The following is a 110,596-nucleotide window of genomic DNA, read 5'->3' as shown; positions in this document are numbered from 1 at the left end:
CCAGGTGGACTACAAATCCCAGCGTGCTTGTACACGAAGCCCAGAACCTGAATTGTCGCTCACCTCCAGCACTGATTGGCTCTTGTGCAGGCGGTTAATTGTCAATCATCTGTGCAGCGCCCACCCTACGGCTGCCCGCGCCCTAACGGAAAGCGCGGTTTTCAAATTTTGGCGCGCCTCGACAAACCGCAACGGATTGAAGGAATTGTCTCGGGATTCAGGTGAAATTTGAGAGGGAGGTGAGGTCATTATTTGATCAAACAAGTATTTTTTTGTAAGAGAAAAATTAAATATTTAAAAATCGCCAGCTTTAAAGTACTGGTTGTTGGTACTTCCCCCTTTTTAAATAAAAATTATGAACTAATCCCCGTTGCTAAACAGTCCCTTTTTCATATAATGCAAAAGGTGAAATCGAAGTTTTACACGGAATACATTCAATTCGCCACCGATTAGTTACTTTCAGCTCATTCTGAACTGCAGAACTAGAGGTCATAGGTTTAGGGTGGAGAAGGGAAAGATTTGAAAGGTTCCGAAGGGGCAACTTTTTCACGCACAGGGTGGTGGGTGTATGGAATGCACTACCAGAGGAAGTGGTGGGAGCTGGTACAATTACAACATTTAAAAGGCATCTGGATGGGTATCTGAATAGGAAAGGGTTTGGAGGATTATGGGCCAAGTGCTGGCCAATGGGACTAGATTAATTTAGGATATCTGTTCTTAACTTGTTCTTTTTAACCAGGCTCCCCCTCCCTTACCTAATCTTTCTGGAACACCTTTGTTGTTCAGAGAGCTGCTGTATACAAGATTGACTTCCTACAAATAACAGTTCTGTGATTATTTCTTCCTAATCTCCCATCTCTTAGACAACTTTTTTTCTGGTGTGGACAAACTATCACCTCTGGCTTATTAAACGAAGCCTGCAAAGGGAATAACATTTCAAATTTGATATTTGTGGCAAATTAGACTTACAAACTACATCAATCTTCCTTTAACTCTCTCTATATTCAGCATCTAAATGATGTCTTTAGTCCGACAGTTTAACTGTTGGTCAGGCTATGATCATGACATATTCACAAAAATAGCAAATATACATTAATTAAACTTCATTGTTTTGATTTGTTCATTTTTATTGGAACACAGATCTGTTCTACTGATTATTGTTTTTTCTTGCAACTTTGAATGATTATGAATCACCTGTGCAATGACAGACAAAAGAGAAATAAAACCAGAAAAATGCCAGAATTACTTGGTGGGAGTGGAATTCCCATATGAAAGGTCACTGACCATGTACTAACACTGTTTATTCATGGATGCCGCCAGGCCATTTGAGTATTATCTGCTTTTACTTCAGATGTCAAACACCTATTATTTTGCTTTTGAATTAAGTAAAGAAAAATACCCTGCTGAACTTCTCAAAATACAGATATTTTGCAGTCACTAAAACCTCAAACTATGGCCTGGAGTTGTAAAAAGCAAAATATTACAGCTGCTCAAACTGAAATAAAAATATATTGCAACCTCAATTTAAAATCTCATCGTAAATGATCTGTACTGTCTGAGGTACCATACACTTGCATCACTGCTACACTGGAATGAGCACTCAAGTCTTGGAGTGTAGTTATAAAATCTTGAAATTGTACCTTTGTCAATACTTATTACGTGACCCAATCTTCATACTTAATCCCAATTCCCTGGTGTGAACCAGATGACTGACCAAGCAGTGGAAAATTAAAAGGTAATTTATACATGCTAGTAACTGCAAGTTATTTTAGTTTTGTTGTTTTATTTTAAACTTTCACTTTAATTTGTATTTGTGAAGCTCTTAAAAGTGTGCTCGTTGTGTCAAGTTTTGTATCACAGTGCTGGGACAACTCACTGTGACCTTTATTAAAAGCAAAACCAGATCAGAAGTGAGGATGTAACCAATAAATCATTGGATTCCTAAGAATTTAATTACTGAAAAACGCTGGACCAAAACAGAAAGCGACAGAGCAGAAACCACACGTTAACAATGAGTCTTTCTTCCTCCCCACAAACTAGTAATCATCAGCTCCTTATCAACCACTAGGGAACTTTGATTTTGAAGGTTTTTAAAAATGAAATCTGTGCACAGTTCTGACAAGTTTTTTTTGTCGAGATTTATACTTTAACTTTTGAGCATTTTACAGTCTATTTGTGATTTTCTAAAGACTCACTTGCCTACTTGTACTGTAATTTACTGGGCTGAATGCATTATTGTTCAGTCTTCACTACAAAAAGATGTATAGTGCAAAGGAACAGGTCCTTCAGCCCACCCGACTGCACCTACACATAACGCCTTTCTAACTTAAAACCTTTTATTTCTCTGCTGTTTGTATCCCCTGCTTATTCATGTATGTGTCAAGATGCCTCTTAAACGTTGCTGTTGTATCAGCCTCATCTGGCAGTGCATTCCAGTCACTTACCTCATTCTGTGTAAAAGCAAACTTCCACTGACATCTCCTTTAAACTTACCCCTTTTTACCTAAAACCTATGTTCCCTAGTAATTGACATTAGAACCCTGCCAAAATGACTGACTATCCATTCCTCCCATAATGTTGTCGATTTCTATCAGGTCGCCTCTCATCCTTTGACGTTCACGTTATAAATTGTTTTGTGGAAATCGTTACAATGTACTGGAACGAACACAATGTTGCAGTTTGTATGCGTTGACCGTATCTTTAAAATGTATTATTCACAAACTGTCAAGAATTTGGGTGCTTTCTGTACGTAACTTATTTTTGAGATACAACACAGAATAAGGAATCAAGCATCAGCTTCATTTTTGTTCTGCATTCGTCCTTTGTATTATCCATTTAATGTGATCCAGTATAAGTGACGAACCTAGCTAAAATCAGAACAACAAAGTGGGTGCATGTTTAGGAGTCACAATTTCATTACAGCTTTCTTCGTACCCAAGTTAGTCCCAGAAAAGCTTGGAAGGAGTTGTCCAAATATCCAGTGAACAATTCAGATGTCTTCTGGAGCAACTATAATGGGAGAAAACAACAGTTGGAAAAGAGGAGGGAAATCGCCGTCTGGCCTGGTTCAATTCAATATTGAGATTTTAAAAAGGAGTGTGACGGGGATAGGGGGGAAATATTATGAAAACTTAAAAATGCGTCTATAGCTACGGCATGATAACAGAATCTTTCCGTCTGTAACCTACCGTGTACCGTTGATGTTCAAACATTACACACGCCCTGAAACCGCAAGCGTCAACTCCTTCAGATTGGGAAAACTGGAAAAATTGAGGAGCAATTTTTTAAAAAGGTGAAGGTAATATATCTCACGATATAGCACGTTTCCTTTTAAATTGGAATGTTATTTACTCAATTTGCTGAAACAATGCTTAGTTTTATTATATCAGGAGTCCCTTTCTTTAAAAAAAAGTGAGCTTGTAGCATTCGAAATCATCATCGTTGGAAACTTATCCTAAAAAGGGAATATTTGCAAAGAAGTTCACCCATTTTGTTTTGAACGTAAAGTAAATCTGTGGCCCTCTGGTGGTCAGAATAGTTTATATTTTGTCAATTTCATATGGTTTGGCACTGACTGCAGTAATGAACATCCTAAACTAAAAATTTGTGAACATAAAAACTTGTGGTTTCTAGCTTTGGAGGAACTTCTTGTGGCAAAAAAACAAAAGTTTGCTGTAGATATAAAATATTCTTTTATCCATCCTTACCTTTCTCCATTTGTTACTGACAGTTGCTAATGTATATTTTTAATTGTACTGTTAACCCTCTGGTATTTCTGCTAAACAGATGTGCTAATTGTCTTGGGGTCAAGGCCTAGCAATATCCTGTTTTCTCTGATGCATCTTCAAAACTAGCCACTACATAGTCATGTAGCACAGAAGAGGACCTTTGGCCTATCAAGTCTCTTCCAACCTATCTAAATTAATTCCACTTTCCAACACTTGACCTATAGTCTTGAAGGTTACGACATTTCAAGTGCTCATTCAGAAACTTGTTGAAGTTTGCAAGGTTTCTCAACTCTACTATCCTCCCAGGCAGTGCATTCCAGATTCCCACCACCCTTTACATGAAAATAAATTCCTCAAATCCCCTCTATACCTCCCACTTTTCACCTTAAAATTATGCTCCCTTGTTATTGACCCCTCAACTAAGGTGAATAGCTGCTTTCTATCTATCCAGTTCATGCACCTCAATTAAGTTTCCCCATCCCACCCTGTTCCAAAAAAATGTCAATCCAAATTATCTTCAAAGCAAAACACTCCAAACCAGCCAGCATCCTGGTGAATATCCTCTGCACATCACACTGTAGGAAGGGGGCGATTGCACTGGGAGATGACCAGAACTGCACCCAGTACTCCAGCTGTGAGCTAACCAAAGTTTTGTATGGCTCCAGCATAACCTCCCTGCTCATATAGTTTATGTCATTTTATCAAATGTCTATATCTTCCTATAATCTAGGATCTTCTTTCTCACTAGTAACCACCAAACAATCTTTGTCATCTGCAAACTTACTTATCATTCCCTGCACACGCTCATCTACATCATTTGTATATCATGAACAATAAGGATCCAGCACTGATTCCTGTGGTATGTCATTGGACACCATTGTGATGACCAGGAGAAAGACCTATGAGTACCTTTTACTGCCAATCCATACTCTGCTTCCTGCCCTCCTAGCCCCGACAAATGATAGGACCTTGATGTTAGTTCAGTGGTTCTCAAACATTTTTGTCTGAGCACCTATAAACATGGATCACCTATCCCATCTGCTTTTGTTTGCCATTTCAATAAAACTCAGCAAAATTAATGGGAAGTATATTGTTACTTTTGATGGGATTTCCACGAGGTGATACCTGGCTCTAAGCTTCAGGCTCTAATTGGATTCTACATGCAGCAGTTCATCTTCGTTTTCAGCACATAAGGATTTGAAAATCCAGTCTTGCATTTATATGTTGTAAAGTAACATAAATCTTGCTCATAAAACAATATTGTTGGTCAAGCTTATGCCATGCATGGAGGAGCTGACCTGTTGTGTGACATCATATGAGTGACAGAAAGGAGGCTTTTAGTCTGTTCTCTTGTATAAACTTGGCCATGGTGTTGTAGTTCAGTGGCTAACATTTTGGGTCAGCCTCTAACCTGGAGGATCATTGTCAACCAGTCATGGTCTGTGAACCACGTTGAGAACCACTGGCCTAACGTAGCACAATATTTCTAACCTCTGCTCTTTTCATCTTGACACCTTTGCATATTAGGCCATCAGAAGAGTCCCATCAATGGTAATACATGTTCTAAAATAAGGAAAGATTAATTGCCTGCTAATATCTAGTTACATCACTTAGTAATATCTACATTATCACAATTACTACATTTCAACAACTAGTGAACTGCTTGTAAAGCAGTCTGGGTTATGCCATTCTTAATATCATGATTTAAAAGCTGTTCTATACCAAGTAGTTTCAGGGCTCAAGTAGAATGATTTTTTCTGACAGCCTGGATGAAGGTCAGACTTGAGGAGTGGAAAAGTACTGGTACAAACATGCACAGTGACATCCATAGCACATTAATATTTGAATGCAAGTTGAGGCTGAGCACCTTGGCAACACAGATTGTGGTATCTTTAAACAAAGAAAAAGGCTGTTGCCAAGTAAGATCAGTTAATTCTATTACTAACTAGAAGGGGGAAAATAATGTTTGTAAAACTATTTATAAAAACTTACAGCTCCATGAAAAGTATTTAACTAGTTTCTATGGTTAAATAATGGGAAAATGCAAGTTTCTACATTTGCAGATGTTATGAAACTTTGAAATGTAGTAAACAATAAGGAAGAGAGCAACAAATTTCAGAAGAACATGGACTGGTGAAATGACATTTGGCAGATAAGGCAACACAAATGAAACAGTACAAGTTTAAAGGCGAGATGTAAGAAATACAGACTCAATAACTTTTTCAGTGATTCAAAACAGAACTGTTGTGGTTCTGATCGCCGAGCTCTCAAGAGCAAAACCAATGTAATGTACAAAGTCCCAAGCAAGGACTGCACAAAACACTACATGGGACAAACAGGAAGACAGCTAACGATCTGCATCCATGAACACAAACTAGCCACGAAACGACATGACCAGCTATCTTTAGTAGCCACACACACACAGATGACAAGCAACATGAATTTGACTGGGACAACACTACTATTATAGGACAAGCCAAACTGAGAACAGCCAGGGAATTCCTAGAGGCATGGCACTCATCCACAGATTCAATCAATAAGCACATCGGCCTGGACTCAATATACCGACCACTGCAACGGACAGCTGGAACTGACAACCGGAAACGGCAGATTCAAACCTCTACAAATGGCTGAGGAAAGATCACAGAAGCGCTTCACAGGAGGCTCCCAAGCACTGAGGATGTCACCAAGACAGGGGATGAAACGTCTGCAACACAAATTCCCAACTCGGTGAACAGAACCACAACAACGAGCACCCGAGCTACAAATCTTCTCACAAACTTTGAAAAACAGAACTGTTAAGAAAAAGCTGGTACAGCATAATTTTTCCTCTTTCTAGAAAAGCACAAACAACTCTTAAAATAGAGAAAAGGTCACAAAAACTCTGCACCTGGTATTGATATCACTACATTTTGGAATACTTGTCAGGAGTCTTCTTGCACTTACATGCCCCTTTATGTTTACAATTACAATGCCATTACAATACGGAGATCGTCAAAAATCACACGACACTGGGTTGTAGTCAAAATTAGAGTGGTGCTGGAAAAGCACAGCAGGTCAAGCTGCATCCGAGGAGCAAGAAAAGCGACATTTTGGGCAAAAGCTCTTCATCCGGAGTTGTAGTTCAACAGGTTTATTTGCAACCACAAGCCCCGCTCCTTCCTCAGGCAGAGAGATCAACACACTTTGTGCCAACCAGCCTTTTGTCCTTTGGTATCAGTGAATCACTGTCACGGGTGTCATGGGTTGTATATTTTTCCTTTCTACTTGGCTAATCTGTCAGTTTTAAGATCATTGATTTAGGTTCATTATTATCTATCTTTGACTTCTGAACCCAAAATCTCTCAGAAATTGGGATGAAAAGAAGACCCAAGATTCTATGGACATATCTATTTGAAGTTGGCTGAGCACTGAGAATCATAGAATCCCTTACAGCGTGGAAGCAGGCCATTCAACCCATCGAGTCCACACTGAACCTCTGAAGAGCATCCCATCCAGACCTATCCCCTACCCTATCCCTGTAACCCTGCGTTTTCCATGGCTAACCCACTCAACCTGCACATTCTGGATACTATGGGCAATTTAGCATGGCCTAACCTGCACATCTCTGTGCTGTGGGAGGACACCAGAACATCCAGAGGAAATCCGCACAGACATGGGTAGGATATGCAAAGTCCACACAAATAGTTGCCCGATGGTGGAATTGAATCCTGGTCCCTGGTGCGGTGAGGCACTGTGTTGCCCAAAGGTGTTTTTAGAAATGTCATCCTTGACTTTATAAGTAGAATTTTTCAAAAAGCAATCAGGTTATGCTGAAATTTTATAAAACACTGGTTAGTCTAACTTAGCTGCAGTATTAGACTCAATTTCAGCTACCACATTGATGTTCATACAAACATAGGCATTAGGAGCATGAGTAGGCCATTTGGTCTCTAGAGCTGCTTCTCCATTCAATAAGATCACAAGTAATCTGATTTTGGCCTCATCTCTACTTTCCTATCTATTGTCTACGTTATAGAATCCTTACAGTGAGGAAAGAAGCCATTCAGCCCACCAAGTCTGCATGACCCTCTGAACAGCATCCCACTCAGACCCTGCCTCAAACCATATCCCCATACCCCTGCGTTTACCATGACTAACCCACCTAGTCTGCACATCCTTGGACACTACAGGGCAATTTAGTAAGGACAATTCATTTAATGTGCACAAAAAACATACCGTCACACAGATGTACAAGAACAGAAACATACCCTTTGGTCCAACTCATCCATGCTGACCAGATATCTTAAATTAATCTAGTCCCATTTGCCAGCACTTGGCCCATATCCCTCTAACCCTTCCTATTCATGTACCCATCCAGATGTCCTTTAAATGTTGTAATTGTACCAGCCTCCACCACTTCACTGGCAGCTCATTCCATACACGCACCACCCTCTGCGTGAAAAAGTTGCCGCTTACGTTACTTTTAAATCTTTCCCCTCTCAGCCTAAAACTATGCCCTCTAGTTCTGGATTCCCCCAATCCAGGGAAAAGACCATGTCTATTTACACTATTCATGCCCCTCATGATTTTACAAACCTCTATAAGGTCACTCCTCAGCCTCCGACACTCCAGAGAAAACAGCCCCAGCAGATTCAGCCTCTCTGTGTAGCTCAAACCCTCCAACTTTGGCAACATCCTTGTAAATTTTTCTGAACACCTTCAAGTTTCACAACATCCTTTGTTCAGCAGAGAGACCAGAATTGCACACAATATTCCAAAAGTGGCCAAACCAATGTCCTATACAGTCACAAGATGACCTCCCAACTTCTGTACTCAGTGCTCTGACCAATAAAGGAAAGCATACTATCTTTGGACTCTGGGAGGAAACCGGAGCACCTGTCTGTAACCCATGCAGACACACCCTCTAACTATCATCAATCAAGAATTTGTCACAGTTGGCATTAAAAATATTCAATTAAGCTTTCTCAATTAAGCTTCTCTCTGGAAGAGATTTCCACAGATTTAAAACCACTTGGGGAAAAAAAACCTCAACACACTAAAATGGAGAACGCTTTATAAAATTTCAGCAAAACATGATTGCTTTTTGAAAAACTCTACTTATAAAGTCAAGGATCACATTTCTAAAAACATCTCACTGTAACAATTTCCAGAAAGCAAAACAAATTTTCACCATACCAGTCAAGTCTTTAGATTACATTACAGTGTGGAAACAGGCCCTTCGGCCCAACAAGTCCACACCGACCCGCCGAAGCGCATCCCACCCATACCCCTACATTTACCCCTTACCTAACACTACAGGCAATTTAGCATGGCCAATTCACCTGACCTGCACATCTTTGGACTGTGGGAGGAAACCGGAGCACCTGGAGGAAACCCACGCAGACACGGGGAGAACATGCAAACCCGGGTCTCTGGTGCTGTGAGGCAGCAGTGCTAACCACTGTGCCGCCCACATCATCTTGGATGTTTTTTTAAAACCATCTCATTCTTCTACATTCCAGTGGATACAAGTCCAACCTTTCCTCATGAGACAACGTTCTACCCAAGCATCTTGTGAGCAAACGTTCTCTCCACTGCTACTAATTCAATTACAGTATGTCCTTTCTAAACAAAAAAAGAGACTTAAATTGTCCACAGTGGGGCTCTTGTGGCAGTCTGGTAGTATCCCTACCTCAGAGCCAGAAGAGTCTAGTTCATGTCCCACCTGCTGCTGAGGTGGGAATAACATTTCTGTTCAGAATGATTAGAAAACATGTAATCAGTGCCGGTACTCCAGGTACTTTCTTACCAATTCCTTCATTCTGGAATGCATTAATTTGCTTTGAGTTTTATTCAGTTCTGCATACAGATCTTAATATAAACTAATTTGCAAAGATATCCTCTAACAGAAGGAAACCAATACAGAAAGACAGAAAAGTCTGAAGCAAACAATTTAAACTAATTTGCAAAGATATCCTTTAACAGAAAAAAATACAAGTACAGAAAAAATAGAAAAGCCCGAAGCAAACAATGTCTTGGTTTAGGTTACACAGTTTAAGCCATACAGTCTCACACTAAATTAGAATAGCAAAATAATCATATTTCGGCCTGCCCACACAATTGAAGCCTCCAAAATCAAGGAGCGTGCCAGTGAGAAATAAGCCTTTTACATTTTTGGATGCAAACCCTGCTTACAAAGGGAACTTGAAAACATCAAAACAATACAATGCATCTCACTCAAGCAGACGTAGACAAATAAAAGTTCTCCAACCTAATTATTTTTAAAAATATTTCCAATTGTGTAATGTTAATCAGGAATTCTCTCGTTTACAGCTCTATGAAAATGTAAAATGATATGATTAAACTGTTATATAATTAATTGAAAAACCAACACATTTTTGCTCATGTCAACTGTCAGCAACAACAATTTGATTTTTAACCTATTGCAATCAAAACTTATTTCTCAAATAAACAGTCTGTGTAAATTAAGTAAGATAGACTTAACAAAACACAAATATCAAACACCCAACATGGCGTCATGACCTTCGTCACAGCCTTAGCCGAGTCACGTGATTCAATGCGGCACTGGGAGGAAGGCCTGGTATCCCAGCATTCTCTCTGCTCCGGTCTTTCCTTACCGACGCCATAACTGAGCTAGGTACGGAGATAAATGCTGGTTAGATCAAATTCAATCTAGTTGTTATCTCAACCATCTTGGGGTTGGATGGCTCCTTTTATGTAGGAATGGACAGAACTGCGTCTTTTGTGGCAGTTGGACTTAATATTTTATGCCGAGTTATCATATTTAAATCTTCATTTACGGATATCTGGAGGAGATCTTTACGCAGCGTAATGAGAACTTTGGGCTCTGTGCTGATATATGTGATATTTCTGAATAACCCAGTCATTTACTAAAGGTCCTCATTTCACTGGGCGTGGGTGCTGTTACTAACGGCTCCGGAAATTTCCGCAGAGACCCCGTTCTGCGTTTGCAAACCAGGGCAATGACCACTGCTGCTGAATTCTGGTCCAACTGTGTGCCGCGCGCTTACCGGCCGTAAATCAATGAAATACGTTGGGAGATGATGATCAATTGATTGCTCGAAGGGGTGAGGGGGTGTTTGAAAGGAGGAACGAGGTTTGTGGCGACATTTGCAGAGTTTGGAATGTGGACGGCTCAAGATAGAGCTGAAATCGTTACAAGTAAGGATGGAATCTTGTAGGAGTGAGGGGCTTGAGCTTACAGAGTTGCGGACAAGCAAGTGTGTGAAAGGGTTTGCCATCCGTGACGAAGCATTGCAAAATAATAGCCACTATAAGCCTGAAGGATGACAAGTGATAGACTTGATGATAGGAGCAGGCAGCAGAGTTTTGAATAATCTCCACTTTATAGATCGAATATGACAGGAATAATGAAGGCATGGGTGGGGGTTAAAGTAAAGACTGTAAGTAGAAATACATGTCCTTAGTGATCAGATTAAATCTTCACTTTATACTTATTCAAATGTGTTAACTACTACATGTCCCTGCTCTGATTGTTCTGTATAGAAATGGCAAGTATAAAAGTTAGAAGATCATCTTGGGCACGTTCTGCTCAGTTCCAACTATGAGCGAAGGAAAAGTATTTCAGTCATCACTGAGTTGACTATTATGGATTGAAGCCTCATTTTGAAGACTTGGTAGATAATCTACGCTAGTGCAGTGCTTTAGGAGTGTTGTGCACTCAGCAGAGATCCTATTGAATTGATCTGGTCTACAATTCAGCATAGCACAGTGGTTAGTACTGCTGCTTTCCAGTGCTTGAGATGTAGATTCGATTCCAATCTTATGTGATTAGATTAGATTAGATTACTTACAGTATGGAAACAGGCCCTTCGACCCAACAAGTCCACACCGCCCCGCCGAAGCGTAACCCACCCATACCCCTACATCTACATCTACCCCTTACCTAACACTACGGGCAATTTAGCATGGCCAATTGTCTATGTGGAGTTTTCACGTTCTCCCCATGACTACGTGGATTTCTGCTGGGCATTCCGGTTTCCTCCTACAGTACAAAGATGTGCAGGTTAGGTGGAATGGCCATGCTAAATTGTCTCATAGTGCTTAGGTTGTGTAGATAGATGGACTTATGGTAAATGTGGGTGGGATGCTCTTCAGAGGGTTAGTGCAGACTTGGGCCAAATGGCCTCTATCTGAAGAGTAGGGATTCTGGTTTATTATGGAGTTGATCCAAGTGTTCCACCTTGTGTGTGTATATGTATGTAGGAAGGAATAGAGGGACCAAAGATGGATGTGTTTGAAGTGGAAGCCACTGCCTTTGATAGATGCCAGTTTGTGCATTTGATCTCCAAAAATTTTGGGTTTAGGGATGAATGTTTGTTAGTACGTGGGAGAGCTCCCTGCTCTGACAAGTTTTTGTGTTCACCTACACATCAAATATAACATACAGTAGACTGCAGCAAGCTTCAGTACCATATGAGGTGTACATTGTGCAGACCAGTAATAGAGTTTGCACACGTGCTGTAGTTTCAGGTTAAATCTTCACTTTATACTTATTCAAATGTGTTAACTACTACATGTCCCTGCTCTAATTTTTCTGTATAGAAATGGCAATCCGCTATCCTATGGCAGTTGGCCTGCGCAAAGGTCACCCTGTTACCAAGAATGAGACTGGGCCAAGACAGTGCCGACGAAGAGGGGTAAGTAAAACTCATCTAGATAAGTGACCTATGAGATTTTCAAATGCATGGATGTTATTTTTTCAGGATTGGCAACCATCTCTCCAACCACATGAATTTTCTGAAGAGTTTTTTAAAATTCTTAAGACGGTCTTTGAAATTAGATGGTAATGTTTTCATAATAGCAATAGTCCTAAAGATTGTTCCTGTTATTGGCTTGGTGCAAACTAAAAGGACTTAGGGGACTTGTGAACCCTGAACAAAAGCGAACCATGCTCGGAATCCAAATGGGCGTAAGCTTAATTTGCCCTAATTGTGGCAAAATCGCCTTGGAAAACTCAATCATGGGGGTGAGATTAATCAGAGAATACTTGCACCCGTAGCTGGAGCAGTTGAAATTTGAGAAGTTCACTCTGAACTATAAGCAACAAACTCAAGTGGGAAGCAGACTAGGATTAGGGAAGCATGAAAGTTGAATGTTGGCAGTGGGCAAGTCTGCCAAGAGCAGCAGGACTGGAGAAAGTGACCAGATGAAGTGAGAATGCCACAAGTTGAAGTCATGCTTGGTTATCTTTTGTCTATTTAATCATGTGATGTTTCAAAATTAATGTTCACCTGTTGTATTGTGGCTTCTAACTTTTTAGTGGAGATGATGATGGAGAGTATTGTTGAATTTTAATTTTGCTTTTGAGAATATACCATTATAAATGCAGAAGGTAATGTTACTCTGTGATGATATCTGATAATGAAGGAGCCCCTGAAAACCAAACCAAGAAAAATAAAACATTTTAACCCTTGCTTGGATCCCAAATGTTTTTAATTTTATGGCTAGTATTCTCTGTGGAATCTTAGCAAAAAGCTTGCTGAATTCCATGTGGACTATATTGAGCACCTTCACTGACCCTCATTTGTGACTTTTTTTTTTAAACAAAGATCAGACAAATTAGTCCAGCATTGCCATCCTTTAAGATCCATGCCAACTGTCCTTAATTTCTGCTTCTACCAGGTTTGTGGTCTTAGAATTTGTTTTCCAGTAACTTGCCCATAACCAAGCCTGGGCTGACTAGCTTGTCATTATTTGGCCTGTGTTACTTGCCGATAGAAGAATGACCAGAATTATACACTGTATTCTAAAAGTGCCTACACTGATATCCTATACAGCCACACATGACATCCTAACTTATACTCTGCACTGACAATGAACCCAAGCATATCAAACACTACCTTCACCACCCTATCTACCTGTGACTCTGCTTTCAAGGAGCTACGCATCTGCACCCCTATGTCTTTGTTTGGCAACAAGCTCCAGGGCCCTACCATTAAGTATATAAGTCCTGCTCTAGTTTGCCTTAACAAAATGCAACACCTTATGTAAATTAAACTCCATCTTCCACTCCAGCCCATTGGCTCAACTGATCAAGGTTCTGTTGCACTTTGAGACAATATCCTCTTTCAAGAATGCTAAGTATTATGCCTCTACTAGTGTACTTATCCTGTCAATATTTCATAATCTCCTCTTACAAAGAATAATTTTTTTTACAGACCATAATATCCATTTATAACGATGACCGCATCTTGTATCTTGACTCACAAGTTGAGCAGAAGTAGGCCATTCGTTCCATCAAGTCTGATCCTTCACTCAGTGAGATTATGACAGATCTGATAATCCTCACTCCACCTTCCTACCTTTTCCCCATAATCCTTGATTTCCTTGCATTAAAAATGTCTACCTCAGCCTTTAATATACATAACCCTGCCTCAGCAGTTCTGTGTGGTCATGACTTTCACAGATTGACTGCCCTCCCTCTGAGAGAAGTTCCTCCTCATATCTGTTTGTGACTTCTGATTCTGTGATGTGAGCTTTGGTGCCAGACACAAGGGAAAACACAGCTTTTTCCTATCTACCCCATCAAATCCTCTAATAATTGTGTATGTTTCAGTAATGTTATCTCCTTCCTCTATATTCCATGAGTACAAGCTCAAACAACTCCCCTGCCTCCGTAAAGTAGTCCTGACAGATCTGATACTGACGTAGTGAATCTTCTCTGGCCAGCCTGTATATTTTTGCCGTGATAAGGAGCCCACAACTGTTCAGTTGTCCAGCTGTTGACTGACTAGTGCTTTGGATAATTTTAGCAAAACCTCTCTACTTTTTTATTTTCTTTGAAATAAAGGCCAATATTTCTTTTTGCCTTCCCTGTTACTTGATGAACTTGGATGCTGGCTTTCCTTGACTCCTTCCCTTACTAAATGAAGGTAGATTTGCAGTTTTCCAATCCTCTGGGGCATTTCTAGAACCTAGATATTCCTGGAAAATTAGCACAATACATCCACAATCTCTTGAGACACTTCCTTTTAATATCCTATTTTGCATCCCATCTCAGTGGACTTACTGGTTTTAGCTTCATGAGCTTCCCTAGCATTTATTCTCTGGTGATAGTTGTTGTACTGTTTCTTGTCCTTTTGCTGTTTGAATACTTTGTAATTTTGGATATTATTAGTGTCTTCCATTAAAGACTGATGCAAAGCACTTATTTAACTCTGCTGTTGCCTGATTCTCTATTACTTTTACCCCAGCCTCATTCTCTCAGGGGCTTATCTTCACTTTGGGTTCTCTCTTCCTTTTCATATATTTAAAGAATTACTTGCTGTCCATCTTGATATTACTTTCAAGTTTACCCTCAATTTTGTTTTGGGAGTGTTTTTATTGGTTTTTAAAACTCTTAAACCTCTGGTTTACCAATAATATTGGCCATATTGTGTGCGTTTTCATTCAATCTGATGCTGTCCTTAACTTCCTGGTTGATGATTGGCTTCCACGGGTCCTTCCTATCTTTGTTGTGAGTCACAAACTATTTTCTTAAATGTCTGCCATTGATCCTCCATTGTCTTTGAAGTCTTTTCTCAATCTACTCCGGTCAGGTGTGCCCTCATTCCTTTGCAATTAGTCTTATTTAAGCTCAACACAGTTGTTTCTGAGCCAAGTTTCTCCCCTTTTAAATTAATTACTAAATTCTACCACATTATGGTTGCAGTTTCTGAGGTAACATTTTATCCTGCCATTAATTATTAAACCTTCCTCATGCCAGATTACTAGATCTAAAATAGTTTGATTCCCTATTTGAATCCACAGCATATTGTTATAAAGTCATTGATACTCTGTATCAATGACCAAAGCCTTTGGTTCATCCAGGAAACTGTTTTAAATGCACTATGAATTTTTCCTCATTGCCATCTCTGCCAATCTGACCATCCCAATCTATATGAAGATTAAAGTCACCCAAGATTAAAGTACTGCTTTTGACAAGCCTTCGTTCAATCCTGATTGATTCTCTGTTCTACTGAACAGCTACTGCCTATAGACTTCTTCTACCGGTATCTTCTTTCCCTTTTTTTTATTTCTAACTTCCACTCATGGATTCAAGATCTTCTGATCCAAGACCAGATCTTGTTATTCCATCCTGTATCAAAAATGCTACCCCATCATCCTTTTCTTCCTATCTATCCTTTTCAAAAAGTTTCCTACCCCTGAATATTTATTTCCCAGTTTGATCTCCTTGTTATCATGTCTCTATTGGCTCGAAGATCATATCCATTAACCTGTATTTGTGCTGTTAATTATCTATTTTGTTCTGAATACTATTCCTATTCAAAGAAAGTTTTTTTTTCTTTTTACTGTTATTTCCCCATTGACCCTATCTGCTTTATTTCTGTTTAAATGTAGTGTCCCTTTCTGTCCCACTCTGGATATCATTATCCAAATAGTTGCCCTGTAATTTTGTCATATCCTCTTGCATTGTAAGTCTCTACACTTCCCCCTCTCAAATTCTCTTGCTCTCTCTAATTCAGGTGGGAGGGAGATGCCCTGGGAGTTCTTAACATTGACCCCATGAAGTCTCACTGCATCAGGTCAAACATGGACAAGGAAATCTGATTTCCAGTTGCCATCCTTACTTGGCTGATGAATGACATTGGCCGATACTTGGGAATCTTTGAGCTTGGTAAGCTGTAGAATGTACTCTGGATGAGGGTTTAAGTGTCGAACACAGAGTTGTTTGGGCAGCAGCACTATTGATCAAGCTGGTTGGGTCCTAAAGGACATTGCTTCTAGACTGCATCTGTGGCAGGTGGTGAGGCAAAAACGTACTTGACCTTATCCTCACCAATCTGTCTGCTGCAGATGTATCTGATCATAATAGAATCGATAAGAGTGTCCTTGTGGACACTCCCCTCAGTCCTTGTGGAAAAGAAGTCCTGCCTTCACATTTGGGAATAATCTCTACCGTGTTGTGTGGCACCATAACCCTGCTAAATGGGACAGACTTCCAACAGATCTCCCAGTTCAACACCAGGCACACGTGAGGCACTGTAGGTCATCAACAGCAGCAGAAATGTACTCCACCAGAATCTGCAGCCTCACGACCCAGCGTATCCCCAACTCAACCACTACCATCAAGCCAAGAGATCAACCCTAATTCCATGAACAATGCAGAAGGGCATGCCAGGATCAGCACCAGGCATACCAAAGATGAGGTCTCAACTTGCTGAAATTACAACACTGGTCTGCTTGCATGCCAAGCATAAGCAGCAAGTGATAGACAGAGCTAAACAATTCCACAATCAATGGATCAGATCTAAGGTGTGCAGTCCTGCCACATCCAGTTGTGAATGGTGGTGGACAATTAAACAGCTCACAGAAGGAAAGGGCTCCATCCTCAATGTTGATTTTGGTTTTGTGGGGGAGGGGATAAGCCTAGCATATCAATTGAAAAGGCTTCGGTTGAAGCACTAAGTGGATGATCCATTTTGGTCTCCTCCAGTCATACACAGCATCACAGATGCTAGTCCACCCAATTCAGTTTACTCCATGTGATATCGAGGAATGGCTGGATGTACTGGATATTGGAAAGACTATGGGCTGGAATATTCCTGAAGACTTGTGCCGCTGAAGTTGCTACTCACCTAGCCAAGTTGTTTCAGTACAGCTGCAACACTTGACAATGTGGAAAACCACTCAGATACATCCTGTATACACTAAGCAAGACAATTCTAACCTGACTTGATTCATACCCCATTTGTCATCCTCCACAGTCACTCCCTGTACCATCTACAAGATGCACTACAGAGATTCTCCAAAGCACCTTTTTAAATGCATCGCGAATTACAAGGTTAGCAGATATATGGAACATCACAACCTGCAAGTTCCCTATCAAGCCTCTCCTCATTCTGACTTGGAAATATACCACTGTCCTTCAGTGTTGCTAGGTCAAATTCTGGAATTCTCTCCCAGATAATATTGTGGGTCTACCTACAGTATGTGGGCTGCTGCGTTCACCACCTCCTCAAAGACATCTAGGGGCAGGCAATGAATGCTGGGCCGAGACAGCAGCACCCACATCCCATGAGTGAATAATAGATAAGTCACTGCATTAATAAAAAATTCTCCCACCAGTTCTTTTGTCAGTTAATTTGAATCTGTCTTTCTGTTATCATTTCCATTCCTACTTTCTCCTATTCACTCATAATTTTGAATATTTCTATCTGACTCCTCGAGCTTCTCTGCCGTAAGGAGAACAATTGCAGCTTGTCTGATGTCCACAGGAGCTGAAGCCCCTCCTCTCTAAATCTCCTTTGCACCCTTAAGTTCTGGCCAATGATCTAATAAATGGTGGAGATAAATGAGGTGCTGCATTTTGGTTAAAACAAACAAGGTACAGTTGATGGTAGTGTTTTGAGTGGTTGAACAGTGACCTTGGGGTTCAGGTACAAGTTCTTTGAAAGTTACATTACACGTAGATGGTGTGGTTAAGGTGTTTAATGTATTTGTCTTCATTATTCTGAGTATAAGAGTTGAGATTGTACAGGATGTTGGTGAGGCCTCCTTTGGATACAGTTCTGGTCACCTTCCTATAAGAAGGATATTATTAAATTGGAGAGGGTTCAGAAAAGATTTACCAGGATGTTTTCAGACTGGAGGGTTTGTGTTCTAAGGATAGGCTGGGCCTTTTTTTTTCACCAGAATAGAGGAGGTTGAGGAGTGACATTATAGAGGTTTATAAAATCATGAGGGCATAGATAAGGTAAATAGCAAAAGGGTTTTCCCCAGGATGGGGGAAGTTCAAAACTAGGGGTCATATTTTTAAGGTGACCTGAGAAAGATTTAAGAGACTTGAGATGCAACTTTTCTCTCTAGGTGGTTCATGTGTGGAATGAACTGCCAGAGAAAATGATAGATGCAGGTACAATTACAACATTTTTAAAATACATTGGACAGATACATAAATGGGAAAAGTTTAGGGGATATGGGCCAAACACAGGGAAATGGGACTCATTCAGTTTGGGGAAACTTTGGTTGATGTGGATGAAATGGACTGAAGGGTCTGTTTCTGTGCTGTTACCTTTTGGTCCCTTTAATTGGTCCTATGTATTTTTTTTTCTTGTTTTTCACATACTAATCAAATATCCTTGGCCTTTTTTTGATTTTACTTATGAATATTTGCAATCAAAATAAAGATGAGCCCAGACACACTATTTGCCTTTGTATTCATCTTTATAAAAGACAGGGCAATGCAGCTGAAATACTGGCTGTGATAAACATGGGGAAAGAGCAAGTACTAAAAGATGTAATCTTTCCATCCAGCCTGATTATTTATCCACTTTTGAATGTATTAATTTTGTCTGCTGTTTGTAAATTCCATCTCAAGCTAACTTTCCTCCTTTGGCTGACCTTTTCCATATTTACTCAGACTGAATTATGATCACCGCTAATCTAGAAAATGATTTCCAATTTCTAGATTAATCCCTAAAACTAAACCCCGACTTTTCATTTGGTCTTGCTAGATCTTGGCTGAGCATTCATTTAAATGCATTTTATAACGCAAATAAATTCAACAATTTGTCTATGTATTTACTTTTCTACCTCCACTTAACTGCTTGGGACCTTTTCAGTACATTCCCAGCAGCATGATTGTCTATTTTTGTTCTACGCTTTTCCTGTCATATTGTTTCACATCCATCATAATGGCTTCTTCAACTGAAATTGCACCATGTCACTTTATCTTTCCCGGTCGTGTCTCAAAATCATGTCAGGAATATTGAGTTGCCATTTTTCACACCTTCAAGACCTGTTTCAGTAATCCTACTTCCATATCTATCTGTATACTACTCATTTGCCTTCATCACTAGATTGATGTTGTAGATAAATACAATCATTGTGCAACTAGCTTTGTCCATAGTTTTCAGCTGTCATTTCAATTTTGCTTATCATGTCTCTGAATCTAAATTTAGCTTCTACTCCCTGTCAAACGAGTTTAACGTCCCACAACACTAGTAAACATTGCCTTAAATATATTTGACCTAGTCCTGCAGAGGTGCAGCCCTTCTGACTAGTAGAAATCCCTTCTCTCCACACCTGTCCACTTTTCAGGAATCTAAATCCATCCTTTCCTGGAACATTTCTGTAGCCACACACTTACCTACACCATCCTCCTGTTTCTGTCCTTACTTGGACATGGAACCAGGAATAACCTGAAGAATACTACTGTTTTTAGTGGACATCTAGAATTGCACCTGAACATTATTGGCAATTGTTGAAAGCCTGAGTTCTCTTTTAACTCTTGGTTTAATCTCTATTTCCTTAGCGCCTAACTAAACACACCAAGTTTGTCAGAGATCTAATCCGTGAGGTCTGTGGTTTTGCTCCCTATGAAAGGCGTGCAATGGAGTTGCTGAAAGTCTCTAAAGACAAGCGTGCACTCAAATTCATCAAAAAGAGAGTAAGTAACCACTTGTGCTGAGAGCACATAATAAAAAAACTTGAAGGCTGCCAGTTGATGGTGATAGCTTAACAGATTCTTCTTGTTGATGCTCGTCTTTACTGTTGCTCGTTATCCTTCACTAATGTTAGCAGCTCTAAAATGCCAATATGTACTCTCTCTCTTTAGGACAAATTTGTGTCAGACTTTGTCAGATGAAAAGTATGTCAGTGTTGATTGACAGCTTATCCTAATATTTTGGGTATAAGATTGTGATATTTAAGTGATTCGAATCAAAGTGAGGACGTATTTCAGAAAGGAAATGCACGAGTTGCAAGTGGGTGACTTTGTTTGATTAACTGTCAGTCTCCTGACTTGGTGAGGAGTTAGCCAAGTATTTTTTTTTAAAAAGTAACTTGTGCAGTATTAAATCTGAACCTAAATATTAGCAAGGCAAGCAGACTGCAGCTGTTTTATACATTTCAATATAGTGGAAGGAATTTTTAAAAATTGCATGCTTCATTGCAAATCACTGACAGTTAATTTTTCTACCATTAGGGGCAGCAGAATGCTAATGATTGTTTATTTTTCAGGTTGGTACTCACATCCGTGCAAAGAGGAAGAGAGAAGAACTCAGCAATGTGCTGGCAGCAATGAGAAAGGCAGCTGCAAAGAAAGATTAATCTGTACAAAGTTGTTACAATTAAAGTTCTTAAGTTATCTGTTTTGTTTGGACTCGTGCTTCTTGAAGCTTACAATTAGGATATAATTTCATTAAAAGTAAGTTTGAGAAACCAGCAAATGTTGACCAAAAGATTGCTTTAAAAAAAATGGAAAATTAAAGAACAGAATAGGCAATAAACGTGCCATTCACATTAGCCATAGTCCACAAAGGTCCACTTTTGTGTCCCACTCCTTTGTCTAGTTTCTGTCCATTTATCTAGTCCTTCTCCATCTTGGCCTGTTCTTTCCTAGACTTTCAATTATTGTTGCCAAGAGATTTTTACAAGGATATTAAAGTAAGCATTTCAGCTTGAGACAGAAACAGTAGAAATTTTAAGGAATGAGAAAATAGAGATGCTGAACAAATGTTGTCGTCATGGTGGAAAACAAAGATGGTTAGTTATGCTTTAAAATTTCCCATTTTGGCCCCAAAGTACTGGAAGTTAACTGCTGCTCAAGAAAGGAGAGAGAAAATAGGGAAGCACAAGTTATTTAGCTTGCTATGAGTTGTCTTAAAAAATATTGGAATCTAAGGAAATTTAATGGACTCATCATAAAATGATCCATCTACAATCTAAAAATAGGGAAATGGCTTTTTAAAGATCGAGCAAGATAAAGTAGATGTATACTTTGCAAGAAGCATTCAATAAGATGTCTGGAGGATTCATACATGGGATAAGAGTTGAAGGTAGACTTTTTTTGCTGATCACATTAAACAAAAGATTCTGAAAGGACTTAATGGAGTAGCTAAAGATCACTTTCTCCTGAGGAATCTAGAACATGAGATAACAGTATCAGGTTAAGAAGACTGGGACTAAGATGAAGAATTTGTTCAAAGGGTTGTGAATCTCCAGACATGAGTGCTGCATTATTAAATAATTATAAAGACTGAAATATTTATCTCAAAATAAATCACAGGATAAAAGGAGCAGCCATAATAATTGAGTTAAAGTTAATTATATTGAATAGTGGAGATACCTTGAGCTATATGGTGTTTTTTCTTTAAGCTGTTTAGCAAAAAAAAAACGATTGATGATGATAGTGGTAGACTTATATATGGACTTCAAGGTGTTTTGACAAGGTTTCTGATGACTGATTAGCAAGGTTAGATCATTTGATATACAGGGAGAACTAACCATTTGTATATAAAGATTGGTGGAAGGGTTGTTTTTCAGATTAGAGGACTGACCAATGGTGTGCTGCAGGGATCAATGCTTGGTCCACTGCATTTTGTCATTCTCAAATTATTTGGATGTGAATATGAGGTAAGGTTAGTAAATTTGCAGATGATACCAAAATTGATGTAGTGGTTACCCCATTGTACTATGGGATAACATGATGCAATGGACAAAAGAAAGAGTGGCAGATGGAGTTTAGGTAAATGTGAGATGCTACATTTTGGAAAGGCAAATCAGGGCAGGATTTATACCATTAATGGTAAGATTCTGGGTATGTTGCTAAACAGAGCATGGAGGTGGAGTTGCAGCTAGAAAGGGCAGCAAAGGAGTTTTGTATGCTTGCCTTTATTGGTCTATTTACTTGAGCATAGGAATTGGGAGGTTGTTGTTGCTGTACAGGATATTACTGAGGCCACTTTTAGAATACTGCATTTAATTGTGGTCTCTCTCGTTTGGAAGGATGTTGTGAAACTTGAAAGGGTTCAGAAAAGATTTACAAGGATGTTGCCAGGGTTAGAGGGTTTGAGATAAAGGGAGAGGATGAATAGACTGGGCTGTTTTCCCTGGAGTGTCAGAGGCTGAAAGGTGAACTTATTGAGGTTTCTAAAATCATGAGGGGCATGGATAACAGTCTAGGTATTTTCCCCAGAATAGCAGAGTCCAAAACTACAGGTGAGAGGAAAACATTTGAAAGGGACCTAAGGGGCAACTTTTTCATGCAGAGGGAGGTGTGTGTATGGAATGAATACCAGAGGAAGTGGTGGGAGGCTGGTACAATTACAATATTTAAAAGGCATCTGAATGGATATATCAATAGTAAGGGTTCAGAGGTATTTGGGAGAAAATGAGCACTGGAGATAAGAGTTGAAGAGCATGGTGCTAGAAAATCAATAATCTCATGTTTCCTCACATCATACTCCAAATGCCATATTGTCACCAATCACATATCCTCAAATCATTCATTCCCCAACCCAATTTTATCAATATTATTAGATACATTATTCTCTTCATCCAAATATTCACAGACAAACAAGCTGAGGCCTTGGCACCAATCCCTGTTGTTGTGGTTCTGTTTGCCGAGCTGGGAATTTGTCTTGCAGATGTTTCATCCCCTGTCTAGGTGACATCCTCAGTGCTTGGGAGCCTTCTGTGCTGTTTCTTCCAGCATTTATAGTGGCCTGTCTCTGCCGCTTCCAGTTGTCAGTTCAAGCTGTCTGCTGTAGTGGCCGGTATATTGGGTCCAGGTCGATGTTTTTGTTGATGGAGTCTGTGGATGAGTGCTATGCCTCTAGGAATTCCCTGGCTGTTCTCTGTTTGGCTTGCCCTATAATGGTAGTGTTGTCCCAGTCAAATTCATGTTACTTGTCGTCTGTGTGTGTGGCTACTAAGGATAGCTGGTCGTGTCGTTTCGTGGCTAGTTGGTGTTCGTGTATACGGTTCATTAGCTGTCTTCCTGTTTGTCCGATGTAGTGTTTTGTGCAGTCCTTGCATGGGATTTTGTACACTACGTTAGTTTTGCTCATGATGGGTATCGGGTCCTTTGTTCTGGTGCCACCAATCCCGGTGGCAATCTGCCAGTCACAGCCTTACTACTTAACTGCTTGATTTATCATCAAAGTCATAAGATATACAGCACAGAAACAGATTCTTTGGATCAACTTTATGCTGACCAGATATCCCCACTTAATCCAGTCCTGTTTTCCAGCATCTGGCCCACATCCCTCTATGCTTTTCCAACACCACACTCAAACTTTAGTCAGTCAGGCAGCATCCGAGAGCAGGAGAGCTAACATTGAGCATAAGCTCTTCATCAGGAATGAAACCCTCATTTTAAGTAGAGTGAAGGCTTAGTAGACTTTGTCCATGGCATTAGAGGGTGTACAAAAATGAGATGCTACGTAAATCAGGCCTGAATTATCTGGTGTTTAGAAACAAACAACAAAATTAATTAAGGTTGGGAAAGCAGAGTACTGTAATAGGAAATCTGTGACTTAACCAGGGTGTGACTGTCTTGAAAGTGTAAATAGAGGTTACAACAGCTTTGCAATAGTAAGGACCAATTGGAAGGGAATATAAGAAATTAAATCCACTTAAACACTAATTAAACAGAAAGGAGAGAATAGAAACAAATCAATGAGGTACAGATTTAGCTGGCAAGGAAATAAATTAGAAATATGCAACAGGAGTGCCAAAATAATGTTTTAAAAAAAGGAAATGAACTAGAGTAGATAGTAAGGAACATCTGGGAATGGCAACTACATTATAATAAAAGCGAACTGCCAAAGAAACTCAGTTGGCAAACAGGAGCCTGGGAGAACACAGCAAGCCAGGTAGCAGCAGGAGGTGAAGTCAACTTTTAAGGTGTAGAATAGAATCCCTACAGAGTGGGGAAACAGGCCATTTGGCCCAACACGTTCACTCCGACTCAGAAGAGCAACCCACCCAGACCCATTCCCCTACTCTCTATTTACTCCTGACTAATGCACCTAACCTACACACCCCTGTCTATTGGCAATTCACTTCACCTTGCACACTTTGGATTGTAGGAGGACCAGGCACCTGGAGAAAACCCATACAGACATGGAGAATATGCAAACTCTACACAGTCGCCCAAGGCTTGAATCGAACCTGGTGCTGTGAGACAGCAGTGCTAACCACTGAGCTATGCTGCCGAAACCGTGTAACCCTTCTTCAGGATTGGGCGCAGGTTAACACAAGCTGCAGATAAAATGGGGTAGAGGGGCAAGGTGGCGAGGTGGAGATAAGGTCATACCCTCTACCTATTTGTCAATGGGAGGGATGAATCTGGTAAGTGGCTGAGAGGAGCAGAAGGAAGGGGGAGGTTATTTGGAGAACTCAAATGTTGAGTCCTCCGGGCTATAGGCTGCCCAAGCAGAAGAGGAGGTGTTGTTCCTCCAATTTTCATTTGATTCATTGTGGCAATGGAGGACACCAAGGGTGGTCATGTCAGAAAGGAAGAGGGAAGAGGAATTAAAACCAGCAGTGACTCAAATTCGGTTGGCTCCTGCGGGCCCAGCTCAGCCAAATGTTTCCTTAATTTAAGTTTGATCTCCCTGCTGTTGAGAAGACTACATCAGGATCCAATATGTGGAGAGAGAAACAGTTAACTTTTGTGCTGTAGGACTGTTCTTTGAAATTGTTCAAAACTTATATTAAAAGTTGCAACTAACATTCCAGCCTCACAAATGCCAGGCAATGACCATCTACAATATGATTTGATTTAACTTCGGACCCTTAACATTCAATGGTGTTACCACCACTGAATCCCTCACCATCAAGATCAAGGGTTTAACATTAAATGCCACTTAAGTTTCAAGTCAATTTAGATAAATGTGAGGTATTACATATTGGAAGGGCAAATCAGGGCAGAATTGATACACTTAATGCTAAGGTCCTGGGTAGTGTTGTTGAACAGAGACCGTGGAGTGCAGGTTCATAGTTCCTTGCAAGTGGAGTCACAGGTAGACGGCATAGTGAAGACGGCCATTTGGTACACTTACCTTTATTGGTCAGTGCATTAAGTATAGGAGTTGGGAAGTCATGTTGCAGCTGTGCAGGACATTGGTTAGGCCACTTTTGGAATATTGTGTGCAATTCTGGTCTCTGGGCTACAGGAGAGATATTGTGAAACTTGAGAGAGTTCAAAAAAAGATTTACAAGCATGTTGCCAGGGTTGGTGGGTTTGTGCGTTTGTGCTACAGGGAGAGACTGAATAGGCTGGGCAATTTTCCCTGGAGTGTTGGAGGCTGAGGGAATTACCTAACAGAAGTTTATAAAAACAGGAGAGGCATGGATAGGGTAAATAGACAAGGTCTTTTTCCCCAGGGTGGAAAGTCAAGAACTTGAAGGCATGGGTTTAGGGTGAAAGGGGAAGATTTAAAAAGGGACCTGAGGGGCAACCTTTTCACAGAGGGTGGTGGGTGTATGGAATGAGCTGCCAGTGAAAGTGGTGGAGGCTGGTAACATTTAAAAGACATCTGGATGGATACATGAATAGGAAGAATTTGGAGAGGAGAGGAATGGGCCAAATGAGACTAGATTAATTTAGGATATCTGGTCAGCATGGATAAGTTGGACCAAAGGGTCTGTTTCCACGCTGTACGTCTACACAATACCAGAGGTGTTTGATCTTAATTTGGATGGTTAATGTTCAACAATGTCACAGGTTTTTGTCAATGTGGAAAAAATAAATTTAAGTAAATGAATTTGTCAAGCATAAAGTGGCATTAATACACAATGATAGTTCTATTTCAAAATTTGATTTCAAGCCTTTTGAAGGAAAATGATTAAACTTTAAATTTAACTGCAAGCTTCCAGTTCTCCTGAGGGATAGCATTACAAAATACAGTCTTGGCCTTCTATTGCAATAATTATGCAAATTGATCCTTTCTAACAGAGTGGAAGAGTAAGTAAGCATGCACTAATTTGAAAGCAAAATGATGTCCATATGGAAAATTAGCAAGATATACCTATGGGAATATTAGGCAACTTATGACAAAAATCAATACAGAAATTTGAGGACTGTCAGCTTGTTAACAGAAAACAGTATTGTCCAAGTGAGTTAATTAGTGGGAAGACATGATTCAAAAGTTTCAAACAGATAAGCTTCCATAATTTTCATACATCTATTCACTTGCACAGAGAATTTCTCAAAGAATTCACGTGTATGGTTGATGTAACTTCAGTGGAAACCTTGTCGGTCTTGTAAAACAAGCCAAGAAATTGCTGGAATCTGTCCAAGTGGAAAGTAAAATATTGTACTGCAAATGATTTTACCTGAACTGAATACACCAATTTGTGCTGGGACTGAGTTACAGATAGCAATAAACCCTCTTCAAATCGTAAATAGCCAATGAATATTGGCACAGAACTTGAAAAAGTATTTTAGCCAAGACTCAGTTTGCCAGGAGTCAGCTTTGGTACAGGTCAATGGACCATTGGGATCAGAATCTTGGATATAATTTCCATTTTAATAATTAGTCATGCCACAGCCACACACAATACTCAAGCTGTGTCCCAGTTAACAGCACAAACCAGATACATTCATTATTCTAGTCCATGTGACTACACCATCACCCACTCGATTTAATGAAATAACTCATGACAATTTGATTTAGTTTCCATGATTTCAGCAGATTCCAGAATTACTTAATAAAATTTATTTAAATCAAAATCTATCAATTAACTGACGATATGATGTCAGGATTGGTTACAACAATACTTTAGTACGATGACCAAATCTGATCAAATGTGTTCCATTTGCTGTGCAATCATGACAATTCTGCAGCATTCAGACAGCTCCTCCACTTTGCATCTGGTTCCACTTCTACAGAATGCACTTCCCAGAAAAGGTGTTGAAGTCAGTTCTATTATGGGTGCATGGCTCAATTTCATTTATCTGGAAACACAGTACTGTACACATCCTGGTAATGTTCAACAAAATGTACTTCAAGACCCTCTGTAATAAATGTTGGTAGATCGCAAAAGTCCTTCTTGTTTTCCATTGGTAAAATGATGCAATCAACACCAGCTCTCTTTGCCTAAGGGGGAAAAAAAAAGTTCAATTTAAATCTTTTCTGAAGTGAAATTGTTACAATGGCTTTCTTAAAATAATGGTATTAAGATTTCAGATTGCATACAAATATACACCAAGAGAATCAGGGTGAATAAACTAGTTTCAGACTCACCACTTCACTAAATGGCAAACAAAAGTTTCCTGTCACATTGAATACAGATTGTGGATAAAGTTTACCCTCACTGCATTTGAGAATTTTAGTTTGTAAGGGTGTTAATGAAACTAATCAAAAATTGAAAGTTTCTTTTTATTGTTTTAGCATTTTCTTACTATTTACAAGCCCCAACTTTTAAAGGAAATAGCTCAGCTAAAACAGGCCTTTGGTTTTCCTGCTTACAATAGTATCTATAATTTCAGAAGCTTCACAGTAACTTACAGCAATAGTCTTCTCCTTAATTCCACCAACAGGCAGGATTTTCCCAGTAAGTGATACCTCTCCAGTCATTGCCAAATTTTGTCGTGCAGGTCGATTCATTGCTAGAGAAAGGAGTGCACTTACAATTGTACAGCCTGCACTTGGACCATCTTTAGGTGTGGCACCCTGGAAAAACAGCGTAAGTAATGTTTAAATAGTCTCCTGTACTATTCATTTATTTGACAGTTGCAATGTTTACTAACCTCACTCTTCACATCCAAAATAGAGAATACAGATGCTCTGTATTAGCATGGTGATGTACGTAGCTACTCACAGTGGCCCTCTTCTGGTACAGTGGTAGTGTCCCTACCATGGGCCAAGAGGCCCAGGTTCAAGTCCCACCAGCTCTGGAGGTGTGTAATAACATCTCTGAACAAGCTAATTAGGCAAAAAGTGGTTTTAAAAAAATAGTAACTAACATCACAAACTGTTTTGCTGAGGATGTGAAGACATCCTCTTTACTTTCTGGTTTTATTTATAGGAGGTGGATTTCACTGGCAAGGTCAGCATTTGTCTGTCTAATTACCCTTAACATCACTGTATCATGTCCCATACCAGTGACTTCTGCACTCTGTCTTCCACCTGATTACAAACCTATTTCTTTGTTCTCTCCCCTCCTTCTCAAATTTAATTTGCATAGAAATATGTTTTATTTTTTCCAGTTTTAAGGAAAGGTCATTGATCTGAAATATAAAACAACATTCCTTTCTTTGTCAGATACTACTCAATCTGTCAAGTATTTACAGCCTTTTCTTTCTTATACTTTTAAATTTTACAAGGATCAGAAATTCATTATCCTGGATAATTTAAATTGCATTGCTCAGATTAAGAGGTTGCACTCAGGGAATAGGATCAAAACAAGGAAGTTAGAGATGCATATTAATGTTCCTCTCCCACACCACCTATAATTATGTAAGGATAGATCCTTCCTGCGTAGATAACTATTTCACAATGCTGGGAAGGAACAAATTCTGTACAGCATTTTCTTTCCAAAATCAGCATATGATCAGCTGCTTGAACTGTTATCACAAAAAGGGTCAGGTAAACAGACAGCAGGATAGACAAGTTCCTGTCTTTAAAATATTCAATCAACAATTCAAACAAATTATCTTTATTACTGAAGCATGGAATATTAGTAAGCTTTTAAATCCAAATAAATATTCATGATTTTGTTACAACAATGGACAGCTGACCAACCTGACCTGAGGTGTAGCCACACAGTGAAGATGGACATTTCTATACTCTTAATGCAACACACAAATGACATAGCTCTGTATTAGTAAAGTGAATAAGATAAATATTTTGCCACTTAGCATCTATATACCCAGGAGTGTAGTGTATATGTAGTGATGTATATGGTTAATAGGAACCTATGTTATGTCCTGCATGTTCAGTGGGAGTGCTGGTTAAAGTTGACTCATGGAGTCAGTGTCATACAGCATAGAAACAGACCCTTCAGTCAAACTAGTCCACACCAAACGTGCTTCCCAATTAAACTAGTCCCACCTGCATACATTTGGCCCATATGACTCCAAACTTTTCCTAATCATGTGTTTATGCAAAGGTCTGTTAAATGTTCTAACCGTATCTGCATCCACCACTTTCATTCCACACACTAAGAACAAAGAAAATTACAGCACAGGAACAGATCCTTCGGCCCTCCAAGCCTGTGCCAATCCAGATCCTCTATCTAAATCTGCTGCCTATTTTCTAAGGATCTGTATCCCTTTTGCTCCCTGCCCATTCATGTATCTGTGTAGATACATCTTAGATGACAGTATCATTCCCGCCTCTACCACCTCCACTGGCAATGCGTTCCAGGGACCAAACACCCTCTGCATAAAGAAGTTTCCAAGCACATCTTCCCTAAACTTTTCCCCCCTCACTTTGAACTTGTGACCCCTAATAATGGAGTCCTTCACTGTGGACAAACATTCCTTGCTATCCACCCTGTCTACACTTCTCATGATTTTTTAGGCCTCAATCAGGTCCTCCTCAACCTTCTTCTTTCCAATGAAAATAATCCAAATCTACTCAATTTCTCCTCATAGCTGCAATCCAGGCAACACCCTGGTGAACCTCCTCTACACCCTCTCCAAAGCATCCACATCCTTTTGGTAATGTGACGACCAGAACTGTTTGCAGTATTCCAAACGTGGCCGAACCAAAACAACTGTAACATTACCTGCCAACTCTTGTACTCAATACCCCTTACGATGAAAGAAAGCATGCCGTATGCCTTCTTGACCACTCTACTGATTTGCGTTGCCACCTTTAGGGAACAATGGACCTGAACACCTAGACATCTCTGTACCTCAATTTTACCCAGAACTTTTCCATTTACTGTATAGTTTGTTCTTGAATTGGATCTTCCCAAATGCATCAGCTCACATTTGTCCGGATTGAACTCCATCTGCCATTTCTCTGCCCAACTTTCCAATCTGCTGTATTTTCTGACAGTCCCCTTCACTATCTACTACTTCACCAATCTTAGTGTCATCTGCAAACTTGCTAATGGTAAATCATTTATGTATATCACAAACAAAGTGGTCCCAGCACAGATCTCTGTGGAACATCACTGGTCACAGGTCTCCATTTTGAGAAGCTCCTTTCCACTACTACTCTGTCTCTTTTTGTCCAACCAGTTCTCTATCCATCTAGCTAGAACACCCTGGACCCAATGTGACTTCAACCTTTTTCATCACCTTACTGTGGAGAAAGTGCCCCTCATGTCTTTTAAAAAAACTTCCTCCTCCTCACCTTAAAAATATGCCCCACAATTTGAACTCCCACCCTAGGGAAAAGACCCTTGCTATTTCCATTATCTATGTCCCTCAATGATTTGATGAACCTCCATAAATGTCTCACATATTTTGGTGTCATCACAAATTTACTAACCACATCTCCTACATTCTCATCCAAATTGTTTACAGAAATGACAAAAGTGGACCCAGTACAGAGCCCTATGGAATACAGCTGGTCACAGGCCTCCAGTTTGAAAAACAATCCTCTGCCACTACCATCTCCTACAGTAAATCAATTTTGTATCCATCTGGCAAACTCACCCCAAATCCCATGTGATCTAACTTTACTAATTAGTCTACCACGTGGAACTTGTCAAAAGCTTTACTAAGGTTCATGCAAATGACATCTGCCATTCACTTCAAGTTGTGTCTTTAATAAACTAGTCTTTAAACAAATAAAGATTTGCTTAACATTGTTTCATACTGACCTTCTGTTGGGCCTGCCTACTCTGAAGAATTTTCCCCATGCTTTTGATCCCACAATCAGTTCCCCCTAGCCCTTTCCTGTTGCTGCCTCCAGCCTCACCCTGCTCCATTCTTTGAATTCTAAAATTTTAAAGTTTTAAACCTCAGGTATTTGCTTTGTTTTCTGCCTGCCATTCTGAATTTGGTATGATGTCCTGGCTTCCATCTAGTGGCAGACGCTGGTCAGTGCAAGTAATTCCGCCTGCACTGACCAGCTTCAACCACGAGGTGGTGTTTAGTCAATTAAAATTTTAACAGGCGGTTGTACTTTGAACATTTATTCAAAGTAATTATATAGTATTTCTTGCACATTTTAAATTCATAAATAAAATAACCTTTAAAATAAAACCAATTTAGGCATTAGTCATCCAAACTGTCTCAATTTAATGGTTCACTTTTGAGAAAGGTTCTGAAATATTAAATATATAGCTTTAGTTTTACATGCAGTAATTATTCTGTTTTGCAAGTTGTTTCAAAATAAAACAGCTTTCACGTCACAGTAGTTCAATCTATACATCATTTCTTACAGCAAAAAATGTTTGCCAGAAGCTAACTAACAGTGATGCCCAGAGTCCCAATTTTCAGGAATGCAACAACTTTAAGTGAAGGTTTCTTGTGCTAACTATCTTTTAACAATTTCATGTAAATATACTTACAAGGAAGCCTACGAGAGAATTCTGAATATATAATTCATATATATTTAAAACAAAAGAAGATAAATTTGTTTTGAAATGAAGGTACTTTAGCAAGGCATTTGACAAGGTTTCATATGGTAGACTGGTTACATCAAATGGAATTCAGGGAGAGTTAGCCATTTGGTTACAAAATTGATTCGAATGTAGGAGACAGAGAATGGTAAACGCGATTGTTTCTCAAACTGGAGGCCTGTGGCCAGCAGTACGCCACAAGGATTTATGCTGATTCACTGCTTTTTGTCATTTATATAAATGATTTGGATGGAACACAGGAAGTATGGTTAGTAAGTTTGCAGATGACATCAAAATTAGTGAAGTAGCAAACAGTGAAGAAAGTTACCTCATAGTATAACGGATTAGATTGGCAAAAGGCAGAGGAGTGGCAACTGGAATTTAATTTAGGTAAATGTGAGGTGTTGCATTTTAATAAAGCAAATCAGAGCAGGACTTGTATACTTAATGCTAAGGTTCTGCAGACTGTCGCAAAACAAAGAGACCTTGGTGTACAGGTTCATAGTTTCTTGAAGGTGGAGTGAAGGCAGCATTCGGCACGCTTATCTTTATTGGTCAGTGCATTGATTTTAGGCAATGGGAGGTCATGTTGCAGCTATATAGGATATTGTTTAGGCCACTTTTGGAATACTGCATGCAAGGATGTTGTGAAGCATTAGAGGGTTCAGAAAAGATTTGTAAGCATGTTGCCAGGGTTGGAGGGTTTGAGTTATAGGGAAAGGCTGAATAGCCTGGGGCTATTCTTTTCCTACAGTGTCAGAGGTTGAGAGGAGAGTTGATAGCGGTTTACAAAATCATGAGGGGCATGGATAGGGTGAATAGTCAAGGTATTTTCCCTAGCGTCGGTAACGCCAAAAGTAGAAGGCATAGGTTTAAGGTGAGAGGGGAAAGATTTAAAAGGACTTAAGGGGAAACATTTTCAATCAGAGGGTGGCACACATACAGAATGACCTGACAGAGGTGGAGGAGGAGGTTGGTACAATTACAACATTTAAAAGGCATCTGAATGGACACATGAATAGTCAGGGTTTAGAGGCTAATTAGAAATATTTGAACCTAAGGATATGTTGCCAAGCTGTACAGCTCTACGACTCTGTTATTGCCAATTCAGTTCTTCATTGAAAATATTAACAGTTACAACTGTACCAGAAGATCATTTCCTGGAAAAATGCACTTAAATCATTAACTATGCAGCTAGCTGGAAAATACAGGGTGTGTATATTTTCTTTCACGATTTTCCATTTCTATTTCAAAAGATGACTTACATTAAATCACTTAAGTCAGTTAAGCCCAAATAATTAAAAAATGGCTGTTGTAACACCTTGTTCAAGAAAAGATCAAGACAAAAGATGGAAAATTATAGGCCGATTAGCCTAACCTCAGTAAAATTCTAGAATCCATTAGTTAAGGATGAGATTTCTAAATTCTTGGAAGTGCAGGGTCAAATTAGAACAAGTCAGCATGGATTTAGTAAGGGGAAGTTGTGCCTGACAAACCTGTTAGAATTCTTTGAAGAGGTAACAAGTAGGTCAGACCAGGGAAACTCAGTGAATGTGATCTACCTAGACTTCCAAAAGGGCTTTGATAAAGTGTCTCACGGGAGGCTGCTGAGTAAAGTGAGGGGCCACAGTGTTTGAGTTGAGCTACAAGCATTGGTTGAGGATTGGCTGTCTGACAGAAGGCAGACAATTGGGATAAAAAGATTCTTTTTTGGAATGGCAGCTGGTGACAAGTGGTGTCCCACAGGGTTCAGTGTTGGGGCCACAGCTGTTCACTATGTATCAATAATCTGGATGAAGAGACTGGGGGCATTCTGGTGAAGTTCGCTGATGATACTACGTTAGGTGGACATGCAGGTAGTTCTGAGGAGGTGGGGAGGCTACAGAAATTTCTAGACAGTTTGGGAGAATGGTCCAAGAAATGGCTGATGAAATTTAATGAGAGCGAATGCGAGGTCTTGCACTTTGGAAAAATGAACAGGCATGGACTATTTTCTAAATGGTGAGAAAATTCATAAAGCCAAAGTACAAAGGGATCTGGGAGTGCTAGTAAAGGATTCTCTAAAAGTTGAATTGCAGGTTGAGTCCATGGTTAAAAAGAAAATGTAATGTAGTTATTTATCTCAAGAGAGTTGGAATGTAAAAGCAATGATGTGCTACTGAGACTTTATAAAGCTCTGGTTAGGTCCAGTTTAGAATACGGTGTCCAGTTTTGGGCCCCACACCTCAGGAGGGACATACTGGCACTGGAGCGTGTCCAGCGGAGATTCTCACGGATGATCCCTGGAACGGTAGGTCTAACATACGAGGAATGGCTGAGGATCCTGGGATTGTATTCATTACAGTTTAGAAGGTTATGGGGAAATCTAATAGAAACTTACAAGATAATGCATGGCTTAGAAAAGGTGGACACTGGGAAGTTGTTTCCGTTACGTGGGGACACTAGGACCCGTGGGCACAATCTGAGAATTAGAGGGGGTCAATTTAGAACAGAAATGAAGAGAGATTTCTTCAGCCAGAGAGTGGTGGGCCTGTGGAATTCATTGCCACAGAGCGCAGTGGAGGCCAGGATGTTAAATGTCTTCAAGGCACAGATTGATAAATTTTTAATCTAGCAAGGAATTAAGGGATATGGGGAGAGTGAGAGTAAGTGGTGTTGAAATGCCCATCAGCCATGTTTGAATGGCGGAGTGGACCCGGTGGGTGGAATGGCCTTACTTCCACTCCTATTTCTTATGGTCTGAAATATAGATGCACTTTTTCCTGTGGAAAAAGTCGTGGAGGGGAGAATGAATAAATTCAGTTTAGTTGCCCTGAAAGTTTGTGAATACAGAAGCACTTGGGGTATTTTAATTGATTTGTGCATTGCTTTTATTTTAGACAGCAGAAGAAAGTTATGCCTCTTCATGGAACCAGCTTTTTTATTATGGTTCATAATAACCAGGGGACCAAAGGATGAGAAAATGCAACTATGAGAGGCATATTAGCACTGTGAAGGAAGATACTGTAATCTGACAGATGTTTGTCAAGCTACGATGTGTCAGAACACAGGCTACCTCTTGGCTGCTTGGACCAAAATATGGTGGGAGCTCAGCCACTGGACTGTCTTGGGGATCCAACAGCAAGAAATACTGGGCTAAAATTTCACTGAGCAAACAAGATGGTGCTGCATTATGGCAACACATGATTTTTTTTCCATTCTGGCCTCAATGAATGCACAGATTAGATTAGATTACTTAGTGTGGAAACAGGCCCTTCGGCCCAACAAGTCCACATCGCCCCGCCGAAGCGCAACCCACCCATACCCTTACATCTACCCCTTACCTAACACTACGGTGTAATTTAGCATGGCCAATTCACCTAACCTGCACATCTTTGGACTGTGGGAGGAAACCGGAGCACCCGGAGGAAACCCACGCAGACACGGGGAGAACGTGCAAACTCCACACAGTCAGTCACCTGAGGCGGGAATTGAACCCAGGTCTCTGGCGCTGTGAGGCAGCAGTGCTAACCACTGTGCCACTGTGCCGCCTTGATTTGAATTATTAAAAAGATTCTCAAAGAATATACTCAAACCTTACCTCAGGCACATGGAGGTGTATGTGGGATTGAATCAAGAAATCATTGGTATCATCTTTCTGCATGAGAAAAGCCCTTGCAAATGTATAGGCAATTTTCGCACTTTCCTTCATCACATCTCCCAGCTGACCAGTCATTTCAAGAGAGCCTTCTTTACTTTCCTTATCCCTTGGCCGACGAAGAGAGGTTTCAATAAAGAGAGTTGACCCACCTGATTGTGAAGATTGGAGTGGTTAATTTAGACAGTTTCTTGTGTTGTAAGATACAAAGTCATGTTTATTTTCTACCGAGTTCTTCTTATAGGGCATGGGAAACTACAGATATTTTACGTACTAAATCATAATGATGCTCATGATTAATGGCTTTCATGGAGACTGCAGATGTGTTATGAAATTTGAAGTCAACATGACTCAACTAAGTTACTTTGCCAAGTTCTCCTTGGAACCTGTTATTGAAAAGGTAAGTTAAATTCTGCACAATGGGAATGTGGAAACCACCCAGAGCCTAGTCTTACATTATTTCCAGTGACCAGCTGAGGATCAGTGATAACAGTAACTGCTAACTCTAACCCCACAATTCAGACATGGTTAGAAGAGTTATTAATATAGTGCATTTACTCTCAAAAGGATGAATGTAACAAGTTTACACGATTGCCTCATCATTTTTAAAGAATAATTTGTTGTCACCTACTCCTGCTTTGAATTATTGTATAGGCAACCCAAAATGAAGGATCAGAATCAACATAAACAAGATGTGACTTGGATTTTATGATTTCAGCCTTCAAGTAGCCATTAGTTCAACTTTTACACCAAATGTGCCATGCTAGTTTTCAACAAGTGTGATTATTTAAATGTGAGCAAACGAGAACAGCAATATGAAGAAAGAAAAGTTTTTTTTTCAAATTGCCTGGTATTTAAGTGAAATAATGAACAAAGAACAATACAGCACAGGAATAAACCCTTTAGCCCTCCAAGTCTGTGCAAACACATTTTGCTCTTGCATATTAAAACGGTCTTCACTTTCAGAACCTGTATCCCACTATTCCTTTCCTGTTCATGCACTCATTTGTCCAGGTGTTTCTTGAATGCTGCTATTGTGCCTGCTTCCACCATCACCTCTCGCAGCACGTTCCAGGCACTCACCACCCTGTGTGTGAAAAACTTGCCTCGCACATATCTTATAAAATTCTCCCCAAGCACCTTGAACCTATGTCCCTAGTAACGGACTTCCCCCACCCTGGAGAAAACGCCTCATACTTTCCACTCTATTCATACCATTCAATCTTATAGACTTCTATCAGGTTGCCCCTCAACCTCCGACATTCCAGTGAAGACAAAGTCAGTCTATCCAACATTTCTTCATAGCTAAAATGCTCCACACTAGGCAACATTCTGGTAAACCTTTTCTGTACCGTCTCCAAAGCATCCACATTCTTCTGATATGCAGTTCTAACCAACTCTATCAAATTCAGAAAGAACTAAAAACTTTAGATACGCAGACAGGAAAATTACAGATGTGAGCATAGAGAAATACAAGTTGTTCAAGATTGTGCATAAGATCGCACAGAAGTGAAAAGGTACTTTGAAATATGTATGCTAAGGAATTAACATATCAGACCAGGAGAAAGCTTGGAATATTACAGCAGTGGTTACTTAATCAATTGAAAAGTGACAAAGGGAGTAAACATTGAAGGTGTTGGGTGGGATGTCAATCAAGCAAGTTGCTTTGTCTAGGAGAGTGTTGGAGCTGCACTCAGAAACAACTGAAGAATATTTCACCATTCTCCTGAATTGTGCTATAGATGGTTGATAGACTTTGGACACACTTTTTGCAGAATTCTTGGCCTTTTGACCGGTTTTTGTAGCTACTGTAATTATAAGACTAGCCTAGTTCAGACTTTTGTTCAATGGCAACATGCAGATGTTGATGGTGCAGTAATTTCAGCAATTCTAAAATATGGTAAAATCTTGCCATCAAAACAGGATGGTGGTTTCCTTCCTTATCTGTAAGTAAGAATACCAGTGAGAACATCAACCAGCCACAAAAAGACATGACCCACTCTCACTAGCATCCTTACATACAGATGAGGAAGGGCACCACTTCGACTGGGACAACACATCCATCCTAAGACGAGCCAAACAGAGACACACGAGAATTCCAAGCAGCATGGCATTCCAACTGGAACTCTATCAACAAACATTTCCCACCCCCTGAGAAAAAGAACAGGAAATTACACCACCAACTGAAGGAAAACTAAACACAAATAAAAAGCGGGCCAACTCACCAGTGCTTTATCTGGAGGCTCACTGATCAAGTTACCTAGTATGGTGACGAAACGTCTGAAAACAAACCTTCCAGCTCAGCAAGCAAACCTACATCCATAATAAGTTTGATTATTTTTAAACTCAAAAGGCTAACCATTAATTGAAGAGGCGTCATCATACACCTACAAGTCTAATACCAGAACTTAAGAACCAAGTATGAACAGCATCATATATCCCAAAGAATATGACTTTCGAAGACAAAAGAGGCTGATTTCATATAACTTCTGAAAATTGCACAGTTGTTCAATAAGATAATCACAGGTAAGGAAACAAAAATTAATTAGAAAATACATGGATATTTATTCAGCAAATTGCTGATTGAGACATAAAACAACTGATCTTGCAAGAGAGGAACAAGATTTCAAAAATCATTTTCAGCGGGTAAATAATCAGATTCCTACATCTGTCTGGATTCTGGACTGATTTTATAACCAATGAGACCATTTCTGAGGAATAATTGGTTGGAGAAAGTCAGATGGTACAGGTTTCTCTCTGAACAATAGTAATTTGCGAATTGGTAAACAATGACACATTTTGTCAAGAGTTTTCTTCTTGATTTTCAGAGTTTTATAGCATGTAAACAGACCCTTCAATCCAATATGTCCTGAGATTAGAACAACTTGGAAGAATATTACATCGACAACCGAAGTCAGAGGCAGGGCAGAGACGCACAGGAGGAATACAGGAATTCTTAGGGGGATTTTAGCATGGGAGGGGTTAGTGATGAGAAATAGACAAGCCACAGAGAGGTTTTAAAAGTTTGCGGACTTGAAGTGGATGTAGGACAGCAAGTACAAGGTTGATGGATAAATCTACACACCATGAATTAGGGCAAGGACAGAAGAGATTTGGATAAACTCAAGTTTATGGAGATTGAAAAAAAGTCCACGCAAAACAGCATTGGAATAGTCAAATAGACAAGGTGGAAATAGATTAAAATCAGCTATGGCATTGTTCTGACTCAAATCAATACAAAGCTCAACCACTTACCCAGAGCTGTCCAGGCTAAACCCATTACAACGCCCGGAGGAGTAACATCATACATCCTATCCACTGTGAAAACAGGTTTTCCGACAAAGTCTTGGAGGTTTTCAGGGGTTATCATTACTGCGTCAGCCTCCTTGTGTACAATTTTGTAAGCAGCCTTGCGAAATACCTGCAGAGGGGAAAAAAGGTCAATTGTGACTGTAGAGGTTCAATTAACTGAAAAAAAAGTACAAAACAAAACTGCAAATGAGGTGCAAGATCAATTACATAGTCCAGAGATGTAAAAGCAGTTGAAGAATGATTAGCTTAATAGTCAGTTATTAAGAATGGTGGAAAATTTCTGTGTAGCTAGTTTTTACTTCTGCTAGGAAGCTTGTTTTGGGTTTGGATGTAAAGCATTTAATATTTGTAGCGAGCAGAACATTGTTGCACGGTGGTTCAGTAGTTAGCACTGCTTCCTCACAGCGCCAGGGATCCGGGTTTGATTCTAGCCTCAGGCGACTGTCTGTGTGGAGTTTGCACATTCTTCCCATGTCTGCGCGGTTTCCTCCAGGTGCTCCAGTTTCTTCCCACAATTCAAAAATGTGTAGGTTAGGTGAATTGGCCATGCTAAATTACCCATAGCGTTCAGGGATGTGTAGGCCAGGTGCATTAGTCAGGGGAAATATAGAGTCATAGGGTAGGGGAATGGGTCTGGGTAGGAAACTCTTTGGAGGGTCGGTGTGGACTTGTTGGCCAAATGGCCTGTTTCCACACTGTAGGGATTCTATTTTTAAAAATATTGAGGGGAGTATTGGCATCAGTAGTCAGGGAGCAAGCAGAAGCCCAGGAGTCCCTGCATCTTTCAATGTTGGATTTAAGGCACAAGGACCTATAAGGTGTTCAACAAGGTTCCCCATGGGAGACTAGTTAGCAAGGTTAGATCTCACGGAATACAGGGAGAACTAGCCATTTGGATACAGAACTGGCTCAAAAGTAGAAGACAGAGGGTTGTTTTTCAGACTGGAGGCCTATGACCAGTAGAGTGCCACAAGGATTGGTGCTGGGTCCACTACTTTTCATCATTTACATAAACGATTTGGATATGAACATAGGGAGGTATAGTTAGTAAGTTTGCAGATGACTCCAGAACAGGATCTTAATCAGATGGGTCAATGGGCTGAGGAGTGGCAGATGGAGTTTAATTTAGATAAATGCGAGGTGCTGCAATTTAGGAAAGCAAATCTTAGCAGGACTTATACACTTAATAGTAAGGTCCTAGGGAGTGTTGCTGAACAAAGAGACCTTGGAGTGCAGGTTCATAGCTCCTTGAAAGTGGAGTCACAGGTAGATAGGATAGTGAAGGCGGCGTTTGGTATGCTTTCCTTTGTTGGTCAGAGCATGGAGTACAGGAGTTGGGAGGTCACATTTCAGCTGTACAGGACATTGGTTAGGCCACTTTTGGAATACTGCATGCAATTCTGGTCTCCTTCCTATCAGAAGGATGTTGTGAAACTTGAAAGGGGTCAGAAAAGATTTACAAGGACTTTGCCAAGGTTGGAGGATTTGAGCTATAGGGAGAGGCTGAACAGGCTGGGGCTGTTTTCCCTGGAGCGTCGAAGACGGAGGGGTGAGTTTATAGAGGTTTACAAAATCATGGGGGGGGGCATGGATAGGGTAAATAGACAAAGTCTTTTCCCTTGGAGAGGGGATGGTTTGGGGGGTAAAAAAAAAAAAAGAGTCCAGAACTAGACAGCATAGGTTTAAGGTGAGGGGGGAAAAGATATGAAAGGGATTTAAGAAGCAATGGTTTCATGTAAAGGGTGCAGCGTGTATGAAATCAGCTACCAGAGGAAGTGGTGAGGCTGCTACAATTACACCATTTAAAAGGCATTTGGATGGGTATATGAATAGGAAGGGTTTACAGGGATATGGGCTAAGCGCTGGCAAATGGGACTAGATTAGTTTGGGATATCTGGTCGGCATGGACGGGTTGGACCAAAGGGTCTGTTTCTATGCTGTACATCTCTATGACAAACAGTTACAATAGGAGGTTAGAGGTCAGGAATTCTGTGGTGAGTAACTCAGCCTGACTCCCAAAGCCTGTCCACCATCTACAAGGCACAAGTCAAGGAGTGTGATGGAATACTCCCCACTAGCCTGGATGAATGCAGTCCAACAACATTCAAGAAGCTTCTAACCATCCAGGACAAAGCAGCCCACTTGATTGGCACCGCACCAACTGTCTCCACTATTGCTCAGCACCGGCAAATGTGTGTTATCTAAAACATGCACTGCAAAAATTCACTTAAAAGATCCTCAGACAGCACCTTCCAAACCCACAACCACTTCCATTTAGAAGAACAGGGTAGCAGATACATGGAAAACAGAGTCATCTACAAAGTCCCTCCATGCCACTCACCACCCTGACTTAGAAATATGGCTATTTCTTTACTGTTGCTGGGTCAAAATACTGCAATTGCCTCCCTGATAGCATTGAGTGTTAACCCACAGCACGTGGACTGCAACAGCTCAAAAAGGCAGTTCACCTCTACCTTCTTAAGGGTAATTAGGAACAGGCAATTAATACTGGATAGCCAGCAATGCCCGCCCACAAGTCAACAGAAAAAAAAATGTTAGCCTAACCATTGATGCCCAGATCCCATGAATGAATATTGAAAAAAAAAAGTTGACATTTAATATACTGCAAACTGAGCAGCCCTCTCCAGGTTGGAGCATATATCTCAATAACCATAGTGCACTCACCTTCTCCACCTGTTTTTGCAGATTGCGAACTCCACTTTCCCTGCAATACTGTTTAATGAGAACAGTAAGTGCTTCAGATGTAATCTGCACTCCCTCCTTCTCCAGACCACAGGCATTCAGTGCTTGAGGAACTAAATAACGCTGCAATAAAGTAAGAATCCAGGTTTACAACCCAAAGAGAAAATACTGTAGAGATTCAAGTATAGTAATTGCATTCTTGAAGGCAATCACAGCAGCCAATTTGTCACATGAACAGTGATGAGATGAATGACTGATTTATCAATTTTTGATAGCATTATTTAGATGATAAATGTTGTCCAGGGCACAATCAATCAGAACTTCCTAGCGTCTTATGACTAGTGCCATGGGATATCATAATCTATTTGAACAGACATGGTATTAATGTCTCAACCAAAATGTGGCATTCGAAACATCATGCGTTTTTTTTCCTGTTCAAGTAAGAAAAGTGGGATTTGAAATTCATGATCTACTATCTCAGCACTGGAACAGGATTACTATGAAACTCTGGAAACACTAAATTATTTGTTTGCATCCAACTTGCCAAGGCACCATAATTATCATGATGCCCCACATTCACAATTCACAAGTCCCTCACACAATACAAAAAGATATCATGTTCAAACAGTACGTTCCTTCAGATCTATTCTATTGGCTTCTAAAGAACAACTATACCTCAGCAATTGCAAGCTTCTCTTGCGCTACATAACCAGACACGTTAATCATTTCCATTCGATCCCGGAGAGGTTCTGGAATGGTTTCGGTCACATTGGCAGTGCAAATAAAAAGTACCTAGCAAATTAAGAGATATGGGATTAGAGCAGATTAGTCCACAACATATCCTTTTTCTGCATCCTATCAAGATTTCAGATTCTCATGAGGCACAGTTTCACAGATTGGAGCTGCTCAGATGAATATTTAGCTACAATCCTAGGCCATATGCAACCAACGTATGGTAATCTCATCCACAAAATTTAGACTTCATTGTACCAATATTTCTTTGTTCGATTGTTTGGTGGAACACAACATATGGAAAAGGCAGTTTTTATTATGGCTTTCCAAGACACAGTATATTGCACTTTTACTAGTGGTAATGTCACTGGACTAGTAATCCAGAACTCCAGGCCAATTCCTGAAGACATGGGTGTTTGAATCCGACCATGGCAGTTGAAAACATTTGCTTTCAGTAAAAGAAAATTTGAAATATAAATGTTAGCCTAATGATTACTGAAGAATGATGTGAAAATCCACCTAGTTCACCTTTGTCCTTAGGGAAAGAATTCTGCCATCCTTACCTGTTCGGGCTTATATGTCATTTGTAGTGGACTCTTATTTGCAGATCGTCTAGTGGTGCTAGATCAATGGATTTCATTTCAATGGCAAAGAGTTTAATTTAAAGGGGCAAATCATGGAAATGAGAGAGTGTAAAGCCTTGGTTTGCTTCTCCTTCTGTGTGGGAAGTCAGACACAGCCCAGGACTAAAACGTGTACAGGAAGTGTCCAGCTGCAGCTAAAGATTGGAGTTGGAGCGGAAGCTAGGGAAACTGCAGCAACTGCAAGGATGAGTGTATCGTAGTTAGCACATACAGAGAGCTGGTCACTGCAGAGATCAAGATGCCACAGGCAAGGAGAGAACGGATGACCACCAGGCAAACAAAGAAGACTAGGCAAAGGTATGCAGGTGTCTTCTTTGGCCATCCCCCTGCAAAACAGGTACAGTGTTTTGGATACCGTTGAGAGGAATGGCCTCTTAGACAAAAGTGGCAGTAGCCAAATTTGTTACACCTAGGTTGGCTTTGCTGAATGGGAGTAGTGGTGTGGGAAGGTTATACTAATAGGGGATTCAAGGATAACTGATACACCTTTGTGTGGCTGCAAACAAGGTGGTACATTGCATCCCAGATGCTAGGGTCAAGGATGGCTTGAAGTAGCTACATTCTGCAGCAGGAAGACGAACAACTAGTGGTTAGGGGAAGGAAAGGGATGAGAGTCTTATAGCAGACTATTGGGAGTTAGAAAGCACGTTAAAAAGTAGTACATCAAAAATCTCAGGGTTGCTAACAGAATCAAATGCTAATCGGAGTAGAAATAGCCGAATGTAACTGATTGACACGTGATTGTAGAGATGGTAGAAGGAGGAGCATTTCAGATTGCTGGGACATTGGACTGGTATAGGTTCCACCTACCACAGAACAAGTTGGCTGGGTTGTACCTGGGCAGAATGGGAACTGATGTTTCAGGGGAAGTATTTGCTACAGCAGTTCAGGAGGGTTTAAATTAAAATGACAGGGGGTTGGGAACCTACACAGAGATAGATTGGGAGAAACAAGAGCCAAAACAAAAGACTGACTGTCAAATAGGAAAGGCAATAGGCAGAGTGTTCAGAGGGAAAGAATCAAACAGGGTCATACTGCAAAATAATAGGAAAGGGATAAGAATGTCAAAAAGACAAATTTGAAGATCTTTTGTCCTAATGTGCAGAGCACTCTACATAAAAGATACCGTAATGGTCTGAGCACGAGCTGGCTACAATAAATTGGGGATTGTTACTTCAAGGTATTACAGTGAATTGGCGATAGCAAACATTTAGAGTACGCATGAAAGAACTGCATCAATTGTTCATTCCTGTTTGGCACAAAAGTAAAAAGGGCCCAGAATGGCTAACAAGGAAAGTTAGGGATAATATTAAATCTGTGGAAAAAGGGGGAAATAAAAGCTGTCCTGAGCATTGGAAGCGGTTTAGATTTCAGCAAAGACAAAGGGATTGACTAAGACAGGAAAAATAGAACACAAGAGTAAGCATGTGGGGAATGTACAAACTGATTATAAAAGATTTCTTTTGGTATGTGAAGACAAATGTCAACCCCTTATAGTCAGAAACAATGAAAGTTATGAATGGTAACAAACAGATGGAAGACCAATTAAATACATATTTTGGTCCTGTTGCACAATGGAGATCAGGAGAAGTAATATCCCACATATTTGGGAAATGTGGTCTAGTGAGAGGGAGGGACTGAAGGAAATCAATATTTGTGAAGAAATAGCAGTCCACCCACTGCACATAAATCACATGTCTGTTTTTCAGCTTTCATGGCAATGAAAATAAAATAGTATAGTCAAGATACATCACCACAAGAACAAGCGCTGATTCTAAAACTGATCAAAAGATGTTATTTCCCAAACATATTAACTTTAAATATACAAACATATTTTATGACCAGTTTCCAATTTTTTTTTTTTTTAAAATGATTGTGTGAGAAATTACATCCAGTAAGATTTAAGTTTTAGTCAGGACTAATTTCAATAGGTTTTGTAGTCGATTATGCAACATTGGCTGAGGACTAATGATAGCATGTTGAAAAGCAAAAGCAATTGAAAACAAAGTAAAAATCAGGTTAAGCTTTCAGCTACTGATTACAAATCTAGCAGGATGGTACCCAAGATGATAGAATTGTCTAGTTGTGATATCCTCAATGAGCTGTAATATCCTCCATGTGCAGCAGCAACAATCATTGTTCAGATTCTCTAGCAACTGAGGGGTAAACAGAACCTTATCTGATTAACAGTTTAAAAAAAAGCTTATAGTTTACAACTAATTATATTGATTTCTTGTCCTGTAAATGTTTATTTCAAGTAATAAGTTAATTCAATATAAGTGATACCACAAAGTGTGTTCAGTGCTTAAAATTAATAATTTGAATAAAATGGCTTTAAGCTAAATAGTATAAAATTTCATGTTGGATTATTTATTCTGAACAGGAGACAATTAGTTTAGCTTTCAAAACCACAACTGTGAACACGACGTTAAAATCAATTCAGTGGTAAATTCCAAGCTATCATGCTGAAAACTACTTCTAAAATTGCAATGGGGGCATTGCTGGCAAGGATGAAATTTCTTGCATTATCCTTCAAGAGAGTTGCTTGCTGGATCATTTCAACACTGATCCACATTACTACAGATCTAGAGTCACACATATGCCAGACCAGGTTAAGGATGGCAGATTTCTTTCCCTGAAGGACATTAGTGAAACAGATGAATTTTCATGGTGCTATTACCAAGGCTTTATTTTGCAGATTCATCAAATGAATAAACTGAATTGGTGGGATGCGAACCTGTGTTTCCAGGATTTTAGCTTCTGGACTACTAGTCCAGTTACTTTACACTGTGAAGCCACAGCCTCTTTGAATTGACAGGCTACACTTTAACTGAAAATTAGAATCAATGGCAAGAAAAAGTAACTTCCATTTCAGTAATCTTGCAGCAGACCCAAGAAAGGAGAGCAAAAGTTGATACAGGAAGGGAACTCAAAGCATACTTTTGACAAGTCAACAGGCACATCAAGATAATGATCCAGAAAGTTAAAATTCTGTTCTGGATCAAGAAGTTCCAGGAGTGCAGAAGATGGGTCTCCCTGATAACCACGACCAATTTTATCAATCTGGAATAGGCACAAAAAAAATTACAAACAATTAGACATGCAAGAACATTTTCAATCACGTAACCAGCAGTGTACAAGCAGCACTCGGGTCATTAATAAATGATCCAATTGAATTCAGTGCAATAGGAAATCTGTACATGTGAAATGGCAGTCAAAATGTGAAGTTTTAACACCATTTGTTTGTTAAACTCCTCAGAAACTAGGCCAATGCTTATCACAACTAGTTTAGAGAACATTACCTCATCAATAAGAACTAAAGGATTTTCAGTCTTTGTTTTCTTCAAGCATTGAATGGCTTTCCCAGGCATAGCTCCAACATACGTTCTCCTTCGAAAAAGGAAAGAAAAAAACATATGGTTTGCTACTATTGCTGACCACCTTTTTATGTAAATGATGTAAATACTCTACAGGTGACAGCAACAAATACAAGAAGATCTGAAATAAATCAATACCAAGCCCGCAATGGCTCACCCGTAGGCTAGCAAATTGGGCAGACAAATAGCTATTATGGAATTCAATAGATAAAAATTCAGTGATGCATTTTGGCAGAAGAAATAGAAAGCAGCAGTATGAACATAATGGCACTGGTTTAAGATGACACATGTGTATTGCTTTAGATTCCTGCCCAAACTAAAGTTTACAGAGATTTAGCAAAATGGTTCCGGGCATTGAGAGGTTTAGTTTCAAGGTTAGGTCAATATTGTTTTCAATTAAGTAAAAGGAGATTGAGGGGCGATTTAACAGTGGTGTTCAAGATTGATGGGCTTGGAAAAGTAGACGAGGAAAATCTCTTACTGTTAGCTGATTGTTGGCTTGTCCATGTACAAAGGTGCAAGGCTTGGGAAGAGATCCAGTGGGTACAGGAGGAAGATATTTTTTTTTTTAAAAGTTGCTGATCTGGAATTCGCAACCCACAAGGGTGGTGGATATGGAAAAATCTTTTGATTAAAAAAATTAGACTAGGCACGTAAAGAAAATTAACTTGAATGAACACAAGGGCCAAGCAGGGATGTAGGACTACCTGCAGGGCTCTGTAGGGAGCCAGCACTAATTCAACAGACCAAAAAACCTCTTTGTGAGCTATAAATGACTAAGTATAAAAATGTTGCGTAAAGAAAAATCAACAATGATAATTACAATTTGGATAGTAGTAAGAGGCAGGTCATTGTGTCACCTGTTGTAATGTACTTTGAGGGAGTACTTTGTTTTTAATGATCAATAACTCATTAATTAGCAATTTAAGAAATCAATCCTCCTAGCTGATGCCACAAAAGATTTGTGTTAGCTTTTGAACTCAGTGTAAAATATGATCTTGCGTTCAACCTCTTTATCCTGAATACAGCAGCACACACCCAAAAGCAATCTCAGTTTAACTCTTGCACTTGACGTGCATCATGAATGTTCAAATAGCTTTTCTTACCTCTAATATTTCTTACATTCATTATGATACAAATAGGTGTACCTCCGAATACACAGCATTAATTTCTTGGTCTACTAACCTTGTAAAGAGTGCGCAAATATGTAGACACTTAAAAATGCATAAATTTAGTATGAATAGAACAGTGCTATTTACATTACCTCCATCCCTTTAAGTCATGCCCAAAAACACCACAATGCAAAATTAACACAATTATGTTAATATATCATTAGTGTCATCACATCCCTAATGGAGCATAGCCGATAGCAAAAAAATTAACAATGTTACCTGCAAAAATTCTGTAGTACTGTTTATTTAATAAACAATGCTACATAGGTATTTATAAAGAAAATGAGCATAAAAGTGAAACAGCACGTAGCTACACTACAGTACTGCACAGCCACAAGTCGAATGAGGGGGAAGAAATCCACCAGGATTCCCGTTACTGATCATTAACCAATGAGGACCATGAAATGAAGCTGGGGTGAAAATTGACTGAAGTAAAAACAGATGATCACAAAAATCTATACTTTTTAGATACATTATTTTAAGACTAATTTGCACTTAAAACACTAGAATTGCATTTATTTCAATATTAACAGCTATACATTGAATGCCATTTGCAAGCTTTTATCACAGTTACAATCAGGTGCAAATAGGAGGACTTTAGCAATGATATTACTTAAGTGCAGATGATTACAATACCTGTGACCCTTGATTTCTGCAACATCAGTCATTCCGCCAACGCTGAACCGGAAATATTCTCGATTTAATGCTCTTGCTATAGATCGAGCAATGCTGGTCTTACCAACTCCAGGTGGACCACAGAAACATAAAATTTTTCCTTGGGTTGTACCACGCAGCTGGCTGACTGCAATAAATTCCTGGAAACATGGAAGAGATGTCCCATTACAAATTTAGACTTACAGATTTACCTCACCTAACAGGAGTGTCATATCATCATTACAATTAAAACTTTTTACAAAGCATCATTAAAATCAATAGGAATTTCACAAACTAAAGAGACCAGAGAGTACATTGGGAACAATTGAGGTAATTAGTATTGATCGAATTAAGGCAGAGCCCAATAAGCAAGAGGTAAAATGGAATAATGAGTTATGCAGATAAATTTTGACATGGAAGATTGGTAGAAGAGAGCATAAATATAGTCATGGACTGTTTAAGCCAAGATGGCCCATTTAGGTATTTTATATCCTTAAGTTTTGCATCAATGTGGACAGTTTCCATTGGGATACATGGGACTTCTGAATTTAAGGAGAAAGCAAAGGAAGCAGCTTTTAAAACCATGTGGAATTAACTTAAGTGCTTATACGATGATCTAAAATGTTTAAATTTTAAATGTATAGAAAGTAATTCTTATTATATAGACAGACTTTCCCCTCAGTATGCCAGCAGCTCAAAGCAGTCTCTAATTGACTGCAACAACTCTGAAGGATGATACGGAAATCAAGGGATAATTAATCCAATTTTCCCACTCCAGGGAAATAGAAGGGATCTAGTCAGCATTGCTCCAAGCTGAAGAGATCTTCTAGTAAACCTTTTATACTATCAGAGCACAGATCAATCCCCCTTTGACGTATATAGCACTGACAACTGATCAGCTCATACCAGGATGCGTTTTTTGACCTCCTCCATGCCATAATGATCCTCCTCCAATACCTCGTTGGCTCGTTTAAGATCCATATTTTCTTCACTGCATTTTCCCCAAGGCATTGTTGTCAGCCAGTCCAAGTAATTCCGAGTTACACTGAACCAGGTGAAATAAAATATTAACCAACAATATCGAAAGTAAACTACAATCATGCAGCCCACCAGTTAATGACTCTTTTACAGAGCTGTTTATAAATTAAAAATCAAAGCTTCACACACACTAAAAAGTATTTTGAAAGCACTGAGCAGATCTCATGCTAAGTTCGATGTTATGCTGCTTATTATTTTAGTCTTACACTATACAATATATGCACAATCTATTAATCTGCCAAAAGGGTAACACTGCTCCTTTAAAAGTTGAGAGTCTAACTACCCTAAATAAGAAGCACACAGTCAATTAGGGTTAAATTAAGGTAACAGAACAGATTTTTACTTTAATTATTTTAGACCTATTTAGAGCTATGATACACTTACGAAGCAGATGGGACATGAACCCATGCCTCCTGGCTCAGACGTTGTTATTGGGAAATCAGTGACGGTAGCATCATTGAATGACAAGGGTCAGAGGTTAGACAGCCTTTAATATCAGTTTGGAACTATTTCAAAGGATAGTCCTACAGCATTCAAATGTTAACCATGTTTCTCTCTCCACAGATGTCAGGCTTACTGACGTCTTTCGGCAATTTGCTTTCATAATATTGTAGTTGCCATTTCCCAGATGTTCCTCATTTTTACTTTATCTACTCTGGTTCATTTCCTTTTCTTAAAAAAAAGTATTTTGGCACTCCTGTTCCACATTTCTGATTTATTTCCTGGCCAGCTAAATCTGCACTTCATTGATTTGTTTCTGTTCTCTCCTTTTCTGTTTAATTTAAGCAGATTTAATTTCTAGTATAGGGCAACGCCCATATCAGTGGAATCATTTGCCACAGTTTCAGTTACCCGTGGTTTACCATGGCTAGATCATATTATAGGGAACGTTCCGAGGTTGCCAGGAAGGTAAATTTCCCATTAAAATGAATGAGTTTGCTTCTATCTGCGGTAGGTCCTGGAACATATCTCCCACGTGTATGGGATGTGGGGAAAGAGAAATAGTACTGTTGTATTCCTTTCCTTTCCAATTGGTCCTCACTACTTCAAAGCTGTTGTAATCTCCCTATTTACACTTTTCATTAAGACATTCATGCCCCGGTTCGGGTCACAGATTTCTTATCACAGTACTCTGTTTTCCCACAACACCTATATTAATTTTGCTGTTTGTTTCTATGCCAGTCTGTACGTGACTCTGAAAACTTTGAGATTATCATCCTTGAGCTGCAACTTTTAAACTTTGGCTCCCAACTTCCACTGTTCCATTAACAGGATTTCCTTTCTGTTCCTACTTACATTGCTTGTTCTGCTTTGAAAGAAAGTCAACAGATTATCTCTACCCACCACCAAATTCTCTTCAGCCATCGCGGGATATCCCTTGCTCTGGCAATCACGTACATTAGTGACTGCAAAGGATCCCATCTATCCTGAGAGTTATGGAGATATCTATTACTTCAACACTTTCTGGTCTATTTTGATGCACACGAGCTCAGATTCTCAGATCCAAGGAATTGCAAATGGTATCAATCATGCCAATATTCAGTGAAGATCCATATTTCTGGCCATATAATGGATAGAATGTAATTGATGAAGTGGCTGGAGATTACTGATCCTTGACAGTACCCCAAGTAACCTCTTAGTCTATGCTAATTGGCCGATTAGTTCCTCCAGTTTTTAAACAAATGAATTATCCTGACTTTGAGTACAGACAATTAATCCAAAAGATATAAATAACCTCAATTCACATAAAATGAAGCAGAGTGCAAGAAGTCTCCATTTTACAAAATGACTCTTTTGTATATGTTTGCTCAGCCCTCAAAGTTGTGTACATTCAGCATAAAATACTATTAAATTCAATTACAATCAAGATACTTCCATGGGAAATAACAGACCTAACTTAGAAATCATGATTTGCTCTCATAAGTCATATCAGCATAATCATTTTACCTTAATTCTGCGAAGCTACTTCAAAACATTACTGATCCTACACTGCACTTAACATATTAACATAATATATTATTGAAAATAAATATTAACTGTTTTAAAAATGCTCTTCATATCATCTACCTGCCAGCTTAAATGTTTCCCATCATGCAAAGGGGCTTTGCAAAATTCCTAATATTTCAACCCATCGTGACTTTGATTTAACTACCCCTTTCTACCCAACTGCACTTCAATTTTGCAAAAACAGCATTCCATTTCCTTCACTGGCAGCTAGCTTTAAACTTGAAATTACTTTTTTAAAAAAATGTTCTAAAGGTGATACAGTGCTCAGGAAACTTTCTTCCCTCCTGAAAACACTATTAGTCGTGCGATTCCAGAAAAAGTTGTTTTGTAAATTTCCACAGGAATCTCACTTGAACTCAGAGGAATGATTATCGAGTAAGTTGAGTTTGTTCAGCTCTTCATCAATAACCTCCATAACATGTTTTGGAACAACCAGTTCCTTTAACCTCTCCCGAAATTTCTCCTCAATGGCATCTTTATCTTCTTTCTCCAGTCCCAGTTCTTTCTTAATAATCTTCAGCTGTTCCTGGAGCAAGTATTTACGATGAGTCTGCTTGATTTTCTCTTCTACCTAAGAATTATGAACAAATACTACATTCACAGTAGGGTCAATTTTATATTTCATTAATACAATAACAGCAGATACTAAAATTGAGCTTTAGTCAGTAACATATGTATGCTTTTAAATGAAAACCCAAGGTTATAAAGCTACCTTGAAGCATCACAGCAAAAATCCCTAGTGTGTGTAAATATTCTGTCCTCTGTGGCACCAGAACTCATGCTCCAACTCAGTCTGGGCTAAAATAACCCAAAGTCAGATACAAAAGGTGACACAATTGGCTTTAGGTTTACCAGTCAGGAGTAACAAAAAAAAATCTCATGTGTACAAGTGTATCCAGGACAGCTTTAGCAATCAACAATTCTTGCAGATAATTGAGGATCACTTTTGCAACAATCTGGAAGGTGATTAGCCCTTTTGAACAGTAACAGTTAAAGACAGCATCAATTAGATGTTTAGAAAGCAAAGAAAGAAAGCAAAACAAAGCACAAAATGAGATGTAGTGTCACCTCTCGTCCAAGACGCTGCTGCAGTTTGCTCAATTCAAACTCTTTTTTCAATAGAGAGAGTGCCTTGTAGAGTCGATTTGGAATCTAAAGAAACAAAACATAAGACAAAACACCAGGTCAAGTTATCCACTCACTGGGTTTCATGGGAATAAAACGTGAAATGCTGAAAATCCTGGGAGTTCTAGTCGAGGATTCTCTAAAGGTCAACATGCAGGTTGAGTCTGTGATTAAGAAAGCGAATGCAATGTTGTCACTTATCTCAAGAGGGTTGGAATATAAAAGCACCGTTGTGCTACTGAGACTTTATAAAGCTCTGGTTAGGCCCCATTTGGAGTACTGTGTCCAGTTTTGGTCCCCACACCTCAGGAAGGACATACTGGCACTGGAACGTGTCCAGCAGAGATTCACACAGATGATCCCTGGAATGGCAGGTCTAACATATGAGGAACAGCGGAGGATCCTGGGATTGTATTCATTGGAGTTTAGAAGATTAAGGGGAGACTTAATAGAGACGTACAAGATAATACATGGCTTGGAAAGGGTGGATGCTAGGAAATTGTTTCCGTTAGGTGAGGAGACTAGGACCTGTGGACACAGCCTTAGAATTAGAGGGGGTAAATTCAGAACAGAAATGTGGAGACATTTCTTCAGCCAGAGAGTGGTGGGCCTGTGGAATTCATTGCCGCAGAGTGTAGTGGAGGCTGGGACTAGATGTCTTCAAGGCAGAGATTGATAGATTCTTGTTGTCTCGGGGAATTAAGGGCTACGGGGAGAATGCGGGTAAGTGGAGTTGAAGTGCACATCAGCCATGATTGAATGGCGGAGTGGACTCGATGGGCCAAATGGTCTTACTTCCACTCCTATGTCTTATGGTCTCTTAACACTAAATTTGTCAGTTCTGTATTTGCAGATTATTCAACTGATACACAATTTGCCTTCAAATATTTCACTAGGCTTGAAGGCAGAGAGGTTGGGAGTTGACAGATAAAAAGATATCTTAAAAATGTAAAATGAGTCATGGTAAGAATGTTAATAGGACATGGAAAATTGAAGAGTTTAGTAATGAACGAGTAGAATGGTGGAGGTTTCCAAACATAGGTTATGTAAACAACATTTTAAAAAAAAATTCATTCATGGAATGAGGACATCGCTAGCTATTGCTCATCCTAACTGCCCAGAGGGCAGTTAAGAGTCAACTATATTGCTAGCGGTTTGGAGTCACATGGAGTCACACCAGGTAAGGATAGCAGTTTCCTTCCCTTCAGGACATTAATAAGCAAGATGGGTTTTCCCAACAATTGACAATGGATTCATCATTGGACTCTTCCAGATATTTAATGAATTCAAATTTCACCACCCGCTATAGCGGGATTCAAACCTGGAACATTACCTGGTCTATGGATTAAGTACAGGGATAATACCATTGGCTGTCACTTCTCCTGACATGGAGAGGCTTAAAGATGAGCAATTTACAGGGTGGTGGGGAACTAGAAGTTTGTGGAGAAGGTAGAAATAGTGAACAAAAATGCATGATGGATAACAGATCAGTTGAATAAGTCGAAGGTTTGAGAAGTTGAGGATGGCGAGGCTACAGGGGAGATTATCAAACATTTATTAGAACAGTCCCAAGGATGGTGAATCATCATTATGGGGCTAGACTGGAGAACCTTGGGTTGTTCTCCTTTAATAAGCATATACAATTATGAGGGTTTGGATAAAGAGCATAAGGAGAAGCAGTTTCAATATTTTAGAAAGACCATTGTGAAGTGGAAGGAAGGAAAATGCTGTTAATTTGATAGACACGTTTATTGGACAATCACCACAAGAGAAACAGTCGGCATTGCAGAGCACAAAAGCAAGGAGACATATGTGCAGTGAGGGAAACCTTTAAAACCAGTTACTGAGCTACAATCTTTGGTCTGAAACCAAGATGCAGTAGGGTTTACTTTTAGAAAAAAAATGTAGAAAGACAATTCTAACTATATCATGAAAAGGACAGAGCAATTACTATTTTCTTCAACTTGGGAAAAAAGTCAGATTACCTGAAGTGGAGTCACTGACTGGAGTAGATGATGTTGGAGGGTAGTGAACAGATAATGGAATTTTAAACTCATTTTTCGGTAGAAGGAACAGATATATGGGTAAATTGCATCTGAACAAGTAGCAAGGAAAAGAACAAACAAACAACAGAAGAGGAGTAGAATTTATCACGGGAGTCCCAAACGACCTTCTCTAACTACAACTTTCTACTCTGTCATCCAATCCTTCTATTCCTGTTTCTAGCATGTATGCACCTACTGTACCTTAAAGCCTTCAGAGAAGCATTCAACCAATCACTTTTCTTCTTTAACCTTTAGTCTATTGTCCAATCTGTTCAAAATTCAATTATAAAATCCTGTTCCAATTTCTCAGAAATTCTTAATCTTCCCCCTTGCAGTTGTGGGAGGTGATGTAAAGAAAAGTTTATTTGTACAACCTACCCTCTACTAAAAACATTCCAGCATTTAAGCCTTTAAAATCTGCTCACAAGTTTAATATAATTTAGGACTCAATTATGATGGGGTAATGCCCATTTGATTTTAGTATTTGACAAGTCAGATCCTCAACAGGTAAATATAGATTATAATTATTTTTGTTTTATTTTTGATACCAGACATGGACGGATTGTCTTTTGAGGTGAGGTCCAGTGGATTGGGCTTGGGAAGAATGAAAGGTGACCTTATTGAAACATCCAAGCTTTTTAGGAGACTTGACAAGGCAGATGCAGAAATATTGTTTCCCCTCATGGAAGAATCTAGGACCAGAAGACATAAATGTGCCATCTGAGTTTTAGACAAAGAGGAGGAATTTCTTCCCTCAGAGGGTTCTGAATCAAGAGAATTCTTTGGTGCAGAGTGTCGTCAAGCCTGGTCATTAAGTACATTTAGCGCAGAGATAGATTTCTAAGCAGCAAGGTGAATGGTGGAGCAAACTCAATGGACTGAATGGCCTACTTCTGCTCCTAAACCTTACAGCCTCATCACAATGAGCTTTTACTAAAACATAAGCATGCAACAATACAGCCTTTGTTTTAACAATATAAACATAAAAGATTAACAGAAATAAACAGGTTATAACCTGATAACACAGAATCAAAGATTTTTAAACACATACTAGAAATAACCCATGTACCCTTTACAGTTTGAATAGAAACAGCAGCCATGTATTGCAATCACTACAATCAGAACACTTTACAACCATTGCACTTCTAATATCAGTGTTGTACTTCTACCATGACCCAGTGAGGCTCATTTAGAAAGGACGACAGACAGTGTATCTTCTATTTAATATGTTATAAGGCTTGAAATAAAATTTTAAACTGTAACTGGAATTGTACACTACATAACTCAACAACTTCAATGCTTTTTCTATTTTTGAAAAAAAAATTCAAAAACTTTACTTCTTTTCCACTCACTGTCACCAATACTTCAGTCTGGGATTAATAATGACTTATCTGAAGATAATTTCACTACTTGAAACTTTTTGGGGAACACAGCTTGGCACATTTCTCAATTGGAAAGCTTCACAGTTCTTTGAGTTCGATACATGTTTCTTTTCTGAATGACTTTCCAGCACAGACTAAAAATGAAAGTCAGATCTGGAATGTCCTCCCACTACATCCTCTGTTCAGTTCTCTATCAAGTCTGAGTAACTTCCTTTCACTTCAAATTAAGCATTGTGGTTTTTACAGGCTTATTATTAACCCTAAACACACACATTGTTTACTGCAAGCTTAGATTCTTGGAATTCTATATACAATATTAAAAATAGACATTTAATCTCTCAGCTTCATTATGATATATTGTTCTATTTCAGCTTTTGTATATCCTGGTGATGCAGACAAGGGCACTGCATCATCTCCATGCTGAATATCCTTTCCAAGAACTACAAAACTGCTCAGTTCCTCCTGGATTGCTAAACCTAAGTATTGTGTCACCAAACTATTACTGAATTTACTTGAGCACCCAATGTTGTTATATCTTGATGCTGTGTCTTATAGGCCATGCTTCTTCATATCAGCTGCTTAGCTTAAATTTAAAGAAAAATCAGTCAGTTTCTCACATTTCTAAATCACTTCCTCCCTCTAGGAACACACATATTATTCTCAATTATACTGTCCACTTCGAAGCCCTTCCCTGGTCACAAATACAATAACTCCCACTACTTTTTATTAACTTTCCTTCTTACATACAACTTCAACATGTTAACTCATGTCTCATGAGAACTGAACTTCAATGACAACTTGATCATAATTTCAATAAGATCTGTTTCAATGCTCCTCTTTACCACAAAGAAAGGTAAAAAAAATGAAACGATTTGCCTGGGATTAAAACACAATTGATTCATAAATAGCCTTTACTCCAGTTTCAAAACAACAGATCTGGCTTAATTCTGATCAAAAATGGGACAACAAACTGCTTCATTAGATCAAACCATTATAGTGGTTCAAGAAGATGGCCCATAATCACGTGTTCAGGGCAGGCAGGAATCATCAACAAACACAATGTGTGCGTATGTGTGTGTAAGAGAATATGTCCCTAAGAACTGAAATTCATTTCCACTGAAATCACCTTTGCTGCTATGTATATCTACAAAGCACCGATATGGTAGCAGAGCTGCACTGGGCTCTTGATGAAATTTTATGAATACCTTATTCACAGCAACAAAATGAGGTAAAAGGGAAACCTGTAATGGATTTTTCTATCTAAACAATCTGAACTGACATCTTACGTTGGTCTCCTCCAGCACTTCCTGTAGCTCATGCGATTCTGCACCCGTAAGTGCCGCTCCCATGTCACTCAAATAAATTGGGTTATCCACCACCCTCTGTCCTGCTTGCATCATCTGAAGCACCGACTCTCTGAAACAAAATGTAAAAAGCAGCAGTTACTTTCATTCAAAAATGAGCTTGAACTAGAATAGCATTATTGTTCTATCACAGGCTAACCAAAATTCTGGATAGTGTGCACTGACATTTGCACCACGACAACAAATCTCTCAAACTTGTCTGAGTTTTTTTTTTGAGGAAGTGACCAAGAAGACTGATAGGGGCAGAGCGATAGATGTTGGTTACTTGGACATCAGTGAAGCCTTTGACAAGGTTCTGTATGGTAGACTAATTAGTAAAGTTAGATCACATGGGATTCAGTGTGAGCTTACCAGCTGCATGCCAGATTGGTTTAACAGCTGGAGACAAGAGTGATGGTGGAGGGCTGTTTTTCAGACTGGAGGCCTGAGACCAACAGTGTTCCACATGGAGCGGCACTGGGTCCACTTTTGTTTGTTATTAAAATGATTTAGATGAGAATACAGAAGGCATAGTTAGTAGGTTTGCAGATGACACCAAGATGGTTTTAGATTACATTACTTACAGTGTGGAAAACAGGCCCTTCAGCTCAACAAGTCCACATCGACCCTCCGAAGAGCAACCCACCCCCCTACATTTACTCCTTCACCTAACACTACGGGCAATTTAGCATGGCCAATTCACCTGACCTGCACATCTTTGGACTGTGGGAGGAAACTGGAGCACCCGAAGGAAACCCATGCAGACACGGGGAGAATGTGCAAACTCCACACAGAGAGTCGCCTGAGGCAGGAATTGAACCCGGGTCTCTGGCGCTGTGAGGCAGCAGTGCTAACCACTGTGCCACCGTGCCGATATAGTGAAGGTTATCTAAGATTACAGAGATCTTGATCATTTGAGTCAATCAATCAACTAAAGAGTGGCAGATGTAGTTTATTTTGGACATATGCAAGGTAGTGTATTTTAATAAAACAAATAACGGCAGGACTTTTACAATTAAAATTTGGGCCTTGAATAGTGTTGTAGAATAGAGAGACCTAGGGGTTCATTTACATAATTCTTTGGAGGTTTGCATCACATATAGTTAGGTGGTTAAGAAGGCATTTAGCATTCATTGTTCAGACTTTTGAATATAGGAGTTTGGATGTTATATTGAGGTTTACAGGACTTTATACACCAAAAGAGGGCCCCAATGTCCAGGGTGGTCACTCTGTTATAGGAAAGATATTTTCCCTTTCTTGACATTGGTTTGAATCTGACGCCAAATTGTGAGCACATCCAGGTGCACAGTGCTGTCATCAAGTGAAGCTAGGAGCTAATCACCTTGGCATATTACAAAACACAACAAACCAGGAAGTAAAATGTAATTATTTTCCTTCAGTTCTAAATTGAATTTTACAGTGTGAATTAAATGTTTGTGACAAATATGGGACTAGGCAGAAGTGGATATCAAAGCTCAAAAATAATGTAAATCTATTTTTACCCAATGGAGAAATTTGATAGTCACAAATGTATTTTGATCATTATTCCTCTGTGCTTTCTGCCTTAATTCTTTGATTCATTGTCTGCAAAGATCTTAATATTGCTGAAGTTCTCAAATACCTCAATCAGAGTCATAGAGATGTACAGCATGGAAACAGACCCTGCGGTCCAACCCGTCAATGCCGACCAGCTATCCCAACCCATATGCCACCTGTCAGCTGCTCAGTCCATATCCCTCCAAACCCTTCCTATTCATATACCTATCCAAATGCCTCTTAAAATGTTGTAATTGTACCAGCCTCCACCACTTCCTCTGGCAGCTCATTCCATACACGGACCACCCTCTGCATGAAAAAGTTGCCCCTTAGGTCTCTTTTATATCTTGCCCCTCTCACCCTAAACCTATGCCCTCTAGTTCTGGACTCCCCGACCCCAGGGAAAAGACTGCCTATTTATCCTATCCATGCCCCTCATAAGGTCACCCTTCAGCCTTCGACGCTCCAGGGAAAACAGCCACAGCCTGTTCAGCCTCTCCCTGTAGCTCAGATCCTCCAACCCTGGCAACATCCTTGTAAATCTTTTCTGAACCCTTTCAAGATTCACAACATCTTTCCAATAGGAAGGAGACCAGAATTGCACGCAATATTCCAACAGTGGCCTAACCAATGTTAGCCACAACATAACCTCCCAACTCCTGTGCTCAATACTCTGACCAATAAAGGAAAGCATACCAAACGCCTTCTTCACTATCCTATCCAATTGCGACTCCACTTTCAAGGAGCTATGAACCTGCATTCCAAGGTCTCTTTGTTCAGCAACACTCCCTAGGACCTTACCATTAAGTGTATAAGTCCTGCTAAGATTTGCTTTCCCAAAATGCAGCACCTCGCATTTATCTGAATTAAACTCCATCTGCCACTTCTCAACCCATTGGCCCATCTGGTCCAGATCCTGTTGTAATCTGAGATAACCCTCTTCACTGTCCACCACAACTCCAACTTTGGTGTCATCCGCAAACTTACTAACGGTACCTCTTATGCTCGCATCCAAATCATATATGTAAATGACAAAAAGTAGAGGGCCCAGCACCAATTCTTGTGGCACTCCACTGGTCACAGGCCTCCAATCTGAAAAACAACCCTCCACTACCACCCTCTGTCTTCTACCTTTGAGCTAGCTCTGTATCAAATGGCTAGTTCTCCCTGTATTCCATGAAATCTAACCTTGCTAATCAGTGTCCCATGGGAAAAGCTTGTCTCATGTCTGGGGCAGTGTGCTGCAGGAATGGTGAGCAGTTTCTGAAGCGATGCACAAGGTGAGTGGATAATATGGACTCATGAACAGGTGACAAAAAACATGTTTTCAGAAAGGAATGGGCTAGGATGTGGACTTCTCCTTCCAGCTCCAAGAACTGGATTGAATTTCACTCCAGGGAGATACACATGTTCTGGTCCCAAGCTGATAGGACTCCGATGAGGAGGATTAGTTTTGGGCTGGAGCACAGCCAGCAGCCACCAAGAGCTCCTGGTTTGCTGCAATGTTTCCCAGGGGCCTGCCCAGTGGGAGGAGAGCCAGCAGGATCCACAGCACTGGGAACTGAGCCCATGACTGGGAAAGGCTACTGTGCTGAATGGAGTCCTGGGCTCTGTGCTCTGATGCTAGCTCTTTGGTACATTGAGGAAATCTTGGGTGATCACTGATCTCCACATCAATAGACAATAGACAATACGTGCAAGAGTAGGCCATTCTGCCCTTCGAACCAGCACCACCATTCATTATGATCATGGCTCATCATCCTCAATCAGTATCCTGTTCCTGTCTTATCCCCATAACCCTTGATTCCTCTATCCTTAAGAGCTCTATCCAACTCTTTCTTGAAAGTATCCAGAGACTTGGCCTCCACAGCCTTCTGGGGCAGAGCATTCCATACACCCACCACTCTCTGGGTGAAGTAGTTTCTCCTCAACTCTGTTCTAAGTGGCCTACCCCTTATTTTTAAACTGTGTCCTCTGGTTCGGGACTCACCCATCAGCGGAAACATGCTTCCTGCCTCCAGAGTGTCCAATCCTTTAATAATCTTATATGTCTCAGTCAGATCCCCTCTCAGCCTTCTAAACTAAAGCGTATTCAAGCCCAGTCGCTCCAATGTTTCAACGTAAGATAGTCCCACCATTCTGGGAATTGACCTCGTGAACCTACGCTGCACTCCCTCAATAGCCAAAATGTCTTTCCTCAAATTTGGAGACCAAAACTGCGCACCATATTCCAGGTGCGGTCTCACCAGGGCCCTGTACAGCTACAGAAGGACCTCTTTGCTTCTATACTCAATTCTTCTTGTTATGAAGGCCAGCATACTATTAGCATTCTTCACTGCCTACTGTACCTGCATGCTTGCTTTCATTGACTGATGTACAAGAACACCTAGATCTTGTTGTACTGCCCCTTTACCTAACTTGACTCCATTTAGGTAGTAATCTGCCTTCCTGTTCTTGCCACCAAAGTGGATAACCACAGATTTATTCACATTAAACTGCGTTTGCCATGTATCCGTCCACTCACCTAGCCAATCCAGGTCACCCTGTATTCTCCTAACATCCTCCTCACATTTCACCCTGCCTCCCAGTTTTGTGTCATCAGAGACTTTGATAAGTCCTTGCTCATGACACTAGATCCTCTTTTAGCCGGTGGATAGAATTGGATGGCGAGGTGAGAATGCGGTGCCCATTGAAGTGAAGGAGACTGGGTTTCATGGAGAGCTCATGTCCCCTCAGGCACTCCCCCTGCCCCCTCTCTGGGAGAGGGAGATACAATCTGAGAGAGAATTGCTGTTGTGTGTCCGGTTTGATTGAAACCCTTGGGGTTGAATCTCCCTGGGGGTGAATTCCCTGGACTGAACCAGCAGTGAGCCTGGAGAAATGGTGGAAATGACACCAACAGGAATTCCCACTGGTCTCCCGCCCAAGCTGCAGCCAATTCTGGGCCTGCCCTTTCGGAAGGATGTCATGCCCGAAGGGATGAGGCAAGGGGAGATTTCCCAGAATGGGACCAGGGATGAGGCTCTTCAATTCTGTGCAGTGACTCCCAAAGTGAGGATTGAGGGGATCCTGGTGGATTGTAAGGGAGAGATGAGGAGGTGCTGGATGATATAATTCAGCTTGTGTTTCCCCCAAAGTCAAACACAACTTGGCCATCTGTGCCTGGGGCTGCTTTGGGACTGAAGGATATGAAGGAGAGCAGCAGGCTGCCAGTCACTCCCAGGACAAAATCCCACCCCCTCCCATCCTCTCTCCACCCACCCCACTCCCAACCGATCTTCCCTCTCACCTCCCGGCTTCAGGGATTCCCAGTCACTGCTCTAACACTGTTTATTCCTCATTCTGCTCTGGAAGCTGTCTCCGCCTCAGTTTCCATTTCCCCCTTACAAACTGCCAGATTTAAAGCCTAAATTTATAATCTAATTTTGCTTCTCAACTTAACTCCACTTCTTGAAGTGACAGAGGAGTCCTGAAACTTGTACTTCATCTAGATTATAACATATACACCTCAAAATGATAAGAACGGGAAGAAAATTATTGATTTAAAAATGTTTAAGCACCAAATGTCATATGACTTACCTATAAAGTGGATTAAGAGCAATGATGTCACGTATTGTTTTCACAATTTCTGCTGTAAGTGCCTGTCAAGAAAAGGCAGACATTATTCAGCTTTTCCTCATTTCAGGAAGTTTATATTTAATATTTTGAAACAGACAACAAGCTATTGCACATCACAATTTAATAATTTATGTGAGAGAGCACAGCATGGAAACACGCATCAAGAAAATCCCAGCCATCGATATAATCATACATTTACATCTGTCTGCAGTGTCTCAGGGCTAGTGAGGGGAAGACAGGTCAAAATGTGTTGCTGGAAAAGCGCAACAGGTCAGGCAGCATTCAAGGAGCAGGAGAATCGACGTTTCGGGCATGAGCCCTTCTTCAGGAAGGGCTCATGCCCGAAATGTCGATTCTCCTGCTCCTTGGATGCTGCCTGACCTGCTGCGCTTTTCCAACAACACATCTTCAGCTCTGATCTCCAGCATCTGCAGTCCTCACTTTCTCTTCGAAGACAGGTCAAATCAGAGTTCCTGTGATCAGTGCTTTGTAAGTAGAAAGTAAGCACGCGATAAAAATGGACTCCGATACCTACAATGGTCAAGCACATGATTTCACTAGAAGCCTCCCAATAGCATCGTTCATAATTTGTCCAAAATTCTGGAGATTGCTTGTTACTACCAATTCACTTACAAGACATCACTACTTCAGAACCACTAGGAAAAGTGTTAATTTCCTTGCACCAAGATCTTTCTTTGCTCTATATCTTTCCTTGAAGAAAAAAAATAAAAAGCACTGAAATAGGAATCTGTACTAAATTAAAGTAACAAAAATGATTTTGGGAAGAAGTGGATCAAACAAAAATCACCCTTTTACAACTTACTTTAACTTCTTCTGTGACTTGAAAGTCTTCATGGACTACATTTTCCACCTCTACCATTAACAGTTCACCTAGTGGAGCAACAAGCGACTCAATGCTTGTATCCGCTGTTGAGGATTGGCTACCTCCTTCAACAGTTCTCTGATGTTTTTGTTTCCCCTGTGCTTTGTCTTGATTTTGCTCAAATTCTGCAGGAACCATTTCATCACTATTTACTTCCAACTGCCTGGTTAACTGGATTCTAGGGAACAAAATAAAAAATAATCTTGGGTCCATTATTTAAACTGATAAAAATCACCAAAAACAGAAACAATTTAAAAGCTGCAGCCCTGTTTCAATGCCAACACACTCCTCTGTGTCACACAGCTGTGGATTCAAGTCCCATCTTCAATATTCAACAGTACTTTTTCGACTTTAAAATGTTTTAGGACATTCTGTAGGTGCAGCATCTTCTTCCTTAAAAATTCAATAGGACTCGGAAAATGTTCCAAAATAAAAAGGAGCTGGCAAATGAAACAGACAAGGCAGCAAAAGTGTTAAGACAGCATCAAGGGAAGAAAGTGAATTGAAGGTTTTAGGAAACAGTTTTAAAGTTAAGGGTTTCAACAGGGGAAGAGAGGTAAAAGGCAGAAAAGAAAATGAGCCAGGTGCAGGACAAAGAAGAGGATGGGAAAATTGGTGGGGGATACGAAGAGGACGGAACAGACAGAATGATAGAGAATGATGTGTGTCTGCACGTGTGTGTGTAGAAGGAGAGGAAAGATAAGTGACAGGAATAGAGAAGTACTGAGGAGCTGCTGAACTTGGCAATGTCAGCTGGTGCCTACTAAAACTTGACAGCTAGGGTTTCCACTGAGCTTAGCATCAGTTAGCAGCCTGTGATCCAGCACCATTGTGTCCAGGCAGGTCCTGTGGCCTCAGACAGCACTGTAGCATGAAGACAGACTGCAAATCACATGGTTTGGAGTGTCAACAAGTTTGAGAGAGAGGGGTTGCTATCAAATTATGCCATCCTGGTCAGGTAAGGTCCTGTTGTAACAGCAATGCACAGAGGTTTCTAGTTCTAATAACATAATGATGTTAGAGGAAAACAATGTTAAAAGTGACTTTAAACATTGACTCGCTGTATTATGTTCTTATATTTGGAGAGCACAATGCAATTTACACAAATACTTCTTCTACTTACTTCTCTGTCTACTCAAGCTACTTAGCAAACTTGGTTGGAGATAGAATGTTAGTTGAATCCCAACTGTTATTGATTGGGTCCAAATTAACACACCTGTATTTAACTAGTTTTTAAATTTATAATTTTTCCACATTGACAATTCATACTTCATGATCATTTATGGTATGTCATTTAGTGCAACAAAACTGTAAAAAGCAAACTCAGTTTATTGGTTAATTAGAAATCAAGTAACTCAATCTGATGTCCAACTTACCTTCTGTGTCCCATTACAATCATGCGCAATCTGTCACCTAAATCTTGCATCTCATGGATCTGGACGAATGTTCCTATCTGGTAAATCTCACTCAAGCTTTCAACTGCATCAGATTCATTGCTGTGAGTTTACAGAGAAAATAATAACATTATATTTATTTGCTTTGTATTATCCCTGCAGACCAAAAGGTAGGAGAACTGAGTGGTTCCAAAACAAATCGTTCACTGTATCCCATTTTAAAAAGTTAATTTCATTTCTTCAATTAATACTGATTGCAAGTCAGTTTCATCTAAGAGGTGCAGTCTAAATTAAGTGAGACTGAAGTCATGATATTTTCCTATTCTTCTCATCAACCTATTGGATTTTCTTATACACCTCTGGAACAGGTGGGATTTTAACTCAGGCCTCCAGATCCAGAAGTAGGGACAGTATTACTGGCCACAACATTTTCCTTTACTTTTAGAATCTTCTTCCTTCCTGTCTCAAATTAGCTTTTCGGTGGCTTTTAGCTGTGATTTCAGTAAACTAGTCCAGTGAATAGAGGAGACCTTTACCTATCGCCCTCAAGAAATATCACAGAACTAAACTTGCTTCTTGATAGATGATAGTCAACAAGGAATCAATCTGCACGTGAGCTGGACACTAAGTGCTAACAAATTTTTATTGGCTCCTGTAGAGTTTAGGAAGTTAGGGGAAAGGAGAGGCAAGGTTGGTATCAAAACCAATTTCAGTTTTGTCCCTAACCTACAGATGGTGAACCTTCTATCAAGAAACTATGAAGGTCAGGAACAAAAGCCTACAAATTTATTCCTCAGCCTCGTCTAAGTCAGTTACTGCAACTCAGTACCGATGTCAGCAACACAGAACAAGGAGAAAACATGGGTTCTTTAAAACTCTGCGAGGATACTCACTGGTTACTGGGCCATCAGGGGAGCCAAAAAAGCAGAAAACACTAACTGAAAATTTGTCATTTACTACATATTAAATGTTGTAATAATCATTGTACAAGGAGAGCTATAAGCTAAGTTTAAATTGGAAATAATAGAACAGAAAAAGTCTGTTCATTTTAGTTAAAGACATAGAAGCCTTTGCACAAGATAGATTTAAATGACCATGATCAGGTAGAGTATATTTTTGTAGACCAACCAACTGGTGACATCCCTGTTCAGGATTTAGTGGTCTAAACTTCCAAGTGCACTACTTACTGTCCTATATTGCTGCAATGATCTATTTTCTATTTCTTAGGCCTTTCTAGGAGTCTTGGAATCATAAGCACAGAAAGGGGCTATGTACTTTGAAAGAGCTATTAACTTAAAAATTAATTCCTTTTTCTTTTCCCCCTATATAGTTTCAGCATTTGTATACTCTAACTATTCTTTAAGCACAACCAATGCAATGCTGCTTTCACTAACACACATTCTATAAACTGTGATGTGCCATATAATGTCTATGCAGATAGTTAGATGTTAGGACAAATCACTAAAAGCCCAAATATTGCTTACTTGTCATCTTTTTTAAGAAACACTCCTGCATATGGTTGAGCCAAACGTATTTTTCTTCGAAGTAGTTCCATTAACTTTTTATTCTTTACCTATTCAAAAGGGATAAAACATTCAGATTTATTAAACTTTTAGTAGTTAAGATGTGAATTTTTACATCAAAGCAGAATAGCAACATGCTTTTCTCATATTTAGCCTTAAGGATCATTCATCACTGTATATGGGAGGATGTACTGTGTGCGTGTATACACAGAATATATATTGTGGGATGGCTACAATCAGTGCTCAGCACTTTCAAGTAGTTCCATTTAGTAGATCATCTTCACATCACCCAAGTTGGAAGGCTATTCTCCCACAGGAGGTATCATAATTCTGTCCTCGTCACACTTGAACAGTGAGTAAGATCACACTTAACCGTGGAACAGTGAAAGCAGTTTACTCGGAGATTGAACCCAGTACCTATCTAGTTTGCATAATTGAGTTGCAAAAAGTGTTATGTATTTATTTGCAGAACTACCTTGAACGTATACAAGGTATTCTAAAACCATCAAAAAATGAAATTACTGGAAAAGCTTCTAAGGGTCACTGGACCTGAGATCTTAACTCACAGATGCTGCCATGCCTGCTGAGTTTTTCCAGCAAATTCCGTTTTTGTTTCTGATTTACAGCATCCACAGTTCTTTCAGTTTTTATTTAGTATTCTAAGCTATGGTATACTTAAGCAATTCATTATTAATTCAAACCAATTTTAATCAAGTTATTTTTTTCTCAAGTTTATTGTCTTACAATTAAATGGAAAGCAGTTAACATTTTAAGCTCAGTCGGTACGGTAATTTTGAATCTGGAATTGAGGACTGTTGATCTTAGATGACATAGAAATGTTTTTTAGAACAAGATAGATTTTATGATCAGATAAATTATCTATTCACAAGGTTGACCATAACTCACTTGCATTCTCAAGGTTCTAGTAAAAGAGTAATAATCAGCAAAAAGGAAATTTCCACTGTTTATGCAACCAGACTGGCTGCCCTTTTCTAGCTATCTGACAAACAGCACTAGCAAATGGATTAAGAAAAATACTGTTCGAGTCAGCTATCCAGACTGGAAAGTAAGTGGCCTTCAAAAAGATTGGCACTTCATATTCAAGAGTTTCTACATTTTACTGCTGCTTTGGAGTTCGGACTACTACAGACTATTTTTAACAGGATAGTGAAGTATTGTTCCAACAGCATGGGGAATCATGTCTCATGAGCTCGATTGGGTTTTTTTGAAGTAGTAACAAAGAGGCTTGATGAGGGCAGAGCGATGGACGTGATCTATATGGACTTCAGTAAGGCTTTTGACAAGGTTCCACATAGTGGACTGGTTAGCAAGCCCTTTTATTCTGGACTCCTCCATTCCAGCGAGAAACCCTTGTCTGTTTGCCCTGTCCGTGACCCTCATGGTTTTGTGAACTTCTATAAGGTCACCCCTCAACCTCCGACACTCCCATGGGAAAACAGTTCCAGTCTATTCAGCCTCTCCCTATAGTTCAAACCCTCCCTATAGTTCAAACCCTTCAACCATAGCAACATCCTTAAATCGTTTCTGAACCCTTTCAAGTTTCACAACATCCTTCCGGGGTGACCTTATAGATGTTTGTGGAATCAATGGGAGCACGGATAGGGAGAACAGACAATGTCTTTTCCCTATTCTGGATTAGTGGTGCTGGAAGAGCACAGCAGTTCAGGCAGCATCGAAGGAGATTCGAAATCGACGTTTCGGGCAAAAGCCCTTCATCAGGAATAAAGGCAATGAGCCTGAAGCGTGGAGAGATAAGCTAGAGGAGGTTGGGGGTAGGGAGAAAGTAGCATAGAGTACAATGGGTGCGTGGGGGAGGGGATGAAGGTGATAGGTCAAGGAGGAGAGGGTGGAGTGGATAGGTGGAAAAGGAGATAGGCAGGTAGGACAAGTCCGGACAAGTCATGGGGACAGTGCTGAGCTGGAAGTTTGGAACTAGGGTAAGGTGGGGGAAGGGGAAATGAGGAAACTGTTGAAGTCCACATTGATGCCCTGGGGTTGAAGTGTTCCGAGGTGGAAGATGAGGCGTTCTTCCTCCAGGCGTCTGGTGGTGAGGGAGAGGCGGTGAAGGAGGTCCAGGACCTCCATGTCCTCGGCAGAGTGGGAGGGGGAGTTGAAATGTTGGGCCACGGGGCAGTGTGGTGGATTGGTGTGGGTGTCCCGGAGAGGTTCCCTAAAGCGCTCTGCTAGGAGGCGCCCAGTCTCCCCAATGTAGAGGAGACCGCATCGGGAGCAACGGATACAATAAATGATATTAGTGGATGTGCAAGTAAAACTTTGATGGATGTGGAAGGCTCCTTTAGGGCCTTGGATAGAGGTGAGGGACGTGGTGTGGGCGCAGGTTTTACAGTTCCTGCGGTGGCAGGGGAACGTGCCAGGATGGGAGGGTGGGTTGTGGGGGGCATGGACCTGACCAGGTAGTCACGGAGGGAACGGTCTTTGCGGAAGGCGGAAAGGGGTGGGGAGGGAAATATATTCCTGGTGGTGGGGTCTGTTTGGAGGTGGCGGAAATGTCGGCGGATGATTTGGTTTATGCGAAGGTTGGTAGGGTGGATGGTGAGCACCAGGGGCGTTCTGTCCTTGTTACGGTTGGAGGGGTGGGGTCTGAGGGCAGAGGTGTGGGATGTAGACGAGGTGCGTTGGAGGGCATCTTTAACCACGTGGGAAGGGAAATTGCGGTCTCTAAAGAAGGAAGCCATCTGATGTGTTCTGTGGTGGAACTCGTCCTCCTGGGAGCAGATCCGGCGGAGGCGGAAGAATTGGGAATACGGGATGGCATTTTTGCAAGAGGTAGGGTGGGAAGAGGTGTAATCCAGGTAGCTGTGGGAGTCAGTGGGTTTGTAAAAAATGTCAGTGTCAAGTCGATCTGTCCCTATGTTGGGGGATTTCAGAACTTGAGGGCATAAGTTTAGGGCAAGAGGGGAGAGACTTAAAAGGGATCGAAAGGACAACCTTTTCCACAAAGAGGGTGGTGTCTGCATGGAATGAGCTACCAGAGGAAGTGGTGGATGCTGGTACAATTACAACATTTAAAAGGCATGAATATGTGAACAGGAAGGGTTTAAGAGGGAAATGGGCCAAGTGCTGGCAAGTGGGACTAGATTAATTTAGGATATCTAGTCAGCATGGATGTGTTTGACCAAAGGGTCTGTTTCTGTGCTGTACATCTCTACATATTTGCAGCTGTAACTAGTCAAATCATTTCTGATCAACTCCCAATCACTCCAACATGCAACACCACAATACTTATGATCATGATTACTTTGTGTCTCACATGACAATTCGCTTAGTCTGTAAGATGCAGTGAGTAGAATTCCTCAAATAAGAATGAAAAGTGCTGGAGAAATGCAAGTAGGTCTGGCAGCATCTGCTGAGAGAAACAGAGTTTGAGAGTCTGACATTATTCTTCTTCAGAATTGAATGTTGTTGGAAAATAATGGTTTAATGTTGCTAACAAATGAGAGGCAAGGAACTGGTTAAACTGATGGTGAGGGTGAACAGAGCAAATAATAAAAGGTTTTTTAAAGTAGTAAAGAAGGCATATGGAGGAAAATCGGTCATAATGGCAGGTATGAACAGTCAAAAATAGGTTAGCTTTGATGAGCACAAATCCATACAAACAACCCTCTGGGTGGATGAAATCAAAAATGGAGGACAGTATTCATGCTCTGAAATTACTCAAAGCTATGCCAGGCCTGAAGGCTGTAAAGCCTCAAAACAGAAACTAAGGCGTTGGTCCTCCAGCTTGCTGGAGTACAGAAGCAGACCTAAGATAGAACTGATAGCAAGAGAGCAACAGGTCAGTAGTCAGAGAGATGTTGCGCAAAGTAGTCACCCAGCCTGCGTTTGGGATTGCCAGTTTAGAGGCGAGCGTTAAGGTACATTTGCGACACAAAGTGGTTAAACGGCGTCATTAAATGTACATTATTGAAATTTGTTCCCTAGAATAATCAAAGTAAAGTTGCTCTTAAATCTCTAATTTGCAATGAAAACAACCTTGAGCGGTATAAATAGTTTGGAATTAAGTTTCCCCTTTAAATCCACTCATGTGAATGTTCACGTTCGCGACGTTTCCCATCTATCAGCAAGCATCATACTGTCACAAAGACTCCACAGGATTCTTACCTCAATTATTTTAATAAATCTGGGGAACACGGGGTTCCTAGTGACGGCGATCAAGGGGACATTGGGAAAAACATCCGGCACGATCATCGGGGAGAGCGCAGTCATGGAAGGGGGCATACCCGCAGCCCCTTCGCCACCTCCACCATCCCCAGACCCATCTTCCACACCGTCATCCCCCGAGTTAACCGAACCATCACTGCTCTTCTCACTGAAGTCCTGGAAGGTGCGGGTTTGCTGCAATCGGGGGTTAAGTTGCGGTAGGAGATTGGATTTCTTGCCATTGCAGCATACAGTTCCTGCCACCCTAGTTACCGTTCTGCGCTGACCGCAGCCCCGCAATCCCACACAGGCAACCGAATGGAACCGCTTTATTGAGGAAGCAACCCTGATCTCGCTGTTCCGCCCGGCTGGAGCAGAGCTCGTGACCGTCTCGAATAGTCGACACCCTGATCTGCCTCCATTAAACCAGCGAGATATGGAGCCCAGCCGCATGTAGGCTGACATCTTGATTACTGACCTGTAAACTCCCACAATGCCTCTCGGCGACCTCGCCGCTGCTCTTCGGAGACAATCTGTGCCGCGCTCTGATTGGCTAAAATGGTTACGGCCCTGGGGAACTGGATTTGATTCTTCATCTGACTCCAGGCCTTTCCCAACCCTTATAAAAACTTACAGACTATCTATTCTTTTCTGAAAGTCAGCTTGAATCTGCGTAAGACAATTGTACTCGTGAGACAAGGAAAGTTGATCAGTGATGAATGATTTTCTCCTTATGAACTGGGGCACTATTCAGCTCTTTGGGACAATTGGACACTGGTTGCCCCAGTAGCATCAAACCAATTACTTTTCATAAAAGTGCCCATTTTTAAAGGGGCACAAGCAAAACACTAAAAAGGAAACTACTTCAGACTGCAATGAGGATTTTTTTTCTGATGCGGAGGTGCAGCTGTTGGACTGGGGTAGGCAAAGTAAGAAGTTGGTAAAAACAAGGACTGCAGATGCTGGAAACCAGAGTCTAGATTAGAGTGGTGCTGGAAAAGCACAGCAGGTCAGGCAGCATCCGAGGAGCAGGAAAATCGACGTTTCGGGCAAAAGTAAGAAATTGCATGACACCAGGTGATAGTCCAACAGGTTTATTTGAATTACCTTTGGAGCCATGCTTCTTTGTCAGGTGAACATGTATCCATCTGAACTATACAATTCTACATTTTTACATGGTAACAAAAAAAAGTCATTCCAGCATCACTAAACAAAGCCAAAGTTACTGGTCTTTTTGAACAGCATAAGTAAGAAAACCCAAATCATAGAAATAAAATAATTTTTAACTAATTATAATGACTCTACATTTGCTCAGTACACATTCCAGTTCCTTCACTGTTATCTCGTCATGAAGACCTCAAGCATTTACTGGGCACAATTCTTGTGTCATCAGATGCCCTGAGATACCTTGTAACCCAACACATTAAATGGCGATAGGATTTCAATTAGCAAAAGTATTGTAACCAATCCTGATGTTGCCATCGCATGATTTCCACTATTGCTGCATAGCCATCAGGAATAACAAAAACAATATGGATGTAAAGCATTTGCTAAAGTCAAGCATTCCTAAGAATTTCAAATGAAGTATGATCAGCCAAAAAAAACTATAGAGGGAAATACCAGGAGGAAGTGGTCACTGATGGATTCTAAGGAGCATCTTAACAGAGGCAAGGGAGGTGGAGAGGGATATCAAAAGATTCAGGCTTATTATTTCTGAAGGCAAATTCTCAGACATATGTAGGGGGAATGAAAGAGCTAAAGAGGTAAGGAAGGATAAATCTGCGAAGGAAGTTGACCACAAATATGCAAATTTAAAACTTGAGGTGATGGAGAAACTTGAATCAAAGTTAGCAATAGTGGGGTTATTGGTGAGCAGGGGTTGGTGAAATGGAATTTGGGAGCAAAGTTGAGAATAATCTGAGTTTACAACTAAAAGAGGATAGCAGCTGGCTGGGAGAGCATTGGAATAATCACATCTGGAGGAGACAGAAAGAGCCATGCAATTCAATGGTAATCTCTGGATTACTTCCAGTGCCACGTGCTAGTGAGGGTAAGAACAGGAGGATATGGCAGATGAATGTGTGGTGCAGGCAGCAGAGATTCAGATTTTTAGATAATTGGGATTTTTTTCTGGGGCAGGTTGCATCGGAACTGGAGGGAGACCAAAATCTTGGCAGCCAGGTTTGCTTGTGCTACAAGAGAGGATTTAAACTGGATTGGCAGGCGGTTGGGATCCTCAACGGCAGGGAAGCAAGTGGAAGGAGATACAGTAATCAGAAATAGTAAGGTGAAGAACAGGTCAAGCTGGAACACGACATGGAGCAAGGAATGTCTGTTGGAATAAAACTGTATCCATTTTAATACAAGATGGCTGACAGGTAAGGTAGGTGAACTCAGGGTATGGATAGATATGTGGGATTGGGACATTATAGCCATTACAGAAACATGGTTAAGGGTGGGACAGGACTGGCAGCTGAATGTGTTGGAGTACAAATGCAGAGGTGGGACAGAGGTGGTGAAAAGAAGGGAGGGGGAGTTGCATTTTTGGTTAAGGTGAATATCACAGCAGTAATCAGAGATGAAATAACTGAACAATCATCCTGTGAGGCTTTGTGGGTGGAGCTAATAAATAAGAAGGGGATGGTGACATTACTGGGGTTGTACTATAGCCCCCCTAAATAGTCAAAGGGAATTAGAGGAACAAATATGCAGGGAGATTGGGAAGACTTGCAGGAACAATAGGGTTGTCATAGTCGGGGATTTTAATTTTCCTAACATAGACTGGGACTGCCAGAGTGTTAAAGGGGTGGAATTTGTTAAGTGCATTCAGGAAAGTTTCCTCATCAGTATGTAGAGTGTTCGAATTAGAAGGGGCAAAAGTTGACCTACTCTTGGGAAATAGGGCAAGATTGGTGATGGAGGTGACAGTGGGGGAGCACTTTGGGACTATTGGCCATAGTTCTATCAATTTTAAAATAGTTATGGAAAGGGACAAAATTGGTCCACAGGTTAAAGTTCTAAACTGGGGTAAGGTGAATTTTGATGGAATTAGACAGGAACTTGCAGGGATTGATTGGAGTACTTTGTTTGCAAGCAAAAGAACCTCCATCAAGTGAAAGGACTTCAAACATGAATTAGCTAGAGTTCAAGGTCTATATGTTCCTGTGAGGGTGAAAGGCAAGGTTGACCGGAATAAGGAACCCTGGGTGACAAGGGATATTGAGACTTTGACCAGAAAAAAGGAAGAATGGCTCAGATAGCTGGGATCAAGGGAATCCCTGGATGTAGATAGGGAGTTTTCTGAAATGGAAATTAGGAGGGTGAAAAGGGGGCACAAGATAGCCTTGGCTGACAAGATTAGAGTGAATCCAAAGTAGTTCTTTAAGCATATTAAAGAAAGAATAACTCCTGAGAAAATAGGACCCCTCAAGGACCAAAGTAGACATGTATGTAGAGAACTGCAGGAGATGGGTGAGGTCCTCAATGCATATTTCTCCTCATGGAGAAAGACATGAAAACTTGGGAACTTGGGGAAGTTAGTGGTCATGTCTTGGGGACAATCCCTATCACAGTAGAGGAGGTGTTGGATGTATTAGAATGTATGAAGGTGGAAGAGGCTAAGGAAGAAATTGCAGGTGCCCTGGCTGATATTTTTGCATCATCATTAGCCATGGGTGAGGTCCGCAAGACTGGACAATAGTAAATGTTGTGCCCTTATTCAAGAAGAGTTGCAAAGTAAAACCTGGGAACTACAGACCAGTAAGGCTAACATCTGTGGTAGGTAAGTTACCTGAGAAGATTCTGAGAAATAAGATATACATGCATTAAGAAAGACAGGAATTAATTAGGAATAGTCAGCATGGCTTTGTGCATGAGAGACCATGCCTTACAAATTTGTTAGTGTTCTTTAATGAAGTGACCAGTAAGGTTGATGAGGGCAGGGCGGTAGACATAGTCTATATGGATTTCAGTAAGGCCTTTGATAAGGTTCCACATGGTAGGCTGCTCTGGAAGGTTACATCACATGGAATCCATGGGGAGCTGGCAAATTGGATACACAACTGACTTAATGTTAGGAAGCAGAGAGTAACAGTGGAAGCATGCTTGTCGACTAGAGGCCTGTGACTAGTGGAGTGCCTCAAGAGTCGGTGCTGGGCCCACTGCTGTTTGTTATCTATATCAACGATTTGGATGAGAATGTACAAGGCATAATTAGTAAGTTTACAGATGACACTAAAATAGGAGGTATTGTGGACAGTGAGGAAGGTTATCAGGAGTTGCAGCTGGACCTTGATCAGCTGGGGAAGTGGGCCGAGAAATAGCAAATGGAGTTTAATATAGATAAGTGTGTGGTCTTGCATTTTGGAAAGTCAAATCAAGGTAGAACTTTCATGGTGAATGGTAGGACTTAAAGGAGTGTAGTGGAACAGAAAGACTTTGGAGTTCAGGTGCACGGTTCTCTGAAAGTAAAGTCACAGATAGACAGGGCAGTGAAGGCACAGCTTTTGGCACACTGGCCTTCATCAGTCAGGACACGAGTATAGAAGTTGGGAAGTTATGTTTCAGTTGTACAGGACGTTGGTGAGGTCGCACTTGGAGTATCGCAATCAGTTTTGGCCCCCTGCTGTAGGCAAGATGCTACTAAACTGAAAAGAGTGCAGAAGGATGTTGCCAGGACTCACCAGTCTGAGTTATAGCAGGTGGTTGGCCAAGCTTGGACATTTTTCTTTAGAGTGTAGAAGACTGAGGGAGGACCTTATAAAAGTGTGTAAGTTGCTGACAGGCATGGATAGGGTGAACGCACTCAGTCTTTTTCCCATGTTTGAGGAATCAAGGACCACAGGGCATAAGTTTAAGGTTAGAGAGGAAAAATGAAAGGGAACCTGAGGGGCAACTTTTTTTAACATAGAGGGTGGTATGAGCTGCCAACACAAGTGGTTGAGACAGATACATTAACAACATTTAAAAGGCATTTGGACGAATACATGGGTAGGAAAGGTTTAAAAGGATATGCCAGCACCACACCAGGTCCTTGCTCCCAGCCTTGCTGTATTTTTACCATCACCACAGACTGTAGAACCTGCACCCACACATCCCCCCTCACCTCCATCCAAGACCTCAAAGGATCCTTCCACATCGGACATAGATTTTCCTGCACCTCTACACATGTCATCTACTGTGTCCGCTGTTCTCTATGTGGTCTCTTCTACATTGGGGAGACAGAATGCCAACATGTAGAACATTTCAGAGAACATCTCTGAGATACACGCACCAAACAACCCGACCGCCCTGTGGCCGGCCACTTCAACCCCCCCTCTCATTCCACCAATGACATGCAAGTCCTGGGCCTCTTCCACCGCCAAATTCTAGCCACCCAACACCTGGAAGAAGAACGCCTCATCTTCCACCTCTCTAACCACACTGGATCAATGTCGATTTCACCAGTTTCCTCATCACCCCTCGCCCACCTTCTCCCAGATCCAACTCTCCAATTTGGCACCACCCTCTTGACTTGTCCTACTTGTCCATCTTCCTTCCCACCATCTGCTCTGACCTATCACAACACCCCACACCTTCATCTACCTATCACATTCCCAGCTACCTTCCTTCATCCCCACTCCCCTCCCATTTATCTCTCAGCTCTCTTGGGACCCCCACATTCCTGATGAAGAGCTTATGCTCAAAACATTTGTTTTAGATTACTTACAGCGTGGAAACAGGCCCTTCGGCCCAACGAGTCCACACTGACCCGCCAAAGCGTAACCCACCCAGACCCATTCCCCTACATTTACTCTTTCACCTAACACTACGGACAATTTAGCATGGCCAATTCACCTAACCTGCACGTTTTTGGATTGTGGGAGGAAACCGGAGCACCTGGAGGAAACCCACACAGACACGGGGAGAATATGCAAACTCCACACAGAGAGTCACCTGAGGCAGGATGTGAGGCAACAGTGCTAACCACTGTGCCACTGTGCCACCCACAAATGAAAGTTGGCTTCAAGCTGAATCCCTGCAGTGTGGAAACAGGCCATTTGGCCCAACAAGTTCACACTACTCTCAGAGTATCCCATCCATACCCATTCCCTATATTTACCCCTGCCTCATGGACCCAACGTACAAATCCGTGGGCATTGTGGGCAACTTAGCATGGCTAATTCACCTAACCTCTGGACAAAGGGAGGAAACCCATGCAGACAGGGGGAGAATGTACAAACAGTCAGTCGCCGGAGACTGGAATGGAATCCGGGTCCATGGTGATATGAGGCAACATTGCTCACCCCTCAGCCACTGTCCCACATTGACTCTCCTGCTTCTCGGATACTGGCTGTGCTTTTCCAGCACCATATTTTTTGACTTAGAAGGATATTGCCAAGTGCAGGGAAATGGGGTTAGTGTTATTGGACATTTTGGTCGGCATGGACCAATTTGGGCCAAAGGGTCTGTTTCCATGCTGTAGGACTCTATGACTCTTGGGTGTAAACATGCTGATGCAGGATGCAGGAAGAAATTACTGCAAATGCTGGAAGCTTTACTGAAAACAACAAATGCTGGAGACCAGGTCAGACTGCATCCATGGAGAGAGAGCAAGCTAACATTTCGAGTCGAGATGACTCTTCATCATAGGTGAAGTGAAGTGATGCAGGATGTTTGCTATGGGCGATATATGGTACTATGAACACAACTAAGTGTCAAGTATGTTGCTTCCATTGTGAACAGTCTCATTCAATTTGTGACAATGCTGTGGGATAGCTGTTAGAATCAATGGTAAGCCAGTAGAGTTTGTGACAGAAGCTGTATTGATCAATTTGGTCATTCAAAATTTAACTAATTTGTGGAACATCTAACATTGAAGAAGCAGCCTGACAGTACAGAAGTACTAACACATCAAGACAGAAGGTCAAGAAGCGGAGCTGTGTGTTTTCAGTACTTGATCCCATGTCAAAAGCATATAAATGAAGAAATGAAAGGAACAAAATAAAACTCCTTTCGGGAACATGAGAGACAATTATCTGGGGATGAGAAGAGAAGCCATTGCTGAAAATGCTCTGGTTATGACTCAATAAATTGTGAGAACTATGTGAACGAGACATCAGAGGAGAGGCAATGGAGATGAATGATAATAACGACTATGTCAAAGGGTGTTGAGGGTAAGAAGAATGTAGAGTCACAATTCAGCAAGTAACAGTCAGGCATGATGTTATTTCTGACTTTAATTATGGAGGTTCTAGTGCTGTGACAGGGGCCAAAATCTGAATTGTGACATTTGAATAGGAAGTTTCAGGAAATATTGAGATGGGAGGCTACAATATTTTGCAAGGGGGTGAGGCTTTGAGGAAATAGTTTGATGCTGTTAATTTCAGAACACAACAAGACAGTAGTTGAAGGGAGGAAACTGTTCATAATGTTAGTTAGCATGGAAGTGAATTTAGGTCACCAGCAATTTAAAACAAGTAGGGTCAAAATAGTATAATGTTCATCTCATTGAAACATGGAAGATAGGAGCAGGAGTCAGTTATTCAACCCCTTGAGCCTGCTCCACCATTCAATGTTATCATGACTCATCATCAAGCTCAATACCTTAATCCGACCCACTCCCATATCCCTTGATCCCTTTAGCTACAAGAGCTATATTTTCTTTTTGAAAACGCATAATGTTTTTGCCTCAATCACTTACTGTGATTGTGAATTCCACACAATCACCAATCTCTGGAAGAAGAAATTTCTCTTCATTTCAGTCCTGAAAAGGTTTACCCTTTATCTTTAAACTATGCCCCCTGTATCTGGACTCTTTTGACATCAGGAACATCCTTGTTGCATCTAACCTGTCTTGAATTGAATTGAACTGGCTTTATTATCACATGTACTCAAATGAGTACAGTGAAGAGTTTAGTCGCCACATTACAGTGCCATCTTGTTACAAAGGTACCTAAGTACAGGTACAATTCTTAGGAAACAAAAATAATTAGAAAAGTAAAGAAGTAAATAGTCCAGCATTACAGGTCATAGGAATACATTAGAAAAATAAAGAAGTAAAAATTTCAGTCTTTCCGAACCAGTCCGCGCTGGCAACTAGCAACCACGGTGACCTCCACTGGCTCACTACCAATGTAGGTGTTGTTCCACTTTAGGCACTGACGCCGCTGAACCCACACTTGCCTTGTAACCAAGAGTCACTGGATCCACTGCCAGGCCAGACCACTGCTGGGCCATGAGTCCCACTTTGGCTGCAGATGTCACCTTGTTGGCGATGCAACCTTGGAAGACTCTGCTGCTGTTAGCATTGCCATCCACGATTGTTGTAGTAGCTTTGCTGCTGCTGCTGCCGGCCCCGAATGCCAGGAGAATGACCTTGATGCTGCTGCCACAGGCTCTGAATGGTGGGAGAACACACTTGCTGCCAAGTCCTATTAGAATTTCTATGAGCTCCCGTCTCATTCTTCCAAACTCCAGTAAGTACAATCCTAACCAACTCAATATCTCCTCATACATAAATCTTACCATCCCGGGAATCAATTTGGTAAACTTTCACTGCACTCCCCCTATAGTAAGAATGTCCTTCCTCATATATAGAGACCAAATTGCACTGAATATTCCGAATGTGGCCCTACCAATGCCCTGTATAATTGCAGCAAGACATCCTTGTTCCTGAACTTGAATTCTCTTGCTATGAAAGCTATCATACAGTTTGCCTTCTTTAATGTCAGCTGCTCCTGCGTGCTTACTTTCAGAGACTGGTGCACAAGAGCATCCAGGTCTAATTGAACATGCCTCCCTCTCAATTTACAGCCAATTCAAATAATAACCTGCTTTCCTATTTTTGCTACCAAAGCGGATAACCTGACATTTATCCACATTATACTGCATCTGCCATGCATCTGTCTATTCACTCAGCCAATTCAAATCACACTGCAAAATCTTTACATCCTTCTCACAGCGCACTCTTCAGCCAGGTTTATCACATCTGCAAATTTACAGATATTACATTTAGTTCCCTAGACAAGATGAAATTGGCATGTGAGGGCTTACGACAGAAATTAAAGAGAGTTGTGGATTCATAGCAAATGAGAAACCAGAGGGAGATTTAGATTGTTGGACAAGAAGAGAGGTAAAGGGAGATAGGACTTCGAAAGAAATAGCTGAGTATATGGTCATAATCTTTGTAACAAAAGTATTCATGAAATTTTTGTATTTGTTGTTGAAGATGAAAGTGGATGGATACGCAGGAGGTTGTTAGGTAGGTAGTGATCTAAAGAAATTGGGACTCATCTTTGGATTTCAATATGAATCTGGTGGTGTATGCAGCCTATTGGTATTTGCTATAGTTCAGGCAGATTTGGTGATGTGTGATTAATCAAGTTATGTTGTGAATATACTGAATTCAGATCATAGAATTGTAGAATGATACAGAATAGTGGTAGGCCTTTCAGTCCATGGTGTCTGTGTAAAATTGTTGGTAAAACTATCCACTTACTCCTCCCTCCAGAGTGAAAAATAGCGTTCATTGCTCCATGCCACTGTCCTTTGTCAATTTGTGAAAAAATAAGCACTGTGAATCTGCAAAGAACAGAGAGCTTAGCAAAGATATTGGGACATTAGTGGCATCATGATTCTAGTGACATCAAGGATAAATAGTTGAAGTTAAAAGCAATGCATATGAATGTGTGAAACACTTGCAACAAAATAAGCGAACTAACCAATACAAAAGTAAATAAATCAGTTTAATCTAATAGCCGTTGCAGTGATATGGTTGTACAGTGTCAAAGGTTAGAAATTAAATTTTCCAGGATACATGATTTTTAGAAAAAATAAGCAAAATGAAAAAGGAAGAAGTATTGCCCTGACAATGAAATATATTATCTTTTGACAAAGAAAATGATTTTTTTTCATGAAATTAAGATGTAGAATCAATTTTGTTTGAGCTAAAAAACAATGGGACCAGAAAACAATCAGTAGACTAGCCCCTCTAAAAATAACTGTTAGAATATGAATCACAAAATTAAAGGTGCATGCAATAAGAGTAATACAGTATTGTGGGGCAAGTTTAAATTATATGTGTTCCAGGCAATTCAAATGTTTAGTCATATTGTGGAAGACAAGTTTATAGAAAGAATTTAAAATATTTTTCTAGATCAATATGTTGAGGAACCAACTTGGAATCAAGGTATTTTAGATTTATTATTGTGCAATAAGAGAGTTAATTAATCACCATGTAGTTATAGAGGTCCTGGTTGATGACTAAAATCTGATCTTAAAATGTTGGCATGCCTTCCCAACTGAAGGTTCAAGGAATGTATTTGCATCTCATTAAAAACTGTACTCACTGGAATGAAGTACCTTGACTCAATTAGATTCTACCTATTTGATAAAAACAGGCTTTCAAGTACCCAAATGAAAATAAATAAAATGTTAGCTGGTGGAAACTCCTTCTGGCACTTCAGAGCAGGTTTTTATTGATATATCTCTACAATGACATCGACCGACTGAGTTGAGTGCAGGTCCTTGAAATGGAGCAAAAGGTAACACAGGGGAGTGCACTTGGTTCTATTGAGTGCAGTGGAGTAAAATGGCATGAGAGAGAAACTTACTTCACTTAGTGGGGCAGTAGGAGTTAGTTAAGAGGGAAATCAGGAAGGCAGAAAGGGAACATGAGATAGCTTTGGCAAATAGGGTTAAGGAGAATCCAAAGGGTTTTTACACATACATTAAGGACAAAAGGGTAACTAAGGAGAATAAAGCCCCTCAAAGATCAGCAAGGCGGTCTTTGTGTGGAGCCACAGAAAATTGGGGAGATACTAAACGAGTATTTTGCATCAGTGTTTTCTGTGGAAAAGGACATGAAAGATATAGAATGTAGAGAAATTGATGGTGACATTTTGAAAAATGCCCATATTACAGAGGAGGAAATGCTGATATCTTGAAACACATAAAAGTGAATAAATCTCCAGGACCTGATCAGGTGTACCCTAGAACTCTGTGAGAAGCTAAGGAAGTGAATGCTGGGCCCCTTGCTGAGATATTTGTATCACCAATAGTTACAGGTGAGGTGCTGGAAGACTGGAGGTTGGCTAATGCGGTGCCACTGTTTGAGAAAGGTGGTAAGGACAAGCCTTGGAACTATAGACCAGTGAGCTTGATGTCGGTGGTGGGCAAGTTGTTGGAGAGAGTCCTGAGGGACAGAATGTACGTGTATTTGGAAAGGCAAGGACTAATTCGGGATAGTCAACATGGCTGTGTGTGGAAAATCATGTCTCACAAACTTGATTTAGTTTTCTGAAGAATTAACAAAGAGGATTGATGAGGACAGAATGGTTGATGTGATCTATATGGACTTCAGTAAGGCGTTCGACAAGGTTCCCCATGGGAGACTGGTTAGCAAGGTTAGATCTCATGGAATACAGGGACAACTAGCCATTTGGATACAGAACTGGCTCAAAGGTAGAAGACAGAGGGTAGTGGCGGAGAGTTGTTTTTCAGATTGGAGGCCTATGACCGGTGGAGTGCCACAAGGATCGGTGCTGGGTCCACTATTTTTCATCATTTATATAAATGATTTGGATGTGAACATAAGAGGTACAGTTAGGAAATTTGCGAATAATACCAGAATTGGAGGTGTAGTGGATAGCGAAGACAGTTACCTCAAATTACAATTGGATCTTGATCAGATGGGCCAATGGGCTGAGAAGTGGCAGATGGAGTTTAATTTAGATAAATGCAAGGTGCCGCATTTTGGGAAAGCAAATCTTAGCAGGACTTATACACGTAATGGTAAGGTCCTAGGCAGTGTTGCTGAACAAAGAGACCTTGGAGTGCAGGTTCATAGCTCCTTGAAAGTGGAGTTGTAGGTAGATAGGATAGTGAAGAAGGCGTTTTGTATGCTTTCCTTTATTGGTCAGAGTATTGAGTACAGGAGTTGGGAGGTCATGTTGCAGCTATACAGGATATTGTTTAGATCACTTTTGCATACAATTCTGGTCTGTTGTGAAACTTGAAAGGATTCAGAAAAGATTTACAAGGATGTTGCCAGGGTTGGAGGATTTGAGCTATGGAGAGAGGTTGAATAGGCTTGGGCTGTTTTCCTTGGACCATCGGAGGCTGAGGGGTGACCTTATAGAGATTTATAAAATCATGAGGGGCATGGAAAGATAAATAGACAAAGTCTTTTCCTTGGAGTAGGGGAGTCCAGAACTAGAGGGCATAGGTTTAGGGTGAGAGGTGAAAGATGTAAAAAAAAACCTAAGGGGCAACTTTTTCACACAGAGGGTGGTACATGTATAGAATGAGCTGCCAGAGGAAGTAGTCGAGGCTAGTACAATTGCAACATTTAAAAGGCATCTGGATGGGTATATGAATAGGAAGGGTTTGGAAGGATATGGTCTGGCAGGTGGAACTAGATTGGGTTGGGATATCTAATCAGCATGGACGAGTTGGACTGAAGGGGTCTGTTTCCATGCTGTACATCTCTATGACTCTACAATGGGAGGAGGCTGACTGGTTCCAAAGGGCAGGGATACAGCAAAAAACAGATAGTGAGGGAGTTGGTGGATAAAAGGGGATCAATGGCCGGGTAGGTTGGGCAATGTCCTGGGAAAAAGAAGCACACTGTTCAGTGAAGGGTGTGGCACTATCATCCAATAGTGGAAAGGTGGTCAAGGCAGTATGCATCTGTCCTATCCTGGGTAATTTGGACTGTTGGTTTGGCATAGTGAATCAGAGAGACCTGGGTCATAGAATCATAGACATCAATAGCACACAAAAAAAAGGCCCTTTGGCTTACAGAGTATGTGCCGGTTAATAACAACTATTCTAATCCCATTTTCCAGCACTTAGCCTTTAGCCTTGGCATCACAAATGCACATCCAAATGATTCTTCAATATTATGAGGGTTTCTGCCCCTACCATCCTTCGAGATTCCCATCATTCACTAAGTAAAAAACTTTTCCTCACAATTCCTCTACAACTTCTGCCCCTTACGTTAAATCTGTCCCCGATCATTGATCCTTCTATCAAGTTGGGAAAAGTTTCTTTCAATCTATCCCATCTATGGCCCTCATAATTTTACACATCTCAATCATGTCCCCTCTCAATCTCCTCAACTCTAAGGAAAACAACACCAGTCTGGCTAGTGGTACCAATTTGATGTCCATGAAATGCCTGGTTCTGCTAGAAGCCACCTACTTGGCCTCTGAGGATGACAGTGTTGAGCCCTCAGAGGAAGTATCAACCTATGCCTCCTGTACATGCCACTATTGCAGACACCAGCACCTCAGTGGAAAAGCCAGTCTTAGAAAAGTTGGGAACACATCTTGTGAGCATAAAATTAAAGACGCTCCACAATGCATCAAGGAAGAAATGTGCTTGGCCAGAGGCACTCAGAGGACAAATCAAAACCAAATAACTGCTCAGCCACAAGCAAGAGTATCAAATAATGTCGGCAATCAGGTACTTCATCCACAGGGAGGAATAGGAATGTAAGGTAGCAATGGATTGTGCAAAACTGAACACATATCCAGCAGCCACTGTGTGTGGTTTGCTTGAAATGGGTCTTAAAAGATGGGCATCATCTTTTCAATGGAAGCAGCCAAATTTGCATGCCATAATAGTAAACAGAACTTGGACGATATTTCTACCAACACTCTAGTTCGCTGATAGTCCCCTGCCACAGTATTTTCAATATGTGTTTTATGATCAAGTACAGAGTCTCATCATCTGCATGGAGCTGAGCTGCAGTTCTCTAAATGTCAGAGACTGGAGTGACAATCTGTACAAGGAATGAAGAAATGTGATTGGGTTGTGCAGGGTTTAGGAAGATCAAGAGAATGTTTCATCTTCAGATGGACGCTAATCCACAACCAAATGTGTTCATTGGGTTGTATCTAAAGCCTACTCTGGTAGATGTACTCATCAAGCTAAATATCTCCCCAGTATGCCATTGCTTTTGTGCAAAAATATGCGATGATCCATAAAAAACAGAAAATCTCTCGAGAAATGTTGGCATCCACTGAGATAAGTGAATCCTGCTTCCAGCCCCACTGCTGAACTTAAACTCTGGAGGTGAAAATTCTGTTCTGGTAGACTGTCACTGAAGTTGATAAATTGCTGATGAAGCCAATTATATTAATAGCAGTGCTAGCTCTCATTTCCCCTGGTCTGTTGCTAACAATTTGGCCAACCATGTCTGGACAGCTAAAAGAAGGCCCATTTGGAGTAAGTATAAACATAATTGCAACTAACTTCAGACATGACAAGGAATTATGTAAACAACTCTTTTATTAAAAAAGGGATTGAGGTGTTAGATTAACTGCAATTGTATATGGCCACACAAGACCATGAAATGTGGTTTTGGGCTCAAAGGAGAAAGAACAGTACAGCATAGGAACAGGACCTTCAGCCTTCCAAGACTGTGCTGACACATTTTGCCCTTCCATATTAAAACTGTCTTCACATGCAGGAACCATATCACTTTATTCCCTTCCCATTCATGTATTCATCCAGGTGTTTCTTGAATGCTGCTATTGTGTTTGCTTTTACCACCTCCTCTGGCAGAGCGTACCAGGCACTCACCACTCTTTGTGTGAAAAGCTTGCCTCATGCACCTCTTTTAAATTTCTCCCCCCACACCTTGAATCTGTGTCCCCTAGTAGTTGACCCCTTCCAGCCTAGGAATAAGCATCATACTTTCCACTTTATCTACACCATTCACAATCTTATTAACTGCTTTAAGGTCACCACTCAACCGCCTGCGTTCCAGTGAAAATAAACCCATTCTATTGAACCATTTTTCATAGCTAAAATCCCCCATACCAGGGAATATCTTGGTAAACCTTTTTTGAACCCTCTCCAAAACATCCATATCTTTTCTAGTAGTATTGTGACCAGAACCATATGCAATATTTCATGTGTGCCCTAAAGAACTTAAGCTACAGCATACCTTGTCTATCCTTATTCTCAATGCCCCTACCAATGAAGGCAAGCATGCCATAGGCCTTTTTTACTGTTATCTACCTGCTCTGTAATCTGTGGACCTGCACAAACTGATCACTCTGCATACCAATACTCCTAAACTTTCTGCCATTCATTGCATAATTTTCACTTGTAATTTACCTTCCAAAATGCATCACCTCATATTTGCCCAGATTAAACTCCATCTGCCATTTTTCTGACCATGCCTCTAACTGATCTATATCGTTTTGTATCCTCTGATAATCCTCCTGATCATCTGCAACTCCAGCAATTTTTGTATTGTCCACAGACTTACTAATTAGACAAACTACATTTTCCTCCAAATCCTCCAAACCACAGCAGAGGTCCTAGCACTCCACAGGGATGGCACAGTGGTGGTTAGCTCTCTGTAGCTGTCTGTGTGGATTTCCTCTGGGTGCTCCAGTTTCCTTCCACAGTCCAAAGATGTGCAGGTTAGGTGGATTGGCCATACTAAATTGCCTGTAGTGTCCAGGGATATGTGAATTAGCCATGGAAAATGCAGAGTTACAGGGATAGGGTAGGGCATGGTTCTGGTTGGATGCTCTTTGGGATGTTGGTGTGGACTAGATGGGCTGAATGGCCTGCCCCCACACTGTAGGTACTCTACGATCTTTTAAATGTGGAACCCAAGCAAGGTTTATGAACACCACTAGTCACAAATCTCAGTTCTGAAAAGCTTCCTTCCACCACTACCCTTGTCTCCTTTGACTAAGCCAGTTCTATATCCATTTTGCCATCTCACCTCTGATACCCTGTGACTTCACCTTTTATATCAGTCTGCCATGAAGGACCTTATCAAAGGCTTTACTAACATCCATGTAGACAACCTCTTTTCCATCATCAATCATCTTCATTGTCTTCTCAAAAAACTTAATCAAGTTAGTGAGGCATGAGCTTTCCTGCACAAAATCATGCTGTCTATGCTAATGAGTCCATTTGCTTCTAAACTCATACAGATCTTGTCCTAAGAATCTTTTCCAATTATTTCCCTATCACTGACGTGAGGCTCACAGACCTGAAATTTCCTGGATTATCCCTGCTACCCTTCTTAAAAAAATAGGACAACGTTGGCTATTCTCCAGTCCTCACCTGTGGCCATAGAGGATACAAAGATGTCTGTCAATGCTCCAGAAATTTGTTCTCTTGCCTCCCTCAATATTCTGGGATAGATTTCATCAGGATCAGGGGACGCACAACATCTCTTCCTTTTTAACAGCAACCTGGTTTGAAATTTGACTCTCCCTTCCCTGAGATCATCCTCCCACAATTCCTTCTATTTGGCAAATACACAAAGTATTCGTTTAAGACCCCACCTACCTCTGCTGGCTCTACATACAGATTTCTTCCTTTGTCTTTGAGTGAGCCAACCCTTTCTCTGGCTACCCTCTTGCTTTCTTAATATGTATAAAATGCCTCGGGATTCTCCTTAATCCTGTTTGCTAAAGACTTTTCATGACTCCTTTTAACCCTTCTAATTCATTGTTTAAGATTTTTCCTACTTTCCTTATATACTGCAAGTGCTCCTATTTCTTTTTTACCAAGGGGTAACATCCTTGTTGTGAGAAACAAAGCTCACTCACTTCAATAATTTCAGTCCGAGACAAGATCTGAATCAGTAGTGTCATTTATTTTACACTTGCAAGTGGGTGTGATGTCCAGTGTCTATAAGGCAGAGGACATACACACCAAATTCAATTCATACACAACATTTATATAATTTGATTTCTTTTGTTTAACACTGCTCCTCCCCTGTTTACATCTTCCACTTCCCTAAGACCGGCCCCCATGACCCCTGTTTATCTCTTGCCTTATCCTGCCTTGTCTGTGACAAAATGCTTATTTCTGGCCTCACAAGGCTGTCTGACCTCATCCTGCTGTAGGTCATTGTTAGGCATATTCTTTCTTCATCATTATCTACCCCCCCCCCCCCCCCCCTTCATCTGTGCCTTTCCCGAGGCCATTCTGATCCCTATGACCCTTTTAACTGGGGTTTGTTCCTCTGTCTCTGTAAAAGTGGGAAACAGATGTTTATACCTACTGTTTGTACAGGCGTATCTAGCTTAACTTCATCCCCTCACAACATCTTATCTATTTGCCCGTAATGTCTACCATTGTTTTGCTGTCACTTCTCATTCTGACATACAATTTTAGCTAATGCAAAAACAATTATATATTTCCTCCACATCGTTTCCATTCTTGTTGACTCAGTTCTTGGCTAAAACAATTACACACTGGTGTGAGCTCATTTTACTTTGTAAAATGGAATTGCAGAATTGCAGAAGTAACATTAATTTACCTATATCCCACATTGTCATCCAAGGTCCATGCAACTTTCCATGCCTATCCATTATTCTCATAAGAATGTGCCACTCCTGAACTCTTACCAACTGCCGTTTGAAAGACTCCCACACGTCTGATGTGGATTTATCCTCAAACAGCCACCTCCAATCAACATTTTCCTGCTCCTCGGATGCTACCTGATCTGCTTTGCTTTTCCAGCACCACTCTAATCTTGACTCTAATTTCCTCAGATAGTGTCTGCACTATCCACTTTCACCTATTCTGCAGTTCCTGTCAAATATTGTTGTAGTTTGCCTTCCCCCAATTTAACACCTTCACCCAAGGACTGCTGTTATCCCTATCCATGAGTATCTTAAAACTCATGGTATTTTAATCACTACTCCCAAAATGCTCCCCCACTGAAACTTCACTCACCCGGCCATACTCATTTCCCAAAACCATGTCCAGTATAACCCTTTCCTTGGACGGACTGTTTACATACTGTGCCAAGAAACCCTCCTGAATGATCTTTACACATCCTGTCCCATCCAAGCCCCTAGCACGAAGTGAGTACCAATCAATATAGGGGAAGTTAAAACCATCCACCACAACAACCCTGCTGTTCTTACATCTTTCCAAAATCTGTTGACATACTCTTTCCTCTATCTCCTGCTGGCTGTTAGAAGGCCTGTAGCATACCCTCAGCATTGTGATTTCACCTTTCTGATTCCTGAATTCTACCAATATTGCTGCATGAGTTTTCTGATTTATCTTACCTCAGTACAGCTGTGATGCTCCTTCACCAGTAATACAACTCCCTCACCACTTTTACATCCCTTTCTCTCACACCTGAAACATCTAAATCCTGGGATATTCAGCTGTGAACCCCCTGGACTCCTTACCTGACAATGGATATAACTCGTTCTAGAGTGAATGCAACAAAGGTTCAAGAGTCTGTTTCCTGGGATGAAAAGATTGTTTGATGAGGACGGATTGACATACTAAATTTATATTCCATTGTGTTGAGAAGAATGAGGTGATTTCAGTGAAACAAAAATTCTTCAGAGGTTGACAAGGTTAGATGCTGAATATTTTCCCTGATCAATGAGTCTAGAAGGGCCAATCTCAGATGAGATTGGACTGAGGTGAGGAGAAATAACTGGTCTGAATTATAAATCTGTAATTCTCTACTGCTAAGGAATATGGAGACCCAGCGAGCATACTTAAAACAGTAATTGATCGAATTTTGAGTAATAAATAAAGAATAGGGGCATCATATGGGAGGGGAGAGGTTAAGACCATAAGACATAGGAGTGGAAGTAAGGCCATTCGGCCCATCGAGTCCACTCCGCCATTCAATCATGGCTGATGCGCATTTCAGCTCCACTTGCCAGCATTCTCCCCGTAGCCCTGAATTCCTCTAGACAACAAGAACATATCAATCTCGGCCTTGAAGACATTTAGCGTCCCGGCTTCCACTGCACTCCGTGGCAATGAATTCCACAGGCCCACCACTCTCTGGCTGAAGAAATGTCTCCGCATTTCTGTTCTGAAATGACCCCCTCTAATTCTAAGGCTGTGTCCACGGGTCCTAGTCTCCTCGCCTAACAGAAACAATTTTCTAGCATCCACCTTTTCAAAGCCATGTATTATTTTGTACGTCTCTATTAGATCTCCCCTTAATCTTCTAAACTCCAACGAATACAATCCCAGTATCCTCAGCCGTTCCTCATATGCGAGACCTGTCATTCCAGGGATCATCCGTGTGAATCTCCGCTGGACACGTTCCAGTGCCAGTATGTCCTTCCTGAGGTGTGGGGACCAAAACTGGACACAGTACTCCAAATGGGGCCTAACCAGAGCTTTATAAAGTCTTAGTAGTACATCTCTGCTTTTATATTCCAACCCTCTTGAGATAAGAGACAACATTGCATTCGCTTTCTTAATCACAGACTCAACCTGCATGTTTACCTTTAGAGAATCCTCGACTAGCACTCCCAGATCCCTTTGTGCTTTGGCTTTATTAATTTTCTCACCATTTAGAAAGTAGTCCATGCTTTTATTCTTTTTGCCAAAGTGCAAGACCTCGCAATTGCTCACGTTAAATTCCATCAGCCATTTCCTGGACCACTCTCCCAACCTGTCTAGATCCTTCTGTAGCCTCCCCACTTCCTCAGTACTACCTGCCTGTCCACCTAACTTCGTATCATCGGCAAACTTCGCTAGAATGCCCCCGGTTCCCTCATCCAAATCATTAATAGATAATGCGAACAGCTGTGGCCCCAGCACCGAACCCTGCGGGACACCGCTCGTCACCGGCTGCCATTCTGAAAAAGAACCTTTTATCCCAACTCTCTGCCTTAAGTAGATGGTGTAATTGAATGACTTAACAGCTTCACATGCTGAGGCAAATGTAACTAACACCCGGCCCCACTGTCATTCTAGTTTTTTTTAACACTACAGAATTTTGTCAAAAACTGTGAAGCATGGAAAATAGGAAAGTTCACCCCAACCCAGTATTACATGCTCACGTCATTATCCCTGACTGCCATTTCTTTTGTGTCAAACTGTCTATACCAATTTGTATCAAACTTTGATTAATATTCCTTTCTTTTGCTGCATACCCACAACTCCCGTTCAGGGGTGTATCAGCGCCTGCAAAGGCGGTGGGACGAAGCAGTGAAGAAGTGGCCTCACGTGCTGGCTCTCGAGCGGGACCGTTACTTTGAAAGTGACCAATCGGAGTTGGAGTTCAAGGCGGGGCTCGGAGAGGAATGCGAGAAAAAGCGCAATTGGCCGTTGCAGCTATAAATTCAATTTGTTCGCGTTGGATATTATTCAATGTAATGATGTTAGCTTTTGTGTTTTTATCAGAGGTTCTGTATTTCATCTGTTTCACAGTGGCGAAAGACTGTAGGTACGTGGACGTAATTGCCATAATGTACTTTTGAAATGTTATGATGGACCTATGACCTAATTGAGTGGGTCTCATTTGAGCCATGTGTCAACAAGGACGTTAGCTCATCAGATTGCTCGATCTGAGGAGGTTAGACAACCAGCAAGTCCATAATGCTGATTCTACATAATGATGGGGGGGACCACCGCGACAATAACTTATAGCGTTGAGAGTGTGTTGCTGGAAAAGCACAGCAGGTCAGGCAGCATCCCAGGAGCGGGAAAATCGACATTTCGGGCAGGAGCCCTTCATCAGGAATAAAACTCCGGCCGAAACGTCGATTTTCCTGCTCCTCGGATGCTGCCTGTCTTGTGCTTTTCCAGCAACACATTTTTAAGCTTATCAGCATGTCCAACTATATTAATCAAAGTACCTCTTTCCAGTTACACAATAAACCAGTGATGTTAGTTCCCATTATCTCTTTAGTTGTACATTCTACTTAATGCTATTCAAATGTCACAGTTAGATATTTATTATCACCTCTGCTACAGTGATCTTCCATTCCAGCCTAACCTGTCATGATAGATATTTAGCTATTCCATCTATTACAATAGTCTCCTGTCTCAAGCTGACTCTACTTCTCCATTGGCCCATCTGGTCAAGAACCTGTTGTAATCTGAGGTAACCCTCTTCACTGTCCACTACACCTCCAATTTTGGTGTCATCTGCAAACTTACTAACTGTACCTCGCATCCAAATCATTTATGTAAATGACAAAACGTGGAGGGCCCAGCACCGATCCTTGTGGCACTCCACTGGTCACAGGCCTCCAGTCTGAAAAACAACCCTCCACCCCCACCCTCTGTCTTCTCCCTTTGAGCCAGTTCTGTATCCAAATGGCTAGTTCTCCCTGTATTCCATGAGATCTAACCTTGCTAATCAGTCTCCCATGGGGAACCTTGTCTGAACGCCTTACTGAAGTCCATATAGATCACATCTACTGCTCTGCCCTCGTCAATCTTCTTTGTTACTTCATCAAAAACCTCAATCAAGTTTGTGAGACATGATTTCCCACGCACAAAGCCATGTTGACTATCCCGAATCAGTCCTTACTTTTCCAAATACATGTACATCCTGTCCCTCAGGATTCCCTCCAACAACTTGCCCACCACCAAGGTCAGGCTCACCAGTCTATAGTTCCCTGGCTTGTCCTTACCACCCTTCTTAAACAGTGGCACTACATTTGCCAACCTCCAGTCTTCTGGCACCTCACCTGTGACTATCGATGATACAAATATCTCAGCAAGAGGCCCAGCAATCACTTCTCTAGCTTCCCATAGAGTTCTCGGGTACACCTGATGAGGTCCTGGGGCTTTATCCATCTTTAACCGTTTCAAGACATCCAGCACTCCCTCCTCTGTAATCTGGACATTTTGCAAGATGCCACCATCTATTTCCCACAGTCTATACCTTCCATTCCTTTTCCACAGTAAATACTGATGCAAAATATTCATTTAGTATCTTCCCCATTTTCTGTGGCTCCACACAAAGGCCGCCTTGCTGATCTTTGAGGGGCCCTATTCTCTCCCTAGTTACCCTTTTGTCCTTAATATATTTGTAAAACCCCTTTGGATTCTCCTTAATTCTTTTTGCCAAAGCTATCTCATGTCCCCGTTTTGCCCCCCTGATTTCCCTCTTAAGTATACTCCTACTGCCTTTATACTCTTCTAAGGATTCATTCAATCTATCCTGTTTGTACCTGACATATGCTTCCTTCTTTTTCTTAACCAAACCCTCAATTTCTTTAGTCATCCAGCATTCCCTATGGTTACCAGCCTTCCCTTTCACCCTGACAGGAATATACTTTCTCTGGATTCTTGTTATCTCATTTCTGAAGGCTTCCCATTTTCCAGCCGTCCCTTTACCTGTGAATATCTGCCTCCAATCAGCTTTCGAAAGTTCTTGCGTAATACTGTCAAAATTGGCCTTTCTCCAATTTAGAACTTCAACTTTTAGATCTGGTCTATCCTTTTCCATCACTATTTTAAAACGAATAGAATTATGGTCACTGGCCTCAAAGTGCTCCCCCACTGACACCTCAGTCACCTGCCCTGCCTTATTTCCCAAGAGTAGGTCAAGTTTTGCACCCTCTCCAGTAGGTACATCCACATACTGAATCAGAAAATTGTCTTGTACACACTTAAGAAATTCCTCTCCATCTAAACCTTTAACACTATGGCAGTCCCAGTTGATGTTTGGAAAGTTAAAATCCCCTACCATAATCACCCTATTATTCTTACATCCCCCCAAATGTCTTGGATATCACTTGCTATATCCCCTATCCAATAAACATTAACATTTTTAACTTCTTGCATCACTAATTGTGTATTGGCCTTTTCTATGACCAAGCCCAGCTGTGTCTTACTTCTAACTGTAGTAAAGCATCCCGACCTAACAAGTTATGGCATCTCTTTAGACACTAGCGTTGGAAGAATTATCTCCCTACTTTCCATTTCTATTCTTACTGTTGCTGTAAATTGAGTTAACTGTGATTTCCCTGAGAACCCTACAGTCTTAACAAATTTACTTGACATGGGAAGATGAGAGGCATACTGTGGCTGTACACAAGTGTATGTAGCTCCAGGATCTATTATCACCGGTGTCTGCCGCCATTCTATATTATTACTGTATTACTGGTTCTTGATCAGCTTCCCATGCTACTACAGGGTAGTTCCCCTTCCCACCCAGGTTCTCAGGGTATCCCTAACACATTCCATATGGGTTAACGGGTTAACAGGTCCAGCTGGGCTTGTAAGTGTCTGGGAAGTGGCCACTGGCGATTCATTAGTCTAAGCCTGCTGTGGGGCAGAGGGGGCTCGGTCCAATAAGGGCAATTCCTCCTAAAGTGGCCTGGTTGATGGCATCCCCAGCACATCATTTCTCATCCCCCTTGAACCTGATGAGCAATCCCTAACTTTATAACTTGCCATTGTCCCTTACCAATCTATCAATTCCTAAATGTCCTCAATATAAACAACCTATTCTCATTCATTGAGCCTAAACCAGTCTAGCACTGCATCTTCAAAATGCACCAATCAGAAATGGTTTCTTGAAAAATTTCTCTGTCAAAAAAAAACTATCTTAAATTCTTACTGTGCAAAATAAAATCAAAATGCCCCTGGATCTTGAGCTCCAGGGGAAAAACCACAAACATTTAGCCACCAACAAACAATTATGCATACAAATCAGATCACAATGATTAAACTATAAAGTCTCTCTTAGACACACACACGCACACACAGCCTTGCTGTGAACAGCCAAGAACTCGGCCGTAAATCAATCTCTCTCTCTCTCTCTCTCTCTCTCTCTCTCTCTCTCTCTCTCTCTGCCAGAGCCCTCCTTAAACAGACCCTTTGTTCATTTCCCAAAAGTCTAATTATCCAACAGGCCTTATCTAAAACATTCAACAGTCTAGTAACACTATGACTATTCTCTGCTATTTTACTTTTAATCATCCACTGCCAATCTGCCGGCTTTTTAAACAGGTCTATCAGCACTTTAAGTAAAACAATTTCCCCTTATTTATTCTGCCCTATTTGTTCAGGCCCTCGTTTCCTGCAAGGTAATATTTATATTCACCACGTGGAATTTTACTCAGACAATTGCTGCAATCTATTCTTACTCTCCCCTTGCCCCACTGCGCAGTTTTCTTGACCAATTCTCCATGTCTCCTTTAGCCGCAATTTACCACTCGCCTTTGGATCTTGGATCGGAGAGACACTCTGGCAGGTTTCTGCACCTCAGAGTCCCCAAGGACCACTCCAAGCCAACAGAATATAGTCAGAATTCATACCAAAAATGCTAACCTTTTGTTTTGTTGGGTACCCTTATTCTGTCAGTCCTGGGAGTGCCCTGGGTGGACTGAGAAGCGCCGTTACTGCCGCCCTCTTTCCGGGTGGATCTCTGCACGACCCTGCTCGTAATGCCAAATTTGTCATGGAGAAAATGTAGAGAATCACCAGGGGATGCAGAGAATTCTTCAAGAAGTAGGTCTTTTATTTGGAAACAAAAACTGTGACACTGAGAAAGCAGATTCTCGAATGCCCATGAATCTCAGGGTCCATGGTTTTTTATATTTTTTTTAATCATATTTCTGTTAGCTTATCAGCATGTCCAACTATATTAATCAAAGCATCTCGCTCTAGCTACACAATAAACCAGTGATGTTAGTTTCCATTATCTCTTTAGTTGTACATTCTACTTAATGTTATTCTAATGTGACGGTTAGATATTTATTATCACCTCTGCTACAGTGATCTTCCATTTTAGCCTAATCAGTCATGATAGATATTTAGCTATTCCATCTATTACAATAGTCTTCTGTCTCAAGCTGACTCTACAAACTATTAATTAGATATTTAATGTCATTTCCCAAATATTTATGGTCCCAATCTTAGTACAATGACATTGAACAGGGAAACTACCTCTACCAACTGTTATCTCATCTTGCCATAGTGACCTTTCAACCTCAACCTTACTCTGCTAATTGGTGTAAGAGCATTCCACTATTCTTATCCCATCTTGCCTTCCACAGATCACAGATTGCCAGTGGTCTTCATGCTTTAACCCTTCCCATGCTTTCATGCTCTGTATTTTTCATATCTCCTAATCACTTATAGTGCCCACTTTCTTTAATAGCAGACAATTTCTTTGGTATATCAGAATAGAAGATTTTCATCATATTAGGAAAAAATGGAAGTGATTTATTCCAAGGATCAATGTCGGACCACTTTTGTTTTCTTTATACATAGTTGATCCGGACTTAGAAGTAGGAAGCGCAGTTATAAAACTTGAAAAACAGGGCTGCAGTGTTGCCGGGACCTGATCAGTATGCACGATGACAAGCCAATGGGGAAAACACATGGTGAAATTAGGAAAATTAGATTCTTGATTTTGGAGTGGGGAGTCCAACTTTGTGCATGAGGTTTTAGTATCTAAATGAAAGGAGTTATGGGTAGCAACTGCTTACATCCTTCGTTCATGCTGCTATATCTCATGGTGATAGTGTGCTGAAACTTAATTCCCACTATTCCTTAAGTTGTCCCAAAAGTTAAATAGTTTAAAAAGCATCGGAAAGAGGTGCAAAAGGGGATTTAGATTTCTGACACTCAATGTCTGGTTCTGAGGAAGGTAGTACCTGTACAAACTGGACAAGTTGAACCTGAAAGAGAGCTGATACTGAAACCCTTGTGGGTTGCTATGGGAAGGCTTTAAACTAATTTGGAAAGGGTCTGGGAGTGCAAAATTCTATGATGTATGTTTGGTATTAGTAGAATAGCAAATAACAGTAGCCAGTGAAATCAGGGAAAGGCAGAAAGAAATAGAATCTAATGCAGGGTTACTCTGCATGTATGTGAATATAAATAGTATTGTAAATAAGATCGGAGTTACAAATGCAGACTGTGTCTTGTGGAAATATGCTGTGTTGATAAGAGACCTGACTCAAGAAAGGACAAGATTGGTTGTTAAATATTCCTGGATAGAAGGTGTTTAGAAAAGGAATAAAAGGAGGAAAGATAGCATATTGGTTAAGGAGAGAGTTGAGGTATGAAAGGTGAGCATTTTTGTTGCCTGACCCTAGTGGCTCGTGGGGGGGGGGGGGGGTGCGTGAATTACTCACTGCAATATTCCTAACCTCTGACCTGCTCCTGTAACCACTGTGTTTACGTGGTGAGTCCAGTTGAGTTTCTAGTCAATGGTGTTATCATCTCTGAATCCCCAAATGTCCCAGGCCATAGTGACAGAGGAGAAATCTCTTGTCACTAGAAGGGTTCAAAATTAAAGAATTGTTGGATGGTGGATGATTTAGTGATGGTTACACCATTGAATGTCAAAGAGTCTAGGTTTAATTGTTTCTTGTTGAACATGGTACATCTCTGTGACACTATGACTCTATGGTAATAACTTGGCATTTGTCTAATGTGAATGTTGCTTGATACTTGTCAGCCCAAACTGAATACTGTCCAGATCTTGTTGCACTTAAACATTATGTAGTGTAGTTATAATGTGGAGCTTCAATTATCCAGATATTCATTGGAATACTAATAGTATAAGGGCTAATAATGATTGTGTTCCTAGATTGCATCCTACAGCAGTATGTATCCAGTCCAGTAAGAAAGGATGCACTGTTGGACTTAGTTCTTTGCAACTATCTGGGCCAAGTAGATTAAGTGTCAGTGGGAAATATTTAGGTGGGAAATGTCTAGGTGACCTTGCTCTGTGATCTAATCAGTGATCAATTGTAAGGGTTTAAAATCTTTCCCCCCTCGCCCTAAACCTATGCCCTCTAGTCCTTGATCCCATCCGGGGGGAAGATCTTGTCTATTACCCTATCAATAGCCCTCATGATTCCATAAACCTCTGTAAGGTCACCCCTCAGCCTCCGCTCCAGGGAAAATAGACCCTGTCTATTCAGTCTCTCTCTTATAGCTCCGACCCTGGCAACATCCCTGCAAATCTTCTCTGCACCTTTCAAGTTTCACAACATTCTTCTTATTGGAAGGAGACCAGAATTGCACACAGCAGACTTCAATGGAGCAAGGACAGAACTGCGCATGATAAACTGTAACTAAACAGTCTATTGGACCAGCTTCAAAAAGGAGATGTTTCAGGTACAGTTGTGGTAAATTCTCTCAAATGAGAAATGTAGGACAAACAAATCCAGAGCCCACTGACTGACATAGGACCTAGAAATTAAAGAACTAAAAGTCAGGTAGATAATTCAACTGAGAACCAAGAGCAATATGGAACGTTCAGAGGTGGTGAAGAAGCAAAATTTGAGAAAAGATTGACAACCAACATAGAGTTCCAAAGTTGTCTTTGGGCAGATAAATAGTGAAAGAGTGGTTTAAGCAGAAATCTGTCTCTAGAATGGTTCAAAATTAAAGAATTGTTCGATCAACTGTTGGTACTTAAAGTTCACAAGGTACCATGATCAGATGAGGTGTATCCAAAGGTATTGAAAGAAGTCAGTGGAATTTGCAGGGGGACTGACTAAATCTTTCAATCATCCATAGACCAAGTAGAGATGCTAGAAAACTGGGGAGTTGCAAACATTGAGGCCTTTTTCAAGAAAGGTGGTAACAAAAAGTCCAGCAATCACAGACCAGTCAGTTTAACTTCAGGGGTGTTGAAGCTTTTTGAAACAACACTTTTTGAGATAGAATTAGTAATCACATGGAAAAAGGTGGGTTGATTGGTGGAGTTTCAGCATGGATTACTGAATGGGAAATCATGCTTGATTAACCAAGAAGTTGTTTGGTATTGCAGAAAGGCTTGATGAGGGTAATGCTGTTGATATGGTGTTAATTGATTTCCCAGAAGATATTTGATACAGTACTACACAACAGGTGAGTGAGGAAAGTTATGGGCTAAAGAATAAAATGGTAGAAAATAGGGTGATTGGTAGGAAATAGAAAGTGACAGCCATAGAGTCATACAGACCATTTGGTATTAGAAATAGACTCTTTGGTGTCCATACTGACTGGGTTTTCCAAACTAAATGAGTCCTATTTGCTTGTATTTGACCCATATCTTTCTAAACCTTTCCATTCATGTACCTGTCCAAATGTTTAATGTTGTAACTGTACCTGCATCTACCACTTCCTCTGGCAGTTCACTTCACATATGAACAATCCTCTGTAAACAAGTTGCCATTCAGGTCCCTTTAATTTTTAGGTGAGAGGAGAAAGTATTATGCTATCTAATTTTGAACTCCATAACCCTGGAGAAGACACACTTGCTATTCATCTTATCTATGCCCCCTCATGATTTTATAAACCCCTAAAAAGGTCTCCCCTCAGCCTCCTATCCGCCAATGGAAAAAGTCCCAACTTATCCAGCCTCTCCTTGTAACTTAAACCCTCCAGTCCCAGGAACATCCTCATAATTTTTTTCTGCACCATCTCCAATTTAATAATGTCCATCCTAAAGCAGGATAACCAAAACTGTACACAGCAGTCCAGAAGAGGCCACACCAATATTCTATATAATGTCAATTCCTAAACCCAATAGTCTGAGTAATGAAGGCAAATGTGCCAAATGCTGTCTTTACCACTGACTACCTATGATGCAACTTTCAATGAGCTATATACCCTGAACACCTAGATCTGTTCTACAACTTAGGATAGAATAGCTATTTATTTTCACTTGTTTCTTTTTTTGTTAAACAAAAAAAAAGCTTAACTTGCTGTACTGCAGCACCTATTTATTAGTAACAGATGGCATAGATAAGAAAAATTAAGACAAAGTCCATCTTATGTCAAAGAAAATAATTAAAAAAGGATGGAATTGTCAAGCCCTGGGTGCAGGAGCCTGGTAAGGCAGATGAACTTGGGGCATGGTTGGGAATGTGGGATTGGGATGTCATAGCTATTACACAAAAGTGACTCTGGGATGGACAGGACTAGCACGGTATAGATCATATCGGGGGGGGGAGGTGGGGTGCGGTGACAGGGAGAAGGAGAGTGATGTTTTTGGTTAGAGATAACATTACAGCTGTACTTGGGGAGGATGACCTGGGAGATTGTCCAGTGAAGTTACATGAGTTGTATTAAGAAATATATGAAAGTGATGATCACCTTGTTGGGACTGTATTATAGGTTCCCCCCCCCGCCCAATAGTCAGCAGAAAATTAGGAGATCTTGAATATCTGAAAGAATAATAGGGTTGCGATGGTAGGGGATGTTAACTTGCCAAACATAGACTGGGACTATAATAGCATTACGGGCTTGGGTGGGGAGGAATTTAAGTAGGTAGAAGAAAACTTTCTTAATCAATGTATGGATGTACCTACTAGAGAAGAGCAATATTTGACCTTCAGTTGGGAAATAAGGTAGGGTAAGTGACTGAGGTGAAAGTCAGGGAACACTTTGGTGCAAGTGGTCTTAGATGTAATTATATTTAAAATAGTCATGGAAAAGGATAGACCTGATCAAAAAGTTAGAGCTCTTAAGTGGGAGTAAGGCCAATTTTGTTGGTATTACACGGGATCGTTGACAGGTTGATTGGGGGAGGTTTTTAGCAAGTAAAGGGATGGTTGGAAAGTGGGAGGCCTTTTAAAAATGAGGTAACCAGAGTTCAGAGATGGTATATTGCTGGTAGGTGCAGGGAGTGCTGGATGACAAGAAAAATCAAGGTTTTGGTCAAGGAAAAGGAGGCATATACCAGATATAGTCAGCTGAGATTGAGTGAGACTCTAGAGGAGTATAAGGACAGCAGAAGTATACTCTAGGGCAAAAAGGGGACATGAGATAGCTTTGATAAATAGTTAAGGACAATCCAAAGAGGTTCTATAATTGCATCAAGGGGAGGTAAAAAAGAGAAACTAGGGAGCAAATAGGGCCCCTTAAAAATCAACATGGCTGCCTATGTGTGGACCAGCAGGAGATGGTTGAGATACTAAATAACTATGTTGTGTCAGCATTTACTGTGGATCATTGGATATTTTTCAAGCTAGAGGAAAGCTTGTAGAGTTCTTTGGGGATCAGTATTGGATCTTGCTGATGTACATTAATGATTGTGATCTAGTGTGCGGGGGACAACTTCAAAATTTGCAGATGCCACAAAACTCGGAATAATTGTAAACTGTGAACGACAGTGCAGAATTTTAAACAAATGTAAACAAGTTGGAATGGGTGGATAGGTGGCAGAGGAGGTTCAATGCAGAAAAGTGTTGAATTGCATTTTGGTAGGAAGAACACTAAAAGACCATGTAAAATAGGGGATACGTATCTAAAGGGAGTACTGGGAGCAGAGGGACATGGGTGTATTGTGCACAGTCATTGGTGGCAGGGCAGATGAATTGAGCAGTTAATTAACCAAGGCATTTAATAAAAGAACAAGGAACTGATGTTGAATCATCTCAGCCACTTGTTAGATGTCTGAAGTATTGTGTGCAGTGTGGGTGCCATCTAGGAGGAAGGATGTGAATGCACAAGATGCACAGAAATGATTGACAATAATGGCTCTAGATATGAGGAACTTCTCTAATGAAAATAGATTGAAGATGCAGTGTTTTCTTTGGAAAGAAAATGGCTAAGAGAAGATCAGATCAAAATCATTGGCTGGATAGAGTGATCAGAACAAAACTGTGTTCTTGCTTATAAAAGGATCAAGAACCAGAGAACATGAATTTAAAGTGATTTGCAAAAGGAGAAAATGTTATGAGACAAGGTTTTTTATACAGTGAGTTGTGTCAAATTGTGCCTTTTTAAGAGAGATTTGTTATGACTTGTTTCTTTTCGAAGAGAGATGTTGTAAACCTGGTGCAGAGAAAAACAGAGTAAATAGCTTTGGGTTTTTAAAATTGGACAAAGAAGCATGTGTAGATCGAGCCAGGCCCCCCAGGGTTTTAGTTTTGCTTTCAGTTGCTGAAGCTGCATTTTAGAGTAGAAGCTGCTAGATACAGTTGCTGTGGAAAAGTGGGCTTTGAGAAAAGTGTCAATGAGTTATGGATTTTTAAAATCTAGGAATGGTAGAGAAGCATTCTGCTGTAGAAAGCTTGATCTCTATCTGCTGCTAGACTTTGTTTCCTTCAGTATTTTGTTTTGCTGGATTAGAATGAGAAGATTGTGAGAATAACACACTTGCTGAATTTGTTTTTGCCAAAGATGTGTTTATGGGATGCTGATATATTGGAACAGTTGATGAGTGGTTAATTTATGTTAAGTGTTTTAGTAGAGTTAGAGTTATGCAAATTTGTTTCTTTCTGATTTTTTTAACTGTTGTGTAAGAGATGTTTTGCTTAAAGCCCAGTAGTTTGAATTGAATAGCATCTGGAATCCTGGAATGCAGTGCCTGACACTTGCCTTTAAGTAAAACAAAAGTTCAGGTCTACGCTATCTCCTTGTTTTGAAGGGGTTTCTTTTGGTAGTTAGAATGAGGAATTCATATTAATTCTTGTATTTAATTTTGAAATGTTGTTTATAAATGGTATCGGTTTATGGTTTCTTAACAGTGAGGTGAAGCTTGCTTATTCTTTGAATTTTGAAGATGCTCAGATGCCAAAAGGTCAGGTAGGTAAACAAACCAAATTGTTGCATAACATTTTAAACTAATTAGATTGAGTTTATTCCTAGGGAACACAACCCTTCACAATAAAGATATCTAGTGTCAATATCAACAACTTAGCAGCTCATGATCTGCACTCCTATCCATTAATGATGGTGTTGTCAACAGAAGAACGTTTCTTCTCTCCCAGCCTAGTTGATCAGTGTCATACAACACAGAAACAGACCATTTAGCCCAACTTGTCCATGCCAACCAGGTTTCCTAGATTGAAGTCGTCCTATTTAGTTCATACCCCTCAAATCTTTCCTATCCATGTACCTTTCCAAACGTCTTAAATGCTGTAATTATACTTGCCTCTACCAATTCCTCTGGCAGCTCATTCCCTATATGCACCATCCTCTGTGTGTGTGTGTGCGCGCGCATGTGTGTTTGTGTGTTGGGGAGCTGAGGGGAGTTGTCCCTCTGGTCCCTTTTTTAAAACTTTTCCTCTCGCCTTATACCTATGTCTTCTAGCTTGACATCCCTATCCTGGGGAAAATACCTTGGCCATTCATCTTATCTGTGCCCCTCAAGCTTTTATAAAACCCCATAAAGTTCACCCCTCACTCCAGGGGAAAAAAAAAGTCCCAGCCTATCAAGCCTCTCTTTATAACTTGAATCTCCAGGCTTGCTAACTTCCTTGTAAATCTTTTTTGCACCCTCTCCAGTTTAATAACATCCTTTCTACAGCAGGGCAAGCATATTGGTAAGGCCACATTTGGAATACTGTGTATAATGTCTTGGATAGCCATAATATGATGTCCCAACTCCTGTATGCAATGCTGTGACCAATGAAGGTAGGTGTGCTAAGTACCACCACCTCCACTCTCTACCTGTGACACCACGTTCAAGAAACTATGTATCTGTACCCCACAGTCTCTGTTCGTCAACATTCCCCGGGGCTTACCATTAAGTGTATAAGTCCTGCCCTGGTTGGTCTTACCAAAATGTAGTACCTCTGCAGTTATCTTAATTAAATTCCATCTGCCATTCCTAGGACCTGTGGCCCAGTTGATCAAGGTCCTATTGTATTCTCAGATAATCACCTTCACCTTACACTGTACCTACCAATTTTGGTATCATTCTGTAAACTAACTAACCATGCCAGCTGTATTCTCATCTGTATCATTGATATAAGTGATGAACAGTGGACCCAGCACTGATCCTTGTGGCACATTGCTAGTCACAGGCCTCTATTCTGAACAACAATCCTCAACCACCACCTTTTGTCTCCTGTCAAGCCACTTTGTTGTATTCACTGTCATTCAATCAAGCCTATACCTGGCACAGAACTGGTTTTGATGTGCATCACTTAATCCACCTGTACCATATCAAAGTCTCTGGCTCTTGCCAGTATTGTACCCAAATGGCTAACTGTCCTTGGAATCCATGTGATCTAACCTGGCTAACTAGTCTACTGTATTACATTGTCAAGCGCCTTTCTGAAGTCAATGTAGACAACATCCACTGCTGTACCTTCATCAGTCTTCTTTGTCACTTCTTCAAAAAACTCAAATCAAGTTAATAAGACATAATTTCCCGCACACAAAGCCATGTTGACTTTCCCTAATCAGTCCTTGCCTTTCCAAATATGAGCAAATCCTGTCCCTCAGAATCACTTCCAATAACTTGCCCATCACTGACGTCAGGTTCACTGGTTTACAGTTCCCTGGCTTTGCCTTACCACCTTTCTTAAATAATGGCACCACATTATCCATCTTCCAGACTTCTGCCACCTCACCTGTGGCTATCAATGATACAAATATCTTAGTATTAGACCCAGGAATTGCTTCCCTAGCTCCCCACAAAGTTCTGGGATGCACCTGATCAGGTCTGGGGAATTTATCCACTTTTTTAAGATATCCAGCACTACAACCTCTATATGGACATTTTTCAAGGTATCATTATTTCTCCAAGTTTTCTAGCTTGTAATCCATCTCCACAGTAAATATGCTGAGGAAGTATTTAATTCCAGGACTGTCTATATTAAAATAACGGATGACTTGGTGGCAGAATACTGGCCACTATGGAGTTACTTCACTCTCCTTTCCCTCCAAACACAAGTACAGACAACTCCCTCTTCAAGCTCTAGTCTAAGTTCTAGGCTTAAAAATGTGTTGCTGGAAAAATGCAGCAGGTCAGGCAGCATCAAAGGAGCAGGAGAATAGACGTTTTGGGTATAAGCTCTTCTTCGGCTCATTCCTGAAGAAGAGCTTATGCCCGAAACGTCGATTCTCCTGCTCCTTTGATGCTGCCTGACCTGGTGCGCTTTTCCAGCAACACATTTTTAAGCTCTGATCTCCAGCATCTGCAGTCCTCACTTTCTCTTCTCAGTTCTAGGCCCCACTCTCCCAGTAGCTGCTCTTCCCCTAGGTGGCGATGGCCATGGTAGCAGCAGCAACCTACTTCCTCTTCCTGTCTGACACCATAGGCTAATGCCAGCTCGAAGCAGTCAGTTCTACGACCTAGCCCTGGGTCCTGTTTTTAAAAAAAAATTATTAAGGGTTCAGTGGATGAGTTCCAGCTTTGATTTACATTTTCCTTAACAGACTTTGCATGTAAATTATTCAGTTGGAAGCAGTGAGATTTACCTTTTCCTTTATAAGAGGGAAAAATACCATGGTGATAGGGGGAAAATACTATTCAATGGTTGTCATAACACTTCTGGATGTAAAAATACCCAGTTTAGAGGGGGATGGGCATTGCATGGGGTATAGTGCTTTATTTCTCCTTCAAACTTAATTTTAAGTTAGCCCCTTCCCACTTTTTCCTTACTTCTCCCTCATCTTTTTGATGGTTTGTATTGCCCTTTAATGGACTTTGCACATAAATTATTCAACTGGAAACATGGACATCTTAGTAATGGTGGTTAATAGAAGAAAAATGAATTGGGGAGGGGGATATTTAGTTGTGTAAGAGCAGTTCTGGATGTAGATTTAAGAAATAACAGACTCAAAGTGGTCTGCAGAATTGTCTGTCCCATGCTGGGACAAGCCTATGTATACCACAAGTAGTGATTCTATTTTGGAGTTCAACAATAAATGACATTTAGAAACAATTTGAATTTTTAAAAATAATCAACCCATTCAGATGTTATTACAGTGGAACCCCAACTACCCAAACAACACGGGCAGGAGTATTTTGTCAGATAACTGAATGGCAGATAACAGTTTAGCCAAGCATCGGGATCTTGCGATCCTGCCGGATTGAGGTTCCTCTGTATGTACGTTTGGACCAGTTGGGACTTGAACCTTGGCATCCTCGTCCAGGTGTAGGGACACTACCACTGTGCTACAAGCTAGATATTCCTTTCCAGCTGTGTTTCCTGAGTTATTATATTTGTGTTGAGTCCAGAAGGAATTTTGGACATCCTTGCCTTTAAACAAACCCTGTAAGATGGTATCAGGGCAATATTGAAAATGCTGCTATTTGGGGAAACCTTATGATGTGGAGGATTGGCTCCCGTATGACAAAAGAATGAATTTTTTTTTCAGGCAAACTGAATGGAAGGGGACCACTGACAATAAGTCACTGTTTTGTCTGCCTGTAGGGCCCAAACTTTTAGCCAGACTTTGGGAAATGTTAAGGGATCACTTAGTTTTTGAAATTTAATAATATTGCGACCAAAAGGAAGCTACTGATGGAATCGGATCTTGACTTCCAGAAAGTCATAAAACTGGCCCTTGCAAAAATGTAGGAAAAGGGATTCAGAGCTTCAAGAACCATACAGTACTGTCCTCAACCTTAAGTGATCCCCATACCATAGATCCAAGTCCCCAGTGGATAATATCACAGCTTTTACTTGTTGACCAGGAAGAGATGGAGTTGAAAGCTGAAAGGTTCCAGAAATCAATGGGAAATTTCTCCATAATACAATGAAGAACAGTAACATCCATACTGCACTTGAGATCACAGTTCACCCCAGACAAGGCTACCAAAACAGGCAAATCTTTTTACCACCCAGGGCAAAGTTATCACAAGTTTGGGCTTTTGAAATAAATCAGACAGAGGATAGGGATAGTTAAATTGCATCACCACCTCGAATGTGGCCTCAATTAAGAAAAAAGTCTTCAGGATTATCTAGATATGAAGGTAGATTCTAGTATCTCTGTCTATTGTTGGGTAGTGAATCTTCAGGAATCTCCAGTGGGACAGCTTGTCTTTAAGCCTGTGAGACACAAAGGAAAGATTGACCACATACAGTGGAGAGCCCTCAAGTGTTATTGGGACTGCAGTAACCTGTTACACATGGTCAACAGACAGTTTGACTTCCCTTTTATGGTGGTGCAAGGGCCAGGTCCCAATGTTTTGGGAAGAGATTGGCTCCAGAAAACTCATTTGAATTGGCAACAGTCAGAGTCACACAGCACGGAAATCAATTCTTCAGTTCAACTCGTTCATGCTGGTCAGACATCCCAGTCTGACCTAGTCCCATTTGCCAGCATTTAGCCCATATACCTCTAAACCCTTCCTATGCATATACCCACCCAGATGCCTTTTAAATGGTGTTGTAATTGTACCCATTTCCACCACTTGCTTTGACAGTTCATTCCATACATGCACCCATCCTCTGAAAACATTACCCATTAGGTCCTTTTTAAATCATTCCACTCTTACCTTACACCTATTCCCTCTAGTTTTAGACTCCTTTTCCCAACCCCCACCCCAACCCAAGGAAAACAGACCTTCTTTATACATTCTATCCATGACCCTCATGATTTTATAAACCTCGATAAGGTTGCTGTCCCTTCCCCTTTTAAAATGGGTATTGGCAACCGTATGAAGTCATTAGAAAGTATCCAGTGTTTCCTGAGCTAAAACAAACACTTTTATAGTAACAAACTGAAAATTACCATGACTAAACATGCCTTAGTAGGAAACTAGAACTTAAACTGTAGAGAAAGTATCCTCCTTACCTTTTAAAACCATTGACAATTCTGCACTAGTATGTTCACCCTGCAGAATAACAGCTTTATGAGGAAGCAATCCAACATCACTTCCAACATCTTTTCACCCAGTCCTGAACAGAGGGGAGCTATTGAAACTTATTGTGCCTGAAATGACACTAATAGTTCTTTATTTAGAAGTATACTTTTTCTTCCTTAGTGTTTTCTTCATTGAATAAAAGTGTACAGCATGTCAAGGAGTGGCCGATGAATTGTTGCATTGGCTTCCTCTTACATTCCTATAGAATTATACTGTGCTAGGAGAACTAAGTTGTAATCTTTTCTGAAAACAAGAATAAAATAATTTCTTTTACACTAGTTTTATACTTAAAAATTTTCACAATTTGTGTTAGTTACTTATTTGTGTTTCTGTGTTTTACTTGGACAGGATCTGTTAGAAGTGCCGGATCATTTTGTGCAGTTAATAAACCATCCATGTGTCCAAGATGTGGCTTTATATGTAATGTAAGACTTTATTCTGAACATTGAGCTAGAACTGGGTTTTCTTTGTGATATGTTAAAAACGTGGTTAATTATTTGTTTGAAAATTTGTTAGTTAGCACTTGAGGGATAGTGATTGAGGTGGGGTAGATTTAATACTATAATTTCTCTCAATGGGTGTTGCATACCTTTTCTGTGTGGGAGACTGGTGAGTGCCAATCAGTTGCTACTCAAAAGGTTGCAGAATTATTGAAAGTGTCATTTTGTAAATCCTTTCTCCATAATTGCCACCCTCAGTTTTCTTACATCTGTTTCAATCTTCTGCCCTTACAATTTCTGATCATGCAACTACCAGACCTTGCCTCAGTATTTGTTTGCTTCACATACCATTGCTATTCTCCAAAATGGCTCCCACTTCAAACGTTTGACATTTCATTCATTGCTACTAATAAACTGCCCTCTTTCCCTTTCCAACTAGACATATGATAACTTGTATTAATAAACTTACCATGCAATGAGTTATAAACTTCATTTGTAAGTACTAATTAACAAAAAAAACCTCATCAGCTGATGAATATTCTACCCAACAGTCATCAGTCCCAAGTAAGAGTACACTTTGCTTATGCTATTGATTAACATGATACGGAGATGCCAGTGTTGGACTGGGTGTACAAAGTTAAAAATAATACAACATCAGATTATAGTGCAACAGGTTTAATTGGAAGTACTAGCTTTCGGAGCACTGCTCCTTCATTAGGTGCTCTGAAAGCTAGCGCTTCCAATTAAACCTGTTGCATTATAACCTAGTGTTGTATGATTTTTAACTAATGATTAACTTCTCGTTATCATTATATTGCCCCATTCCCCATTTTCTTTCATTACAATGTAATAAAGATGCTCTCAGGGCAAAATTGAAATTTTGGCCAGAGTTGATGGAAATTTCTGTCAGGAGTTCTGCTTTTATTTTTCCAAGTTCCCAAAGCAGCAATGTAATGACTGGCAAATATCAATTTAATTACAGCAAGCAAAGTGGCCTTCACCAAAGTGATATCCATCTGTGGATACTAATGTGTCCCAATTCTCACTTGTTTACAGGTGATAATTAATTGGTGACAGTTACACTAAGTACATCAAAGATTTTGCATTAGGGCAGCACAGTGGCTCAGTGGTTAGCACTGCTGCCTCACAGCGCCAGGGACCTGGGTTCAAATCCTGCCTCTGGCGACTGCCTGTGTGGAGTTTGCACATTCTCTCTGTGTCTGCGTGAGTTTCCTCTGGGTGCTCTGGTTTCCTCTCTCAGTCCAAAGATGTGCAAGTTAGGTGAATTGGTCATGCTAAATAGCCCATAGAGTTAGGTGCATTAGTCAGTGGTAAATATGGGCAATGGGTCTGGGTGGGTCACTCTTCAGAGGGTCAGTGTGGACTAATTGGGCCGAAGGGCCAGTTTCCACACTAGGGAATCTAATTTAATGATGCCAACTTTTAATATGGTAGCGTGAACTTTCTTCAGGTTTAGTAATTCAGCTTTTTCCAGGAAGATTTGATTTCTAATCATTTGATTTCCCACAATGATTAGAAAGTAGACTAAAATTTTCAGTACATGTCTTTAAAAATATGGTTTTGCAGTAAAGGTATATTTTGAACAATAATTCATTGTATTATAGATTCAATGTTGGGAAATTTTGTGCATGCCAAAATGGCAATTCTATTGTCCATACAGATAGGTAACAGCAAACTTTTAAAAGTGCACAGAAGGTCTGCAGCAATTCTTCATTCCTGTCTAACATAAAAATAAAATGAAAAGAGGCCCAGCAATGGCTAACAAAGGAAATATTGATAGTACTGTCTGAAGAGGCTTAAATTGACCAAAAGGGGGAGCAGACCTGAGGACTGGGAGCAGTTTAGATTTCAGCAAAGGAGTACAAAAGAATTAAGAAAAAGTACTATTATTGCTTGTGGCTCTACTTCCATGTCTAATGCCTTTCCAACTTTACCAATACAATTTGGGCTTCCGTAAACATCTCCCGCTATCATTTCTGTCCCTTGGTGTTTCTGAGCTCAACCAATATACATTTCACTTCATCAGGGCTAATATCTTGCCTCACTATTGTACAAATGGTGTTTTTAAACCTGCAATGCTATCCCATCTTTTTTTTTCCCTCTTTGTCTGTCCTTCCTAAAATCAGAATATCTCTGGTTATTGTTTCCATTCCTTTAGCTCTGTAAGCCCAACTATGTCACTACCATATATCTAATTGCACGACTAATTCATCCAATTTGATTGTGAATGCTCCATCCTTTAAGACACAATGCCTTAAGTCTTGTCTTTGTAACATTTTAAATCATATTCACATTATTTTCACATTATTTAGCACTGTAGCTTGAATCCTCTGCCTATTACTTATTTCAGATTCTATTTTTTTGATTTTTACCCTTTTTTCCCCATTCTAATTTTTCCTGTATAAGTTCTTATTTCCCTGCCATTTTAGTTTAAACCCTCTCCATCTGCACTAGCAGGACTTGCCCCAGGACATCAGATCCAGGCCTTTTCTGAATGCAATCCATCCGGCGTGTACTGAACCCACCTCCTGCAGAACTGGTCCCAATGCTCCATGAATCTAAAACCTTTCCCCTTGCACTATTTCTCCAGCCATGGAAACATCTGACATATCCTGCTCTTTCCATTCTGACTAGCACTGTTATCAGTCCTGAGATCACTACTTTTGAGATTCTACTTTTAACTTGCTTCCTAATTCCTTCATCTGCAGCTTTTAGGATATCCTGTAAACATCCTTGATTCTAACGCCTGAGAGGCCACATACAATCCTGGAGTCTCAATTATGGTTGCAAAAAAATTTCTATCTGTTCCCCTTACAATTGAATCCCTTGTTACCATAGACATTTTGCACAATTCCTCCACTTGCGCAGCAGAACCAACTGCGATGGAACGAACTTAGTTGCTGCCACTTTCGCCCAACAGTATCCAAGCCGTATATCTGTTTCGTAGGGAAATGGCCACAAGAGATTTCTGCACTGCCTGCCAAATCCTCTATCTGGTTGTCATCCATTCCCTCCCTGCATGTGGAATCTTAGCCAGCTGTGTGACCAAGTATTGTCTGATTCACTAATGCTCCACAATGACTTCCCACGTAGAGCAGGAGGAGCATACCATGGCATAGAGCTCCCTTCCATGACTTAGCGTTTAAGTTAGCCCTTAAAATCAAATAATATTAATTACTCTAGGGTCCTTTTTTTTATTGGAACCTCTAAATAAAGACCTACAAACTATAAGTCATAGAAATAAGTATTCCCCTGTCCTGGCATGTTTACTTAATGTTGCAGGCCTGCTGTGGCTTACCTTTCAGTTCTTTTCACTGTCGTAGAGCAGGAACCAATTCCTACAGGGAAGATGAATGCAAGGACACGTATACACTTTCTTCTCCATTCACTTAACTCTTCACTGATCAAACACCAGAGACTTGTACTTAATCTCAGCTGCACTTACTTAAACAGTGCCTGACATAAGTTCAGCATTGAGTCTCTGCATGTATACTTTGTGCCCCTATTAATGAAGAATACATAATACAAACACAAAA

General features: G+C 40.6%; 2 protein-coding genes across 2 annotated transcripts; one reads left to right on the top strand and one right to left on the bottom strand.

The window, feature by feature from the left end:
* Nucleotides 1-10,284: 10,284 nt before the first annotated feature.
* On the top strand, nucleotides 10,285-20,865 carry rpl36 (ribosomal protein L36). Its single transcript, XM_072593934.1, has 4 exons — nucleotides 10,285-10,368; nucleotides 12,318-12,412; nucleotides 20,032-20,166; nucleotides 20,739-20,865. The coding sequence occupies exons 2-4, from the start codon at nucleotides 12,320-12,322 to the stop codon at nucleotides 20,826-20,828; spliced, it is 318 nt and encodes a 105-aa protein (XP_072450035.1). The 5' UTR covers nucleotides 10,285-10,368; nucleotides 12,318-12,319; the 3' UTR covers nucleotides 20,829-20,865.
* A 6,346-nt stretch (nucleotides 20,866-27,211) lies between these two features.
* Nucleotides 27,212-70,826, bottom strand: lonp1 (lon peptidase 1, mitochondrial). Its single transcript, XM_072593933.1, has 18 exons — nucleotides 70,302-70,826; nucleotides 66,120-66,208; nucleotides 64,618-64,737; nucleotides 63,182-63,419; nucleotides 62,320-62,381; nucleotides 57,148-57,277; nucleotides 52,378-52,461; nucleotides 51,660-51,880; nucleotides 49,171-49,309; nucleotides 48,247-48,425; nucleotides 46,364-46,451; nucleotides 46,002-46,124; nucleotides 42,361-42,477; nucleotides 41,668-41,808; nucleotides 38,926-39,091; nucleotides 35,614-35,822; nucleotides 28,019-28,183; nucleotides 27,212-27,607 (listed from the first exon to the last, which is right to left on the bottom strand). Exons 1-18 carry the CDS (start codon nucleotides 70,803-70,805, stop codon nucleotides 27,458-27,460), a joined length of 2,925 nt encoding a protein of 974 aa, XP_072450034.1. The 5' UTR covers nucleotides 70,806-70,826; the 3' UTR covers nucleotides 27,212-27,457.
* Between the last annotated feature and the right edge of the window lie 39,770 nt (nucleotides 70,827-110,596).

Source organism: Chiloscyllium punctatum, chromosome 24, assembly GCF_047496795.1.
Source record: "Chiloscyllium punctatum isolate Juve2018m chromosome 24, sChiPun1.3, whole genome shotgun sequence".
NCBI lineage: Eukaryota > Metazoa > Chordata > Chondrichthyes > Orectolobiformes > Hemiscylliidae > Chiloscyllium > Chiloscyllium punctatum.
This window is presented reverse-complemented; position numbering and strand designations above follow the sequence as displayed.

What these genes read in the sequence shown, in the direction of transcription:
- lonp1 (XM_072593933.1), bottom strand. Translation starts at nt 70,805, where the DNA reads ATGTCAGCCTACATGCGGCTGGGCTCCATATCTCGCTGGTTTAATGGA. An exon ending in GATTTATTAAAATAATTGAG is followed by an intron (nt 66,209 to 70,301) that starts GTAAGAATCCTG and finishes CCTTTTGAATAG; the next exon opens with GTAAAGAATAAAAAGTTAAT. An exon ending in AAGTCACAGAAGAAGTTAAA is followed by an intron (nt 62,382 to 63,181) that starts GTAAGTTGTAAA and finishes TTTTCTTGACAG; the next exon opens with GCACTTACAGCAGAAATTGT.
- rpl36 (XM_072593934.1), top strand. Translation starts at nt 12,320, where the DNA reads ATGGCAATCCGCTATCCTATGGCAGTTGGCCTGCGCAAAGGTCACCCT. An exon ending in GACAGTGCCGACGAAGAGGG is followed by an intron (nt 12,413 to 20,031) that starts GTAAGTAAAACT and finishes CTATTTCCTTAG; the next exon opens with CGCCTAACTAAACACACCAA. An exon ending in TCAAATTCATCAAAAAGAGA is followed by an intron (nt 20,167 to 20,738) that starts GTAAGTAACCAC and finishes TTTATTTTTCAG; the next exon opens with GTTGGTACTCACATCCGTGC.